General features: G+C 39.9%; 12 protein-coding genes and 3 long non-coding RNA genes across 20 annotated transcripts; 6 read left to right on the top strand and 9 right to left on the bottom strand.

The window, feature by feature from the left end:
• The first annotated feature begins 10,503 nt into the window (after positions 1 to 10,503).
• Positions 10,504 to 14,923, top strand: LOC102719450 (AP2-like ethylene-responsive transcription factor BBM2). Its single transcript, XM_040528782.1, has 10 exons — positions 10,504 to 10,645; positions 10,768 to 11,159; positions 11,208 to 11,527; positions 11,803 to 11,885; positions 12,037 to 12,045; positions 12,171 to 12,259; positions 12,398 to 12,471; positions 12,603 to 12,653; positions 12,787 to 12,863; positions 13,647 to 14,923. Exons 1-10 carry the CDS (start codon positions 10,504 to 10,506, stop codon positions 14,498 to 14,500), a joined length of 2,091 nt encoding a protein of 696 aa, XP_040384716.1. The 3' UTR covers positions 14,501 to 14,923.
• A 1,884-nt stretch (positions 14,924 to 16,807) lies between these two features.
• On the bottom strand, positions 16,808 to 19,750 carry LOC121055741. Its single transcript, XR_005812740.1, has 2 exons — positions 19,640 to 19,750; positions 16,808 to 17,155 (listed from the first exon to the last, which is right to left on the bottom strand). It is a non-coding gene; the product is annotated as an uncharacterized LOC121055741 (long non-coding RNA).
• LOC102712037 (extensin-3-like) lies at positions 16,921 to 19,172 on the top strand. The gene is made up of 3 exons (XM_006645116.3): positions 16,921 to 17,162; positions 17,672 to 18,703; positions 18,889 to 19,172. Exons 1-2 carry the CDS (start codon positions 16,931 to 16,933, stop codon positions 18,676 to 18,678), a joined length of 1,239 nt encoding a protein of 412 aa, XP_006645179.1. The 5' UTR covers positions 16,921 to 16,930; the 3' UTR covers positions 18,679 to 18,703; positions 18,889 to 19,172.
• Positions 19,751 to 21,749: 1,999 nt separating the features above from the next.
• Positions 21,750 to 27,237, top strand: LOC102711756 (uncharacterized protein At3g49140). 2 transcript variants are annotated; one of them, XM_015832648.2, is made up of 13 exons: positions 21,750 to 22,146; positions 23,110 to 23,220; positions 23,303 to 23,528; positions 23,767 to 23,869; positions 23,953 to 24,017; positions 24,208 to 24,327; positions 24,435 to 24,530; positions 25,176 to 25,332; positions 25,420 to 25,470; positions 25,551 to 25,660; positions 25,843 to 25,995; positions 26,344 to 26,439; positions 26,544 to 27,237. In XM_015832648.2, exons 2-13 carry the CDS (start codon positions 23,144 to 23,146, stop codon positions 26,634 to 26,636), a joined length of 1,347 nt encoding a protein of 448 aa, XP_015688134.1. In that variant the 5' UTR covers positions 21,750 to 22,146; positions 23,110 to 23,143; the 3' UTR covers positions 26,637 to 27,237. The 2 variants fall into 2 exon arrangements, with proteins under 2 accessions (XP_015688134.1, XP_006645178.1); XM_006645115.3 differs by having other exon boundaries at positions 21,750 to 22,151.
• Positions 27,238 to 33,898: 6,661 nt separating this feature from the next.
• Positions 33,899 to 37,566, top strand: LOC102719170 (probable methyltransferase PMT19). The gene is made up of 6 exons (XM_006646503.3): positions 33,899 to 34,699; positions 34,932 to 35,142; positions 35,360 to 35,657; positions 36,091 to 36,465; positions 36,550 to 36,627; positions 37,044 to 37,566. Exons 1-6 carry the CDS (start codon positions 34,004 to 34,006, stop codon positions 37,261 to 37,263), a joined length of 1,878 nt encoding a protein of 625 aa, XP_006646566.3. The 5' UTR covers positions 33,899 to 34,003; the 3' UTR covers positions 37,264 to 37,566.
• A 93-nt stretch (positions 37,567 to 37,659) lies between these two features.
• On the bottom strand, positions 37,660 to 40,454 carry LOC121053234. Its single transcript, XR_005810966.1, has 3 exons — positions 40,296 to 40,454; positions 38,312 to 39,001; positions 37,660 to 37,932 (listed from the first exon to the last, which is right to left on the bottom strand). It is a non-coding gene; the product is annotated as an uncharacterized LOC121053234 (long non-coding RNA).
• A 68-nt stretch (positions 40,455 to 40,522) lies between these two features.
• LOC102711486 (PTI1-like tyrosine-protein kinase 1) lies at positions 40,523 to 44,205 on the top strand. 2 transcript variants are annotated; one of them, XM_006645114.3, is made up of 8 exons: positions 40,523 to 40,624; positions 41,510 to 41,634; positions 41,774 to 42,024; positions 42,126 to 42,252; positions 42,380 to 42,653; positions 43,046 to 43,178; positions 43,397 to 43,483; positions 43,602 to 44,205. In XM_006645114.3, the coding sequence occupies exons 2-8, from the start codon at positions 41,535 to 41,537 to the stop codon at positions 43,737 to 43,739; spliced, it is 1,110 nt and encodes a 369-aa protein (XP_006645177.1). In that variant the 5' UTR covers positions 40,523 to 40,624; positions 41,510 to 41,534; the 3' UTR covers positions 43,740 to 44,205. The 2 variants fall into 2 exon arrangements, with proteins under 2 accessions (XP_006645177.1, XP_040375731.1); XM_040519797.1 differs by lacking the exon at positions 40,523 to 40,624 and adding an exon at positions 40,732 to 40,905.
• A 681-nt stretch (positions 44,206 to 44,886) lies between these two features.
• On the bottom strand, positions 44,887 to 50,940 carry LOC102711207 (CMP-sialic acid transporter 3). The gene is made up of 16 exons (XM_006645113.3): positions 50,768 to 50,940; positions 50,453 to 50,678; positions 49,491 to 49,607; positions 49,208 to 49,264; positions 48,817 to 48,894; positions 48,635 to 48,679; positions 48,320 to 48,379; positions 47,988 to 48,110; positions 47,324 to 47,401; positions 47,067 to 47,136; positions 46,491 to 46,598; positions 46,164 to 46,297; positions 46,011 to 46,081; positions 45,763 to 45,811; positions 45,626 to 45,683; positions 44,887 to 45,540 (listed from the first exon to the last, which is right to left on the bottom strand). Exons 2-15 carry the CDS (start codon positions 50,621 to 50,623, stop codon positions 45,633 to 45,635), a joined length of 1,212 nt encoding a protein of 403 aa, XP_006645176.2. The 5' UTR covers positions 50,624 to 50,678; positions 50,768 to 50,940; the 3' UTR covers positions 44,887 to 45,540; positions 45,626 to 45,632.
• A 3,568-nt stretch (positions 50,941 to 54,508) lies between these two features.
• Positions 54,509 to 57,290, bottom strand: LOC102710928. The gene is made up of 2 exons (XM_006645112.3): positions 56,830 to 57,290; positions 54,509 to 55,371 (listed from the first exon to the last, which is right to left on the bottom strand). Exons 1-2 carry the CDS (start codon positions 57,251 to 57,253, stop codon positions 55,292 to 55,294), a joined length of 504 nt encoding a protein of 167 aa, XP_006645175.2. The 5' UTR covers positions 57,254 to 57,290; the 3' UTR covers positions 54,509 to 55,291.
• Positions 57,291 to 63,023: 5,733 nt separating this feature from the next.
• Positions 63,024 to 65,482, bottom strand: LOC102710644 (patatin-like protein 2). Its single transcript, XM_006645111.3, has 6 exons — positions 65,281 to 65,482; positions 64,903 to 65,087; positions 64,489 to 64,687; positions 64,241 to 64,402; positions 63,749 to 64,051; positions 63,024 to 63,644 (listed from the first exon to the last, which is right to left on the bottom strand). The coding sequence occupies exons 1-6, from the start codon at positions 65,407 to 65,409 to the stop codon at positions 63,375 to 63,377; spliced, it is 1,248 nt and encodes a 415-aa protein (XP_006645174.1). The 5' UTR covers positions 65,410 to 65,482; the 3' UTR covers positions 63,024 to 63,374.
• Positions 65,483 to 66,046: 564 nt separating this feature from the next.
• On the bottom strand, positions 66,047 to 68,264 carry LOC102710354. 3 transcript variants are annotated; one of them, XM_040519825.1, is made up of 6 exons: positions 68,235 to 68,264; positions 67,965 to 68,041; positions 67,591 to 67,884; positions 67,388 to 67,470; positions 66,833 to 66,920; positions 66,047 to 66,493 (listed from the first exon to the last, which is right to left on the bottom strand). In XM_040519825.1, the coding sequence occupies exons 2-6, from the start codon at positions 68,017 to 68,019 to the stop codon at positions 66,390 to 66,392; spliced, it is 624 nt and encodes a 207-aa protein (XP_040375759.1). In that variant the 5' UTR covers positions 68,020 to 68,041; positions 68,235 to 68,264; the 3' UTR covers positions 66,047 to 66,389. The 3 variants fall into 3 exon arrangements, with proteins under 3 accessions (XP_040375759.1, XP_040375760.1, XP_015690666.2); XM_040519826.1 differs by having other exon boundaries at positions 68,175 to 68,240; XM_015835180.2 differs by lacking the exon at positions 68,235 to 68,264 and having other exon boundaries at positions 67,965 to 68,164.
• A 669-nt stretch (positions 68,265 to 68,933) lies between these two features.
• Positions 68,934 to 75,950, bottom strand: LOC102710074 (protein SEMI-ROLLED LEAF 2). 2 transcript variants are annotated; one of them, XM_006645109.3, is made up of 20 exons: positions 75,713 to 75,950; positions 75,119 to 75,474; positions 74,910 to 74,984; positions 74,459 to 74,574; positions 74,244 to 74,358; positions 74,035 to 74,163; positions 73,659 to 73,706; positions 73,250 to 73,407; positions 72,971 to 73,167; positions 72,580 to 72,872; positions 72,342 to 72,491; positions 71,866 to 72,252; positions 71,613 to 71,762; positions 71,181 to 71,256; positions 70,802 to 70,929; positions 70,243 to 70,443; positions 69,995 to 70,132; positions 69,736 to 69,867; positions 69,471 to 69,662; positions 69,035 to 69,387 (listed from the first exon to the last, which is right to left on the bottom strand). In XM_006645109.3, exons 2-20 carry the CDS (start codon positions 75,251 to 75,253, stop codon positions 69,241 to 69,243), a joined length of 2,967 nt encoding a protein of 988 aa, XP_006645172.2. In that variant the 5' UTR covers positions 75,254 to 75,474; positions 75,713 to 75,950; the 3' UTR covers positions 69,035 to 69,240. The 2 variants fall into 2 exon arrangements, with proteins under 2 accessions (XP_040380215.1, XP_006645172.2); XM_040524281.1 differs by having other exon boundaries at positions 68,934 to 69,387; positions 75,119 to 75,950.
• A 6,206-nt stretch (positions 75,951 to 82,156) lies between these two features.
• Positions 82,157 to 85,631, bottom strand: LOC107304385. Its single transcript, XR_001550454.2, has 3 exons — positions 85,370 to 85,631; positions 82,877 to 83,071; positions 82,157 to 82,547 (listed from the first exon to the last, which is right to left on the bottom strand). It is a non-coding gene; the product is annotated as an uncharacterized LOC107304385 (long non-coding RNA).
• Positions 85,632 to 93,104: 7,473 nt separating this feature from the next.
• LOC102718892 lies at positions 93,105 to 95,264 on the top strand. The gene is made up of 2 exons (XM_006646502.3): positions 93,105 to 93,626; positions 94,752 to 95,264. Exons 1-2 carry the CDS (start codon positions 93,387 to 93,389, stop codon positions 94,932 to 94,934), a joined length of 423 nt encoding a protein of 140 aa, XP_006646565.1. The 5' UTR covers positions 93,105 to 93,386; the 3' UTR covers positions 94,935 to 95,264.
• Positions 95,265 to 96,074: 810 nt separating this feature from the next.
• On the bottom strand, positions 96,075 to 96,374 carry LOC121056734 (protein phosphatase 2C 51-like). Its single transcript, XM_040530008.1, has one exon. The coding sequence runs from the start codon at positions 96,372 to 96,374 to the stop codon at positions 96,075 to 96,077; it is 300 nt and encodes a 99-aa protein (XP_040385942.1).
• Positions 96,375 to 102,701: the final 6,327 nt, after the last annotated feature.

Below are 102,701 nucleotides of genomic sequence, written 5' to 3'. Positions count from 1 at the left end.
ATATAGGCACGTAGGAGGTGAAATGGAAGGAATTTCGAGTGAAAGTGAAGGATACAATAAGTAGTAATAGTTAAAAAGATTTGTACTCTCTCCGTATTAATATTATTGTATTTATAGCATTGTATAGATAAATTAGTTGCACGAAGAATGACTTAAATGTTTCTCGCTAAATAAGAATATGGTATGAGTGAAAGGGAGATAGATAGTACTAATATAAATAGAGATTTAAATATAGCAAAATTATAATGGTAATTATCCCTTGAATATAAAATGATGGATGGGACAACTATAGCTTGATAAATACATTCTTTTTGTGACAAATTTAAATTCCAAAAATACAATTATTATAGGACAAATGTAGCATTTTTGTAATATTTAAATCCTAAAATAGTTAGGTTTCAGAACACAGGGACTCAGGAGCAATGGACTAGTTGGTGGCGTTGACCAAGAACAAGGACCAGCTCGTCCTCGTTTGTGTAGCTGCCTGCCTGCCCGCCTGCCGGGAACGAAGCAGATTACTACTAATACGCATTTATATTTGCTACTGTAATTGGTAGCAAGAGGCCAAGGTCACGTGAGAGGCAAATTAAGCCGCAACCTGCAACGTACACATATCACATGGAATGGTCGTCAGTCAAACATGCAGCAACACTTATGAGCACGGCAGTTTGAGAGTAGCCTGCAGTTGAAAGAGGAATTCACATATCATAATACTCTATTCTATTTTTTATTCTTAAAATAGAGTATATATTGAGTAAAAAGTTACTCCCGCAAATACTCGTATCTCTAAAAATATGAGCCCCCTCCATACTAGAGTTTCTCTCTCCACTCCATATCTCAACATCCAATCTCAACCTCAAGAGTACAGATGAGGAAGAACATGAGAGAAGTAGTGGTAAAATATTAATAGAATATAGAGCATTGCTATATGTACTATGAAACGGCAGCCTCATCATCCCGTTTAAAGCAGCAGCGGTGTGTCTGTCCGTCTAGGCAAAAAAATCACGATGGCGGTGGTGTGTTTGAAGCTGCAGTTGAAATTGTACACTGATCGTAGGATTTCATCGTACGTATAGCAATTTTATAGAATATATATAGATGATGTCATATGTAAGATAAGTTAGAGTGATAACTACTATGGAAAGAGAATGTATTTTAAATTCTCATCCAAATAGCAACATGAATAACCAAATTTGAATAAGCTGCTATGAATGCTCTTATGCAGTATATATTGATAACTGGACATAGGCCGTGTTTGACTCATGAATAAGTTACCCTAGATTTCCTCGTTTTTCGCATGCACGTTTCCTGAGCTGCTAAAAGGTGTATTTAATTTTTGCAAAAAATTCTATAGAAAAGTTATTTCAAAAAATCATATTAATTCATGTTATGTTTTTTCTAATTAGAAAAACTACTAAACGATGCATTATTTACAAATATTTTCTATATAGAAATTCGTCATGTTGCATTTGTAAAATAGATTTTTAAATTTATACTAGTATATTGCACACGCGTTGCAACATGATTTTATTAAAAAATATCATTGGCATGTTATAAAAATAGAGTTAATAAAAATGGTTTGATATATAGGTCTCGGTTATTTTTCATTTCAAAAAATGTGAGGAAGTTGGAAGTGGGTAGGTGGCAAATTCACCACTACTATTACTCCTTTTATAAGAGTACATATTATCTAATTATATCGTTTGAACCATTTAATAGTTATAAAAAAATAATCTTTCATCTTTCGTAAAAAATTCTCCTAAAGAACACAATCTAACTGGTATGGCACATTCTTTTAGCCTGTTCAACTATCCCATTTGTCTCACATAAATCAAGAAACACGAATATCGTACGATTAATTGAGAATTAAATATTAAAAAGTGGAAAAATAGATTTATACTCAGAAAAAACATATATGCGTGTGTATGTATGTACGTACGTATGTGCAGAGTAGTGATGAGAATTCAGTCCTAGCTAGGCTAGGTCGACGAGAATGTGAGACAGTACGTCTACGTAGTAGAGTACTACAGTGGTCTTCATTCTTCAAACGGCTCAGTACGTACGTCTAGGTAGCAAGATAAGCCTACGTAATTAACATAAATTAAGCTACCCCCACAAAAGCTGCCCAAATCAATGCAAGTGTTTTTAGTGGGATTGCCTCCCCTACACTCTGCTTCTATGCACCCATGCCATGCATATGTTTAATTAATTGACTGTATTAATTACATACTACCAAAATTTAGAATGCATTGTAGGATGTATTTTAGTTTGTTCACCTAATGGTTTGATTAAGGATTAATTGCTATATTAGATGCTAGTTTGAGTACAATATAATTCACACGCATCATCGTCTTTTCGTTTATATTTATACTTATAATCTAAATTTTAAATTCTAAATCGTAAATTTATTACGATTTTTTTATCGTATCTTATTTTCTACCCTTGGTTTTATATCACTGAGAATATATATATAAAAATATTATTTATAAATTATATTTCGTTTATAAATATATTGTTTCGCTTATTTCTAATACGAGCGAAAAGACGGAGTACTTGCTGCTACTGCTATCTAGTAGTACCTATAGCTTTAGCTACTAGACTAATTAATTACGTAGCAGCTAGCTAGGGTTATCTTTGCAGTGTTTACGAGGAGGCACGGGTGCTTCCGTTGATTTCTCCTAGGCACGACTGCATGCATTCTGCTCACTGCTCCTGCTGCTAGGGTTTGGTAGTGTTTAGATTGAGAAAATATCTGAGAGAAGTGTCACGTCAAATGTTTGATTGAATATTAGAAGGTTTTTTTGGACACGGAGGAAAAAACGAATTTCACGGCTAGCCTAGAAACCGCGAGACAAATCTTTTGAGCCTAATTAATCCGTTATTAGCACATGTTGGTTACTGTAGCACTTATGGCTAATCATGGGCTAATTAGGCTCAAAAGATTCGTCTCAAGATTTCTTCCATAACTGTGCAATTAGTTTTTTGGTTTAGCTATATTTAATGCTTTATTTAGGTGTCTAAAAATTCGATGGGATGTTTTTGAAAAAAAATTTGAAAACTAAACAAGGCCTCTGAACGATCCACCGCGATGTACGCATGCATGCACCCCCCATAAATAAATAAATATGATTAGTAGGAGTATTTCTTTACACTAACCTTTGGTTTGCATCTCAAACCACCTATGCCAACTTGTCAGTATTTTTACCCTTTTTTTTAACTCACCCTTCGATGAAAGAAATTGTGTGAATACTTGGCTAGTTGATTAGGGGTTCATTCGTTTTAGAAAATATAGAATTTTTTTTGAACAAATAGAAATATATGATTTGGATTTCTAAGAAATAATTATATAATACGCACGCTATCATATCTGTGATCTTTGTATTTCTAACAGAAATACATTGTGCAAGTGCAGGTGACTAATAAATATATAGAGTTGATTTTCACCCATAGAAGATCATGTGGGTATATATATATATATATATATATATATATATATATATATGCACGAAATTAGGCAAAATTTGCTACGGGGCATCGAAAAAGCGTGTAATTAGCCGGTGGACAATTTTCTACAGGGCACCATAAAAATATGGTAATTAGCTGATAGACACTCCAGCTATTATTTTATTTATTTCTAAGTCAAATTTTTTAAAAATGATGAGATTGCCCTCGGTGACCAACCCGTTATGCCGACTGGGTCCGGTCGAATTAGACCTGGTCGGTCTAGGCGCCACACCACACTCGAACCCTAGCTTACAGGGCGAGTGAGCCGGTGGATGCGGCGGCGACCCAGCTGCGGCGAGGACAGCGGCGACCCAGCCACCGAGGGCAATCTCGTCATTTTTAAATTTTTTGACTTAGAAATAAATAAAATAATGGCAGGAGTGTCTACCAGCTAATTACCACATTTTTGTGGTGCCCTGCAGCAAATTCCTGATCTACAATGTTCACCGACTAATTACATATTTTTTCGATGCCCTGTAGCAAATTTTGGCTTTAAATTAACATTTGTCCATTTGCGACCATTTCCACGTGTCTCCATGAAATTTTGGAAGCAGGAATAACAAGATGGCTAAGTCAACCAACAAAGCGGCGAGCATGCATGTGGTGGTGATTGGTGAATTATATTTCATTTTCGGATGTTATCAAGGGAGTGCTCACAAGATATATTACTTAATTTCTCAGTTCTTAAATAGACGGTGTCCCAAATACGTACAATCCAGCATCAAAATCTTCTTATATAGCTAACATATTCAAAGCATAGTGCGAAAAAAAGATAGACTGGCAGTTGAACCAGAAAAAAAAGGAATAGGTGACCTTACCAGCTCAAAGATCGTCCCTGCAATTAAAGCAGTAAAAACCCAGTGAACCATGCAGCTCAAAGATCGTCCCTGCAATTAAAGCAGTAAAAACCCAGTGAACCATGCGGTTTTTTGGTGTACCAGTAAACAGTACATGGTGATTTTTCAGAATAAAACCACTTTTAAATCTGTGGTATGTCGATATGACATTACGAACTTATTATGTTAGTACACTTATATCTTTTGATGTTGTGACCATGTAATAATAGATATACTGATTTATTTATGCATATTAATTTGCCCCATTTTTTACCAATTTGTGATGACCTATATTAAAAATAATGCAAATCAAATACAATATTAATAAATAAAAAACTATTGGTTCTACCGGTGACCCAGGGTTCGACCAGTGAACCAACTGTTAGAGCTTATCAAACCCCGGTCTATCTTTTTTTTTACAATGATTCAAAGAAAATATTAATATTTCATTCGTGAAAATGAAACTAGCAAATATTTAGATTAGGAATACAACAACCGAGCGTATATTCTTTAGAATCATGTTGATGCATGTCCATATATGATGTAATAAACGGCAACATTTTTTTAAGATAACAAAAATCCACCTATCTTTACTTTAAAAAATGCTATAACCCATTATTACAATGTTACGGGAGAATACATAAGGGCTAAAATAAACGGTACACACAGTACAAACGAACACAGCAGAGAGATTGCTCATCAATGCATGCAACAGTCAAGCGTGCACGCACACGTGTGGTGACAACGTAGAAGAAAAGCATGCATGCTGCACGCACATGACAGTATATGGACTATATTGCTCGCCCTCTGCACATGCCCTTCCTTTATCGTTCCAAGAGAATAAGAGCCTGTTTGTTTTGAGTGAAGTTTCTTTCGCTTTAGTCTCTTTTAACCTCTAAAATACCAAATAAAAGGGACTAAAAGGGACTAAAACTATCTATATCCATAAGTCCCTAGGGGAGGTGCTAAAATAGACTAAAAGCCTATAGTATAGCTACTCTACTACTCTAGATCTATATCTATGTATGTGTTGTGTACTATTGAATAGGTCATTTAATGAAATTTTTGTCTCCTTTAGTCTCTACAAACAAATAGGGTAGAAGTAAAAGGAATTTATATTTTAGTCCTAAAAAGTCATAGGATTTATTGAAACAAACAGCACATAAGATATACATTAGCCGGTTGATTGCATGCAGTAGACTCAGCATCAGGCATGCAGATGCACATATGACCAGCGTACGAACGTGTGCACGTGAGAAGCCTGTCAAAAATATTGGAGTCGATACGTACTACGAAAAACACACATATCGTATGCATTAATTATTTATTTCATGATAGATATATATGCGTATGCAGAGGTGGAATTAATTATATAAGGTGAGTACTCCGGCCGTTTTATATTGTAAGATCTTTTAGGTTTGTCTAAATTTAACTATATATCAATATATATGTATCTAAATTTGTTAGCATGGTTATAAATTAATTTAGGCAATGCTAGAAAGTTTTATAGCGTGTAACGTAGGAAATAACTGTTTTGTTTGTCAAGTGTGTGTATATATACGGCGCGCGTACATGTACTTGGCTAGCTAGCTGCTTGTGTATATATGTCTGGCTTACAGCTTTTGTGTCAGTGAAGAACATGGGCAGATTAACGACTGGTTCAGGCGCAGGTGAAATGAAATTATAAAAATTAATGCATGCACCCCATTATATTTAGGCATAGTGTATACATATGATCGGTTAATTAAGTAGATACTAGTAGCAGCACAATCACAATACATACAAGTCAAGTCGGGGTATTTGAAAACTGTCAGTGGATGTTTATAGATTCTTGTCAAGTTGACACTCCGACCAAAAGAAATTAATTGCTTATGCTTATATTAATAAGCTAAATTTTAAAATTTAAAATCCGAAGTTAATTTTATGGTCTTTTCATCATAATTTATGTTTTAGCATATCAATAGGAATACGTGCGTAAAAATTTTACTTAAAAATTAATGTTTAATCGTTAATAAGCAGTTTCACTCGTACTTATAAATAGCAAAAGAACAAGGCCGAATATTTGAACTATGATTCGAGATCATGATCATCTCTAGATTAGGCAGTATGCACGTACAACAAAATATTATATTTTTTATGAAGTTACTAAGTACTGATTGGTCATATTTATGCACTCGTTTTGATTCAATTTCCTTGATCAGATAGTATGCTAATATATAACATGCAAGCTAGGTTATTGTCAGTGGCGGATCCAGAAAAAATATCAAGAGTGGCTAGACGAAAGAGCTTCTAGTCATTCCTTCTCTTCAGTATTACTAGAAATTTTCTTGCGGGGGTTAAGGGGGCTTCAATGGCACAGATCGAGTAGCCCCTAGCTCTGATGGTAGACCTGCTCCTAGTTATTGTACATTTAGGGGTTTTTATTGATGCTGTGTACATCACACACTGTTAGCTGTTGCAATAGAGACTACAGTACTGACTTGTACACTAGAGCACCATCAGTTTCTCGATCAATTCTAACAGCCAAGATCAATCATTAACGGTATTTTTTTAACTAGTAACATACTCGTGTATAGTAACGGGCCATATAACTAACGATAGACTGCACATGTACAACAAGAAAAGAAAAGAATTTTTTAATAAACCATTTAATTTTTCTTTCTAATTTTTGTGGAATCGATAAATTTTACGTGAGATGGGGCAGAAAAGAGGATATACAACTTTGTTTTAAATTTTTAAGTAGCAGAGATTTGACGTTGCGTCGGCCACTCTTGCCAACTTAGAGCAGGTACAATAGCATGTTATAAGCTGGTTGTAACATATTTTAATGAGATATGAGAGGAGAAAGAAGAGCAGTAGGCTACAAATCTTATAGCCAACTGCAGCATGGACTCCAAGACGCAGTGTGTATGACAGGTGAGACACAGTAGTATATGTTTTATAGGTAATTATTGTATGAATTGGCTAATAGATTGACTATAAATGAATTGGAGCTGGTAGTTGGCTATAGTATTGAACTTGCTCTTATGCACATTACCGATCGAACTAGAGAGGGGCTTAATTAAGTGGCAGTTAAAGGAGAGAGTAATTAACATAGTCAGTGTGAAACTGAACTGTAAAAAAAAAAAGAGGAGTTAACCTAGATGAGTTTGAACAGAACCCGGGCTGCACGTAGCAACTCAACACGCCATCTTTGACGGTCAAAGTTTTAAGGCGGAATGGGATCGATGGAGGGAGGCAAGGGGTGCAATTACCAAGATAAAAACACCATCTCCCCCCTATCTTATCTTAACCCCTCCTCCTCCTCTCCTTCCCCCATAAAGCTATACACACACTCACCGCCACTACTACTACTCTACCATCACAACAACAATGTACTACGCCAAGTTAATTAGTTAAATTTTAGAGAGAGAGAGAGAGAGATTTGATTACTAGTGTTTGTGTGTGTTGTTGTTAACAATTCGTCAGTCATGGAGGATCCTATGCGAGGTTTTTAGGGTTTCGCTCGCTTCTCCATGCTGCAGGCGTCTGTCTTAGAGAGAGAGAGAGAGAGGTAGCTTTTTTGTGTGGGCGGCCGGGCGGAAGACAAGGGTTCGTGTCCTCTTCTAGGGTGCAGGTGCAGGTAGCAGCAAGCACATCATCGATCCTCTACTTCGCCCGTATACATGACAATTTGACAGGAGGGGCTCTCTAGCTAGCTAGCTAGCTAGCCCTGTTTGTTTTCTGGTTTTCTGCTTGCTGTCCTTAATTTTCTTTGATTAGTTTCAAGCGAAACAGATTAGCCGTATATATTTTCCATATATATATATATATATACACATTAGCTGAGTAAGTACATATAGATTTCAATCTGGTCGATCAGCGCTGGCTGGCTTATTCGTATTGTTGTTAATGTGCATATATATGTGTTATATTCTCAGGTTAAATTATATTTCTAATATATCAGAACTTTTGCTCAAATGATTGGGCACATCCCATATTTTTTTTTCTCTTTATGAAATTTTCTCGGTTTTGTCATATTCAGTAATAAAAAGCACTCTGTATGGCTAAATAGATATTAAGTTTTGAAGTGGAAAGACGCAAAGGGTACTGGCTAAGCTTATAATTAATTGGAAGTGAGCTCGTCTTAGTACATTCGAGTGTAATATCTTCGTTCTAAAATATAATTATTTCTGGTTGTTTATTAGAGAATAAGGCCAGGTTAGAAGAAGAAGCTATAGTGCTCCTTAATGAATAAGAAATAGGTAGGAGTGAGAGAGTATGTGGTGGGATAATGAGAAGAATTTTGAATAATAAGAGATTGATGGGATAAGTAAAAAATGTTTAAATTTTTGTACTCAATTTAAAAACTAGAATTTTGAATAATAAGATATTGATGAGCTATTTTTGGAAACCCTTTGTAGTATCTGTGTGCTAATTAAAAACTAGAACTAACTTCATATACTCCCCTCTAAAAAAAACTAGGAGTATATACTACAATTGTTCTCTCTCTATATATGTTTCCAGAGCATACAAAATCCTTTGCAAATTTATCCAAAGAGCTATCTAGGGTGTGTCTGTGTCAGAGGGAGAAAGTAGAGGTGTGCCTATGTAAACAACCTTGCCAGGGATTCAGCCTCTGCAGGTGAACTGATGAGGGCATTTCCAACCCATAATACTAGATATGGTTTTTATAAACTTTCCATCATTAAGAAACTAGTATTAGATACTACTCTTCCAATGCAAACACCACTATTCCACACTTAAATTTAATGCTACTTATCTCACATGATATCTTGAATGTTGTGTACAAACCATGTCTCATGCAAGACATGATTTCATTCTCTTTCCTCATTTATTCACTTGCATATCATTTTTCATCCTATGTGACAACTTATTTAATGCTATAGATATCATCCTAGTCATTGAATTGGGAATGCCCTGAGTGGTTTTAGAGTTTGATGAGAGGTCCATGCCAGGCCTACATTTATTATCCAATATTCATATACTACCTCCGTCCCATAATAACTTTATTTTTAATTTTTTGATTTAATGTCTTGACTCTTCGTTTTATTTTAAAAAAGTTGTGATTAATATTTTTATTGTTACTGGGTGATAAAACATGAATAATACTTTATGCGTGACTAATTTTTTTTAAGTTTTTATACAATTTTTTTAAATAAGACGAATGATCAAACATTAGATACCGAAAACAAAAAATAAAGTTATTATGGGACGGAGGTAGTACTATCTATAGTTGATAATTCACCTATCTTACGGAGAACTTTGTTTTTGGCACCATATAGTTAAGTTAAACTTAAACCTCTGGAGGCATATACATGCATATGTCAACTGCATGCATTCATATATGGCCAAGGAAAACCCAACCGTGCAGTGCATGTGCATCACTTGCATATGAAAACAGAGATACAGGAACATCTGCTCATGAATTGAGATCCTGGACAAATAGAATGACTCCTAGATCCTGCTCTCATTTCTTTTTTCCAATCAGAGATTAGTATTATTTAATCTCTCTCCCTCTCTCTCTTGTTACCAACTTTTCAGTCAAAGGGCAGTGGCAAAAAGATATTTATACTTCTATTATCGAGCCAAAGACCATCACTTTACTTAAGCTACTGCATGCATTGTGTATAGTACAAGTATAGTGTACTATACTAGCTAGTACTGAGATCATGCAACTAGGTTACCATGTAGACATGCTTAAATATAATTTCAGAGGGAAAATGAGACAAAATGTGGTGGACTCTCCCCCCAGAAAGCAGAAGCAGAAAGTGGTTTCTGTTCAGTTAAACCATGCCAATGTTTTTGTATTGCAAATTCATTTTTCAAAAAAAGTGTACAAAAGCTAGACCTTCTCCTACACAAGGAGTACCATTAGCACAAGTACTACTAACTTAGCATCATTCATATCCATCTTATATAAATATCAACCAGTGACACTGTTGCTTAATGCTCCAGCCAAAACTCTCTTGACCTCTTCTTCCTTCTTCCTTAGCTTAGCTTAGCTTAGCTTCCACTAACCTTGAGCTGGCTCACCACACACACAACAATGGCGACTTGATCTAACAGAGCTTGATTAATCAGCTGGTAGCAATATAATCATATACGTGTAAGCATCGGCTAATCGCATTGGTTCTCATCTTGTTCAGTGGATCGATCAGCCATGGCCACTGTGAACAACTGGCTGGCCTTCTCCCTCTCCCCTCAGGAGCTCCCGCCGTCTCAGGCGAACTCCGCCCTCATCTCCGCCGCCACCACCGGCGACGCCTCCGCCGCCGCCGACGTCTGCTTCAACATCCCCCAAGGTTCGGTTCGCATCGATCGGTGTATGCATGCGTGGGTTGATGCATTCATGAGGATGTTAATGACGGATTGGGATTTGAGAAAATGGATGATGAGATTAATTTCTGTGATTTGCTGTGCGCAGATTGGAGCACGAGGGGATCGGAGCTGTCGGCGCTCGTCGCCGAGCCGAAGCTGGAGGACTTCCTCGGCGGCATCTCCTTCTCGGAGCAGCACCACGGCAAGGGCGGCGTGATCCCGAGCAGCGCCGCCGCCTGCTACGCGAACTCCGGCAGCAGCGTCGGGTACCTCTACCCTAGCTCCTCCTCCCTCCAGTTCGCGGACTCCGTCATGGTGGCCTCCTCGGCCGTCGTCCACGACGGCGTCAGCGGCGGTATGGTGACCGCCACCAGCAACGGCGGCTCTGGAGGTGGCGCCGCCGCCACCGCCGCCGCCAGTAGCAACGGCGGCATCGGGCTGTCCATGATCAAGAACTGGCTCCGGAGCCAGCCGGCCCCGGCGCCGCAACCGCAGAGGGTGGAGACGGCCGTGGCCCACGGCGGCGCGCATGCTTCGCATTCGCAGGCGCTCTCGCTGTCCATGGCGGGAGCGGGACACGCGCAGGGCGGCGCTGGTGGGATGGCGCTCCTCACCGGCGGCGCCGGAGAGCGAGTCCGGGTGCCCGCCGCGGAAAGCCTATCCACGTCGGCGCACGGAGCGATGGCTGGTGCTCGCAAGGAGAGCAACGAGGAAGGTAGCGGCAGCGCCGGCGCCGTGGTCGCCGTCGGCTCGGAGCAGTCCGGCGGCAGCGGCGGCGCCGTAGTGGACGCTGGCGCGGCGGCGGCGGCGAGGAAGTCGGTCGACACGTTCGGGCAGCGGACGTCGATCTACCGCGGCGTGACCAGGTAGGTTACAACTAGCTAGCTCAGCTCAAATCATCACTTTTCATCAGTTCATCAGTGCAACATTTTCTCAAATCATCACTTCATCAGTGCAATATATATGTTCTCTGATGATTTGACTATGCATCTACTGATTAGCTATAGGGTGATAGATTAGATTGATCATTGATTAGATTTGTAGGATATTGTCATTATGTCATTATTGTGTGGGACATGATTGTGGTAATAATTAACTAAATTAATCTTTTTTTGTTTTGGTTACTTTGATTTGATTATAGGCATAGATGGACAGGGAGGTATGAGGCTCATCTGTGGGACAACAGCTGCAGAAGAGAAGGGCAAACTCGCAAGGGTCGGCAAGGTACTATATACTATATATTATCATTTTAAATCTGTCAGTAATTAATTTTACCCAGATCGATTATTGATAATGTTCATGTTTCTTTCCCAATGATCATTTTGGATTTGAATGATCTTCCTCTGTTGGATTGAACCGGCATTTGAATCTACAGTCTATCTAGGTGAGTGAGATTCTGATTGACCTAAAAAGATCTGTTTTGATACATATATACATATTAGGTAGATTGAATTAGTTGCTGTTCTTACTGCTTTGGAGACTAATTAACTGATCTTGTAATGTTCATAGGTGGTTATGACAAGGAAGAAAAGGCTGCTAGAGCTTATGATTTGGCTGCTCTCAAATACTGGGGCCCGACGACGACGACAAATTTTCCGGTGTGTTTATATATAGTTGGATTCAGATTGTGTTAATTAGCATTTATCACTCTCTTTTATTTGATACTGATTAGAGTGATTTCATCTTTATTTGTTACTGAAACTGTACTTAAAGGCAACGGTTTCTGCATCTTTCAGGTAAATAACTACGAAAAGGAGCTGGAGGAGATGAAGCACATGACAAGGCAAGAATTTGTAGCCTCTTTGAGAAGGTCAGTCTCCATATATGTAATCAAGATTGATCTACTAAACTATTTTCTTTTAGATGTTTAGCAATCAATCGATCACATATTGAAGTTATCCTGATGGTTACTGATAATGGGATTTCTCCTTGTGTGTGCAGGAAGAGCAGTGGCTTCTCCAGAGGTGCTTCCATTTACCGTGGAGTAACTAGGTAAATAACCATACATAAATGTACAGTTCATCTTTGTGATATATTTTTACGAAAAAAATGAAGATATGATGTGTCTTGAAATCATTCTCATGGTGATCCATTAGTCTGATCTTGTGTACTTAAATATATATAGGCATCACCAGCATGGGAGATGGCAAGCAAGGATAGGCAGAGTTGCAGGGAACAAGGACCTCTACTTGGGCACCTTCAGTAAGTACAAATATTCATAATTATACACTGTGAAACCATATAAAGTCATATTAATATAAGCATGCATCTCACATATTGAGTATAGATAATAGCATTTTTTTTCTTCACACAATGCATGTATATATTCCTTCAGGGAACACAAGTAGTAAGAAAGAGCTGAGGACCCTTAGCTTCAAAACTAGCTACAATTAGTATTAATTAAACCCCAAAAAATATGATCAGCAAGTCATCATGTCAAGTTGCATTACAGTAATGTACTTTGTGCATGCGTGCTCCTCATGTGGCTAGCTTTTCAAACCTTCCATGTCTGGTGCTACCTGTCCCCATTCACCAGTGCACCTGGTCAAGATACTCATGAGGAGACAATATGCATTTGCAGTAACTAATATTACTAATTACTCACTTAAGTTTAATAATTCTTGTTGTTTTGGACAATGTCACTGTCTTCTAAATATATTTTTAACTGTGATTTTCTATTAAAATATATATAATAAATAAATATTTACTTCTATTAAAAAAATACTTTTTACAGATCATCTATATGCGTTGTCCTATTGTTTACAAATTAGATGGTTTAAAAGTTACTAATATTTAAAGTTTTAAAAGTTCGACCACACCGTGTGTTCAAAACAAGAATTAATTATAGAATTAGTGAGAGTACATTGCAACTTAAACTAGTCATCAAACTAATTAAGCTAGCTAAATCTTGCATGAATGCACGCATGGTTGGATGGAGTAGTGATGCATGTTGCTTAGGATACGTGTGTGTGATTGGTGGTGCAGGCACGCAGGAGGAGGCGGCGGAGGCGTACGACATCGCGGCGATCAAGTTCCGGGGGCTCAACGCCGTCACCAACTTCGACATGAGCCGCTACGACGTCAAGAGCATCCTCGACAGCAGCGCCCTCCCCGTCGGCAGCGCCGCCAAGCGCCTCAAGGACGCCGAGGCCGCCTCCGCCGCCGCCGTCGTCGGCTACGACATCGGCCGCATCGCCTCCCAGCTCGGCGACGGCGCGTACTACCACCACCACCCGGCGGCCTGGCCGACCATCGCGTTCCAGCCGCCGATGGGCGCCGCCGCCGCAGGGGGGCTGTACCACCCGTACGCCGCGCAGCCGCTGCGCGGCGGGTGGTGCAAGCCGGAGCAGGACCACGCGGTGATCGCGGCGGCCCACAGCCTGCAGGAGCTCCACCAGCTCAACCTCGGCGCCGGCGCCGGCGCGCACGACTTCTTCTCGGCGGCCGCGGCGGCGCAGGCGATGCAGCACGCCGGCGGCGGACACGGTCTCGGCAGCATCGACAACGCCTCACTCGAGCACAGCACCGGCTCCAACTCCGTCGTGTACAACGGGGACGCCGGCGGCTACATGATGCCGATGAGCGCCGCGTCGGCCGCCGCCACGGTGGTGGTGAGCCACGATCAGCACGCTGCGCAGGGCGGCCACGGCGACGGCGGAAAGCATGTGCAGATGGGGTACGACAACTACCTCGTCGGTGCAGACGCCTACGGCGGCGCCGGGAGGATGCCTTCTTGGACGACGACGCCGGCCTCCGCGCCGGCCGCCACGAGCAGCAGCGACATGACCGGAGTCTGCCATGGTGGCGCACAGCTCTTCAGTGTCTGGAACGACACATAAAACTAGGTTAGCTTAGCCAGCTTAAATCATAGCCTGGTAAAACACTGACATAATTAAGCCATACTTAGGGTTCATGAGATGACCATTAAGCAGGTTGTTATCATCAATTATATGCTTTCCTAATCAGTAGCTCAAAAGGAGGGGATTTCTTCTGAAGGATGGTGATGGCTTGTGAACTTGAACATGGTGTTCTTGCCATGATTCTTCACAAGCTGCCATTTTGGGGTTCAGTTTCAGAAGGATCCTGATTATTAACCAGCCATATATATAGGTGGGTAGAAATGGAGGTAGCCTGCTTGTAAATTGGGGCAATGGTAGCTAGAGACTAGAGTGGATGCAATGACCATGCTTCATGTCATGAAACTAGTTGTCATCCTCTGATCAAATTAAGCAGGGACATTAATTAAGCAAAGTTTAACAATGTTTCAGTACCATTCTTCCTCCTTTATGCTGTGGTCATAATGTGTACTATGAGAGAGTTCTTCATGATCTTTATCTATGCTCATAGTATGTATATGGGTTGAATCCTCTTAAGTGCAACATAGGCACAAAAATGAGGCCATGTCATGAAGTGGGCTGAAATCCTACTGTCTCTCAGATAATGGTTCAGCTGGCAGCCACCAACTGCCAATTATTCCCTAGTTTTCCTCATCAAATCAGCTTTCCTACCTCCAAAAGCAATCATGTAATGGTTCAGCTGGAATTCACTCCTGTGCCACATCAAAGGAAGGAGACAAATTCAAAAGGCATACTAACAAACAAAGATTGTTGGTTAAACCTGCTCACTTGTCTTGTGGAGCAGTACAGATAGGGTACAATGGCAGCCTGCAAAAGCTTTTTGACCAAAGGGCACCTTTTGCACTCATGTTTGTTAGTTGCTATGTTGTGGTCAGTAAGTTATATTTGAGCAGTTGAAACCTTGTCTATGAAAGTGAGGAAGTTCACATTCACACAGAGATTGATGCCACTCACCCTGCTCACTTGACAAGATAAAATGAGGGACAGTTAATCTTCTCTGACTTTCCCAGCTGGATTGGGTGAATTTGCAGCTGTGAATATGGACAATGGCATTGAACTGGTTGGCTTAGGAAAAACAATGAATGATGAAATAGACTGATACCAAACCTTCAAAGGTTGTTTGCACATATGCGCATCAGGCCCTGGATCTGAAGCACCACAGACACACTGAGTAGTAAGGTTTCACAATTGAGTAACAGAAGTCAACTTACCAGATGCTACGGTGGATGTTTTCCAGAATAACTCCGGTTTAATTGCACTGCTGTGAACTTCAGCAATTGGAAATAGGCGCCTGATGAATTGACATCTCAACAAACCTTCCATATCTGTTACCATTGCAGATTTACAGTTCTGTCATTGAAGGGAGTGGCTACGAAATCTTGACTATTCCGTCTGACAAGGTGGTCTGACACAGCATATTTCTTGCAATTGGCCACCATTGGAAATGAGCTAACTTCAGCAAATAAGGCTGTAGCTTTCACCACCCTGATCTACCCTGGTCAGAGCCTATAATGACAGTTCTTAAAAATTATGGACAACTCAGACCTCATAATTGTTTCTACCTGAACAGAAAGTAGTAAAACAAATGTAAGAAAATGTTCATCATGTTTTGAAAGGGCACAAACCAATTCCCACTATACCACAAAAAAATGTGTACAAAAAACTTCGGGAATTAACTATGCCAAAAAAAAGCAACTAACTGAAAATATGTGCATCATGGATAAAATTTGCAACTGCAATTCATGTCAATTTGCCACACCACAGTAACAGCTTGAAATACACTAGCAAGAGAGTTTAATGTTAGTTTTCCATCCTTCTTGACAACATTGATCATCAGCGCGTAATATAAACCTTTAAATGTTTATTCTTTTTGCCAGGAAAACCCAGATTGGGTTTGCCAATTTTATTAAGATAGGGGGTGGGGGGGGGGGGGGGAGTACAGGGAGATTTTACAAGATCAGCAGAGGTTGCTGAACCCGAGGCTAGCAGAAAACATAATTAAATGTTTATTCCACCTAGAGTATGGATTCTATATCTGTTACACGTCTAACTAAAGATATATTCACAGAATTCTGAATTAGTGATTGCTCCAAAATTTACAGTGGTTATTCTATGAAATAACATAGCAGCAGATTTGTGCATGTCATCATGTCATGTAAAGTATTACTCCAACTATAAAAGGTTATCAAAAATCACAAAAGGAAATATCATATTATCCTAGCTGGACTCAAGCAGGGGATTAAGTACAAACACAAATATTCAAATGGTCACACTGTTCTCTTACAACCCCTACCTGCTCTCTCAAACCTTGGCATCTTGAACACTATATATATCCCTCCATACCAGAGCCATAACCATTCAGTCCTCTTCTCCTGTCCTCACACTTGAGAAAACACTGGCATTTTTCAAACAATGAAAACAAGCATGAGAGGACAGCCAAAGGGTATCCCATGGCTGGTCTTGGCCATGCTTATTGCGACTTCCGCAATGCTCAGGGCGGGAGCTACCAGCTTGTCACCACCTTCTGTTTCCCTAACACCAATGTATGCTCCTCCTATTATTAAGGTGATAGGGAAGGTGTATTGCTATAGATGCTTCAATGAGGCACATCCAGAAGAATCACATGGGAAGGTGCACCTGAAAGGTGAAAACTTGTTACTACCCCAGTTCTCATGTTCTAGCATGCTTATGCTTTTAGACTGGAAATCTGTTGACATTGATGCTTTCTTGTAATTGTTAACATACAAGGAGCTCTTTGAGCTTTGTTTTTCTTTTTCATTATTATCTGCTCAAACTTACAAGGAATTGTGAATGGATGTGAAGAAAAAGGTACAGTTTTATCTTGCTCACCGTATGAGGTATTGTGTTTTTAGAAACCCTATAAATACTCAGAGTCAATGAACCAAGCTGTTAGTCCGTTGACCACACATGGGCAAAATAAGTAGATAAAGGATGTGAGCGTTTTGGGGTGTGCATCTAACCTGTGCACCATGTTACTGTAAAAAACTGCACTGAGAACAAATTATAGCAAAGCACAGTAAAGATAACAGACTAAATTACAAGGCTGGTAGAACTTGAAAACTCCTCATGGTTTCGGTGAATGCCCTTCTGTGTCTCATTTTCATTTCGTGCTTTCCATCATGGCATGTGCAGGAGCTATGGTCAAGGTTACATGTCAGGCTAACGACCAGGCACTGGTGGGATTTGGTTACACCGAAAGCAATGGCAAGTACAGCGTAAGCATCAAGGGTTTGCCACTCAGCACCACCTACGGGGCTGACTCATGTAAGGTTGAGCTGCATTCAGCACCAGGAGGATCTGATTGCAATGTGCCAATTGAGCTAAACTTGTCTGGGCTTAGTGTTTATTCGAAGTCCAATGAGGAAGTGGTTCTCCAAGCCAACCAACCAATGGCATTTGCATCACAGAAGACATTTGCGTTTTGTTCGAAACCCCACATTCAACCACCAATGCTTCCCTATAATTTGCCGCCGACCCCTTACCAGTATCCTTCACCTCCATTCAACTACAAGTTCCCTCCATTGCCAAATCAGTTCTCACCACCTCCTTTTAACAAGTTTCCACCTCCATCTTACCAGTATCCATCACCTCCACAGAGCGTCTACCACTCACCACCACCTTATCAGTACACACCTCCAAACAGCTATCAAGCTCCACCAACATCCTACAATTACCCACCACCCTCATATGGATACAAGTCTCCAATCCCACCAACCAACAAGTATTTACCACCTCCATACTACTTCAACTCCCCACCGCCACAACACCAGTATTCACCACCTGCAAACAGCTATGTGTCACCACCACTGCCACACCAATACCCGCCACCTCCATACAAGTCACCACTTGTACCACCCCCTTACTACTACAACCCTCCGCCAGCAAACCATTATTCACCACCTCCATACAACTATGGATCTTCACCACCAACCAACCAATACTCTCCACCATTACTTCCAAACACGCCCAAATTTTTACCTCCTAAAGTTCCTCATCAGATCTCTCCACCGGTACCTGCAACATCTGGGCAGCCTATGTTCCACTATAGCCCTCCACCACCTCAGCATGCCGGCATGTCATCGACAGCACCATCTATGAACTCTTATCAATCCCCACCACCAGTAAATCAGCTATCATAAGCATCAACAGCGAGGCTCCTGAAGTGTAAGTTTTCTTTCTGATTTATATGGCATAATGCACATTTTTCAGGAGTCAAATGAATTTCAAGACTTTTGGTTTCAGTTTCAAGATACCTCTTATAAACTCAATACATGTAACGAAATTTTCTACATGAATGTGAGGCAATTGTATTCACAAATTTTCTATATGGTTACTCTATCTCCTTTCAGGATCAGGTGTCTGCAGAATAGACGGGAGAGTCGAAGTCTACCTCGAGAAGAAGCGGTGCGCTAGCTGGAGTTTTCAGCTTAAATCTCGGTATCTAGGATTGTCTATCACAGTATCTAGAATTCTTATATCTCATTGCCTAGAGCTATTTCAGCAGTGTAATGTCCAGTGAGCTTTGTCAGTTTATCTGGCTCTCAACTGAATCAAATGTATGGTATTGGTTCATCCCATATAAAGCATTTTCATATGAGCACTCGTTTCCTAACAAAATTAAACATATGAGAGGAATGCTGTGGTTGGTTGAGTACTACACTAGTCCCAATTTTGTTCCACATTATGTGTGCCATACATAAATCCAAAATGAACAAGTCCACCACGAACAAACCAAAAAAAATCTATTCAGTGATTGGAAATGAGCATAAAAAACAGTGCACGCACCAGTCACTAGTTATCACTTCAAAATATATTAACACATCGCTAAATCAGAGCTTCAGGATTTCAGTAGGATCCAGTGCAGGCACACGCAAATCGAACCACGTTCTACAGTGGGTGGCGCAATATATTCAGGCAAAGCTCATGGGCATGGCTGAAAAAAAGGAGTAAAAAAAAAACATTCCTAGACGACACATCTCCCCCCCGGATCTCGGGGTATCTAAACTAGAAGGAAAACCTACATCGCCGATTCCTAGGAGATTCTCCCAATGCAGCAGCCGCGGAGCTAGTAACTTTAAGCAGCGGACTCCGGGGACTCACCGGAGAAGAAGACAACGAACGACGAGGAAGAGGAAACCGGTGGCCAGGGGCCCAGCATTCTCCCGGCCGCCGGCGGCGGCGGTCGGGAGCGGGCGTCGCGCCGCCGCAGAAGATCAGAGCGGGTTTCTTTTTTGGGGTGGGCCTGAGCCTTTTATATGGGCCTTCTCTTTAGGCCTAATGGGCTTGGTGGGCCGCGACGTCTCTTTCGGCAGTTAGCTTTCTCCATCGCACAGCTCGACTGTAGCGCATCACGATTCATTGCATGGCATCACTCGTTGTCGTCCCATGACATCTGCCATCTGCACCATGTGCCATTAGACGGCCAGCGTGAATGTATGTTTTACGGAGGGAGGTATTATGTATATTAAATAAAATATTATATTAGTAAAATTATTGACTTGGCATGATCATTAAATGAGTGAGTTTTATAAGATGAGAGACTCATCTGGCTCGGTTAGTTAGTTTACAGTCTTGTTAACTATGCCATAAAACTATGCATTGGGACTGGTCTTATGCCACCCATAATCTTGAAAACAATCGACGCAAATAAATTAACATGAAACTTACGGTAACTAACTACTTATGCTAGTTCTTTTATTGGACGGAAGTGGTAGACATATGTTCAACTACCCCTTTTATTTAAAAGTAAGAAATACTATCAAACGGTATATACCCCTTAGAATGGCGTAGGACCGATATCTGGGTATTAGACCTGAAACACATGTGTACCATACCTATTGTTATACAATGTCCTAAAATATAAGAGATTTTGGTTATAAGGATACCCTAACTAATGTATTATAGGATGGAGTTACTGTATCCTTCTAACAGTACATCATTTCATAGTCTCTCTTATAAAAATTTGTGTAAAAAAATAATACATGCTTAATTACATTTAATAATAAACTATATCATAACAAAATAAATGATAATTATTTTTTAAAAATAAAACGAAGGGTGAGCCGTAGTCTAGAAACTAACGGTGCTATCTATTTAAAACCGGAGGAAATACCATTTAACTGTTTCATATTTTTTTAATAGTGGATTATATTAAACTCAGCCTATACACCTTATGAAGGTGTACACAGCCTATTAGTCACAAACAAGAGTACATAAGACTCTCCTAATACATGAGTAAACTACTTCATATAAAAGGCTATATCCTACGTATAACGGTAGTCGATAATCTTTATTTATAACACGAGCATGTTTTCTACAGTAATTCTACAAAAATGGTGGTCGGTGTGCTCGAAACTTCTCAACTATTTATTTGCACTGATCTAGAGGCTCAAGGTTCTCTCCCATCATTTTCTAAAAAGCGAGCAACTAGACAAAAGGCGGCAACAAGAAGAAGGAAAATGGCAAAAATGGGCAGGCAAATAATTTTTTTTTGGGTCTAAGCCGATCATGAGCTTGAGGCTGGCATTGCAGGAGGGCCAGAAAAGCACCTTCTCCCTGATCAACTCTGAGATGCCAACAGAATATGAGTGACATATTCCCTTCTGCTGCCATTGGAGGCCTGAGGCTAAGCCACATCCACCATTCCACCCCCTGCCGCCATACACATACAACCTACTCCTATCTCCTCATCTTTTGTTCTCTTTCTCCAATCTCCTCTCCATTATCTGTTATCCATACACTTCTTAATCAGCATCAAAGCCTATCTGCCCCCCTATACTGTGTATAATCCAGTATTACAGCCACAATTCCAATTACTGTAATCAACGTAAACTATTACTGTAATAGTGGCATTGCTGTAGAGCTAAGCATCCTGTGTTAGCTTCAACTAACAGTGATATTAATACTGTGGAATTTGGTCATACATGTGGTTGATGTGCAGCTTGAGTTGTGTGCTGCTATGCTATACTACTACTACTACACCTGTATGATCAGTTTGGTCAGGTGTAGTGCAGCTATCTGGTTTTTTAAAACAGGAAGCGAACTGCCCCTATCATCATAATCAGTATTAAGTAATGGGACCAGCAGACACTAAATGCAGAATTTACCTCGAGATCCAACTCGCACCAACTCCAATCCTACAAACTTTCTTTGATCTGAATACTACTACTGGTGGCACTGCACATCTTGCCGTAAAGAAAAAAAAGATGAGAAATTGACAGAAGAATCTGCAGTATAAAAATGGAGCTGCAGCTTGGAGGCAGCAATAAATCTGGAAACTGCACTACAGTGGCCTGCATTATTCTGCCGGAGAGGGGAGAATGAGAGGAGCAGGTTGCCCAAAACGCCCCTCGCACTGTCACGCGAGCTGCTCGCCGAGTCCAAGAAAGTGAAAGAAAGAGGGGGAGGAGGAGAGACGAGAAAAGAGACAGAGAGTAGTGCAAGAAAGGGCAGGCAGGGCAGGGGAGGAAATCAAAGAAAGGAGGGCCGCAGCCCGCGGCGCGATCCGTCGGCCTCTCGGCGTGTTGCGGTCGCGGTTCTTGCTAGCCTCGACGCGGCGGCCGGCCTTGGCGGCGGGCGGGGCGGAGGCGGATCACCGGCGGTGACTGGTGAGGTGCTGTTCGTCTCTCGTCTCCGTAGCTGGTCTGATTGTGATCAGTTCGAGCGCGTGGTTGTTTCTGTTCTGGATTGGCTTATGTGCTCGTAGAACGGCGGCTATCAAGAAGGGTTTTTTATTGGGGTTGAACAAGAACAACTGTCAGAGGAACCTGTTTTTATTTGGGGCATGTATTTCCTGATCAGTGCAATTGTTTCGTTTTCGCTAGTAGGTAGTAGCATCATTTGTTGCTGCTTAGAGAGTTTAATACGATCGCTTGGTTGTTCATTTGATAGATATGAACTCGCGACAATGTGCGAATTTGTGTTTCACAGTAAAGGCATCATTTTGCAAGTGTTCTTGATCCACTGGGTCCCACCAGAACGCATGCTGTCCAGGAATTAGGGTTACTGGATTAAGGAGAAGGGGATTCTTTTTTCCCCCTTTTATTTGATTCTGTTATTCCAAAGTCAGCTCTTTTATTTCGGCGAATACAATTCCTGAACGTTAACATGAATCATGATCACATTGTCCATGTATTTGTTCTCTGTTTCCCCTTATGTATTGCAATTGAGAGGAATATTGCTTTTACCAATTGCTGAGGAGGAAGATGCGCATGAATTATTGCCTGATTTGAATTCATCATTTTGATTACTGTTCTGATACAAGTGTCTCTAGTTCATGATTGGGCCTAATGTATTCCGATGGACAAGATAGGAGGATGAATTGGGCATATTGTTAGGGGATACTGGTACTGCTTTTGCTGAAGGAATTGTCCTCCCTTTAATGATTAGTCACTACTTGTTCTGATCTCTGATTTAGCCATAATTCAAGAAATCATTGTGGTATATAAGTTACTTGTAAGTTGGAAACTAATATCTTCTTTAATTGTCAATGAAAATGCAATGGGTATATCATCTTTGGTTGGTGTGGTGTCCGGTACATTTTTAGTTATCGGTTATGTCTCTCTTTGCAGAACATATTTGATTGTTCTTTGCTGGAGTTTATCAATGGCGGCTGGAGTCACTTTTAACTGGATTAAAACCCCACTCGACACCCGGAGATTTCATGACTTTTCTAGTTTAAGGTCCCTCTCTAATTGAACAAGTTAATCATTTAAATGGATCCCTTGTATTTCGAAACCTGACTTTTGTAACTATCTATTGTAGTTTTCGATGCCGAAATACTTTTGGATCAATCCAGCCTTGCTGGATGGCAACAGACCAGGAGCCATCCTTCTCCAAAGTTCGCGTGGCTGCAGATTACTCAGATTCTGTTCCAGATTCAAAGTACACAAGAGATCGGGGTTACCATCCCCTTGAAGAAGTTAAAGAACGTCCAAAAAAGAAGGACCTTTCGCTGACAGATGTGGAAACTGCTAGAACTGTAGTGGAGGTACCCTAGTGCAACTATACATTTGTTATGTTACTAATGCATGTAGTGATTGCAATTTTGCATAGAGATGACTTATAAGATTCCTCAATCACTCAAGTAACCTAAGGTTGAGTCGACATCTGTAAACTAAAAAGATAAGAGTAAAAAATCCTTCCTGTTGTACAACAATTAAACTGGTGATCTTAACTTTGTACTGAATACCCTATCATACCCTGGATAACTTTTCTATCTTTTCTAGGCCAATAGCAAGGGATTGCTTGTGTTCCCTGCAAGAGTACATAATGAACCTCATGGACATGTTGCTTGGTCAGACTTTCAGTATATTGTAGATGACTATGGAGGTAATGCCTTAATTCAGGATTTCTTTTTTTAGATTAGGGCATTCATAGTGCTCCTTTTCATTTAACAAGTTCTGTACTTACAGACATTTTCTTTCAAGTACCTGACAGTGAGAACATCTTGGAAGATGATGCTGCAAACAACCCTGTGGTAAGATTACTCTACTTTACTACTTTTCATGTTGGTGTCTCTCTTAACAAGCACAGATCATGTTGAATGATCCCTTGTGCCATGTCAAAAGGATCAGAGTTTCTGAAATGCTGTAAACTGTTATGCACCAATATTCTAGTGGGAATGGCTTGTTTTCTTAGTTCTTATTGGAACGGCATTTTAATTGCAGACAGTTTTGATTGGAATGGATGGTCCCATTATTGGAGAAACTAGTGTGGTAACTAGTGATTTTAGCGATTACATGGATGTAGAAAATTTTGTAGACATGCCTGATGAGAACTACAGCAAGGTTTGCTAAACAAATTCTTGCCTACTTTCAGCTGGTTTTATTGTCAGTTTTCTATTAGCAACAAATCCTGTCATCATTATTGCTGTTTCTGTTGTGCCATGTCACAGATTGATACAGAAATAACTGACATTCTTATAGAGTGGGGGATGCCAGCAACAATGCGTGCAATACATCCAATTTATTTTGCAAAGTGTTTGACGAAGGTAAGCTGTTGAAAGTTATTGCATACATCAGCAACCATTGAAACAGTGGAGCAGATGAAAACTTTAACTAGGATAACTTCCATAAATGTATTGACATGGTGGACGATGAATATACTGTGAGTGATTAGTTAAATCCAACCTACATCATATTCTTAGGAATAATGTTGTGAAGGGTGCAGGGTATTATCTTCTGGTATAAAAAATAACAGCTATTGATCTCATCTTTTCACTTCAAAAAGAAAAAGAGAGAGATAAGGTAGAAATTCAAGGTATGGTCTTACTTATTTCAAGGTAAACAAAAATCAAGATCTGCACTTACGGAGTAGCTGGTTACAGAAAAGTTAGACAAAATGCATTTTATTTCTTGCTCTTGGATATGCATTCCATCATTTAGTACTGATTGTATGTGATAGATATCCTTAAAAAATGAGTAAAATACTGAATAAAAGAACAGAACAAACTTTTGGATCCGCAATTTGATTTTGGTGTTATTTTTACTCAGCCAAAAAAAAATTGCTGTTATTTTTTCCAAAGTACCCTATAGCAGTTCATTAAGGGGTAGATGCTTTAGGGAACATATTATATAGCCTAAAATACAACGAGCATCTTATTAACAATCACACTCTGTATTCTTTTGCTATGCAGGCTGTTCATGATAATCACAGGGTAAAGATGGATAGCCCATCAAACGGTGTCTCTATTGTAGGATATTTGAGACCTGCTTTCATAGAAGAAGAATCTTATCTCAGGAGCTTATTTCATGGTGACTGTAATGGTAATGGTTACTCGTCTGATTGGAGAGGTACCTCTTAGCTTTATCTTGGTTACTTCTGTTAATCTCAGTCTTTGGTTCCATTTTATTTTTTCTAATACACAAGAAATCAAATAGATGAATACAAAAGAGAACCTGCACCAGCTGCTGGAACTAATGGCCTAATTGGTAAGTTGATCGGTTGAGATCAATTTATCTAGTACCCGCTTTCATTTAATTTTTGTTGCTAATGTTAAGTCAATATTTAGATGATGATAAATCGAGTTTTGATTTCAAGAATGTGGGAAGTAGCACTGATTCAACAATCTACAAGCTGGAGATAATGATGGTTGAGCTGTTTTCCATCTATGGGAAGCAGGTAAGGCCTTCCCTCTTCTGTCCTGTGTATTGGATTGATATTGGTTCAGAATGCATACGCAATGTGGCTGGTGTAAAGGAACATTGAATCTATGTCTAAATGATAAACAAGAGATAATTTTCTCAATTTTCTTGGCTCGATTGTTCTTGGATATTGCTTTCATTCTGCTATAATATCTGCAGTTGATGATTGATCCACAAGATTTTCAAGATGCAGAACCAGATATTCTTGCAAATTCTGGTTCAGAAATTATAAATCGCATAAAAGAAAATGATGACCAGTGTGCTATGGCTCTCAGGTCCCTCTGTCATAGGAAAAAAGGCCTTACTGTCGAGGTATGTTTCTATTCAACGATGCTTTTATCCATGTTCCATACTCTGATGTTGTCGATTGGCAATTGGATCATCATTGAGTTTTACTCCCTTACTTCCTTTTGTACCTCAAGGAAAGCAACCAATGGTGAGTTTTACTCCCTTACTTCCTTTTATACCTCGCGGTACCAAATTGTTTCTGATCGTTGGATCCAACAGTGCACATCCTACTTAGCTAGATCCAATGGTGAGAAACGATTTGGTACCTCGAGGTACCGGTACCTCAAGATACAAAAAGAAGGATAGGAGTAAAACTCATCATCATTACTTCTATAGAGTGAGCTAAACTTTGCAGTATGGTATGTTTTACAGGACGCTAGCTTGATTAGCATCGACAGTCTTGGTATCGATGTAAGAGCTTTTTCTGGTTTGGAAGCTCGGACCGTTAGATTTTCATTCAACTCGCAGGTTAGCTCTTACTCGTAGACTTAATTTTTCACATGTCCTGACATTCTGTTGCCTTCTCAGCTTTTATGGAGCCTATAGCAAATCATTTGAACCTTTGGTTTCAGGCACTCTCTGAACGTTCAGCAGAGAAAAAGATAAGGCGAATGCTTTTCCCTCGTCGTAAGAACGTGAAAGCTTCTACAGAAGATGAATGTTAGCCTATCCAGCTGTTTTTCTTTCAGACGACTAAAAAACTGGTTAGGACACAAGAGTTTTAAGGGATTCAGCATAAGATCTGCATCCAATCTGATGCAAAATTCGTTAGAGATAGTGCAAATCTGCCGACTATGATAATGACTTCATTACCTGAAGAACTAGATAAGGTTTTGATCTCATTGGTGAAAGAGAAAGAGAAAAGAAAGATGATCACCCATGGATTCTGGCAAACAAGGTGGTGGTCTTGTAAAAGGTGGAAACAGTGAAGTGAGATGCCAGCATCAACCCGCAACTGACAAAGTTTCATCAGCCAGTTATAAATTTGCTACCAAAGAGAACAATAAACTGTAAAACTGGCCAGATTAATAAGATGTCTTTGGCCTGAAATAATCTCTCCCTTCCCCTCCAACCTGTAACTGATTAACTGCCTTTTTTTTTCCCTCTCATGCCTGAATAAATGCAACTCCAATGTAATAATCCACTGAGAAACCTTTGATGGTCTCTCAGAAATCAGCATCACCTTTCTTGACTGGAGCCTGCTAAGGCGTGTGTACTTGGTCATGAGTATTGATCTACATCAAGAGAGAAAGTGTTGTAACAAAATGTACTAATCTGATCTGTCTGTTGGTGAACATATAATCTTCTCTCCCTCTTGTTCCATCAGAAAAGTGACAAGTGATAAAGGCTGCCTGTAAGTGAGGTTAGTAGGTTAATGTTCTTGCAATGGTGGCAGTCGCCATCCTGAAGCGAAGCTAGTGGTGAAGCTTTTGTGTAATTTAGGCCTTGTTTAGTTTCCAAAATTTTTTCCTAAAAACATCACATCGAATTTTTGGACATCTAAATGAAGCATTAAACATAGATGAACCAAAAAACTAATTACACAATTATGTGAGGAATCGTGAGACGAATTTTTTGAGACTAATTAGTTCACGATTAGCCATAAGTGCTATAGTAACCAATATGTGCTAATGACGGCATAATTAGGCTCAAAAGATTCGTCTCGCGGTTTTCAGATGAGCTGTGAAATTCGTTTTTTTATTTGTATCAAAAACCCCTTCCGATATCCGGTCAAACATTCGATGTGATATTTCTGACAAAAAATTTTGCCATCTAAACACCACCTTAGCTCAATGCAGGGAAATGTGCGTGTGCTACCACTGTCGGTGTCAATCTCTTTTGCTCGTTTTTTTCTGCCTGGACTGGATGTCTGGATTGGTCGTGCTGCTTTTTTCCCGCGAAAATGATTCGAGGGAAAGGTGATGGAGAGGGCATTTTGGCGCCATCTTTTGAAGAGAGCGCGTGTGGGGGAAAAAAGGCGCACCGGCAACAGGCACGCGGCCGCCGCCGGTGAAAGGGGATGGATGGATGATGCATTCACTGCTTCGAGAGAGAGAGAGATATTTTCGTGCTCTTTGAGATTAATGTGTGTATATATATGTACATGTTGTACACCTTTTTTTTAATCTCCCTAACATGAAAACTAAAAATGCATATCACCTCTTAGTACCACCTCAACTCCAATCTACTCCCTCCGTTTCATAATATAAGATGTTTGGTTTTTTTTACGATATTTGATCATTTGCGATATTCAAAAAATTATAGAAATATCATTTATTTTGCTTGTGATTTACTTTTTTAACATTAAAAGAACTTTAAGCACGACTTATCATTTTTTATATTCGTACTAAATTTTTTAATAAGATGAATGTTCAAACGTTAAAAAAAAGGTCAAACATTTTACATTACGAAACGGATGTACTATCTATCATATGTATAAATTGATAGAAAAATGAGTCACCACATTCGTTCTTATGGGATAGAAACTTTCGCATTAATCGGAAAACAAAAAATAGAATTTGATTAGAAATTAAAATAAAGAAAAAGTAAAGAAGAGTCCATGTGTTATACAGTTTAGAAAAACCCAAAATTCAGATAAAAATTAAAGAATAATTAATATTGAGTAAAGAGTCTATTCATACATGCAATTTAGAAACATCTAAGATTCCCATTAAAAATAAGTAAAATTAAGAAAACGAATCAGCATATAAATATAATTTAGAAGTATCTAAAATTAAAATAAATAAATAGTGCGCAAAAAAGAGTTTATGTACCAGCACAATTTAGAATACAAGTATAAATACAAATTGAGAATTAAAACAATTAAAATATGGTCACACGTAGAAATACAATTAGAAAATAATCAATATCAAGATAAAAACATGTATACAGATACAATTAATAACGATGATAACCTATGCGATATGTGTGGGTCACGATGCTATTTAATTTAACATGGAAAGGTGGTAGTTTTTTAAGTCATCTGAAATGTCGACACTACCAAAATTTAGACAGATTTTAGTTTTAGGATTGCATCGAAGCCAACTTTATACTAAATAACTTGGGATATCATAACTCCTCCCCTGGCCACTCGTATCTGGTCCCCCTCCATCTCTAGCATCCATATTGGAGGTGAGGGGAAGGGAACCCATCTCTCATCCCTCCCTAATAAGTTTTTTTAAGACTTTATTAATACGGGTGATTGTTTAGCTTTTTTATAGAAAAAACTAAATGGCATATTTACAAACAAAAAATAATTTGTGAATAATATATATTATATAAATTAGATTCTACTACCAGACGTAGTTACTCCCCTCACGTCTAAGGTGCGGAAACATCTTCATTTATATTTCTGCTCTCACCCAGCAGAAAGTATATGCACCGTTAAATTTCATATAAATGATGCAATTATATATGTAGTCTATGATTCCTGTTGCGTTAGAGCAGGAATATAAATGGATGTGTTTCAACGCCTTAGACATGAAGAGAGTAACTACACTTGTTAATATGATATATTTATTCTTAGCGATCTAAAAGCTAATACTGTAAAATAAGCTACGGTGAAAAACCTAAAAATCAACTTCAGATTTAATGTTGAAAATTTCAAAATATGACTTATAAGTATAAACAGAAACAAAAGGACAGAGGTGTGACCTTCGAATGATTAATAGGTATGTTAGTTCTCTAGAGTCTGTTGAACTCTTATGTTTATGGAGTTATAAGCCAGTTAGGTTTGTTTAGAGTCTTCTAATTTTTGTTCTCTCTTTGTTGGTTGCTATTCTTTTCGTGGGTCATTGATAAAGATCTTGGAATGCTTGACTGTCAGGTTGTCAATGCTAAATCTGGCAGTGCCGAACTCTGTGATTTTAAGTTGCTGACATGTCACTTGTTCAGTGCTGCCATCGGTACGCTGTAACGTCTCAAGGACGAAGATGGTGGCCGATACGTGTTCATCAGTTCTTCCGATTGTTGGAGTTAGTTAGCATGCATTGTGGCTCAGCTTGTTTGTTCGTGTCTCTCTCGACATTCTAAGATGTGAAGCCTCTTCTTTTTGTTTGTTTGTTTGCCGTTTCGGCCAAAATGAGGCTAACCAAATTCCGTCGAGATTGAAGCAGGGAGCTTCTTTATTCTGTTTTGATGGAGGGACTCGTCTCCCTACGCTAATTGCTGAAAATAAGCAAAATGGCTATTGGTGATAGAAACTATCGTGTTAATTACTAGTTTAAAAGTCAATATAAAAAATATACATGAAAAACTCGAACTAATTTTAAAATTGTGTTTAGAACTTAAATTTTGGTGATAAGATATGCGTTGCAGGGCAAAAGATAGTTTCTACTTCCTGGAATGGTAGAGTTGTACGTACTACAGTAATACTACCTCCGTCCCTAAGTGTTTGATACCGTTGACTTTTTAACACATGTTTGACCATTCGTTTTATTCAAATTTTTTTTTATAATATATAAAGTTATATATATGCATCAAAGTATATTTGACAATAAATAAAATGATATAAAAGTATTTAATAATTATGTAAATTTTTTTAATAAGATGAAGAGTTAAACGTGTATTAAAAAGTCAACGGTGTTAAACAGGCGGAGGGAGTATTTTTTTTACTGTTGCACGCTTCGATTTTATTCTGGGGGGGCATGATTCCTATGCTCGCAAGAGCACAAGGTAGCCGTGCCACGCATGTTGCCCTCGCTGCAGCGAAGACAGGTACCCATCACCGGACTAGGGTGAGATCACAATTCACACACGCGGCTGCCTCAGTATCATCAAGATTATTTGCTTCCTGGTTTTTGTTTTAGTTTTTTTATAAACTAAAAGTTTAATGGTTAACTTTAAATTTGAATTTTAAGTTAATTTAGTTTTTTTATCGCTAAAAACATATATGTAAAATTTTTATTTATTTTTAAATAATTATATACCGTTTCTCCTCTTCCAAGGAAAAAAAACCAAACAATGATGATTAGATGAACCATGAAGGCAGGAGTGAGCGAGCGCGCGCGGTCGTTCGCGGCCGTCGTCTCCTCGCGCGACGGCACGCGAGCGAGAGGAACGACGACGACGACGACGCGACGGCCGGCCGGCCCCGCCGGCGTCACTGTCGAGCCGTGTGTTGTCGCTCCGCCGCCCGCCCTCGCCGGCCGGACCGCTAGCTGCATGCAGCTAGCTATCTAGCTAGCTCTTGTCGTCGTGTCTCTCAGCTCCTAGCTGGCCTGCAGGGGCCCGCCGGCCGGCTAACGCCACGACGAGGAGGTGACGGCCAGACGGAGAGGGAGACCGGCCGATCGATCTCGACGCGTCGCCGTCGAGCGGGCCATCGCCGTGGTCATGCGTCGTTTGGTTAGCTTGGAAGCGATGCTATGCCGCGACGCACGGATCGATCATCGCCGGATGGATGGATAGCGTCGCCGTCGTCGGAAAACTACACGCGTCATTAAAGCCGGCATGATCCACCGCCCCGGCCGTCTCCCCGCACACAGAAATTGAACAACCTCGAGTGGACGAACATTTTCTGATTATTTTATACTCGCTCTGTTAAAAAAAATATTCATTATTTATAACAAGATTTAGTTAAATTTCTAAAAATCTACGGTGCATCATCTAACCCATAGAAATTTCATAAAATTATACAATATGAACAAAACTTTATGAAACATAGGCCGCGTTGGATATGACATAGATAAGTTAACTTATCGCTGGCACGAAAAACGTACTAATAGATTAGTACATGATTAATTAATTATTAATTATTAAAAAATATAAAATAGATTAATATGATTTTTTTAAACAACTTTTCTATAGAAAATTTTTACAAAAAAATACACCGTGTAACAGTTCGGGAAGTGTACGCGCGAAAAACGAGGGTGGATTAGTTAACTTGTAGGGAGGGTGGAACGGGGCCATAGTGTAAGTTTAGAATGTTTTATAAATTCCACTCCTATTTTACAAGATTTTTATTCGATTATATAATATAACCCAATGCAAAGTGGAACTCTTTTTGATATATTTTTCAATATGTCCTAGTGTAAGATAAAAATATGTAATGATTAAATCCGATTTAAAGTAAAACATGACACACCTTACCCGGTGCAAAATACATTTTTGTTATATATATGCGGGTATGTTTTTTAACATGCTTTTTTGAAACTTATGTTCATATATATAAGATATTTAAGTGTTCGACGCTCTTACCTGTAGAGTTTAATAATTTGGCATCTTATATATCTATAACACTTGCAATTTAGAAAAAAAACCATTTTTTAAGAAAAAACACATCATTTAAGTACTTCATGACTCGCATGTGCAAAAGCTTTAAGAAAACTGAGAAAAATCTCACTTCACGAACGGAGCCATGTATAACAGAACGGACTGTGATTGGTGACTTCACTAGGGTCGTAAAGATTCTGTGCAAGTGAGAGTTTTCTGCGTAAATTAACTACTTAACCTTTTGTTGTCAAAAAATAAAACTACTCAACCTTTTGCACCTGAAGAAAAATCTTTGTAATTAAAATCACGTAAAAACAATGAGCATCAACAGTGCGATGGCTGAATTATGAGCCACCGTGATTCAAATCTTATTGACAACAAATAGAGTAAATTATACTTTAAACCATGTTAAACATGCCATGTTTCAATTTACTACAGAGTAGACATAAAATTCTCACTTTTCACCAGATTGTATTGAAATAATTAGGTTCCAATTAACACCACGGTGCATCATCAAATTAACCCATGAAAATTTCATAAAATTATACAATATGAGCAACACTTTTTGAAACATAATGTAAGTTTAGAAGACTTTATAAGACCCACTCATATTTTACAAGATTGTCCTCCAATTATATAATATAACCCAACACAAAGTGGAACTCTTTTTGATATGTTTTTTCCATACGTCCTAGTGTAAGATAAAAATATGTAATGATTAAATCCGATGTAAAGTAAAACATGACACACCTTACCCGATGCAAAATACATTTTTATTATACATACGTGGGTATATTTTTTAACATGCTTTTTTTTTTAAACTTGTGTTACATATATAAGATATTTAATTATTTGACACTCTTACATTGGCATCGTTTAATAATTTATTATCCTATATATCTATAATATGTGCATTATATAACTACATAATAAGACAATAAGAAATACAGAGCAACTATATAATAGAATCTCATTCAAAAAAGATACATTATAAATCAAATGATATAAACTAGTATCATCTACTAGATATCAACGCGTGGGCGTGGTGAGGTAAACACGGAAGGTGCATGGCGAAGATTTGTGTCACCATACGAGGCAGTACAGATGAGTGGAATTGGCGAGCAGTTTAGAGGAGTGCGAAGGAGACGTCATCGACAAGAAGCATGAAGTGGGCGCATAGGAGAGATAGTGTCAGCGGTGTGAGTGTGGGGGAGAGCGCCAACGGCAATGGAGCGTGCGGCGTTGGCGACTCACTAATTCCTCCTATCGGAACAATCGGGGTTCGCTTTTTGATCTTTAAGGGCAAGTTCAATAGTGTAGCCAGCTACAAGCTTCAATTTATCTATAGTCAATCTAATAGCCAATGCATACAATAGTTAGCTACAAACATCAATATATGGTCCTACATGTCATACACACGTTTTATTTTAGAGCCCGTGTGTATCTCAACTCTCTTCTCTCCTCTCTTATCTCTTTAAAATATGCTTATAGCTGTCTTATTGGTACTGTACCTGCTCTAACATACATTACAGTGTAGGATTCAAATCCTTAACCACTGTGACAGTGACGTTTCGGTCACTGACACGTCGGCCGTAGGAGGATGAGACCTACGTGTGTATGGTGTCGGGTCCCACGTGGTAGTAACGGAATCTCACGCCCTCGCGCCTCCTCAAATACCACCAGCCCACCACCCATACATACACCAACACGACGAGACGGCCGCACCACTACGTACCCACTCCACTCCACCCTGCTTCGAACATTCGCCGCCCGCCTCCACTACGAGCATCCGATACTCCTCGCCGGCCGCCGCGGGGCCATGCCGATCTCCGCGACGGAGACGGCGGCCGCCGTCGTCAAGCCGATGCCGCGGGCGCTCTCGCTCGCGGGGGCGGCCGTGGCGGCGGCCACCACGTCGCTGATCCTCATCTCCGTCGTCGTCTCCCGCGCCCACCACTCTGCTTCCTCGTCGTCATCGTCGTCGTCGTCGCCTCCACCGTCCAGTAGCGCGTCCACCGCGGCGCCGCTTCAGCCGGCTCCCACCCCGTCCCCGATCCCGGAGCACCTCCACCACCCGCCGCCGCCGCCCGTCCCGCCGTGCCCGCCCAACGCCACCCAAGCCGTCCCCTGCCACGACGACGAGGACCACTCCGGGGAGCGCCACTGCCCCCCGCGCCCGCCGCATCCTCCTGCCCCGCACCCGCCCGAGGACCCGCCGCCTCACCCGCCGCACCCCCCGGACCACCCGCCGCCGCCGCCACCCTGCCGCGTCCCGCCCCCGCCCGGGTACCGCCAGCCCTTGGCGTGGCCCGCGCGGCGCGACCGCGCGTGGTACGCGAATGTGGAGCTCCCGCCGCTGACCTCGGCCAAGCTCGGGGGCCGCCTCGACCCCGTGCACGAGCGCGGCGACTGGCTGGTGTTCCCCAAGCGGGTGGGGAATTACGTCGAGCAGCTGGAGAGCATGGTTCCGCTCCGCGGCGGCGAGGTCCGAACGGCTCTCGACGTAGGATCTGGGGTAAGCGTAAGCCAATTGCTTTCAAGTGTTTTCTGCTTCAATTCCGACACGTTGGGTTTTTGAAGGGCACTGAACTACTGACAGTGAATGGTTAAAGTTGATTGCTGTCACTTCTGAAGTTAACCACTACCCTTAATTTCAGTGTGAAAAATAGGTTAATTATTGGGTATGAGTGGTTAAAATTTTACTTTTGTGCAGTGAATTATCAGATGTGATGTCTGTCTCTGTGCAGGTTGCGAGCTTTGGAGACTACCTGTTGAACTATGGGATACTGACCATGTCTATTGATCGAAGAAATAGACACAAAGCACAAGTGCAGCTGGCCTTGGAGCGTGGACTGCCAGCGATGATCGCAGCGCTCGGTGTTCAAAGGCTGCCTTATCCGACGAGATCATTCGATATGGTGCACTGCGCAGGCTGCTTTGTTCCAGGGAATTCTCATGGTAGGACATGAAAGATATTCATGATTTTTTTTTCCATACTCTTTCACAGAAGCATATTTCTTGGTAACTTGGTCATGCTCTCTGTATAGCTTTTGTCTGCATATATCGATAGCTCAGAAAGTTCAAATTCTACTGGAAAATATTGCCGTTAGTGAGAAGAACTGTTTGTGTAGTGGAGTGCTTTAGTTTGTTCTCATTCACCTATAGCTGATTTCAGATGAACTCTGTATGCTGGAAATTGACCGTCTTCTCCGACCTGGTGGCTATTGGGTATTATCGATGCCGCCAATCAGCTGGAAAACACCGTATGATGATTTGAGCCCTACAGCCAAGGATATGCAAGGTGAACAATCGGCTTTGGAGGATATAGCGAAAAAACTTTGTTGGTCGAAGGTTTCAGAGAACGGTACAACTGTGGTTTGGAGAAAGCCTATAAATCATATTCAATGCGAGCAAGATGGTGAGATCTTGAGGTCACCACCATTCTGTACAGGAGAAGACGCAGATAATGCTTGGTAAAGTTCTCCTTTCCATTTGCTGATTCAAGCATATTTTGTGTTGCAGCTTGATATTGTGCAATTTTATTTCCTGTCATCTGATTTGTACCATCTGGTTATTTCCTAGTCATCTATTGCTTTCAAGAGAACTGCCCTTGTAAAGACTAATTTCTAAATCAGTATGATACCTGGGGTATTTCAGTAGAGTTAACAATTTGACTAGATTAAGTATAGGTTGCACCATGAGAACGATGAAGTGCATCCAAATAAGAGAATGAGCACAGTACTAGTGTGGCCAAGGAGCTTACTGCCAAATATATTAAAACATGAAGCAAAATAAGTTGTTTAGTGTATAACTCTACCGACTATCAATTATATTGTAGAATTGACCATTCAATTCGTCTGATGTGGAAAAGTCATTTATAACAAATACATTCTTATTATATTGCAGGTATGTAAATATTTCGATGTGTCTAACTCGTCTTCCAAGAGTTGAACTTGCTGGTGGTGCTGTGGAGAAATGGCCTCAAAGACTCACCGCAGTACCACCAAGGATAGCCAATGGGGAAACAAAGGGGATGCCTATACAGACATACAAACTTGACAGTTTGAATTGGAATAAAAGAGTTGATTTCTACCAAACATATTTAAATTTATCTCATGGGAGTTACAGAAATATCATGGACATGAATGCTGGCTTTGGTGGTTTCGCTGCAGCTATGTCCGCATATCCTGTCTGGGTTATGAATGTAGTTCCTGCAAATCTGACAAACAATACTCTTGGTATCATCTATGAGCGTGGCTTGATAGGGACGTACATGGACTGGTATGTTACAAATCAGATCTGTTTCTACTTTTACACTAAGCATAAAAGATAACTCCTGTCTCAAATCTCTTATTTCAATGTCAGGTGTGAGTCTTTCTCTACCTACCCACGTACATATGATGTGATACATGCTAATGGAGTATTCAGCTTGTATATGGACAAGTAAGTTAATCCTAACTCAAATTGTTCATTTGAAATTGTTCTAGTTCTGAAGGAAGACATTTTCAGAAAGAGGTATGATATGAAATGCTACTCTGGTTATGCAAGTACTATGTTTGATAGTGCAAAACCAATCTCAATGTTAAGAACTACTAAACCGAAACATGAAGTACCCACCACTAGCCATCCTTATAGAACATGAATAGGGCCCTATTTAAGGTATTGTTTGATTCCCTGAATGCCTTCAGGATATGTATCTCTTCCAAAAGGGGCGTTATACTTTTCCATCTTCGACACAGCACTATAGCGCATGAACGATTTCATCTCACAATCTGACATAGTTACATCTTTACAAGAGATTGTATTTGATGGCACTATGCTTTATTTTTTACACCAAGCATTTTTTTGGGAGGGTTCAGGTGTGGCATTCCTTACATCCTGCTTGAGATGGATCGCATCCTCCGGCCTGGAGGCGCTGCAATAATTCGGGACACACCTGATGTGGTCCATAAAGTAAAGGATGCTGCAGACAGGCTACATTGGCACAGCCAGATCGTTGACACTGAGAATGGGGCCTTGGATCCTGAGAAGCTTCTCATCGTGGACAATTCTCTGCCATTCCCAGATCACCCTTCATGATGATTAGTCCCTCGTCTTCCCTGATCATCTTCAGAAAGATTGCTCCAGGATGCTTTGTATATGTACAGATGGAGGATGAAGAAGAGTATAAGGACATAGCTGAATAATCCAATGTATTTGAGCTGTTTACTCCAATAAATCAGCAATACTGCCTTGTACCATAGTAGCGAGATGATCTCCTGAGCTCTGTGTTGCTGCTAGCATGGTGTTGGATGTTGCAGAGAGATGCAACCAGGCTCGATTCTGTAGAGATGTATTACTAAGAACTGAATATTTTGTATAGCTATGTATTACTTGTGAGAATTCTCTGCCAAAATCCTTTCGAGAACTCGAGTTTGTCTTGGTTTGCCCGCTAAGCAATGCCATGATTCATGTATGATGATGGAATCTGGTCCTAGCTTGCAGGTTTTTTCAGGCTAGGATGGCAAAAGAGGCCTACGCTTGTTTGGGGTATTGTACAAGTCAAGTGAAGCTGCATCTGATAGAGGATGGACATGATTTTATTTTCCTCATGACATAATCATGGCGATTATTAACCATGGTGTTCCGGCGTGGATGCAAAACCGATGAATGTGCTGCGTACTTGTGTTCGCTTCGCTTAACACTTTAGACAATGCCATGCTTGCCTGTCCCCTTTGTCCTATCAAAATTTCATTTCCACTTTGCTTCCTGCAAGGACGTCACTGATTTTGTTAGATGCATACAATGCTGTGCATCACCAGTTCCTTCAATTACATGGGAAAAAAAAAGAACGTACACTTACACGAATGACACTCATCGAACGATCCTCTACAATACTGATCCCTTGTTTATATAAAATTTATGCTCGCTAAGTGTAGTTAATGCTCTCATGAAGTCACATCATCTCAATTGTTTTTAGTCTTAGGATAATACATCAAGAATGTAAATTATATCTTTTCATATAATCTTAATCGTTTTTAGTATTTGAACGATTCATCGCGAGTATAAATTACATCTCTTCCCTTAAAAAGCACACTATACAACATAATTATTTAACCTTACTTTGAAGGTTAAATATGAAACTGACCTTCTTTTCCAGTTTTGCAGATTTGACCATTCTTTTTTAAGACGAAGACGAAGCAGTTGTCTGACCATCGTTAATTTATACCGTTAGGGTTTAGAGTAAATAAAATAAAAAAATAAACTTTAATTATGAATAGACTATATTGCCCCTGTTCTCTATCTCACACCCTCCTCTCTATCTCATGTAGGCACACGAGAGGGGTTTGGTGCTGGCCGGCGGCGGCGCGAGGTGGTGGGGCAGCGACCCGCGCTGGACGGCGGCGAGAGTGGCGGTGGTCGCTGGGGAGCAGGCGGTGGCGACGTCAGGCCGGGGAGGAGGCGGCGGAGGCGGCATCGGGCCCGGGGCAGGAGTCGGCGATGGGTTGGGGCTCGGAGGCGGCGGCGTCGGGCTAAGGGAGGAGGCGGCGACGCCGGAGTCGGGCTAGGGGGGAGCTCGGAGGCGGCGCCGCCGGGCTGGAGGAGGAGGCGGCGACGTCGGAATCGGGCTGGGGGGAGCTCGAAGGCGGTGGCGCCGAGAGGACAACTGCTGTCGTGAGGAGAGGGAGGAGGCGGCGGGAGAGAGCGCGTCCGCCTCCTCCCTCACTGTCGACCGTCACCAGCGTTGCTCCTCCCCCACTGCGCTCTCTCCCGCCGCCTCCTCCCACGGCCGGACGCGCTCTCTCCCGCCGCCGGCGTGCGTCCCCTGCCAGCCTCCCTGTGTGAACGAGAGGGATAAGAAAGAAAGAAAGAAGAAAGAGAAAGAGAAAGGAGAGGGAAAAAAAAAGAAAGAGAAAGAAGAAAATAAGAGAGAAGGGAGAGAGAGGCTTGGGATTTTATTATGCTATCAAAATTTTGTAAAATCATACCTATTACATTCAATTCAGCTATTTTAAATCAATAAAATATGAGATTACGTGCTATAAAATTTAAATTTCGAAGTATATTAATTTACATTAAAATTTATCAAAATTAGAATTATATATATCAAACTAACCTCAAATATATCAAATAAATAACAAATTTCGAATTATATTAATTTAAGTTCAAATTTGAAATTATATATATCAAACTAACATCAAATCTATCAAATAAATGTTAATCTTTATTCCAATGTTTTTAATAAATATTTGTATTTATTTCCTAAAAGTTAACATACAATAGGGTGAAAAAAGCAAGGGTAAATTGGTCAAGTCGCTCTTCATTCAACGAAGTTAAATGGTCTTCACGGAGCAGGGCCAGTCAGCTGCTTCGTTTTTAAAAAAAAGTCAAATCTGCAAAGCTAAAAAAGTAGAGTCAAATCTGTAGCTCGTATTTAAAGTAGAGTCAGATTTACGATTCCCTCTAATTATTTATAACTTATGTATAATTGATAAAGACAGAAAAGTATATAAGCACATGAAAACATGAAAAAATTGTATAGTAGATAATGAAAAAATAAAACTCATATTTACTATATTATCGCACAGTTCTTTCCCAGCACGCGCGAGATATGCATATAGTAACATTGATGATAATAACCAAGTACGGCACGAACCTTACTATTAGAAGAGTTGATTCTGACACCCATACTCATACGTCTGCATGCGTCTTAGCATGATTCATACTTCGTCTATTTTATAATACTTCGTAATAAAATAGTAATAGTGTAAATATTATAAATAAGATAAAATATAGCAATGGTTAAATGAAAGTAAGTATTAGTTAAATTTATCAAACGGTACTATAGAATAGAGGGAATATCCGTTTTCTGTTTTTAAGAAGAGGTGAAACTCGTTATACTAAGGCTTATTCTTACAAAATTTTAGATTTTTTGAATTATCTGACTTTGTGATAGATAGACAAGTATACACCACCAATTAACCATAAAAAATAAAACCCTTATTTTAGAAATATCATATAAGAAACCTATACATAAATTTTCTTTAAATAGTATACGAGCTTAGAAAAAAATACCCGCGATTATCCTTAATCAATAACGAGAAAATAACGGGACAAACCAGGTTACATACCATAACCAGACGGTGACAAACAGGATGTCATAGTTGACGCATTCCCACCTCGCGTGGGGCCCACTGTCAGCGACACATCGAGCCCGTCCATTGCTAACGCCGTCCATACCGGCCAGGCTACCAGCTCTTCCCATAAACCGCTCGCCCACACCGCGTCAAATCGAAACACCACCACCACCAGCAGAAAAAAAAATGTAAGGAAAAAAAAAAAGAGAAAAGGAAACCGAGCTCGCTATAAAATCACCGCCGCCTCCGCCTCCGGCGGCGAAGCCGACGAAGTGAAGCAGCGCCGCCGCCCGGCCCCGCGAAACCCCCGGAGGCAGGAGCAGGTACGCGCGGCCTCAAATCCTTCCAGCTCAAATCCCACCGCTGTCGAGTTTAGTTTGATCGCCCCCCCCCCCCCCCCGCCTCCCGATTTTTTTTTGTGTGATTTTTCGGTTTGGCCCCGCGGAAATGCGCTACGATGGCGGCGGAGTCACTGGAGCGGAGCCGAAGCGACGCGGCTGTGCTGTGTGCATGGGGGGTGAGATGGGGGTTCGTCGGCTCGGCTGCGTGGGTGCGTGTGAGGGCCTAGGATGCGCGGGTGCGCGCGCTCAGTGATTGGTGTTAGGTGAGTTTTTTTTTTTTGGGATGCTGCGGTTTGTTCGGCGTGTGGGGGTTCGTGTGGCCTTGGTTTGGATCTCGGTGCTGCGCCTGTGTACTAGTAGTTCGTCTGTGTTTAGGTTGATTAGTTCAGTTTTTAAGTTGATATAAGCCGTCGTGACTTAGGAGGGTTGTGTACTTTTGTGTGTGATGAGCTCGTCGATGAGTTCTGTTTTGATGCCTAAATGAAATGGTTTGAGGGTTCATGTATTGGGTCTGTGTTGCAGAGACTGTAGCGAATTTCTTACGGTAATCTCGTATGCTACTGTTGTGCTATTTGCCGCGAGGGAAGTGATCTGTATGTGTGTATATTTATTGCTAAGCGAGCAATTTTTAGCCGCTCTGGAAATTTCTCGTTCTGAATAGCATCAGCACCATAGATGCACATGGTGGCATATCCTGATGCTTCATGTGTCTCTTCTGACAATGTGTTGAGGGGGCGGCCTGACAGGATTATTGCCTGCTGAAATTTATTAAGAATGGGGAAAACTTGCAGTGCCACAACATTTTACAACAGATATTGTCTCTTGACAACTGATAATGTTTCATGATGAATTTTTTGTGCTTTACAGACTGGGGGTAAAGTAGTTAGAAGAGATGGTAAGGTGGCGCAGCTGGATTTGCTGCAATTGTGTAGTGGATGAGTCTGATCAGCTCGAAAATGGACATGCCAAGGTCCTGGCTAATAACGTAGATGGTATAATTCTCTGACCTTGCTTGGGTTCTCTATTTATATTTATTACAGTTCTGTAGTCTCATTACACTGGAAACTTAAACGTCATTTCTGATGTTCACCTTTCTACTTATTTTTTAAAATTATTTTTCTCCTTTTTCAGGAGTGACAAAGGGTTTGAAAGATTCTGCTACTGAGAAAACCCAGCCACAAAATCCAGCTCTCACTATCAATATTCCTGTTTTATCCTTGGATGAACTAGTAGAAAAGACAGATGATTTTGGGTCAAAGGCTTTGATAGGTGAAGGCTCTTATGGTAGAGTGTATTATGCTGTTCTTCACAGTGGAACAAAAATTGCAGTGAAGAAACTTGATTCTAATGAAAATGAGCCCACTTCAGAATTCTTGACCCAGGTTGACTTGCTTTTAGAGATTGGATTTTTTTTTTTTTTTTGGTTTGATGCATTTCTGCAGATGAAGGATCCTGAATAACGCTGCTGCTGTTCTGATGCTAGGTTGCTTTGGTTTCAAGATTGAAACATGAAAACTTAGTAGATATGTTGGGATACTGTATGGAGGGTAACCTTCGCATGGTGGCGTATGAATTTGCCACTATGGGTTCACTTCATGATGTTCTACATGGTATATTCCGTGTATCCATCATGTAATCCAGTTTGACAAAAAATACTACTTTTGGATGGCTGGGAACTGGTGCAGTATAGCTACAGCAGATTATTTGTTGATTTTTTTTTTTAACTTTGTGTAACAGGAAGAAAAGGGGTGCAAGGTGCACAACCTGGTCCAGCACTGGATTGGATGCAACGAGTAAAAATAGCTGTTGATGCAGCCAAAGGACTTGAATATCTACATGAGAAGGTTCAGCCCTCCATTGTTCACAGGGATATTAGATCAAGTAACATACTCTTATTTGAAGACTTCAAGGCAAAAGTTGCAGACTTCAATCTCTCAAATCAGGCTCCAGATATGGCTGCTCGTCTGCATTCTACTCGTGTACTAGGAACCTTTGGTTATCATGCTCCAGAGTAAAAATTCTTACCACATATTTTGTGATGAACTCTATTTTACTGTTAGATTGTAGTTTAATTATAGCATGCACTTCTCCAATTAATTTTGGTAACACAATGTGATTCTTATAGTTTCTTGAAAAGGATCCAATTTTTTTTTATACATAAGCACATTTAGGACTCACACTAGCATTAGAAACTGCCAAACTGGTCTTACTCTGATATTTCTTACTCTGTGTCACTTTCTACATGTAGTTTTTTTTTTTTTGGTCTTTGCTGCTTTTAGCGATTATTACTTCTATATGACATTTTCTGATAAATAGTAAAGATATATATAACATTGTTCCTACATAAACTAGTAATATTGCTTGAAATGTTATCATTATCTGATCAATGATGTTACTTTGCAGGTATGCAATGACCGGTCAGCTGACACAGAAAAGCGATGTGTATAGCTTTGGAGTTGTTCTCTTGGAACTTCTAACAGGAAGAAAGCCAGTAGACCATACAATGCCTAGAGGGCAGCAGAGCTTGGTTACATGGGTAATGTTCACCATATAGTGTACTCATTTGTCTTTTCGTAGGGCTTTACTCATTGATCTTCTTTTTAAGTTCACATGATCACATCTGAATATCTGATTTAATTTATAGTGGCTACAGTTAACACCTTGATTGGTATAATGTAGCAATACACAGCCCAACTTTTAGTGGATACTTTTTATCTAGTTCTCTGAGCGGTGTATCTTACATCTGTTTTGCAGGCTACACCAAGATTAACTGAAGACAAGGTGAAGCAGTGTATAGATCCTCGTTTGAATGGTGAATATCCACCAAAAGGAGTTGCAAAGGTCTCTCCCTACATATATGCACATGATACTTATACACATGAGTTTGATGAGTCATGACATTTTTTTTCGAAGTCATTCTTTCCTTCACATTTTTCACCTTTGAACAATTTCAATGCAGCTTGCAGCAGTTGCAGCTTTGTGTGTGCAATACGAAGCTGAGTTTCGTCCAAATATGAGCATTGTGGTGAAGGCTTTATCTCCACTACTCACAAGTAAGCCTGCTCCAACTGCGCCACCACCAGCTTTGGACGGGTGATGTACAGAATTATCCAGGAAGAAATAACAACTAAGGCCATGCATTTAAGGGACAAGGACCATTGTTTTCCTGCTTGCTCATGTCGCATAGAAAATGGAGAACCACACTTTTTTTCTTCTTGGAATTCAGACTAGAGTTCAGACTAACTGCATGGAGAATGTGTTTTGCCTTTTGAAGGAACACAATCCGAGCACAATAAAGTGCCTTTGTGCAGACGATGTCTAACAATCGGGATTGCATTGCATACTGTCATAAACAAGACTTTATCTGGAAACCATAGGATTTGCAAGCAGTTAGGTGCCTGTTTACAGAAAGACCTGGCGATGGCGTGTGTTTTAGTAGTCGTTTGTTAAGCGAAATAGAATTGATGTACTGCTGAATACTCTCATGTTATTCGTTGACTCAGATACTGTCGATGTTATTTAATGGCTTGTTGCATTACCTTTCTTTCGAGATGATCAAATATTGCCCACCTGACCTGTTGCTACTGCTAAATTGCTAAACCATGGAAGATGGTCCAGAAACGTGCACGACTGTGTACGATTGTGCGCATCCTTAGGAAACTGAACTCAAAAAGGCACATTCCAACTAAATGCAGAGCTAACTGACCTTCCAAACATAACTGCAGACCGCCTCACATACACAAATGTTCGCTACAAGAACAGGTTGTCCATTCGTAATCGTTTGTTTTGTTATGACTTGCTTTATCATTAGAGAAAATTTAAGCATAACTTGCATCCTCATTTTTGGAATTTAAGCATAACTTACATCCTCATTTTTTTTTGCTTCTGCTTATACTTGTAATCCAAAATTTAAATTTTCAACTTTAAATTTAGAATTTTATAGTTTTTTATAGTAGTTTATTTTTTAGCTTCTGCTTATGCTTATATGATGTTTTGTTTTAAACTTGAAGTTGATTTTGAGTTTTTATACTAGTTTATTTTTCAGTCTTGCCTTTTAGATTACTAAGAATATATATATAATAGTTTTATTCATATTTTTGGTTTGTAAACGTCATTTGGTTTTTCCATGAAAAAGGAAAATCACCAAGATCGTTAAAACACCTGTATAAAAATTGTATTCAAAATTATTTTTGTTTTACAAATTATAGTTTGACTTCGAAATGCCAAAAGTTGATCGCCTTGTACTTTGTATATTTGTTTTAAGTTTTTGAATAAAACAAATGGTCAATCGTTACACCAAAAGCAAACAGTGCCATCGATTAGAAAACAAATGTACTTGCTGATCCTCTCAAAACATCCTCGGACGTGTTCCATTAGCAGTACGGACTTCGCCGCCTCCGGCAGAGTTAGCACCACCGCTCGCAGACGGCCGGCCGGTCAGTCGGCGGCGAGACGCCGGCCGTTAGCTAGCTCTTGTTATGAATGCAACAAACACAACTGCAAGTAAACATGATGTTTTCTTTACTGAACTAGACAAGGGAGCAGATGGGTGTGCTATCTATACCTATATAAACCAACACAACGAATGGATGAATGCGGCCCGATTCAAGCTTGTAAAAAAGGTGTCATCACACGCAACAGGATCTATGATATATCCTCGATCCATCCCGCTACTCTATATCAGTAAACTCATGGTCGCGCCACTGAATAGGCAGAGGCATTCTTGCGACAGTTACTTCAAAATGGCGACTGGTGTGGCTTCAGGAACATTAGGTCAAAAAAAAAAAAAGGCTATTAAGACTGTTATGAACTTTCAACTCTACTTCTCTAGTGAGCACTCTGTGTTGGTAAAAGATGTATGCTGCTGCTTCTCCTGCTGTGTGGAAGCCGAATTGTCTCTGTCAGCAATGCGAGACTGCGAGTTAGGAGAGATGTACAGCAATGGACTGTATGGGAATTCTTACACTCTGCCAAGAAGAGAACCTCTTGGTCATACAGGAAGAAGTGGCTGCCTCTCATCGGTACCATGCCGGTGTTTAGCCTGCATTGTATAGACCAATGATTTGTATCTGAAGAAAAATAGAGCAGATAGCTTTGGATTTGATGTAGCGAACAGTTACCTCACTTGCGATAGAATCAGACACGTTAACGACTACAGATTCCTTCGATCTGAGGAACAAGACATCCATCAAAAACTTAAATATATTACTAGACAGTCATGGAAATACACTAAAATGCATCAGCATGAACTGCAAGTTTGCTGTCACTAAACAAATAGTAATGAATTTCTACTGAAGGTAGATCATGACATGAAACTTCAGCAGTGACAAACTACAATGTTTCTATATATAGTGTAAAGAATCCAAACCTGTGCTCATGCGAATCAGGCATCTCGATTTTACTGCTTGGAACATCATCCTTAATTTGGTTTGAGAGATACTGAAATTAAAAAAAATGATAGAAACATGTAAATATGTAGTGCCATGGAAAATCAGTATTAGTTAATCAGAAAAGAGGCTACCTGATGCATAGATATAATTACTACCGATATGGCAAGAACAAAATTTATGGTCAGACTATGACCAAACAACACAGCAGATGCTACTCCAGTGAAGATTGTGGCAATTGTTGATGAGTACTTCTTCAATATTGTATCTGCAGTCAGCATTATTGTGCTTAAATGTTACAGCAATTCACTTACCAGACATAGAACAAAAACAAATAAAGCAGATTCAGCCTATTAATCACTGAAGATGTACCATAACAGACTTCAAGGATATATGAGTATACAAAGTACCATTTCAACATTGAGTCAAAGGGAGTTTTTTTTGCAGGGGCTGGTAAATACCTGCATATTTGAAGAAAAATGACGAAAGTATGCCCTGGGCAGCATTGTTGCAAATAAGAAACATTGTGGCCTTTGAATGCCCTTCCAGAATATTAAAGCTACTAGGCCCTGGCCAAAATAACATATAAGTGATTCTTATAGCACCATCAGTGCATGCCACACAAGAAATAAAGAAAAGTACGTAGCTATACTGGCATTGTAGAAGTCAAATAGTCAATAAATATGATGCCAGAGAACAAGATGACGTTTCTTTGTGCATAGTCTCTAGACATAACATCCCAAAAGCATAGTTGATTGAATAATTGTCACAAAATGAAAAACAAGAAGAAAGTGATTCCATTAATTAAACTATTGAAATGTTTTATTTTGATCTATTAAACTGTATATACCGAGATGTCAAGATATATAACACAACAGGACTAAATTAACCAAGTCAGTAACCTGTCAAAATACAAGCTGGCATGGGGCTACTAGTAATTAAAAGTAAAGTTATTGACAGCAGATCACAGCAGAAAATTTGGAGACTTATGCAAAAAGTGTGTTTCTTCTCATGAGACATGCGTTCTCAACAATTACCTTGGATGATGGCAGTGATCACAAGCCCAAAGAAATTAAATATTGCACCATATCCATACAGAAATAAGTTCTGCAAACATGAGATGACAATCATTGCGTCCCCCAAAAAATAGCTTTAGGAGAGATAAACAAACGTATAAGCATGGTAGGCTGACAGTTTAGGAGTTAGGACATTATCATCTAGTAGCACCATGCACATGGTGTACAGCAGGATAAGTAAATAACTAGCAAAACGAAACATATGCATATGGTCATACCTGAAGATATATACTGGTATCAAACTGGCTTTTCAGAGCCTTTTCATTGTAAACTGAAGCCAGTGCAGGAACTGTTACCTGATTGTGCAAAAAATGTTTAGTATGAAACATTCGATTGTGTTGTCTATTTCTGATTTTCTGCTATATAGAAAAAAAAACTTTTGAATACACAACCAAATGAAAATAAACTTGTGAAGCCTTCAAAAGCACTGGTTTAATCCTATGTGCTGACAACCTATTGTCTTACTCTGTCGAAGTATACTACAAGTTATTCATCTTACCGTGCAATATACTTAACATATGAATCAATATGATTAAATGTAAACACTGGTTCAATGAAAAACATATAAGAACCCAAGCATTATATCAATAAGACAAATGTCTGCATGTCTATAATTAGATGCAGCTGAGGAGCAGACCAGATACAGAATAATTGTATCATAATCCCTTGACTGCCAGAATGTCTTTGTTATGCTGTGTGTAAAAAAGGGAGGGGGGGGGGGTATGGAAAAGAACTCCTAAAAAATAAAAGCCCATTGCACAGGAGTCTAGTCTAAACCAACATGTTAAATTGAGGAGCACACTGTGCACTAAGCAGATATAAGAGGACGAAAATAAGTACAAGATAAAGGAATTAACAAATTAACCAAAAGACAGAACTTACAAAAAATATTGTGTATAAGTAAGCCCCAGCAGCAACAGGAAGACCAAGTGCACTAGAACCTTCAGGCAGCGATTTTAGCTGATTAACCGATATTCCAATTAACAAAAGAGCAAGTGCTTCCCACTGTCAACATGCCATATCATGATGTCAATTACACAAAGTTCATAGCATTGAAGAAACATATGTATATATATAAGTTAGATATTAATAGATGGATGCGACGAAAAAAAATGTAGGCAATTGGTTTAAATAAAAAAAACTGCAATCTTGTGGGGAAATGCATGTTGAAAGTTGGTTAACATGGCTGATGATAGTTAAAAAACCAAACTTGCCTGAATTGTGGAGAAACGCCTCCTCATTATCACTTTTAGGAGTACAGCAATCACCAGAACCTATAGAAATAAGAATGTGTTATTACCAATATAGTCAAAACTTATTCCGTTGCCAAACTCCAACAAATGCTGAAAATCAACTAAAAATACCACAAGGCTGGGACTATTAGGAGCTTAAAAACTATTTTAGAACAACATGGGCAGTCCATGTCCAAATGCACATGTGCGCGAGTGCACCAACATTGACATTATGTAGCTATTTACTAGACACTAAGATAATTTTGGGAGAAAAAAAAAAAAGAGGGTATAGCATACCTTGAGATTACCCAACATTTTCACTGTTGCCGGATTAAAATATAGCTGCACAAAACATTGGGTCAATGGTTAGAAGAGCTGTACCAGATTGAAGGTACGCAAAAGCAAGATCGCACAGTTTGGTTCAAAGAAGGTAAAGTCCCCACATGGTCTGTAATTACAAGGTGTTTATGATCATATACCTGCATTACAAACTTCATGTAATTGTTGATAGCATAGAAAAGAGCAGGAACTGCAAGAAGAACATTGTTGCGAGCAGCCTGCCAAGTGAAGAAATAATTATGATGGCAGATAAAATCACTAACTTTTCATGATTAGAGAAACTTCATGTAACACATAGCTATGTACAGAAGTTCCAGAGATTTCTGCCAAATAATAAGTTGTCCTATAATAATGTATTGACGTGAGGTCTATATTGCCAAGCAATGAGGATTCACTACCCTTCTTCAAAACAAATAGCGTGTACTTCAATTGTGTGGGTTTTGAAGGAGAAAATCAAATTAGAGATTTAAAGCAAGCAAGGAATTGACCAGATTCAATCAGTAAGCATGGCACACTTGATGGTCATATTACCTGCATGAATGTTGAAACTGTGAGAAATGGCTTCTCTCCCACCTTTACGCGCCTAGCCTGCAAAGGGCAGAAACCAATTTGACAATGATATCCAAGAAATTAATAGAAATAGAATTCTTTAGTAACCAATGCTGTAATGAAGTTTTATGACGTGAAAAACAGTCCTTATTCCACTCGCTTAGCAGTACATGAAGAAAATGCATTTCACAGTAACTAAAGAACAAGGATGCGAACAATGATATAAACAAACACGGTAGATGAAACAATAGAACATTTTACATACCTGGATACATAGCATGATAATGGCAAAGATAATTTTTGTAATCTCAGTCAAGAAGTTCACACTGACTGGGCTAAATTTGAACTTCCCATCCACTTTACACATGTACACCAATATAGGCTACAGAAAAAAGAGGTAGAGATTCATCAGGTAACATAAGAGTTCATGAAGTGGCAAGTGGCAACTGCATGGCTTAGTAAACATTCCTATGGATGTGCTCAGTTGGTTAAATAACTGATCAACAAGTTGTGTTTCAATGGAATGTTCCATAGTTTAAGGTCTTTACTTTAACAGAGATAGCTTACAGAGCAATGTGAATCATGGAATGATCATGACAGTAGTAACTAGACACACATTCTTTTCCCATCAGCTAGTATGTGCGCCTAGACATTAACATTGATGTCATCCAGATCCCAAATAACTATTCATCTACACAGATCGATGAAGCCAATCATGGAGTGATGTGGTAATGCCTAACATTAGGCATTTACTCTCTCCATTTCATATTGTAAGACTTTCTAGCCTTGTCTAAATTCATCCGTTGATCCATTCATATAGTTTGTATATGTGTGCAGATTCATTAGCATCCATATGAATATAAGCAAGGCTAAAAAGTCTTAAGTCCTAAAACAGAGAAAGTACATGACACTAATTTTACACTGTTCACAGTTCAGTAACATCAACATCATTTAGAGAGAGATATCACAGGCTCACAGGTGATGAATAAGTTTTTTTTTAGCTAAACAAATGCACGAAGATACAAATTTCGGTAACGTCATGGTTTAACTAAGCAGCAAACTACTAATCCAAATTCACAACCACTCAATTCACCATCCCACGTAATCCCAAGCACAACTACCACAGACGTTTCAACCCGTGACTCCGTGAGCCGCGAGCAACACGATTCGGGGACCAAGCACACTGATCAAAGCGAAACCCTATGCGCAAAGGGAAGCATTATCCACCTGTAGACCGGCGAGCACGCAGTCGCCGGAGACGAGGAGGACGTTGAGCGCGCGCTGCCTCGACGACACGGTGCTCCGGTGGCTGTCGTACGCCTTCGACACCGCCGCCGCCGCCGCCACCGGCACCGGCACCTTGGCGTGGCACACTCTGCATTCCACCTCCCCGCTCATCCCCTCCTCCCTCGCCGCCGCCGCCGCCAAAACCCTACGATTCCGATTGCTCTCGCTGCAAATCAGCCCCCCAAAAAAATCAGCAAAATTCACCCAAAAAGAAAAATCAGGACCCGACCAAGACGTGAAAGGGGGCGAGAGAACCTATCCTCCGGTGGGCGCGCCCACCATGGGAGCTGGTGCCGGCCAAGGCGGGGCGGGGCGGGGCGGCGCGGCGCCGATCGCGATTCGAAGCTTCTAGAAGGCGCGCGTCGGCGAGGTTGGGGAGGAGGAGGAGGAGGAGGAGGCGACGGGGAGTGGCAAAAAAATGTAAATCATATTCGGAAAGAATATCCCGCAAGAACGAAAGGGGAAGGGACTTTTTTGTGAGGTTTTTGTATTTCTAAAAGGGGACCTTGACTTTTACTGCTTTCCAAAAGGGTCCTCGTGGAGTTCTTATTTGCGGCCGTATATTTTTGCTTCTGGCTAAAATTTAAAATTTTAATTATAAACTCAAAGTTTATTTTAAAACTTTTTGTTGTAATTTATTTTTTTAATATTTGCTTTTAGATCGCGAAAAATATGTTTTATTTATAAATTATTTTTTATTTGTAGATATGCAATTCGTCTTTTTCCTTCAAATAACAAAAAGGTGACTCCCTTGGAGATTCTTTTGCTGATTTAGGATGGAATCAAAGACAAAAAAGTGGGTGGTGTGGAAGTAAAAACTTGCAGTTTATGGGAAATGTTTTAGTTGGATAGTGTTAATGACGAGGTATTTTCCGCTGAAAAGGTTGGTGTTTAACTGCTGGGTTGGTGGTATCTGTCCAGATCATACAAATTTATGTTAGTTTGTTTATTTAAGGTATCTTTAGTCCTAAAAGGATTATTTTCTAGCTATGCATTCTTTGTCCAGATGCTTAACCAGAAATTTTCTTTTTAACATAAGCGCATGTTCATAGCCAGAAAAATCATTTGGTTTGGGATGGAGTCTAGATACATAAGTAGAAAATACATTATTTTTGGAACGGGGCAGTATTATACTCCGTCATGGATACTTGGATAGCTAGCATATTCCCATGGAAATGCAATTTGTTCTTTTTCCCTAAAATGGTCTACAAGCAATTAGTAGGCAGAAAATATTATTGCATTGTCATCCTAAAGCTCACTACCATGTTGATGAAGGGATAGGATGTGTTTTAGCGAGGATAATAGACGTTACCTGAAAAGACTCGACTGATAATAAATTTTCTCGGAATAATTAACTTTTTATCACTGTTATATTTGGTCATAACAGATTTACCGCCGGACCCATATATAATAGACACATGAGGACCCACGTGTCATAGACAATAAATAGCAAATATATTATCGTCCATTTTTTAAAGTGACAAAAGTTAAATAGCCCCATATCAAAACCTCATCAGGATTTCTAATACTTAGGATCAGAACTTATCCTCGACCAAATCTTTTGGTCGCAATCAATTGAGCTTTCACGAATGAAAAAGAACAGCCGTCTTATAATCACACAACGTACTCTTTATGTTCCAAAATACAACAACTTATTCATCTATATTCTCTTTTCAATTGATCGCTACATTCACCTATTTAATTTCTTCATGTGCTTCATTCTCTAAACCAATCCTCACCTTTTTTCCTATTTAATTCCACCTGCTTACTTACTATTCAGTCCGTCTTAAAAATCAGTCCGTCTTAAAAAGGCTTCGGTTTTACCTAGCTCGTATATATAACTAAACTAAACTATAAATACTATAATTCCCTTCACATTTTCAAGCCCTAATGGCATGTTCAATGGTATAGTTTATTACGAGCTCTATCTAAAGTCATGTCAGTAAAAAAAAAAACTTTTCATACAAAGGATAATCTCTCAAGCTGACCCTTCATAATTATAGACTAATTAATTACTTGTTCGTATTCCATCTAGTCGACGTCTCTAATTATATCAACACACGTACAAAGTAAAGTTTCTGGTTGTTCCTCGTTTTATGCAAAAAAGTCAATATTTTGTTGACTCCATACCAAAAACACGATTTTTCTCTCCTATCATCTCTCTATTCTACATCAGTCAGCATCCAGCGAGAGACTATATAAGCCCTTTGTACATGTCCTAATGCATTTATTCCCTACCTTTTCAAATCTCAATATATTTATCCCATACTTTATTAAATTCCAATATAATCATTGTTTAAATATAAAGTCATTGTGGAAATAAAGCAGAGAAGTTAGAAATACTTATAGTTATATTTTTAATAAGATGGACGTAATGTAATTTATCCAAACCAGGCACCTCCAATCTCAAATAAGCAGAAAACCCAGGGTCTAAACTGACAATTCCCACAGCCATTTCTGCTTCTTCACCGGTCACCACCATGGACGAGACCCGGACAGAGACGAGTAGGGATGGCAACGGGTAAATACCCATTAGGTATTGGTACCTCAGACCCATACCCATCAGTAAAATTTCGTATCATCAAAATACTCATACCCGTCATGGGTAGAAAAATTTCCCCATACCCATACCCGCTTGGGTAAACCTTACCCGTCGGGTTACCCATATACCCGTAACAGTTTAAAATAATCTAAATTACATAGTTTTCATATAGTATATTACAATAGACACTAGATAAAACATCACATATTCATATAGTGTAGTGGAAAATATATGGATGATTTAAATACCTAAGGTTTTGGTTAATTGGACTAGGCTAATTTTATATTGGGCCATAACATACATTTAAACTTGCGGGTATTTATTACCCACGAGTAAACGGGTATGGGGATCATAAGAATGTTTCCATACCCGTGTACCCATCGGGTGAAGGTATTTGCCCGGTTACTTACCTGCGGATAATATATTTAGTTCATACTTGTACCCTAATAAAATAAATACCCATCGAGTCTCGGGTCACGGGTTTCCATCGCCATCTCCAGAGACGAGTCGCCAAAGTGGAGATTGCCCAGACATACACATCAAATTCCAGAATTACCCCTAGCTTTTGCCCCTATTACCAGGAACCCTCCGATGCGATTCACATACACGAGGGGCATTTCAGGTATTTCATCATAGCACAGGTGCGGTCATACCGAACAGGTTGGCGGAGATTAACGCCCTTGGTAAACGTGCCACAGAGTCAAAGGGGGCTCCACATGGAAGCTTCGGAAATAATCGGGAACCGTGCGCGCGCCACGTGTCCCTGCGTGTAAGGCCCTCACCGACAAAAAAGAAAAAGACAAAACAAAAGCCTCCCTCTCTGTACACACTGCACAGTTGCGACGAATGCGATGGCTTCGGGTAAGACTTATCGGGATTTTCATTGATTTTTAAACTTACAAGGATGCTATTATGTTATTGGAATAATAGTTTTTAGGGGTATTTTTATAATTTTTAGTGACAGTTTACCATAATTTTTAAATCAGTGATAAATTTGTAATTGCACCTTTTGTTTATGTCTGTATTTATAAGTCAAAATTTGAGTTTCAAAATTTAGATTTAGAGTTAATTTAGGGTTTTTATTTATCCCAGCTTATTTTTCAGCCATCTTTTAAATCGCTAAAAACATGTATACAAAAATTACATATAAATTAATTTTAAGTCGTGGATAAACCATTTCATTTATGCTTAATATAGAAATAAAGAACAAGGCAATGCACAGGAAATTTAATGAATCTTACAGCAAAAAGGAGAAATCTGAATCTGACAAGAGAGAGATGCGGGCGTATGATCTGGGTGCAAGCTCAGTAGGATTGAACTGGATAACTTGTAAAACCAGCAAGGGTTCCATCTTTTGGCCTAATACGTATATCAAATTGTCAACGTTTGAAATTTAAAAGTTGATTTTAGATTCTTTTTTATGTTTTTCCATCGTCGTTTTCTTTCAGCATTGGTGTCGCTCAAATATAGAAGTCCTAACAATATGCTAATACACCGTTTGGCGTATTTTCTGAATATAGCCATGCGCTGAGGCTACAAGTTCATGCAACAGTTGCCTTTATTCACGAAGGTATTTTTACCAGTCTGATACAGTTCCAGTAGGATCACATGATAGATGATAGTACAACAGAATATCAGCAGCTACAGTTTTACTGTTATGCTGCATGGATAAGTCACAAGTCCTCCAGAGCATGCTGTTCTGCAACCTTGCAGTATAGCAGAATCTACACATCTGCACATCACATCCCATGCGATGTTTACTACGGAGATCAAAACAAATTAACGGAATAGCAGAACAAGGAGAGTCTGGAACTGATCCACCCATGGATCAGCCAAACCCCCCACCCCACCAGATACAGTAGTACAGCAATTGGTGCTCCTAGAGATCATGACAAGTAGCAAAAAACTAGCAGGTCTCGCCCTTGCAAACCCTGCACCGTGCAGAGACCCTCCATGAGGAATGACAAGCTTCACATGCCCTTCAGAAAAGCTCCGACCACGGATCGCCTCGAGTTACTCTCGCTGTTCCGTGGTGGTACCAGTCTCTCCCCCTTTGATGTTTTGCAAAAAGAACTGATCGATCGTGTTGCCTCGATACCACGAGGCGCGATCCTCAGTGAATTTGCTCACCTGACCTCAAAACCATATAAAGTGAATTCTTCAACTTCAACCACCTGAAGTTCTGCCCGTCAATAGGATAGACATTGTGGGATGAACCAGCAGGCAGCCAACCACCACTAACTGCAGAGTTTGACAGTGCATGCCACTGCCTGAGCCCAGTACTTCAGTCTAGCTTTCACTTCCTCCGGGTCATCACCTATAAGAATTCAGAACCTATTGATCAGCAAGGAATAGTATGGCTTGCATGAATAGATCAGTTACAAAAGAAAACATAGTCTCCAGATTAATAAATGGACAGTCCATGTAATAGGTACAGAGAACATGTTGAGGTACTCTCTTTCGTTTTAGAAATAAAATGAACATTCTTGATAGGAAAGAACAGTATTTCTTCGAATTTATTTTTGACAGAGGAAACATGTGTTGGAAAGGACAAAGGAGAGGAGCATAATTCCCAGTGGGGCTACTCTTGCTTTGCTTTCTTGTGAAGTTTGTCTTACAGAAGACAGTTCGCACTTACTATGAAAAGCGAGAACAATAAACAAAGCACATCTGTTTCTTTCACCTTGAGTGCTCTATCATGAGAATGCAAGCATTGTTTCCTCCATTTCCTATGCTAAAACTTCCTTTGTCTTTTTATTTTGTATTTGTATCAATTTAGAGAACCGTAGAATTGACGACAACCAAAAGTTTGGCACTATTTGCAGTCTTCACTTGTGTCAAGAAATTTGCGGTGTATGTCATCCAAATTCCTTCTATGAAACAAAGCAAAAGAAAACGCACCCGATTCTCTCTGCCAAACAACTTGTGCCATATGTGGTATAAGATGCAAGCGTCATTGGGACAACAGAAAAATCCTAACCCCACTCTCCTCACCACCACACACACACAAGAAGGATTGACTGAACCAAAATCTTAAGGCCAAGGGGTTGAATACAGCAATTGGTATTAAGCGTATGAGAGAGTTGTTAATAGATTGCCTTAAACAGCTACAGCAAGCTGGCATCCACAACATCTATCCAGCTGGAATTGCTATTATAAGTTTTTTTATAATTACAAACTATGCATCGATTCAATAGAGCAAGCCATCAATACGTATGCACAGGTCAATCAAAAAGCCGAAATTAGGCACCCAATAATCTCCAACAAAAGCATGTAAATTTCCCTACTCTGGGGGTTGCCTACATGCATGTTGCTTGAAAACTACTCCATTCCATTATCATGTCCGATATCTTTATTCATTACAAGCATCAGATTCAGAATATTTCTTCATTATTAATACTACCACCATATTGCAAACCACTTGTTAGAAAAAACAGCGGTATAATCTACACGGAATTCAACAAGTAAGCTAATGGATAAACGCACCTGATATATTACTGCAAACATACTCTCATCCTACCTGGGCAAAACATAAATTAATCATTTCTTTCACGGACAATGAACTACTAACGAAGTGCAGTTTGCCACACACATCTCAATATTAAACAGCGCGTCCACCTTCCTCACCAAATGAACCCAAAAAACTCAATCTTACATCTAAGCCCAATCACCTCTAATCCTCCCGAATCAGAAAGCTCCAACAAATCAACATAAAAATCACACCTTTACCGGAAAAAAAAAAACAAAAACCAAAATTTGCACAGGAAAAGCTTACCAGGACCGGAGATTCTCCAGTTGGGGAGCGGCGGCGTCGCCGGCGGCGCGGGCTCCTGCCCGGGCGCCCGCTGCTCGTCGAGGAACCTCCGCGTCATGGAGTAGCAGAGCTCCAGCGCAGGGAGCGTCCCGCACAGCTCGGGGATCTCGTGGTAGGCGAACCCGAAGCCGAGGTCGAGGCAGCCCTTGAGCTCCTCCAGGTCCTCCTCCGTCAGGCTCCTCGTCCTCCCCACCGCCCCGCCGCCGCCGGCCGCCGCTGCTTCCAGCATCACGAAGCTGCTGCTGCTCCTCCGCTGATGCCGCCTTGCCGGCCTACCGCCGATGGTGCTGGGCTTGGCGGTGGCGGCGGCCGTGGCCGTGGGTGCGGGCGTGGAGGGAAGCTGCGGCTGCGAGGAGAAGTAGGCGGTGGTGGAGATGGCCGCCATTTTTCTCTCGCTGGTTGCTGCCTCATCAGGTGGGCTTGGTCTTGGCCTATTTATAAAGAGGTAAAAATCATTTCTTGGTTAAAAAAAGGGCCCTTTAATTGGTTAGAATATTGTTTTGGGGCTAGTTTTAGGTGACTATGACTAATTTTATGGCTGTTTTGTGTTGGCCTAATTTTGTAAGAGTTTTTTTTGGAGTGTGTTTTTTGTGCTTTTTTTTTCTAATAAGCTGGCCCTATTTTAGTCATGCATCCCTAATTGCACAGCTACCTGTCTCTACACTGAAGAGCAAGAGCTGTTTATTTTACTCATGCTGGCAGTTGGCATAACTAAATGTTTTGTTTAACCTCTATTATTTGGCACTCGGGCATTTTTCTTCAGATTACACGAAAAATGCATACATAGAATAATGCACTCATATATGTATAAATGTGTCTTGACATGCGACGCTTGTGATTTTGAATATATGTGCATAATATTTATGGGACTATATTTTGAATCATAATAACTTAGTTCATATACCATATCACTTGTGCCTTTTGCACTCAAGTAGATAATCAGGTAAAATATTTCGAATATACTTATATTACTGCATGTATACTACTGCTACACCTTCCAAAATAAAACTATTCTCATGATCTTTAGTAAATAAACTAGGATAGAGATGAAAATGCATGAACTTACTTCCATGTATTTAAAAACATCATAAAAATGTTTATGTTATCGTATAAATTTTGAATTACTGAAATGCTTTCTAAACGGTGGGAATCGTGTCCATGTGCGCATTTTGTGAGATTGAAACGGATAGATTACTATACTAAATATAGTCATTTAGTGCACTTAGATTAGTTAGATATACAACACTTGTCCATGTGTACGTACCGGAAATTATACCGGATGAAGGTGACGTGGACTGAAAATTAGGCGCACCTCTGACTAGATTGTCATCGGGTGGGGCCCACCAGACAGGCCCCCAGCCCGGTATCATTATTACTGGTGGCCGCGTGCTGGGTAACATAATTAGAATTCCCAACCTAATAAGGTATCTATAACATTAAATAAGTTGTCACAGAAGATAAAAAATAATATAGCAAGTGAATAAATGAGGAAAGAGAATAAAACCATGTCTTACATCAGACATGGTTTTTACACAACATCTAAGATATTATGTTAGATAAGTAGTATTAAATTTAAGTGTGAAATAGTGTTGTTTGCATTAGAAGAGTAAAGTCTAGTACTAATTTCTTAGAAACCATATCTAATCTTATGGGTTGGGAATGCGCTTATAGGTTTCTTCAGCCGGTGACGTGGCACTGTTCTCACCCGGTCATTAATTACGTGTAGCCCACTCGATCGCATACATCACTTGCTCGTTTGTAGATGTAGGAGAGCCCATGCCTTTTTTTATTTTATTTTTACTCTTTGTCTTATAAATATATAAATTATAGTGGGTTTGTATCCTGCTTTCGTACGTACTCTTATTATATATGAATACATGAAATGGTACTACGTCTCATCTTTATATTTATCCTTATCCTTATATATGTTAAAATTTAAATTTAAAGTTAATTTTGAGGGTTTTTATCATAGTTTAATTTTTGGTTCACTGTTAAGAATATTTATATAATTTTTTAATTATAAATTATTTTTTAATTTATAATAATATATTCTGTTTATGTTTGTAAAAGGAAAGAAAACGGTAACAATGTAATATTTGGCTCAGTAGGCTCTATTAGCTAGTAGGAGTAGAAGATAGTGTTATTCAGTATTATACATAAGAAGGTTTATAGATTTACACTATAGTATAATATTTCACTGGCACCCTGTATCATCCTATTATAAATTCTGCAAATTATTATCTCTTGAATTTATTGACACTAAGAACAATATTCACATATAAATTTAAACTAAGTAAACAAATTATATATAATAAAAGGTCGATACTAATTTTTTTTGGAAAATATGTCTTATTTATTTATTTTAAAATATATTAAATATATTTTTATCCATAGCAATGCACCTAGTATTTACCTAGCGAGCTAAGTCAAGTTTGTTCTTTGAATCACACTAAATTGGTGCTGGGACGATTATTATATGAACTATATATATTTTTTTACAAAACTGATATTCATACGTGGACTACGTTGGGGCCCACGGGGAGAGGCGGTGGGGGCCTGCCCTGCCTACGTGGATGGATAAGCTCGCGGCCGGCTGGCCGGGGAGAGCTTGTGGCGGAGGAGCGGCGAACGCCGGCGTCCCCTCGCGACCGGTGCGGCCGTCTGACCACCGACGACGACGACGATGCTGACGCAGGCAGCTTTGCATGCGTCCACGTGGCGCTGTGGGGCCCACGCGAACGGCGGGATCCTTCCTCCGACGTGGCGTGCCCGCGTGGGGCTCGACCGATTCGTGGCCACTCTCTTGATCCACGTCAACCTCACTCGCTAGCTGCTAGCTCTGGCCAGCTGCCGATTAGCAGGATAAATGCATGAATTTAATTGAATTAAATCTCAACATGCTAGATCATCATTCTTCGTACCATTATTTTTGTAGAAATACTAAAAGAACGGTATCCGTTCCAACGGAATAGGTTAATTTCTAGTCATCAAACCTAATACACGTGTGTATCACATCTATGTATTTTAGAACTTTATGTCATTTCGTAGTTTCTATTTTTTTTAAATAATATTTAACCTATATCCATCCATCATTTTAATAATATTTAATCTCTATATATTTGGCAAGCAAACCAAGTGACATCATCTTAATTAATCCATTTCTCGCCAGTTGGATAGAAGCTGCCATAGTAAGAAACCCATTTTTCATCACTTTTCAAGACGAAGCAAAACCGATCCAACCATAGTGCCATGCACACTTGCAAGTCACGATCATTATCAAAAAACCAGCTGCAATTAATCCTGTAATCCAAAGCACAGTTGATTTGAGCCACGCATAAACCGGCTAGTGTGGGTCTGACCCCACAAACCCCCCTTTTTTGTGGCCAAAAGCCATTCCATTTTATATATGAAAACTTTTAAGCTAAACGGGTCACTACACTAAACTACTCTTCACCCCCTTTTTTTTCTACCTCCAAAAGATTCTTTATTGGACCACCACAGCCACTACATATATCACTAGCTAGAGTCAAATAAAGTTTCTTTGGTGATTCTAACCTTTTGTTTTTGATTCGATGAACAATATTACAATATATATCTAGTGATGTCTGCCATGGATGTCGACTTGTGCATGTCTTGGTGTTCACAATAAATTTTGGATGGATTAACCGCAAGACCAGATGAAAAGTTTCAGCACTATCTAGCTGCCAATTCAAATTTGGAAGATATGTCGGCAGAAAATGGCACCTGATTTTTCTTGGCCACTAACCTCTTTTGTACCACACAAGATCAGATCAAATGTGTGATGGATACTTCCATGCATGCAGCTGTTCAGAGATTTCTGCCACACAAATCTCTGAACTTGTGTGCATCTTTCAGTATTTGTGTTAATTAAACTTTCACTGTTCATCACACGTAGATGTGTGTATCAGTAAGTGTGAGGGTGAGAGAAATCATGCAGAGAGTGAGAGATCAATTGATTGATGTAGGTAACCTGTATTCTGTATATGTATGTGTACTATGAAGTCGCTGTCAAGTGCAGGATATACAGAGGAATGATTCTTAATTACGATTGATCTGTTCTTGATTGGGTTAATTGCACCGATGGACATCACTTGCTGTGGTTCTTGTAGTGTTCGTCGTGTACGATTTTGCATGTCCATGTATTAGCCTTCAATTATGTCTGCTTCAATTGCTGTTAGCTAGCTTCTGAACCTCACTTCAAATAGAAGTGCACAGTGTTTTTTCACGAATACAGAAGTGTACAGTTGAAGGCTGAAAGGTGGCATGAACTGGTGATGACCATTATCACAGATGGGCACTAATCATCATTACTTCCATAAAGATGCCATGCATTATTCCCTACTTTAGGGCTGCTAATTAATTAGTTTAAGTTCATCGATGATCGGCAGGTTGCTGATCAATATGCGGCTACACGGTCAACAGCCAACATATAGTGCTGATACTAGTAGCTAGTGCCAATAATGAGGAGGTTTCAAATTTCATTTAGTTTCAAAAAAATCAGCAAAGTTTGATGAATATTTCAGGTCTTCATCGTCCAATCTAGAAGCAGGTTTCATAGCAGAGTTAGTCTGAATAATGCAGACAATTGTGTCATGAGTCCCAAATCTAATTTGCTACTAACCTACCAGCTTAAACTCCATTTAAAACTTCATGTCACACTCATGACACCCCTGATTTCTTAATTCTCAGTTGCTAATCACAGAGATAGCCGCCGCAGCGCCGCATCCATGCATATACGCAGTTCTAGGCAACTAGTATACTAATCCTGAAGATAATCAGGAAATGATGCTACTAATAGCACTAGTCATCACTTAGTCAATCATGCATGCATGCTGTTGAAGTGGGTCTCGAGATTATAATTTAAGCAGCAAATGGACTACAAGCCGTTGGCCAGTTTCATTAGCAGTAGTATTTTATCTTCTTGTCTCCAAATCCAAAACCAGCCACCCTAAATCCCTAATAAATTTGTTTTCGTTTAGCCCAATTGAACTTAAAAATGAACGATTATTCTGCAAGCTTTCCGTTAGATCCAGAAATAAAAAAACACAGTAGACAAGAGCTTCAACGGATTAATCCTAATAAAAAAAATTTATTGCATAGCATAACAAAGAAACTGTGACTTTTCAACTATCATAAGAGATTAAAAAGAAACTCTTTCTCTTCACTAAAATCTCATTATAGTTAATACTGTTTTGAGCTAACAGTTGGTACTTGTTTTCTGAACTGAAAAACTAAGGTTGGTGCAGGTCAAGTCAGGTATTAACTGTTCGATGGTGAGATCATATTCATACAGCCAAGAGCACATGCGGGATATCGATCATCTCATCTCTGACGTGCAAGCCAAGTGATATCTCTAACGACAAGAATTATAGCGATGGGCCGGCACAAAACTGGCTCAAACAGACTGGCTGTCCGTCCCTCTGTCTACCTAAACACTCCATTCGTTTCAAAGATTTGTGCTAATTAATGCACTCATCATGTATATTTGGTGCTGTGCAGGGAGAAGAATATGGGATTAGCTGAGCCCAAGAAGGCAAGAACAGTGTTGAAACTGCTATATAGATTGATGATGATATATATTTGGCATACCTTTCAGTAGTTGCCAATCACATCAGGGTTAGTTAATTAGTCATACTAGCTTAACTGACAGCAGTATACTTAATTATCCAAGCCATGACTGTGTGTTCTGAAAAGGTGTAGTGTGGTGGATGTACCCAGGAGCTACTGAGCTAGCCACATTGATGTGGAAGCTTCTAATTAACGGTACTAAGAATAAACAAAGGGGGAAAGTATTTTCTTGTGAGTTTAATTAGAAAGGAAGCAGGAAGCAATGATTGGTTGAGCTGGATACCTAGTCCTGCATCAACAGAATTATGTAGGGATCAGTTATTATACTCTGCTAACTGAAACAGCCACTGATGACTGTTAAGCGAAAATGATATTATATCCCTGTCTTTCGCTTATGCTTATTTACTAGCTTTGACTTTTATATCAATAAAAATATATATATATATAATAAATTATTTTTCACTTGTAAATATATCATTTATTTTTTTTATGGAAAAACCAAACAATCATCCTCTAGATTGCTGAAATCACACGCATGATAACACACGGTATATGCAAATACAGTCTTCATTTATTCATCATTTTTTGGCAGGGCTCGTAAAATCTCACTCCTAAAGCGGAGACCGGAGTGGAGGTATGGAGTGATCTGAATCCAGCTCCACTCATCTAGTTTATTCTTTCAGAACACTATAGCCTTCTCCGGTTCTTCCCTCCCTTTTCGGGTGGAGCTAGAGCCGTGCCAAACAGACCCATAGCCCTATATATTTTAGAGTTCGAACAGGTAACACACAGCACACACAGATTGTACAAACTTGTCCAACTACTGTTCTTGATGAAAATAAAGGCACTACCACACAATGTTTCACACTTCAGATAGAAATAGCTATCTCAAGTGTGAGACATCTGTTCAAAACATCTCACGTTTCACGTGTGCTAGGACCAGCATCCAGCTTCATGTTCTGCATCCTTAGCTTTCTCTCCTCAGAAAGTAGCTTTGCAAACCGTGTGAGCATGTCTGCATAGGTCACATGGCCATGAAGGTTTGGCAATGGCTCAATGTTGTTTTTCTCACACTCTTCCTTGCTTAGTGGCTTGTTGAGAAGATTTTCTCCTATCTTAACCAACTGTTGAAGATGATCCTCCGTTGAGAGGTCATTAGATATTGCCCCTATTGGGATGTTGTGATCCTGAACAAAATATAGAAGTTTTTATTACAATTTTTAGCACACAACAAATAAATAATGGGCCTTGAACCCATGACACTAGACTGTAAAAAGCATGGATCATGTACCTGGACGCGCAGTAGTTGGTGTGAACATCCAATTGCACTGAAGAGGTCTGCAACAAGTGTGTCAGCCATATCTGAGCTGGCATGGAAGAACATATTGAGCAAAGGCATTGTATCTTCTCCACCTATCCATCGAAAAACGCCCCATTTGGCAACATTTCTTGCATCAAACATGATATCATTCTCTGGCAGACCAGTACCCAATGATATCACCAGATACTTGCGGTAATCCAAGGGCTCGGTTTCAGGGAACTCCTCGCTCTTCCGCTTGATCTGCTTTGTTATCTCACCCATGGCCACCAAAGTCTGTCAAATTATAGTACCTCAAGACAAGTTTGCATCTTAAATATTATCGCGTCCAGTTTGGCACTAGAGGTTGATGTTAAGTGTGCGCAAAACATAATGGGAAAAAACATATTGCATTAAGTATAGTGCACATGGAAATTTAAACCTAACAGAAGTTAACTTCAAAAAAATGCCAAAGAAAAAACATACTGGATTGTTTGCTGCCATGCCACCATCAATAATGTTGAAGCTTTGTGATGCACCAGTGCGATCCACGGTTTCAAAATAGTGTGCAGGGAGAAAGGTTGGTGCCGCAGATGTACCAATACATACATCAGCAAGACGAGCATTTTTTAAGGGCTTATGTCTCGCCTGGATCATAGTAGATAAATTAGTTCACCCTTCACCCCTAAAAAGAATCATAATGTGGCATGATACACTAAGTTCACAGAAGGAACCTTGAATGTGCTGAATATTATTGGCTTTACACACTTCACATCAAAAGTGGGAATCACAACATTTGTCAATGTTTCTTTCATCCTTGTGTCGCCAAGAAGATCATTGATTAGTTTGTGCAGGTATTTTCCATCATACTTTGGTCCAATGACCATCTTTATGATGCCCAAGATGTTGAAGAACCAACCAAAAGTTCCAGTCCTGGTTGCAAAATACATTTGACAAGATACCTTTTGTATTTCATAGCTACTTAAAAATCAATCAACAAGAGAATACTTCAACTCAAATTGACTTACTATAAACACTTAAATACAGTCATGGCTTCTCTACTGACCTCAGATGGAAATACACAAATATGTAATTTCAATTTACAAAGCTTATTATAGTATTAACTGAAGCCTGTAATACATACTTACATGTGCGGGAAGATGTAGGGGGAATGCTTGAGGTAAAACGGGACAATATCCTTAGCCTCACAGCACGGTTGCTTGGCATTGCCCGGTGATGGAGCTGCTAGCATTCCTGCAATAAGCCCACCTGTGCTTGTGCCGGCGATGACATCAAAGTAATTTGCAATCCGAGCATCCTTCCCATCAAGCTCCTAGAAGAGCAAAACAAAACAACAGGCAACAAGTAAGGTACTGGCAGACATGAGCAGAGATAATGTTAGTCAAAGAGACAAAGGACTCATGTTGGTGAAAGGTCAGATCAAAATTTCAAGGTGAGAAGAAGTTACTTTGACTGAAAGGATAGCGATTGTACATGAGATAGAAATCAAGAAATATAGGATTGACCTGAAGTTTAGATTCAAGGAATAACAGCATAACAGCCGGGATGATACCCTTCACCCCACCTCCATCAATACTTAGAATTGTGATCATGTTTCCCTTGCTTGGTGGTAGGCATGCAGAATTCTTCTCCATGGCAAAGGCAAGCAAGTCAGCTCTTGATCACTTGCAAATTTCTATCTCTGGTAGTGTTTCTCGACAAAGGAGAGCTATTTATAGGTGATGAGGCAAAAAATAACTCAGGATGAAAACAAATAAATGTTAACTTTGTACCACAAGGAATGTTTGTACATACTTCACACTCAAGCATTCAACATCTGCCAAACTGCTGGCAAACTTATCTAATCTTGTCCGTGCATTGTATGCATCTTCTTCCAATGGTCCAGTAAGATATGAAATTCAGATATCATTGACCACCTACATGTTTTGTCACCTTTAAAACACCACTTTTATATTGTAATTTTGGCTCTAGTTAACAACCCATGTGATCACACACTTTTATGTCCTGCAAGTCATGTTAAACCCAAACTGTAACCGACAATCCAAGTAAACATTCACACATTCTGGTACTATCCCACTCTGTTCTTTAGTACTCTAGACTTGCCACTTTATTGAAACTTTTAACTTTCTATATTTAATTTTGTATGTAGTAGGGGAAAAGGAAGACAATTGAAATTTGAACAGTCACACCCTTCATGCATCATGAGGGGCCAAAAGCACTACATTTGCATGAGTAAACCTGGTTGCCATTTTATGGCTACAATTGTTTCACTTGAGGTGGAAAGAAGCAGCATATAAAAGCATTTGCAATTAAAATGACATGGACAGCATAACATGAGGTTAAGCCAAGTTATCACTTCAACATTGGTGTCCCCAGAAAACATGAGTGGGAATAACTACAAGATAGCATTACACTCTACAAGAAGGTAGACTAGCAGTCTAGCACATGGCAAAATTTCTGAAATAATTGCATGGCTGCCCAGAATAGTTGGATTGGTTAAGAGAATGGGCACACCACGAACAGAAAAAGATGCAATACAACTAGAGGTACAAGAGTTGAACATGATCCTAGATTCCCAGTACACTGTACTTCGAGAGTAGGAGACCTCAGGGAACTATGTTCCGTATTCATCCTTAAGCTTCAGGTCTAAATTGCAATTAGCAAAAGTTTCATGTTCAAATTCCATGTCAGAAAGGACATAATTGGCCTCGTGTTCACCTGTAAGAAAATAATAGGTCTGTTTCAGCAGTTACCCAAAACATAAAGATTTTGCATGCACCAGCATATGTTGAACGTCCCAAGCAACTTTCTAATATAAATAAACTTAGTCAGTCACAAGGCCTCCTAGAAGAGAGGAGAGCAGTTTGCATAAAGTTTATAGCAGTGGCTTGTTCTCTTTGAAGAAGAAAGAAGGCCCTGGATTGATGAATCTGAATTCTGTGGTTCAATTGATTTATAGAAGGTTACTAGAAAACCCTCTAGTTTAGTAAATTGCCAGCGACGGATATGCATGTGGCAGTGCATGTAAGAGGTGCAGAAGAAGGGAAGGAGGAGAACCTAGTCTTGAGCTTAAGTATGGCTTTGGAGGAAGAAATTCTGTGTCAAGATCCAATTTTGTTTTATCTTCAGGATCCACCATGCATGCCTGAAATATAAAAATAGTGCAATTATCAACTGAAAGTACACAAATGCATAGTACTATACATTATCATGGGCTCATGGCATTAACAGAACAAGTTCAGCTTGTACACATCACAATTCCTACCCATTAACATAACAAGTTCAGCTTTCTGCATATCACTATTACTACGCATAAATAATCCATCTCATAAGAGTCACAAAGTGGTAGGCGAGGATAGAAACAGTAAGCCACTGTAACCCTTAATCCAATTCCAGAACACTGTGCTAAGATATCGGCTAGTCAGAGAGAAATGCTTAAAATCAGTGGTGGCAACAATTCAAATGTTTTCAAGTTTCAACGATTAATTCCTTGTTTACTGACTTTTACCCCAACCTTAAGATACTTAAAGACATTAGTCTTGTTAATTGTGTCACATCCATCAGGTGCACCGATTACGTTTCACAACACTATTGAGCTACATTATACTCTACCTCTGAATGCACATCAATGTCATAAAGATTGTCCATGGAGAGTTTCATGGTTCGCATTGCCTTCTCCACCTTCTTCCGTATACCTGAATCACGGATTCCACAATAACACCAAAAAAGGCATCCCATTTGTAAGGATTATGCACACAGTTGAGGTGAAATCTTATCACAATTGAGGTTAAGAAGAGTTTTTAAAAAAAACTTACGCTCTTCTCGCTTATCACTGAGCAGTTTCTGCATATCATTGCCCGTGAAACTGGCAGCTTCAATCCCGTCCTTCGCCCACTCGCAGCATTTCATCCACTCCTCGTCGCTCAGATAGCTCGGCTTAACCAGATTCTTGGATCCACTGGCTGCCGCCGCGGCGGCGGCGGCGGCTCTCCCTCCCGCGCTTGCCGGCGGAGCCTTCCGTGCTTTGCTGAGGTCCCCGAGGGCTTTGCGCTCCTGCCGCCCCACCGCCCTCGCCGCGGCCGCGGCCCCGGCCTTCTTGCCGCCAATCCCTTTCGTGTCAAAGAGCAAGAAATCAGCACGCGCAAGAACAAGAAGCGGATTCAGAGGATGGTAGGAGCAGGATAATGACCGCGGAAGATCGGCAAGTTCTCGTCTTGGATGGCGATTGGAGCTCGCGAAGCCATGCTGGAACGAAGGCAGGAGAACCTATTCACCCAAACAACCCGAGGAGTTTCAGCGATTCTTGCAGCATTTTTTTTTACTAGCAAACGTTGCATAAATCCGAACGAAACCGGCAGGTTAAAAAGTTGAGTAAATGCGAGGGCATCGCGAAATTCACCAAACCGCAAGATCCGAGGGAAAGTTGAATCTTTGGAGGTTTGGGGGTATCACTGCTTACCCGGAGGAGGAAACCGCTGGAATGAGTGAAGAGAAGGCTTCAATCTGAGGTGATCAGCGGTACTCCCTCCGTATATTAAGATGTTTAATTTTTTAAGTTACCATTTGTTTTACTTAAAAAAATTATAAAAAAATTATTTATTTTACTTGTGACTTACTTTATTATCAAAAGAAACTTTAAGCGTAACTTATCATTTTTTATATTTGTACTCAATTTTTGAATAAGATGAATGATCAAACGTTAGAATAAAAAAGTCAAACATCTTATGTTATAAAACAGAGGTGGTATACAGTGAATGATTATTATCTAATATTTTCAGTTATCTAAGGTATAAACGAATGATTTACTACTAGCTATAACAATATTCAGAAGGTTACTTTTATATAATTCTTTTTACAAAACACACAGTTCAGGTTCTGTCCATAATAATCCACAGGGTGATTGTTTGGTTGAAAAATCCAAACGGCATATTTGTAAATGAAAAATAATTTGTTAATAAATTTTATATATGTATTTTTGACGATCTAAAATCAAAACTTAAAAATAATATTAAGTAAAACCTTAAAATCAACTTTAAATTTAAGGTTAAAAAATTAAATTTTATGTTAAAAATAAGCCGAAGCGAAAAAATATGGATACACGATTGGAAAAGATGCAGCCTGAGGTATCATGCCAACACACGGCCAAGCGATGTCTGAGTGACAGAAATAAAGTGTAGACACATTTTACATTTTGCTGAACTTCAAAGCAAAATTTTGATGCATTCTCTGGACATATAATACAGATTCATCCATCAATTTCACAAAAGCCTATACTTTTATTACCTTGGGTCTCTCTACAACAGTAACAGAAATTTGTACAACTTTTCGAGAAATTTACACTCAGAAGAATATCAAAAATAGAAGGAACAACGAAAATAAACAGCTCGGAAGAAGACTTGTATCTGTAGACGTTTCTGTATAGAGGCTTGGAAATTAGTATCAGGTTTTGGCGCCATTGCACCAACCTATCGTCCAGCCGCTTTCATGAACTTGTCATATGGGCTTGCAGGTGGCAGCCTGAAGGACCGATCGGATTCACTTGATGCTGAATCGCTGCGTCGCATGCGATTCTTCCTCATCGATTGCATCTCAGGCTCGGACCGAGCAGATGACTGCAAGATGTTAATGAGTTTTCAGTGACATTTTCAAAATTTTGAACACTGATGGAAAGATTTTTCTGACAAGATGAACATGCCTCATTTGTTTCCTGTCCATTTTCTGCAGTCGAGCCATGGGAATCAGTCCTCGAGTGTTTGAAGCTCAGGAGAACAGACATCTTCTGTTGCTTCTCCATGACTAGGGCTTCGCATTGGCTCTTCATTTGATCGTAAGGTACAAGATTGGCAGAAACTGGGGCGTTAGCAACCTGCCTTGCTGTCTCATGAACCTGGAAACGTCGTTTGATTACTTACAGAGAGCGATTTTCAGGTGCCATTATTATAAACAGGAATGGTGTGTACCGATTCTATTAGTTGATTGACGTTTAGAACATCTGATGAAGCCATAGATCCAGATGTCTTCCTGTCAGACTGAGATCCACTATGTTCAAAAACGATGTCGTCATCATCATCCATCTCACAAGGAATGACTTCCTGAAGGCACAAAGGCATGCAACCAAAAAGGTTAAGACAGCAGCATTTATTTATTTATTTTTGTGGGGAGACAACAGCAGTATTATAATAACACAAAATCAACTATTTGTAAGGGACCAGTATGAACCTCATCAAAACAATGGTCATCCTTTTCGGCATATGTTGAACAGGAGTGTGGCGTCTCCATGAATAGTGGAGCACCAAGAGGGAATGAATCATCCAGGGAAAACTCTTGAAGAAGCTGCTCTTCTATACCATTAAACTTCTGCGATTTGCAGTAAAGAAACACTTACTCATCAGATAACTTCTTTATTGTGAACAGATACATCAAGAAGACATGCTCTGATAATGCAATTGTGAATGTGAATGTATTACCTCTGATAAATTTCCAAACTTCTCCTTGAAGTGGGATATCACAATTTCTTTTAACTGTGTATCATTTTTATTTACAGAAGAAAGAAAATTATGTGCATCATTTTCATCTTCTTCAGAACCGTAGATCATCCCACCGTTAGATGATTGTCGTGAAGTAATAACAAGTCTGGTATCATCAATCAGGCAAAGATGAGGGTCAACCTACAAAAAATATCAATAAGCATCTCATTAGGAATTCAGACTAAATTGAGAAAATATGTCACTTTAGATATACTCCCTCCGCTTCATATTATAAAATATTTTGACTTTTTTAGTTAAACTTTGTTATGTTTTAACTAAGTTTATAGAAAAATGTAGCAACATCGACAGCACCAAATTAGTTTCATTAAATCATATTTTGATGGTATACCTTTTTGTGTCAGAAATGTTGCTAAGTTTTTCTATAAATTTGATCAAACTTAAAGAAGTTGACTTTGGAAAAGTCAAAACGACTTAACATGGAGGGAGTATAGAGCATGCACATTTGAATGAAATGTTTACAAGGTGGGAATCAACAAACCATTTTCTCCGGAACTGCTGCTTTCACAAGATGAATGGTCTGAGGAATATCACCAACTTTTGATGAGAAGATTAGCATTGCTGATGCCATTGTATACAAACACCTCCTACGTGATGGCTGCAAACCATCTTTATTCACAGTAGAAAAGGTAAGAGTAAATCAAGCAGGTATGAAACGGCTAGATTGATATGAAATATAATGATTCGAATGGAAAAATTGGATGTGATGGCTAAAAAATAGATACTGAGATTAAAAAAAAAGATATTCCTCTTTGTTAAAAACCCTAGCTGGTGTCAGTTTTTTTTTTTTGCAACACCATTTTGATGTCAAAAGGCAAAATTTAAAATAATAAAGAGCAGGTAACTGCAATTAAACTTACTTTCTTTGTTAAGGGACATCTTCCTGAGAGAGAAGGCCAACTGGAAACATCGAACCAGTGCTGCATGATTAGAGCTCTGCAATGAAAATTCAATGGTCACACTCATGAACATAGCATGCAACTTCAAGTCCAAAGGAGAATTGGCATCACTAATCAAAGGCAAACTAGCAGGGACATCTAAAAAAATGTTAGTCATGCTTCTTACATCAATAAAATATGCAAAAGAATCTATCATGTGTAAAAAAATGGAGTAAAAAGTTTATTTAAATGAAATACTCCATGCCAAAGAAAAAGGAAACAAAAACCAATATCTTATCCCTTTGGCCATTCTTTGATAATTTCAAGGCATGCAGAACAACGTTATAGCCTAGTGTGAACAAAACTCTTTTGCCTATTGTATAACAAGAATCTACTAGATTGAGTGTAACTTACTTTTGTCATTGAACACAACAAAGCAATATTGTAGGTATGGCACATTGCTTCATAATTTGCTGGCGAGTTATCTTCTAGAGGTGCTTGACTCCAAATTGATGAAAGTAGGAGAACAAGTTGGTTACTGTTCAGCTTCATAAACTTAAGGTTCTGCGACAGTGGAAGAGAATAAGAAAATGTGTCAGGTAGATATCCCAAAGCACCAAGGCCAAAAAATACCAAGTTCAACAAGAATACTTGTTAGAGTACATACTTCATCTTTAAATGACGTAAAACGGTACTCGTTCAGACATGGACTCCCCTCAGGGTTATTCCTTGTATTTGGTTCTGTATATGTGTATCCATTCTCAGAGCTAACTACAGTTTCGGATTTTACATTATTCTGCAATGGTTCATGGATCCTGCTTTTGGTTCGGACTCCATCCATTATGTTCTCAGAAGAAAAGGCAGAAAGAGCCAACAGAGTGATGCTCTGTGAATCATTGCCCTTCACTGGGATAGGAAAACTTATGCCCGACCATGGGCATAGAAGTGAAGGTGCAATAATGGTCGATAGGACACGATGTGAACCAACCCTTGTCTTTTTGTCTGGGTGCATCATTGCTAAGAGAAGCTGGTGAAACAAAGCTTCAGGAAAGGCCTGAAATATACACAAGGAATTGCCAATTAGCATTGTTGTTCCATAGCAAAAATATTTCTCCTGCAATGATGGAGATGCTAGAAACTTGCCTTTTGATTGTACAATGACTTGTGGATTGAAGCTGCTATTTGCACTGTGCGAAAAACAGATGAAATTGTTGTTCTGGCAATGGTGGCAGTACAAGAGAGATTCTCAAGCATTACCCCCACCATGTCAAGAACAGGCCCAACATCACCAACCTATTCAATGAATTAACAGCCTCTAAGACGTCTTTGATCAAATCAAAATGCAGTAATTGTAACAAAAAAATAATACAGGATAATAAACCTTCTCAGTTAATTGCACCAAGCACTCCTCCAAGGCCACATAAAGTGCACTGTTCCACTTGTCAACATCATTTTGAGCATTTGGTGTTTCAACAGCACAATGCATACATTTGCGTAAGTGCTTTATTAAGTCACTGGTTGCACTTGCTATTGTCACTGACACCTTCAACTTTGCATGTTTTGCAAGAAGCGAAGCAACCTTTAGAATGCTTATTTGCTTGGTAGGCTTCTTGGCAACACTCTTATGGTCTATGTGCTTTATAGTAAAAGATAAAAGCAAATGGCCATTTTGCCCTGTTAAGAGAACAGGATTTAGAAGAGTACTAATTATAAACACTAAAGACACCAAATTATGTACCTGAGAGAAATTACATGGGTGAAAAATTATGTACCTGATTTGTCCATCAGTGTCTGCATTTCTTGTAGAATAGAAAATGCGATCCCATTTTCAGGAGACCAATAGTTGTGGCTATCAAAAAGGCGGAAAAGAGGATCAAGAACACGCCGCACTGTTGTTGCCTCCTTTGCGATACTAGCCATATTACGTAAGCAAACTCTTGCCCAATGTGCTGGATTTTCAGATGCAGACCTGTTAACACTCTAAGTCATTAAGATGACAATGGCACAAAACGTGTATGGAAATGGGCCATTAACTTAGCAGAAAATCTCACATTGTATCAGATGCCACTTTGGCACTATTTTGCCCAGATACTGGCAATCCATTCAGACTTCCATTGATTACCAAGTCGTCGTCATCCTGAAGTCTGACAACCTCTTTTATTGAGAGAGTTTGGTTAACCTCATAACAACTTACTATCACGGAGACAACCTGGGTTCAAGAATGAATACAGAGATAAATCAGAATCCTTACTTGAGTTTCTGGCGCAGTTCAATTGAAACTACCATGCTACTTTTCTCCTATACTAAGTAGGCTAGAGGTATTTCAGAATTCATTGATGTAGTATCTTTAGTATTAATGGCATGAACCTGTTTATGTTCCAAAGAATCTTATACCATGCCAACCATTAATGAGAATTAAGTCTGAACATTCTACTCCAACACAGAGTGATAAGGACTTACTTCATCAAGCTCCATGGAAATGTGTGAGTGGTCACCCATGTATTGGACCTGATTACAGAGTGGTGGACAAGTATATTAGGATTTAAAAATTCAATCTAATCAATAAAGTAGTTTGATGGCATCACTAGCAAGAACCAGTAATGCAAATATAGGATTATCTGTTAGAAATTCTCAAGCAGTATGAATATATCCAACAAAAGAAAAATTATATTCGCAAAGCACATAAATTTGTATAACAGTTCAAAACAATAATACCTTGTTTTGTTCTACATTATTGCTTCTGGTGCAACAAATGACAAATCTACTGTAAAGTAGCCCTAATTGGCTAGCTTGCTGTTCATAAGACTACATTATCCATTTCAGTAGACTGTCTTACCATAGAAGCAAGAGCCTGAAGTGCAGCACATCGGAGACGGAACCCTTTGTCATCTTCCCTTAGTTCTTGATTAATTTGGCAAAGTTTTGGTATAAGGCCTTCCAGATTAAACATATGTGTGCTGTCAACCTACATAAACCTAATTAAAACCAAACAGATGGCAAATTTCTAGCAAATAATGTAGGCACAAATTGTTGCATGTCAATAACCTGGCCGTTGAGGAAGTCAACAAGCATTAGACAACCCAGCACCCGCAAATCATCACTCATTCTCTGGTCGAGAAGAGTACGAACAACGCTCAATGTGCTAGTGGCCAGCAATGGTCTGAATCGAAAATAATATGTTCAGTACAGCGTTCAGTACAGCCACAAACATTTGTCCTGTGTGCATGAGTGGCAGAAGAGAACAGAGCCTTTACACTTACATATGGTCCTTGCATGAACACAGAAGTTTCCTGTATATACATGGAACAACTTTGGCCAAGATGAAATTCTCATGTCTCAGTTCTTTGTAGAACCTCTGCTCAAGGAACTCTGTGATCTGCAGACAGAGAAAAAAAAGGTAAACGCAAGTTCTGGTTTCACAAATTCAGTCATCTCAGTAAATCCTGCTTAAACAGCCTAAAATCATTCCAATTAGTGATCGGTACCGCAGCAAAAGTGGATTAGCTGTACTCTTGCAAAAAATTACCTTCACACTAAAGCAATGCAGTGTAAACCAGTCATTGCGTGGTTACTCTCAGTACCTATCAAGATTCAAGACTGCTTTCTGAAATGCTGCATTCAATTTATTCAAATTTTGGGTTTCGATCTAAACGACACAAGCAATAGATTCCATTCCAATAAAAAACAGAGAGGAGATTACATCTATATTACCTTAGGTATCCGCGTCGGATTTCTCGAGACATAATCGCAGAGTTTTCCGATCCTCCTATCATTCGGCTCACCATCCTACAACAGCATGGAATCCTCAATAATCAGCAAACCATCCACACATTGCACCAATATATGCAGAACTACAACTAATATCAGAAACGGCTAAAATGCCACCATGTATGTAACAGGCAAGACAGGATTCACCATACCGGTGGAAGCTGGTAGATCTCTGAGATGATCTTCTTGTACCGCTTGACGGGCTGACGGGAGCGCGCCCGCAGCGAGGGGCAGAAGTAGCAGAGGCTGCTGCAGGCGGGCAGCACCCGCCGCGACATCACCCCCATCTTCTTCTTCCTCCTCCTCCTCCTCCTCCTCCTGCTAGCCGCGGGGCCAAAAAGGCCAAATTTTTGCAGCAACGCAGAATTTGACGACTCCAACTACCTCTTTGCTGCGCTAACTCCAAGAACTAAAGCTCTCTTCGATCCAGCAACGCAGAATTTTTGCAGCAGATGGGGGTTGGACAGCCGGTCGCCTTCTCCCCCTTACCACGCAGCCAACCAAGACCCTTCGGATCCAAACCAAATCAAAGCATCAGAAGCTCAGAATTCTCCCCCTCACGTTTGTTGGACTTTTTTGACCAACTCTAATCCGCGTCGAGAACAAAGGGAAAAAAAAAAAGCAGTTGTTTCCCCGGGTCAAATCTGCCGCGAACACCCCAAAAAACGCAGCAAAACCTCTCCTTTCGGCACTGGAACCAGCCAAGAAATCCGAACCCGAATCCAGCCTCCTCCCAAAGATCAAACCTTTTACACGTCGTCGTCGTCCTCCTCCTCCTCAGATCGCCTCCAAATGCAGGCGAGGCGGCGAGTAGCTAGAGCTCCGGTCGCCGTCTCTCTCTCCGCCGCGTGTGGGCGCAGGTTGGAGGCAACGGTCGCCTCACTGTAAATTTGGCAGTAGCAACCCGCTGCAGCTAGCTGCTGGATCAGCGCAGCGGCGGTGGCGGAATATTCACGAGGCACCCGATGCGAGCGCGTCGGGGACCTCTCCTCGCGGCTTTTACTCCAGCTCCGCCGCCGCCGCGGCATGCGAAAAGGGGATTTCCGGGGGGCTTTTCGGGGAAAAAAGCGGCGCCTTGTTCTGAAATTTTTCTTGTCTGGCAGCTCACCCTCTCCCTGCCCCCTCCTGTCCTCCAACAGAAACGGGTAGGGCACGGTACACGAGGCATCCATCCTCCGGCCGGCCGCTGCAGGCATCGAGACGGCCATCGAACAGTTGAAAGTAAATAACTTGTGAATACACCTTATGTATATTTATTGTTATTGTTCTATGTAAAAGATAAAAATATGTTATGATAAATAACTCTAAAATTTTATTTTAAATTTTAATTTTAAATTTTATCTTACAATTAAAAACAAACGCGAAAAGAAGCATTTTAGATTGGCAACGTAGCAGCGGTAAAAGGAACATTTAACTATTTGTCATGTGCTGAGTTTAATAATTTGATTTATGACATGTGAATCCATGACCTGACACATAGTCTAATCGTCAAGCCATTAAATATCTCACGGTAGAACAGACAATTGACACGACGTATTTTGCTTCTACTCATGTTTATTAACTAAATTTTAAATTTTAAATTTTTATATTTGAAGTTGATTTTGAGGTTTTTACTGAGTTTATTTGTCTAACATTTTCGCTTCTGTTTATGCTTATTAGCCCAAATTTAAATTTTAGCCTTATATTTTTAAGTTGATTTTAAGGCCTTTTATCCACTAAGAATACGTGTGTCGATATATATAAATTTTATTTATAAATTATTTCTATGAATAAGAAGGTGTTTAGTTGGGGAAATAAAATTTTTGGGTGTCGCATCAGACGTTTGACCGGATGTCGGAAGGAGTTTTCGGACACGAATGAAAAAATAAATTTCACGGCTCGCCTAGAAACCGCGAGAAGAATCTTTTGAGTCTAATTAATCCGTCATTAGTACATGTGGTTATTGTAGTACTTATGACTAATCATAGACTATTTAGGCTCAAAAGATTCGTCTCATGATTTTTTATAACTGTGTAATTAGTTTTCGTTTTATCTATTTTTAATACTTATCTAAAGGTTCGATGTGATGTTTTTAGGTGAAAATTTTTGGAAACTGAAGGGCTTTAAGTAGACTTTTTACACGACCACCCTTGGGGCCTGCGGCTGCATCGTCCGTCCTGCAGCAGCAGCAGCAGGGATCGGTGGCTGTTGCATGATCCGAGAGAGCTTCGTACCCTGTCACTCTCGTCGCTCGCTCGCCGAGGCAGGTCGGGCACTGTCTGTCGCGCATCAAGAAAGGAACGTGTCCTTCTTTCTTCCATACGGCATGGGGGCCCACTCGCTGTCACGGCTGTCCTGTGTGTCCTTCTACTAGGGCCTTAAATTCTCTGCCTCGTTGGGAGCTAAGGCCTTCTTTAGTTTCTAAATTTCTTTTCCAAAAACATTACATTGAATTTTTGGACACCTAAATAAATCATTAAACATAGATAAACCAAAAAACTAACTACACAGTTATAGAAGAAATCTTGAGACAAATCTTTTGAGTTTAATTAGCTCATGATTAGCCATAAGTGCTACAGTAACCAACATGTGCTAATGACGAATTAATAGGCTCAAAAGATTCGTCTCGCGGTTTCTAGGCTAGCCGTGAAATTCGTTTTTTCATTCATGTCCGAAAACCCCTTCCGATATCCGGTCAAACATTTAACGTGACACTTCTCCTAAAACTTTTCTCAATCTAAACACCACCTAAGGGTCGTTAGATGGAGCACTGTGCAGTTGTGCACTGCTCTCGGTTCTCGCTAGTAGACTGGAGAGCAATCGGACCAGTGGAATAGTTCATTGAGATCACCTGGGTTAGATTATACTAATTTTATTTAATTTTTAGTATGATCTTAGCTATCTAAATAATACAACAATGAATTTCATCGAAGATCATCGCGTCGGTGACCCGTCTAGTGTACTGTAGCTCTGCCCCGATACTAGTGATAGAAGAACAATCCGAAAAAGTCACAAAAATACACAGTAAATTAAGTCGTACGCTACAGTACTCTGATTTTAAACACGGCAACTACAGGGAAAAAAAGTGAAAGTACTATAGCATATGTACTATTCATCGGTACTGTAGTGATCAATCAAGCGCATCGGCTGCGGATCAAATGGCTGAAAAGCACCCAAAGTCATAGTACTATTTATCTCTAACTTTTCGATGGAAAGTTAGAGAATCCTATTTGGTAGAATAAGACTTCCCAGAAGACCGTGCGACGAGATCATTCAAGTCTGAAGAAATTTGAAGGCTAATACATGAACCCATGGATGGTCAGCGACAACGTCCTTCTGACTTTTATCTCAGAGAGATGGTGTGAGGTAGGTTTGACGTATTTTTGAAGATGTAACGAAAGTTCTCCTTATCTCGATCAACAACATCGGAATAATATAGTTATGTCATTAACTTTTGATTCATTAAGGTTTACTTCCTTCCTTTTAAAATTTTATTTTTGGCCCATCTGGCTTGCCCTATCAAAGATATTTATTTTTGAGTAATTATTGTATTGTAGTTGGATAAAGTAGAGAATAAATACACCGGTATGAAAAGGTATGAGACAAATACGTCGGATTTGAAACAATAAATGATATTTTTAGTGAATGTAGCCTTGTATAGGTATGTATAGCATAAACTAAAAATATAGTCTTTTGAGGATGAAGAAAGAACTCATTAAGTTTTACTCTCTATGTTGCACCAGTAGTACAAACCAATATAAAGACACAAATATTATAATGTCGTTTATCTTTTTAAATCTCAATGCATTTATCTTTTAGTTTTCAAATTTCAATCAATTTGTCACCAACTTTACCAAACTCTAATGCAATGATGGCTCAAGAAATGATTTTTTTCATGACAAAAAAGGAAACTAAAAATAAAATCTTTGTGGACGTAGGTTAGTACTACTTCCTCCGTTCCAAAAATAAAAATAAAGATCATTTTTATGCTCACTTCTTTATTGCATTGTAATTTATAAAAGTAGAGAATAAATACATTTGAACTAGATAAAGTGGAGTGACAATTGCATTGACAGTTTTATTTATTTATATTCCTTTTGTTTTGATTGGTATGTGTGTAACGGGTGGAAATAAAGTTATTTTTCTATTGAGAGGGTACAAAATTTATTTGATTTTCAGAGAAATTTCTATATTGGAGGTTCATTTTTAAAACATATCGTTTAGCTGCCTGTGAAGCTTGCTCACTAGAAACGAGAGACGATGTAGTACTGATGTTAAGAAGTTAAGAACACACAGATATATACTCTTAATGGCACTTGACTCTCTTTTGAAGATGGGGCAATGACACTTAACTCTCTTATTATAGATTTGAAGAGAAGGCAGGTTAAATACTGATGATGATCAACAAAAGTCAGGCCACTCACCTCAGCTTCACCTATAGCTAAAACTCAACTTTAGTGGCTTATTTAGCAATAAAAAATAATTTGAGGGTAGAGCTTTTATGTATGTATTCTTACCTATTTAAAAAGAATTGTTAGAAAATTAACTATGATGAAAAATCCTAAATTCAACCTAAAATAATCTTTTCTACAACTATTTATGTTCCAAGCACGTAAAGATCGATCTTAAAAGGCACTAAAATAAAATTATATTTTTTTGATATTTCTATATATATATATATATATATATATAATAGAAAATAGCGATCAAAAATTTCAATCAATACATTGTTCTTGCTTAAAACGATAGGTGTTATAAAACCTCAGGTTATAAGCCATGGAATGGGTACTACTAATTACCAGTACTCCAGAACGTGTAGTACTAGTATTAGCAATTGTCAGAAAGGGTTACATGGTTTAGCTTTGGCCCCTACTTATTTTACAAATTTAAATTCTAAAATTTAATTTTAAGGTTTATTTATATTGTTCGTCGTGGTTTATTTTTACTACCATATTCGCTAACTTCGCCTTAGGCTGAAAGCAGCACAGCGAGGAGACGTTTCCATCATCTCAGGAAAGCTCAGAAGGGAAGGGCACGGCTGGGTTATTTCGCTCGACTTTTATTAGATGTTTTCTGGTTCTTTCCGTACATGCTTCCCAGCGGTTAAACCGTATACCTTTAAAAAAAAGTCTTACGCATAGAATTCTGCCATCTGACTTAGCAGGTTATATTTTTAACTCTATAATATTTAATTTCATATTTTATATTACTAGATAAATATCATAAAATCGATATGGTGCGAACGCAATAGACGAGTTTTTCGGGGGGAGAAATTGCAACACGCGCATTTGATAGACAAAATAGGAAGAAATAGCAATGTGGGCTTTCTGTGGTGCAAATCATCTTGCGAGAATACACAGTTAGTGTTTCTTTCACTTTTCTTTATTCTTCTTCCTTTTTCCATCTTGGGCTTTAAGGGGGTGTTTGTTTCTATGGACTTATTTTTAGTCCCTAGTCACATCAGATGTTTGGACACTAATTTAAAGTATTAAACATAGACTGACAAAAAAAACTAATTTCACAAACGAGAGCTAATCTGCGAGACAAATTTTTTAAGCCTAATTAATCCACAATTAGCAAATGTTTACTGTAGCATCATATAGGCTAATCATGGATTAATTAAGCTCATTAGATTCATCTCGCGAATTAGTCTAAGATTATGGATGGGTTTTATTAATAGTCTATGTTTGATACTTTAAATTAGTGTCCAAACATCGGATAGGGCTAAAAAATTTAGTCCCATCTCTAAACAACCCCTAAGTCTATGTATATACTGCTCCCCTTGCTAATATAAAGCTCACCGTTGCCCCGGCTTGGTTTAAAAAAAAATCATAAAATCTGGTAATTTTTCGTTTTTCGATGACAAAAGGAACAGAGCTGATGTTATAGCTCGTACTACTACTACCTGCGTATCTCTGCAGTATTTGCACAGAAAGTCAGTGATGTGACTAGTGTACAAAACATGCCGGGATGTCTGCCTGTCCTGGGACGTGGCACGCCGTCCAGTATACAAACACGGAGTACTAGTACGTGCTGTATTTGACAGCACAGCATGCAGGGAAGAAGAATTCAGCAGCAAGTCATCAAAAAGGGCAGCGGGTGATGGATACCAGGCAGGCGCACGATCTGCCAGCGCTGCTAATCAATCTCCATGTGCCTACCAGTACCAGACTTTACCTAACAGCCTTGTTTATGGGAGGGTTCAGGTTCGATCAGGACAGGTGTTGTTTTCATAACTAAAGCTCCATTGATCTCGGAAATTACTTTTTTCTTTGACAGAGCAATGTTCGCAACAAAAAGAATCAAATAACAAAATGACAAGGCGGGATGGCATTCACGCGTGTGACGTCCTCGCCCAATTGGATATGACACGTGTAGTGGATGAGAGCTGTGTGCATGTTTAGTCTAACCTTGCTAGTTTAGCAAGAATTGAATCAGCTTATAAGGACTCACTCATCCAACCATATCAATTCCGAATGGACTATATTCCGTATGAAAATATAAGTGAGATGGCATGTGTAACTAGTCTGAGCTGCACGGTTATGAAAGGCGGGACTAGTGTGCCCTTGCCTGGGCCGGTATGCTTCCAGCCATGTAGGGCGCCGCCGCTTGGGCTGTCGTAGCCACGCCGTTGGGCCTATAAACTGTCTTCAAGCCGAGCCTCTCCATAGGTCACTCATGCCCTTGTGTGAGTTGTGTCGCCTCCCACCTCTCACTCTTTTCTTCTTTTCTCCTCCAAATTTCCCTATATAATTTCGACGCTTTCACACACATTGTAAAGCCTGTTGCAAAGTCCTCCCCTCCCACATAGTGCCTGTCCAATATATGCCACCGCCAACCCCTCTTCAGTCTAGTCTCAATCCACGGTTGATCAACGCTGATTTAGAAGGATTTTGACTTCAATTCACGTAGCCTCCCGACCATTTTTAGACCTAGGTAAATTATTCGTTTTTTTCCCCTTATTTCAAAAGCTGATGTTTATGTGATTGTTGATGTAAAATGTTTGCAACTTTGATCTTTTTACTACTTCTGTACATAAATTCTTTAACCTTACCTAAAGTTATAAAACATAAAATTCACCCATAAATCTAAATGTATATCCAAAACATATATATGGGTTCGTGGATTCTTAACGAATAAAAAAAACTTATAATATGAAATAAATTGGGACGAGATTTCTGCACACTAATGCTTTTTTCATCATATTTGTAGTCTGGTGTCAGGTAAAGAAACAATAGAGCCTACGGCACCCTCGACGTCGTGCCGCATTGCCGCCCAAGGTCGGCTTCTAAAGTATTTTTCTTTAAAAAAAAGTTTCCAAAGTTGATCATCTCATATATTTTAAAAGCATACTCTTAGCTGTGCAACAATTAATTTTATTATTTATAACAACAAAAGCTATAGTAAAACAAATAATCTTTCATCTTATCATCTTTATGTAATACAAGAACGCATCCTAGTCTTCAACTGTTATCGCCCAACCGAATGCCAGCATAATGAGGAAAAAGACCAGAAGAACTGCAAGTTTGACAGGGTCCTCCAAATCTGGAGCGAGGCCCAATTGCCGTCTCACCAGCATAAATGCCACCAAAAAAAAAAAAACTGCATATAAGCCGCCATTCCGACGATAAATGCCACCAAAAAAAAAATACATCAACAAAAATCAATTAAGCGTGCGTTCAATTTCACGGGACGACATGATTTCAAAATTCATCATAAAAGACAGCCATTTTTTTACCTTTTTCTTCTGTTTAGATTTATAAGCCAAAATTTAAACTATCAACCTTTAATTTAGAGTTGATTTTTAGAAATTTTTTAACCAAAATTTACTTTTCACTTCTAGATCAGTAACTCGGTAAGAATAAGTATATAAAATTTTTATTTATAAATTATTTTGTTTCGTATAACCTTAAGGATACACGTGTACGTACGAGCTTGAAGACGGGAAAGTCCCGGCTCCCCGGCGGCTCGGTCTCCATCATCATCAGCAGCGACGCCGTCGTGCTGGGCGGCGCCGGAGGAGGAGACGACGACCACTTCAGACAGCTTTGCAGCTTCTTCGGGAGGAAGGCAACGAGGACAAGAAGGGTGTGTGATACTTCAGGAGACCCTTCATGAGTTGAATTCTAAAAAAATAAAAGGAGTTTTTATGAAGATTGATTTTGAAAAAGCATACGATAGAGTGAAATGGTCTTTCCTGTTTGAAATTTTGGGAAAAAAAAGAAGTTTCCTGCTAAATGGATCAGTTGGATTAAGAGCTGTATAGTAGGAGGTAAAGTTTGTGTGAATGTAAATGGAGAGAAGAGTAATTTTTTCAATACCTCTAGTCTCTAGAGGCTTGAGGCAGGGTGATCCTCTCTCTCCTCTTTTGTTCAATATTGTTAGTGATGCACTGGCTGGTATCTTTGATAGTGCTAAAGAAGCTCAACTTATTACTGGTTTGGTGCCTAATATTTTTTAAGGTGGTTTAACTCACCTACAGTATGCTGATGATACTGTGATTTTTATGCCTTTTGTAGAACAAGAAATTGCCATTACTAAATTTTTATTATATTGTTTTGAAGAGATGTCAGGTATGAAAGTGAATTATCATAAAAGTGAGGTTTTTTCTGTAGGTTTGTCTGAAGAAGAACAATGTCGAGTTGAAAAAAATACTTAATTGTCCTAGAGGTTGTTTCCGAATTAAATATCTAGGCTTACTAATTAGTCCTTCTAAACTTAAGGTGTCTGACTTTGAGTTTATTCCACAAAAAATATATAAACGTTTGGCTACTTGGCAAGCTAAGAATCTTTCTTATGGAGGCAGAGCTGTCGGGTTAGAATCTTGTTTGTCGTCTATTCCTACTTATGCTATGGGTTTTTATTTGCTACCTGAAGGTAATTCATAGGAAAATAGATTCTATTCGAGGCAGATACTACTGGGAAGGAGTTGGAGGAAAAAAGAGGTATCATATGTTGAAATGGGAGAACCTAGCTTTTCCTAAAGAGTTTGGGGGGATTGGTTTCACAGAAACTAGAACTAGGAATATTTCACTGATGTCAAAATAGATTTTTGAACTGGAGAAAGGGGGAAAGGGAGTCCATGTATAGAATTGCTAAAAAAGAAATATCTTCATAGAGTTGGTTTTTTCAGTTAACAAATGTGACTGGATCTCAATTTTGGAAGAGTTTATTAAATTTAAGACATTGGATTAAATTGGGTTGTCGTTGTAATGTAGGAAAGGGAGATCATGTGTATTTTTGGGAGGATGTCTGGTTAGGGAATTGCTCTTTGAAAATAGCTTTTCATAGCTTATATGTCATTTGTAATCAACAGTCTTGTTTGGTAAGGGAGGTTATTAAGAATGGGACTGATTTTTTGACCTTTAGAAGAGGTTTTGGTCAGAATGAGATGTCAAAGTGGTAGGAATTGGATGATATGATTTCTAGTGTAGCTTTAAAGGACTGTGATGACTCACTGATTTGGGAACTGGAAGGTAACAAAGGTTTTTCTTCGAGATCTCTGTACAGATTTATTACTTTTAGAGGTATGAGTGATAAAAGAATCATTAGACTTTGGGCTGCTCCTATTCCTCCAAAAGTTAAGCATTTTTTTGGTTGTTGTTAAGAGATAGAATTCAATCTGCTGCTAATTTGAAGGCCAGGAATTGGGATGGTTCTGAGTTTTGTAAACTTTGTGGCCAACTAGAAACTTGTCAACATATTATCTTTCAGTGCCCTCTAGCAAAGTTCATGTGGTGCCTAGTTAGAGATGTCTTTGATTGGCAGTTAGCTCCTAATGATTTAGAGATGTTTTTTTATCTGGTGGTGGACAGGAGAACTGATAAACAAAGTAGAGTGGTGCTGATGCTCTTAGGGGCTTGTTGTTGGAGTGTTTGGCTTATTAGAAATGATATGGTGTTCAGAGAAAAACTTGTCTCTTCTCCTTGTATTATCATTTACAGAGTTGTTTCCTTTTTATCTCAGTGGAGGGTCTTGGCAAAAGAAGATGAGGAGGATCAGTTGGAAACAATGAAGACCAAGCTGCTGGATGGCGTCAAGAACTTAAGACCAAGATCAAGGGGAAGGAGTGATGCTTAGGGTTTAGTTTTACTGGAACATGTTAGTTTTGTTGCTCTGGTGTTGATTCTGTTTCTAACACCGTGGATGGTTGTTGTGTTCTCAGCTTTGTGAGGGTGGTGTTTTGGTAGCTTCTAATCTTTGAGACTTGATTGTAAGCTGGTACCCCCCGCATGAATACTTGTTTTCCTGTTTGCTTTAGTAAAAGCAGGGCGGTGGCCTTTTCTCTAAAAAAAATAACTTCCACCCCGAGCAGGATCCATAGCTACCTACAACCCTAAATCGCCTCAAACTTCCAATCCCCAGGAAAACCCAGTAGATGAGTCCACAAAACCGGTGAAGACCCGAATAGAATGCTCGATTACCTTGTCGCGTCGCTGGAGATGGACGGGGAGAGCTTGAGCTGGGGCGGCTAGGAGCAGATCTGCCGCGAGCGTCGGACCTGCTATGGCCGAGCACGAGGCATCGAACCGAGTGTTGGACCGAGCGCGGGAGCGGACGAGGGGCAGAGGGAGATTTAGGGACGAGGCATGACCTTGCCGCTCGCCGTCGGGGCACGATCGCCACTAGTGCATAGCCTTGCCCTCGAGTGTCCAACGCCCTCCAAAAACCTAACAAAGACGCACAACGCCTCTGCTGGACACGAGTGGTTTCGCACAGCCTCAGACTTGGCGCCTTTGGGCCAAACGCCACGTCGGCCCACTGTGAAGGCCCTAAGGCGTGCTGGCTCAAGTTGCAGTCGCAGAGCTCGTTGCAGCAACACGTTGAAGGCGGATGCACTTAGGGTAAGACGGTTGTTATCTATTTAACACACACAGACAGCTAAATAGATAGCTTGTATAATGATTTTTTCTATTTGTTTGTCTGTAAAATATTTAATTTATCCTTTGACACATAAATCAAGGTAATTATTGGTGCTAGCGAATAGATAAGACGCGGTGTACAACAGTGTTAACGGTGTCGGTTTGGCGTTGGAGCATGTACCCCTGCCGTCTCTTCGCAAAGAGATACTTCGGTTTGGCGTTGGTTTTTTTTTTTTTTTTGCAAATTTCATAACATACGAACGGCTTAAAGACAAGACAGGTGTTGTACGTGCCCTTAGCTGTTGTCATCGTTGCCGGCAGTGGTGAGGGCTTCTTCCATCTGGCGGTTCAATAGGTCCTCCAGCAGAGTCGATGTGTTAGGGCGGGCACATGATTTAGAGGTTGGGTGTTCAAAAGGTTAAGGATTGAGAAAAAAATTTTATACCCTAGATCCCAATAATTGACTCATATAACATTAAAATTTAGCGATTGTATGATATATATCATATATAACAAAAATTTGATCATAAGATCATATTTAATTGATAAACATGTCGTTGCTCTGTAGCAAAAAGCAACAGCCAAGTCACATTATTCTCGTCTACAACATCTATTATGTTCTCACATAAAACATGACCTATGACCTCTATGTATTTATAGTATCTATCGCATTCTCACGTAGAACATGAAAAACTAAAATTACATCGTACCCAAGTCTTCATGTCATCATACAACATGAACTGCTTACTATGAAGGTAGCATCATCCTTAACATAATCACAACTGCCAACTGCAAAATAAACACATGAATAAACACATAAGTAAACAATCTTCCTCTAAGCCATAAAAAAGAGGAAAATATTTCAAGAAAAAATATTAAAGTTTAATAATCATTACTCCATGATTGTCGTTGTATTTTTTCTATGTCCATAACAATCCTACATTAGGCATTGGAAGTTTGTTATAAAACTCTATACATTCATTCGGATAACCAAATAAACATAAAATTGAAGTTTATTCAAAATTTATACTGATATATAGAAAGATAAATGCAACATCATGATTAATTTTAGCATTGATTATAATGATGTATTTGCATAGGCCGAGCAATAAATGATAGTAAAGTATCGCAAGTGTGGTGAGGCCAATAATACCAAAACGTGCTACCAAACGAGCATAAACCAACAATAAATGGTATAGCGAGTCCTATCTACTATAAACAAATTAAACTCCAACATGTTGCAAAGATGACATGGAATCACCATTTGAAGACATTACTTTAATGTTTTATTAGGTTTTCTGGATCAAAGCTAGATAAAATAGCTAAGACTCCAAATAGTGTATGTGTCCGAGTTAACCTCCAATGTCTTGCATGCACAAAGTTCATCTCAGGTTCATTAAAAATCAAGCCAAAACAACAATACACACCACACTGCTTAAGTAACATATAAACAATAAGAAACCGTAATGTCAAAGAAAAAAAGTATGAAACCAAAATGTAAATGATTGTTCTATTTCTTCATAACAACTTAAAGTCCAAAATTAAGCAAATGTAGTATGTCAGTAAGGAGAAAGACCTATCATCAATGACATGAAAAATAGACTATCGACAAGCAGAACAGAACACATTTTAACAGAATCATCACCACCTTTTATATGCTCATGCTTATGCTTATAAACCAACATTTGAATCTTAAAACTTAATCCGCTTAGCTTATGTTTTTATCGTAGTTTATTTTCAACCTTTAATATTACATTTCAAAGAATACATACATGAAAGTTTTACTCATAAATTATATTTTATTTGTTAATAAGTTTTTTCGCCTATACTTAATTTCAGCAAAACCATGAGACTCATGGGTGAGACCAGGTGAGACCGTGGGTGGCCCGACGCAGTGCATCGCTCAGAATGTCGTGGTCGGCCTTGGCGCTCATCATAGTGTATGGCACGCCCACTAGGTGCTCCAATGTGATAGGATCAGTGGAGCTCATAGCGGCCCGCGCTTGGCCGGTGGCGTGGGCGAGGAGCGCAGTAACCTACTCTACATTGGAGGAGCTAGGGGAGGAGTAGGGTATGGATACGCTCAGCGGGTGAAGGTTCTTGCAACACAACCATATTTCCCGAAATCATAAGTGAAGGCATCGGGCCAGAGGCGTTGACGATTGACTATGAGGAGATTTTCACCTCGAGAGTCAGGGCAAAGAGGACTACGCGATGCCCCTCCTGACGAGGGTTATTATTGTTATTCTCTTCGGTTTTTGTAATTGACGTCGTTGACTTTTAAATTTATATTTGACCATTTGTTTTATTCAAAACTTTTGTGTAGATATGTAAAATTATAAATCATGCTTACATTAGTTTAGTAATAAATTAAAATTGCAAAAAAATAATTAATAATTATATAATTTTTTAGTAAGATGAATAGTCAAACGTATCCAAAAGTCAATATGTCAATTAAAAATACGAGGGATTATTATTAATGCTACTGCTATGAGCTACTCTTATAATGTTTGGTATATTTTGGGCCCAAATAATCGGGCCGTGTGATCGAACACGGACGCACGGAGCTAACGGGCCTGAACCGAGCTAAACTAAAGAAGGACAACCCGATTCACCACAATTTTCAGCCCAGAATCAGTCAGATTTTGGGCTGATACAACCCAAGGCGAGAGCCTTGTTAACGGGCAGACAACAACGGTGGAGACGGCAGGCGGTGTCATCGCTCGGGCAACGCTGGAGACGGGGGCGAGCGCGTCATTGCCGATTCCGGTGAGGAGGGGGAAGGTTGTTCGGGCACCGCAACGGAGCCCGAGCTCGCCGCCGCATCTGCCCAAGCGTGCCAAGCCTGTGCCCGCTGCCGCCGTCGCCCTTCCACTGCCGTCGCCGCCCCAAGTTCGCGCCCAGTGTCATCATCTCCCCGTGCCCACGCCCAAGCTCGCTGTTGCCCGGCACCAGCTTGATGGAGAGAGGTGAGTGTGGTTTTTTTTTTCTTATTAGGCTGATAAGTGGGCCCCATGAATTTTTAATCTATTTTTTGCTGATTGGGATGCCACGTCAGCGAAACCACCCTTCAATACTGACCAAGAACCTGAATTAAACGGTTTTCGTAACTTCGAGTGCCAACATTTCTGGTATTACGGTTAAGAACGATTTTGATACTTCGTGACAACTTGAGAGACCCAAAGTAAACTTATTTCTATATAATATATATACTTTATCCTAATTTTTCAATAAAAACGATCTTACCTAGTATCCGGTATTGATTACCTTTCTACACCATCCCCTCCGTCATTCTCTACTGTGGGCAGCAACCACAACAACACTGCCCATCCCCGTGCTTATAAGCTGACCACCCGCGCGGTGCCGCCGCAGTGGACGGCGACCAAATCCATGGCATGACGGCATGTGGGCCATGTGGCTGAATGGGCAATGCGGGTGCGCTGGCCGGTGTCGGTGGTGTGCAACGGGCCGGGAACAAACCTCTAGTTTGGCGCTTCATTTTTTTTCCTCCTGATTAGGCTTATAAATTAAAATTTGATTTTTCCTTAAATTTGAAACTGATATCGAAGTATTTTTTTTACGGAAGTTCATTTTCTAGGCTTGGTATCTGATCAACGAGAATATGTATATAAAAGTTTCATTCACAAATTATTTTTTATTTAGTTTTTTTATGGATCACCTCCTTAATCTCACGTGGCTGCATCTAATCAGGTCCAAGCAATGTAGTCGGATCCAAACTTGGTTTCGAGAAGACACAGATCAAAAGAGTCCCCTGCGTGTTTATAAATGAATAGTATATGTGTATTACCAAACTTCTAGTGTGATAAAGGTTGTGATATAAATACTAATGTTATTGAAATTTTTTTCTTCATACGACAATAAATCAAATTAACCCTAAATTGAATGACGTATGCTGTGAGTTAGGAGGGGTGGAGATAGCGAGTTGAGTCAGCTTGGCTCGTTTGACCACTTAGCTAGAACGCTAGCTCGACTCGCTCTTTAGTAGCTAAAGCTAGCTTGTTTAGCTTGCGAGCCAGCGTCAAGAAGGAGAGTAGTGATGGGCAACGATATAGGCAGGCAAAGAGGGGCAGGAAGGACTGACGGTTTGGCCAATGACACAAGCGATCGATACGAGCTGCACTGACGAATCTACATGCATCGTCATCCCCTGCCTAAGCCTGCCCTTCTCTTGCCTAACCTTAATCAATCGCCGCCGCCTTAAGGAGCTCGGGATGTCACTGTCGCCTGTGCGTGGAGCCGCAGTCGATAATGCTGCTATGGTGGTACCTGTACGTAGAGCCATGCCCGAGGGAACCCAAGGTCAACTCCGTTGTCTACATAGAGCTGCCACCATTGTTTCACATAAAAGGGACGGGGAGGAGACAATGGGAGATAAAGAAAGAAGAGGCTCAAAGTTACCTCTCTTAGACTCGTTCGGCTTGGTCGATGGAAGGAGACGTGGGGTACTTATTTTTGGCTCGTTAGCCGGCTTGAGATGACTCGTTATGTTTAGTTTGTTTGGTATATAATTAGATTCTCTTATAGTCATTTCAGTGTCATTTTTTGAACTTTGAACTGTTTAGATTCATTTTTCTAAATGTCTGATCAACTCTCGAATCATTGAATGATTGAAATATTTTTATCGTGGTAGAAAATTTAAATCCTATAAATATTTTCATTTTTTAAACGGATTAAGTATTTTTTAAATGAGCCAATCAGGAGTCGAACGAGCTAAAGATCCATGAGGCTTTTTTGTCCAACCCTGGTGACTCAGATTAAGAAACCTATCGTTTGATAAGTCCGGTTTCTCAAAACATGCATCTATTGATGTATGTGTGTAAAGTTGTAAGTTGTAAACTTGTAATGGCTCATATGTATCACTTATTAGCAATTTAAAGATAAACTATATATAGAACACAACACAACACACATATATATAGAGAGACGGAGATAGACTAATATGTGCATCCCTCTTTGTACAAGTTATTCTACATCTCTATCCTACTAAGGCCCATCCCATCTCCCACCCTCCTCTCAAGGCCCAAAAACCACCTCCACCTCATTTAAAGACTGGTCAACGGGATAACCACATGGGTCAACTTCTTTATGGGTTTTTCCTCATGTCTATTTAAGCTCATCTCTTGTCTCAGAATTGCAGTAACGTCGTGATAGAAGTGCAGTAACATCGCGATATACGTGCAGTAACATGTGTGTTGCACAGTTACAGTAACGTCGTGATAGAAATACAGTAACATCACGATAGAAGTACAGTAACATCATGACTTGTTGGTACAGTACAACTAATACATGTGAGAGAGCTAAAATATTGTATTCTCAATCTTTAGGTAGCAATATCTCATGTGTTTTATATTATTTTTTAAAACTGTTTTCACCACATTGGTTAAAAAAATGTGATTTAAAAAACTAGATCCGTCATGACTATATTTTGACGTTGTTACTGCATTTTATAAGGCATGTTACTGTATTTTTGCCTTCGTGTTACTGCACTTTTCAGATAGATGGGAGTTGACAAAGGTGAGATGTGGAAGAAGGTCAAAGAACGGGTTTTGACTAACGGGAGAGTGCTTTGACCAGGCTAGAAGAGGGGATTTGGGCCTTTGGAAGGGGGTGATTGAAGGTTTGGATCTTATGAAGAAGGGGGACATAGAATAGCTTAGCTAGGGGGTGCACATATTAGTTTTAATATATATATATATATATATATATATATATATATATATATATATATATATACACTATTATAAAAAGCGGTAACGATTCTGCCTGGCTTTTTCGTTCGTCGTGGGTCCCACACGATGTTGTGGTCCCACGCGGCAACATATTATAAAAACTTCGTATAGGTATGCCTTCCTCCATATTTATTGCGTCCTGCGTATAACTAGACTAAATTGAGTCCTTAGTCCAATGGGTAAGATAATTTGTTTTAAGGTTGGAGTTCTCCGGTTCGATCCCGTCAGGCCGCCAGGCGCTGCAGCCGTTTCATCTTTTTTTTTTTTTGGCCAGCCAGCCTGGGTCGATGACTCGATTAGCACCCTGATTACAGGTAGAGCCCAACTAATTAATTATTAAAATTTAGATTTAGTCTTAAATTTGTAACATTGTTTGTTGTTTTTTAATCATCAAATATATCAAGACAATAGATTGAAAATTTTTAACTAAAAAGTTGTCCAGTAAAAATTTCTCAAAATATATTATTATTATTGTGATTTTAGAGTAGATTATTTCTATTGTTGAACAAAGTTGATGAGCAAAATATTTTCGCATACAAATATTTTCTTTATGATAAAGTTTAAGAACATAATTTTTATTTGTGTTTAAATTTTATTAATACCTATGCATAAAGTTTATGACTACAAGTAGTACTCACATATTTTTTAAATATAAAAATTGGTCAAGGGATTGGCACAGAAGCCAATGAGATTAAAATACATTACTTCAGCTTAACTTGATTAAATATATTTCACTTCTCGATGCATTCCGTCAGTTACATATTGTTCCTTAGTATTTATAAGGTTAGTGCGAATGTCATTCAAGTATTGAGCTATGGAACACATACGTTTAGTAGAAAGGGGCATCGTGCATGTCAACAAATGTTTTAGATTTAGTTAAAATTTGTTCAAATTTCAGAGTTAGCGTGTGTTTGATGCGTAGTACTTTCTTATCTCCATGAGGAGTTAGAAACAAGGATTATCAACGGGGAAGAATAGGAAAAGAAGGAAGAGTAAAATAAAGAAGAAATGAAGAAGATAAGAAAGAAGAGAAGACAGAAGAAAACAAAAAGGAAACGAAAGATACCATAAGGAGAAGCTAAAAATTCAAAATTTAAACTTATGATATATTCACATGGTTCACAAAATTAATTAATTAATACCGAGTTATATATATGTTTTAGCCGTTTCTTTAATATGTAATAATTTTTTACCCGTAACGAAGCACGGGCATCGTTCCTAGTATATATATATATATCGTACAGGGAACCAACAGGGATTAAATCTGTTAATATACGGACTCACGCTGTAACCGAGTTTGATAATAGTATTATTGTTGCCCTAGTAGCAACGACGGAAGTAGTACTAATTATTCAAATCAACTTAGAGATACTAGTATTACTACTAATCATTCAAATCAAATGAGAGATAGTACTGCTACGAGCCTACGAGTGTTTGAATATGCAGTCCTTTGCATAATAACACGAGGTCGTTTCAGTGGCTACGTATTCAGCGTCTTTGGAGAATTTTGTAATGAATCGCGCGAGACAAGTTAAATTTGTCCTAAAGTTCCCATGAAATCTATTTAACAAAGAGAAGAAAAAAACAGTTTCATGTCAAATCGGTGTTCTACACGGACACAGGAAGAAAGCCTCTTGAGAAACCGAAACCAACTGAGTAATCTTCAGAGACCCGTGTCCATAAATACAAGATAATAAACGGTTTCCAGCTACCAATCCGGCGGCAACTTCGGCCGGGGGCTCCATTGAATCGATCGGGTACCAGTTCATCCCGCGCCACTCACCGTCGCGCCGGCGGGCGTCCGATCGCGCGCGGCAGCGGCGGCGGCCATGACGCTCCTGGTGCCCCCGTCGCGAGCCCGGGTGATGCGGGCCCGGCGGCAGCTCGACGACGCGGCGGAGGCGGCTCTGCTCGAGGACCTATTGATCCGCCGGATGGAAGAAGGCCTCACCGCCGCCGCCGCCGGTGATGGCGGCGACGGGGGCGACGCGCATCCGCCTTCCACGTGCTTCTGCGACGAGATCTGCGACTGCGACGTGAGCCAGCGCGCCTTGCGCTACTTCCTCCGGGTAATTAACACTTAACTACTCATCATCAACTTTAATTTTAGTTATAATTTATTATCCGACAATAAATACTCGAGGCTTACGGCATGATTTCATGAAAAATCTCAGTTTTCCGATGAAATTAATCAATTTTTTTGGAATTTGACCATCCGTTTTATATACAACTAGTTAAATGCCTGTCCGTTGCAATAGTTACGAAAAATAGCAAAATCAAGTCTAAAAAATATTTTATTTGTTTGAAACAAAGATTGCATGTGTGTTATACTGTGTTTAAAAATACGTAAAAATATTTCATATGGAAAAACAAAAATAAAAATATCATGTTTAGAAAATTTAGTTGCAAAATTATTCAAATACAAAAGAGAGCTTGAGTATTCCATGTTTTATGGTGATATAATAGCACAAGTTGTAGTGGACCGCTGTTGTTTTTCACAATAGTATAGATAAGTTTATATTATTACGCCGGTGGCATATAGGCACATCCGCACATACAATTTTTTTTCTAAAAAAACTAAGTGTTTGTAAATTATTTTTTTCAACCAAATTATATTCAGGACATGAAATAATTATATATGTAGGAAGTAACATTTATCATGATGGTGAAGGTAAAAATTAGTATCCATCTTACTATCCTAGTCTACTGGACGATGTGATTGGCTTTTAATATAATATTCGACCATTTGTTTTTATTAAAAATATATAAATATTATTTATTTTATTATGGCTTATTTTATTAGTATAAACATACTCTAAGAAATATTTATATTTTTGCATATTTGTAATAATTTTTAATAAACCGAATAGTCAAATATCATGTCTAAAAAATTAACAGTATTATCTCTGAGTAGGGTATATGTATAGATAGGTGCTTCCTTAAATTAGACGAAGCTTTACTCTTTTGGCTAAACATTCTAGTGCACACCTCACATTCCATGATGAAAACTTTCTAAGTTGACTAGATTCACGTGGATTTTAGTGAATCTAAACAAATACACAAACGATGAATCTAGACGATGAAAAAAGTATTATGAAAACGAATGGAGTAATTATAAATATTTGTTTTATGGTCAGCTTAGTAATGGTGTCTCTATCGGAGACATACATTGTAATTTAATTATTTGTTTTCAGGGACTTATGACTACGGTCAGCGTAGTAATGATTGCCGGGCTACTCTATTTGAGACACACAACCGATGATCCAGATGTTCATGATCCCGGAAAACTGGCAATGCTAATCATTCTCTTTCTCGGTTTAATGGTGTTCGGCTTCTGCTTTACTACAGAAAATGCAATGCAGAGACTACCAGATTGATTAGTTTACTACATAAACTGGACTGCAGAAGTGCTTGCAAAACAGAACGTCTTTTGCGCACTCAAGCTTCCCATGTACGTGTACACATCGTGCACACCAATTTTTCCTGCTATTTTCGATGATATATGTTAGTCCGTGACTTGGAGTGTATATCATAATTTTAGCTTTCTTTGTTGTAATACCCACTTTTGTAGTAAAAAAAAAATCTACAAACGATGGGACAACATTTGACTATCAATGGAGATATCCATCCTTACTATAGAAAGGCCGGAGACACTGAATTGTCAAGTGACAACAAACTGATAAATTGTAACATTCCGAATTTTCCCTAAGCCGACAAATCATTTTTCTATATTGAATTACAAGAAATTATGTTGGTTTTAGTGGGGTTAATTAACCAAAAAATATTTAATTAATTCACCGAAAAGGCTGGTGTTTTCGTATTTCGTCGTGTCAAATGCAACTAAATAGACATACAGTTGTAATTTCAAAAGAAATGAGTTAAAAATCCTGCAATATTTCAGTAAAGTCGGCAACCTGTTCGTCTGTTTTTCCTTTCATTTTAGCTGTAGGAAGTCGTTCATGGGCTAAAAGTCTGGTCAGAGCGAGATCGGCCCAAGGCCCAGACCGGCCAGCCCTCTCTTTTTTCCTGGTCGTGCCCTTGAAATAAGTTCATTTTAGATCTCTCAAGTATCAAAATCGTCCATCGACCGTAATACTATAAATGTTAGCCCTCGAAGTTATGAAAATCCAAATCAAGTCCCTCGGTAGTATTGGAGGGTGATTTTGCTGACATGACATTCCAGTCAGCAAAAAAATATATTAAAAAATTCAAGGACCTACCTGCCGGTTACCAAGTTAGAAAAAAGTATATGGGCCCACCTGTCAAACTAATAAGAAAATAAAAAAAAATCCTCTCTCTCGCCTCCTCATCGAGGCCGGTGGATGGAGCGCTGGTGGCGATAGCAGGCGCAGGCGGCAAGCGCGAGCGTGGGCGGCGGCGGCAAGTGCGGGCGTGGACGGCTCGGCGTGGGACGGCGGCGGCCACCGCTTGGCTACGCCGTCCAACAGGCTCGCCCGGTCGCCGCGCAGAGTCATCGTCCTGTTGCCTCGGCCGGGCACGCGGACGATGATGTCGAGTCAGGCGGCCCTGGTCTTGAGCCGCCTCAGCTTCACGACGACGACGCTGATGTTGTCCATGCTGCCGCGTGCGACGGCGAGCTTAGCGAGCAGCGCCGCCGCGTCGGTCGCCGAGCTTCCGGGGACGGAGTCCGAGAACATGGCCGCCGCGCAGCCGTTGAGGCAGTTTCGGGCGATCTTGCACACCACCTCGTTGGACACCTTGTCCCACCCGTCGCTTGCTAGGATCAGGAACTCTTCCTTGTTCGTCCTCTCTACCAGGCACCTCACCTCGGGCTCTGCACACACGAACGACTTCATGTGACGATCGCGTCGGTGTTCTCGGCGGCAAAGCACGTCGGCGAGAAACTAGTGGACGGCGGCGCCGTCGTCGCGCGGCACCGACAGCTCCGTCACCCAACTGGCGCGCTTCGGCTACCGCCCTCGCCCTCCCACGCCCGCCCTCCCGCGCCGACCAACGCCCGCCGCCGCCGTGCATGTCGGCTGCCGCCCTCCCGCGCCGCCAGCCCGGCCGCCACCGGCCCCGCCCTCCCGCGCCGGTCGACGCCTACCACCGCCGCGCGGCTGTCTTCCCGCGCCGCCGGCCCAGCCGCCACCGTCCCTGCCCTCGCACGCCGGCCGACGCCCGCCACCGCCGCGTGGCCGTCTTCCCACGCCGCCGGCCCGGCCGCGACCGTCCCCGCCCTCCCGCACCACCGCCGCCAGCCCAGCCGTCACCGCCCCCGCCAATCTGCTCTGGAGGAGAAAGTTAGAAAGAAGAGAGGATAGGAAGGGAGAGAGAGAAAGAAAAGGCGAGAGAAGGAGGGAGTAAAAATAAAAAAATTTGACATGTGGGACCCACCGACACGTCAGTAAAACCGATAAAAAATGGTCAATACTGTCAAGGGATCTTTTTTAACGGATTCTCTAAGTTTAGAAGTACACATTTCTGGTATTACTGTCAAGAGACGAAAAATAAACTCGCTTTCAAGTTTAGGGAGTCGGCCTCCATCGAGCCAGTCATGGCCGCCCAAACCCTCCCCTGCCCTAGCCGAACTCTCCAAATCTCACCTAAACTAATTCCCTTACGAGCCCTAAACTCATATGGACTCTATCTAACCTCTATTTATATAGGGAAAGAATTCCTGGCTAGTTTCTATCTCTAATACCCGTATAAATAGAGGAGTCCCCACTCGCAAAACCCTCCATAGCCGTCGGCCCCTCCCTGCCCCTAGCGCGCCCCTACGGCTACGAAAGACCGAGTTAATTCGTGCCGACCTGGCCCGCGCCACCTCCCTGCCCCAGCCGTTGCCTCCTGCCGCCGTGCGAAACCCCGCTTTCACGCGGATTTAGTTGCCCGGCCGAGCGCCTGCCTAGCAGCCGGTCGCCCGCTGCCGCTTGCTATTCGTCGTTGTTCGTGCGTGTTCTTGCCGGTCACTGCTTTGTTGCTTAGATCACCACGTGTAGTCATTGTTTCGCTTAGTTGCAGCCGCGCAAAACCGATCTAATCCAGTAGATCGTGTTATCGCTTAAGTTCATGCGAGTCGTTCAATGGATCATCGATCTACCGTGTGAATTAGCCATATCGCACGTGTAAGTTGATCTTTCCTTAAAGCCATTTAGCGAGTCGTTAATTTTTCTTTTTTGTGAGTTTTTAAATTCAGTTTAACAGATCGTTAAATCCTAGCGTTTTTCATGTCACTAACTCTATCATTGTTTTCGTCCGTGTGCTTCACTGCCCGTGTTCCAATATTGATTCATTGTGCAAATCCCCGATTCATGTTTCGTCCGATTTTTTCCAGTTCTACTATTAACGAGTTTCGTGTGAAACTGTGATTCGTACGTGAATCGTTAAATAGTCATCAGTTCCGGCGGCTAAGTTCTGCTTTCCTGGACGTTTCCGTATTTCGTTCAGGTTGTCGTTAAAATGACGTTAACTCGTTTTCCAAGTTAAGCCAAAAAAAGGAACTTCTAAAAATCATAACTAACTAATCCGAAGTTCGTTTAAGCCCATTCAAATTGCACTTGATCAATAATTTTGTCAAAAATCCGTTAAAAATAGTTTCTTTTGCTGTTACAGTGGCCCTTTGTACTGTTTTGAGTGTTTTTAATTGTTTGTTGTAGATTTCAGCGAAACCTATGGTCTGGTCTACTATAGAGTGATAGCACAAGTCGTCCAGAGTCGCAAGGCAAGTCACTTTCTTAGCAACTCATTGCTAAATCCTTGAGCATGTTGATCCCACTTTTCAAAATTGTTTTCGCATTTCTATTTTGAAATATGCATTGCTTTCATAATTACATGCTTATGGATTAACCTATGCTATGCTTTAGAGCCAATTGTTGTTGCTAGGGTTTTTATTTTATTTAAAATGATTTGCTTAGTTGTTTAAGGATTGTTTCACAGAAAACCCTCAGGAGACATATCCGTACCTACCGTAAGCTAGCTAGGCAACAACTAGATTTGACATATAGCTCATTCCTCTCCTAGGCACCCAGACGAGGGTGAGAGTGAAGGAGTTGGGTCGGTCTGATGATGGATTGATCGGTTGTCAGATCTGCACAAGAGGTAGTCTTGCTAACCCGCATTAGGGTGTGGGAGATGCATCCTCAATGTGGTGTGGATAGTTAGGAGTGGGTTACGTGAAGAGTCTTGTCACAACCTCTCCATAGGATGTCATGGTGACATGTCGGTTGTGCGGGCACGTACATAGGGTTGTCTTGCGGGTAAAGTTGTACACCTCTAATCAAAGTAAAACTATTTAAACAATTGCGCCCCTGGTTATTGGGTGATTGAAAGAGATTCGTTGTGATTAGTTTCATTATTTTCATAATTAAATTAATATGGTAAAACTTGTTGAGCTAGTACTATATATGGTACACTGCTGAATCAAATATATATACAAGTCAAAGTTGCAGCTGCTCTCTATCAGTTGTTTTTGTTATTGGTGCAAATGACCATCGTAATATTATATTGGAGATTGTATTTCTAAAAAAGAAAGCAGCTTTTCAAAAGTTGCAAGTTGGTTGCTCATATACGTTGGGGTTACAACAGAAACGCCGATAATTTAACATCTAAATGTGAGTAATATCTGCACTGTTTTTTGTTTGAAATTAGTCTGTAGCTCGCACCTTGTTTTCTGTGGTTGGCTAACCCCATATAATTTTAGAATTAGAAAGGAAATGAATTCTTGCTGTATAGCTTGACTTATATGTGAGAGCATCTCCAACAGATGCCTCATCCCACTCTCTAAGCCAAATTTTAGTCATTCTAACCAAAAACCATGCGCCAAAAACCCTCCCTCCACTAGCCAAATTTGGCCACTCTATTTGGCTGGCCAATAGTGGGCCCCACACAGCCAATCTCCCCCACACGGCAACCAAGCCGTCGTTCTGTGAAGTCCGCTGTCGCCGCTATCGTTGAAGTCCGTCGCTGTCTGAAGCCCGCCTCCGTCGTCGAAGTCCGTTCGTCCAGGGGAGCCCGCCGATGCTGCTCACGCCCACGCGGGAAGCCGCCGCCGTCGCCACCGCCTTCCCCGCGTCACCGCTTGCGGGAGCCGCCGCCATCGTCGCCATCGCCCTCCCCGCGCCGCCGCTGTCGCCGCTCGCCCGAGGGGAGCCATCACCCGGGGAAGTTCGTTCGTCCGGGGGAGCCGCCGCCGCCGCCGCCGCCTACCTCCTCGGTTGAGAGGAAGAAAAGAAAGAGAAAGAGAAAGAAAGAAGAAGAAAAAGAAAGAAAGAGAAAGAGAGAGAAGGAGATAAATGAAGAGGCTGACATGTGGAGTCCTAATGTCATACACTCGGAATAGAGATGATGAATGGAGAGATTGTTGAAGTAAAAGACGAATTTGACTTGCCAAATGAAATGGAGAGTGACTAAATAGACATTTGGAGAGTCGAATTTGGGATGTCTGTTGGAGATGCTCTAAGTCTGGACCTATCTGGTCAACTGACTATTCGGAACAATCTATTGTAATTTAAATGTTGATACATATATATCGTGTTTATTTGATCACCCTATAAGACAAGATTTTCTCATTGGAAGTTCGATCTTTGGGACATGGCACTAATTTATACGTGGGTATGTTAGCCAAATATGTGCCTTGGAAATTCTATCTTGTTCTTAGAGCATCTCCAACAACAGGCTAATATAATCCCAAAAATAAATATTGCCATTAAAGGGTAAAAACACACTCCAACAACCGCCCAAAAAAGCTACCAAACTTTTAGCATCCCCAAGCAATGGCCTTTTTCGACCCAAATTTTGGTCTTTTATTGGAGTTCTCAATCTTACATACATGCCACTTGTTCGCTGGCGCCGTTTTTCCTTTGCATCCGCGCCAGAACCCCCTCCATCCTCTTTCATGGACGATCCACCGCCACCCCTCCCTCCTCCTCCATCCGCCACCTCCTTCCCCTCCCCTTCCACCCAATGTCTGCTGCCAACGCCTCCCCCTCCATCCGTCGGCTGCCACCCCCTCCTCCTTCCCCTTCCCTTCCACCCCCCGTCGGCCATCGACGCCTCCCCCTCCACTTCCAGCCACAACCGGCCACCGGCGCCTACCTCTCTATCTGCTGGCCGTCACCCCCTCCCCCTCCCGTCCGGCTGCTACTCCACGTCTTCCTCCCGACCGGTTGTTGCTCTACGTCCTCCTCCCAACCGGTTGTTGCCTCCGTCCTTCTCCCGACAGATCATCTCTATTTATTTTCATACGTGGCCAAATAAAACATTTTTAGAAACCAATTTTAAGGGAGTAGTTAGAATTGGGACATGTTTTGGGGGCTAAAATCTTTTGGGATGACCCCAATCCAGGATTTTTGGGATTATATTTTTAGGCATCTATTGGAGATGCTCTTAAGTATCGACTCAAAAGATTGCCTGAATATGAATCACATTTTAGACTGATAATGGAGGTAAAAGTTGATAGGTTCTCATTCCCCCAACAAAGAACATGTTGTTTTGATTGATTGTTGTTTGATCCTTATTTTAATAAATGATGTCGATGACTTTTTTAGCACACGATCAACCATTCATCTAGTTCAAAAATTCTGTGCAAATATAAAAAATATAAGTTATATAATTAAATATACATTTATTAACAAATCCAATTATAACAAAAATGATAATTGCATAATTTTTTTAAATAAGTCAAATAATCAAATGTTTATTAAAAAATCAATGATATCATCTATTAAAATATGGAGGAAGTACAAGCTAATATGAGAGTAAGATGAAGAATTGAAGATTAGTGTTGATGAAAGTTCTATGAACTAATAAATCAATATGTCAGCTTTGGTCCCCTTATGCAATTTTAATTTTAAAATAATTATGTATTAATGATGGAATGTTAAATGTAACCAGTGTAAAATGCCTTTCAATAATTCTTTTGAAGTATTATTGTTAAATATTCTTTCTCAATTAAGGAAATAAGGACATTCATCCTTTAGATAATAAGGTATTTCAATTTAAACGTCATCATTTTGGCTTATGTTTATGCTTATAAGCCAAAATTTAAATTTTAAAACTTCAACTTAGAGTTGATTTTAAGGTTGTTTCATCATAACTTATTTTCCAGCATTTCTAAGATCATTAAGAACATGTATATAATGTTTTACTCTAAATTATTTTTTAATTATTAATAAGCGAATTTGATTATGCTTCTAAACAGTCAAAAGATTAAGCTACTTCAGGGCTTTGTGAACCAATTTGTCTCCATTGTTACTGTGAACAACAATATATAACTGCATGCCCGCTCACATGGAAGAGAGAGAGACGATATGAGAGAGAAATGGTTATTTTGCATGGAGTCAGCAAAACATCGACTTTTGACATATAAAATGAGCAGGACAACCATCTTTATACATGTGCTGACTCTAATCAAAAGCGCTGACTTGAATACGAAATAATAATTAAGTAGTCTATAATCATAAAGAGTCAGCTCGAGAGACTGTCATTTGCATGAGGAGTTTTTCCTACTAACGTGGCTTAAACTATCATTGAACATGCCCTAAGAGTATTTACTCCATTTGCTACTAGTAATTTATCCATGCTAACGCTACGGTGTCAGAATAATAATTAACGCAAAGTGCAAATAATATATATCTATACTATTATAAATAAATTGAATAGACAAATTAAATTGTGTGTGTGTGTGTATATATATATATAATCTAAAATAAGTATACATGTTCATATTGAGAAATAGGAAATAGTGGGTGTTGTTTTTGACATGGTGATATTCGTAATACTCCCCCAGGTTTTATGGTTTTTTATGATATAATTGAATTTTGAGTTCTAGTGATGTGCTCATGCTAACGCTACGGTGTTAACTATATTAATTATTAAATTTGTTATCATATAAAATGAAATCAGGCTTAAAATTAATCCAAGTTATATATATCAAATATTATAATGTAGAGCACAAATAGAATGATACGCGTATATATATATATATATATATATATATATATATATATATATATATGAAGCATCTATCCTACTACCAGTTGTAGCTACTCCCTTCATATATATATATGGAAAAATTAGATTCTACTACCAAGTATAGCTACTCCCTTCACGTTCATGATGAGAAACACACACATATATATAATATGGTGCCTTCAAATATATTTTACAATATATACGTGCAT

This window comes from Oryza brachyantha, chromosome 1 (genome assembly GCF_000231095.2).
Source record: "Oryza brachyantha chromosome 1, ObraRS2, whole genome shotgun sequence".
NCBI classification, from domain to species: Eukaryota; Viridiplantae; Streptophyta; class Magnoliopsida; order Poales; family Poaceae; genus Oryza; species Oryza brachyantha.
Note: the sequence above shows the minus strand (reverse complement) of the source record. Positions and strands in the feature narration are given on the sequence as shown.

Coding starts and splice junctions, on each gene's coding strand:
- LOC102712037 (XM_006645116.3), top strand. CDS start 16,931: ATGAAAACAAGCATGAGAGGACAGCCAAAGGGTATCCCATGGCTGGTC. Junction 17,163..17,671: donor TGGGAAGGTGCACCTGAAAG/GTGAAAACTTGT, acceptor TGGCATGTGCAG/GAGCTATGGTCAAGGTTACA.
- LOC102719170 (XM_006646503.3), top strand. CDS start 34,004: ATGCCGATCTCCGCGACGGAGACGGCGGCCGCCGTCGTCAAGCCGATG. Junction 35,143..35,359: donor TGTTCCAGGGAATTCTCATG/GTAGGACATGAA, acceptor AGCTGATTTCAG/ATGAACTCTGTATGCTGGAA. Junction 36,466..36,549: donor ATAGGGACGTACATGGACTG/GTATGTTACAAA, acceptor TTTCAATGTCAG/GTGTGAGTCTTTCTCTACCT.
- LOC102711207 (XM_006645113.3), bottom strand. CDS start 50,623: ATGAGCGGGGAGGTGGAATGCAGAGTGTGCCACGCCAAGGTGCCGGTG. Junction 47,137..47,323: donor ATACCAGTATATATCTTCAG/GTATGACCATAT, acceptor TCATGTTTGCAG/AACTTATTTCTGTATGGATA. Junction 45,812..46,010: donor CCTGATTCGCATGAGCACAG/GTTTGGATTCTT, acceptor CTTGTTCCTCAG/ATCGAAGGAATCTGTAGTCG.
- LOC102711486 (XM_006645114.3), top strand. CDS start 41,535: ATGGTAAGGTGGCGCAGCTGGATTTGCTGCAATTGTGTAGTGGATGAG. Junction 42,654..43,045: donor TTTGGTTATCATGCTCCAGA/GTAAAAATTCTT, acceptor GTTACTTTGCAG/GTATGCAATGACCGGTCAGC. Junction 43,484..43,601: donor CACCAAAAGGAGTTGCAAAG/GTCTCTCCCTAC, acceptor ATTTCAATGCAG/CTTGCAGCAGTTGCAGCTTT.
- LOC102710354 (XM_015835180.2), bottom strand. CDS start 68,112: ATGCAACGTTTGCTAGTAAAAAAAAATGCTGCAAGAATCGCTGAAACT. Junction 67,885..67,964: donor GAACTTGCCGATCTTCCGCG/GTCATTATCCTG, acceptor TTGACACGAAAG/GGATTGGCGGCAAGAAGGCC. Junction 66,921..67,387: donor ACATTGATGTGCATTCAGAG/GTAGAGTATAAT, acceptor TTTATATTTCAG/GCATGCATGGTGGATCCTGA.
- LOC102710928 (XM_006645112.3), bottom strand. CDS start 57,253: ATGGCGGCCATCTCCACCACCGCCTACTTCTCCTCGCAGCCGCAGCTT. Junction 55,372..56,829: donor CTGGAGAATCTCCGGTCCTG/GTAAGCTTTTCC, acceptor GAATTCTTATAG/GTGATGACCCGGAGGAAGTG.
- LOC121056734 (XM_040530008.1), bottom strand. CDS start 96,374: ATGAAGTCGTTCGTGTGTGCAGAGCCCGAGGTGAGGTGCCTGGTAGAG.
- LOC102710074 (XM_040524281.1), bottom strand. CDS start 75,253: ATGGGGGTGATGTCGCGGCGGGTGCTGCCCGCCTGCAGCAGCCTCTGC. Junction 71,257..71,612: donor TGTTGTGTTCAATGACAAAA/GTAAGTTACACT, acceptor TTTTCATTGCAG/AGCTCTAATCATGCAGCACT. Junction 69,868..69,994: donor ATGACCATTGTTTTGATGAG/GTTCATACTGGT, acceptor TTGTGCCTTCAG/GAAGTCATTCCTTGTGAGAT.
- LOC102719450 (XM_040528782.1), top strand. CDS start 10,504: ATGGCCACTGTGAACAACTGGCTGGCCTTCTCCCTCTCCCCTCAGGAG. Junction 11,528..11,802: donor ATCTACCGCGGCGTGACCAG/GTAGGTTACAAC, acceptor ATTTGATTATAG/GCATAGATGGACAGGGAGGT. Junction 12,472..12,602: donor TTTGTAGCCTCTTTGAGAAG/GTCAGTCTCCAT, acceptor TTGTGTGTGCAG/GAAGAGCAGTGGCTTCTCCA.
- LOC102718892 (XM_006646502.3), top strand. CDS start 93,387: ATGACGCTCCTGGTGCCCCCGTCGCGAGCCCGGGTGATGCGGGCCCGG. Junction 93,627..94,751: donor CCTTGCGCTACTTCCTCCGG/GTAATTAACACT, acceptor ATTTGTTTTCAG/GGACTTATGACTACGGTCAG.
- LOC102710644 (XM_006645111.3), bottom strand. CDS start 65,409: ATGGAGAAGAATTCTGCATGCCTACCACCAAGCAAGGGAAACATGATC. Junction 64,403..64,488: donor TAATATTCAGCACATTCAAG/GTTCCTTCTGTG, acceptor ACTATGATCCAG/GCGAGACATAAGCCCTTAAA. Junction 64,052..64,240: donor GCATGGCAGCAAACAATCCA/GTATGTTTTTTC, acceptor ATAATTTGACAG/ACTTTGGTGGCCATGGGTGA.
- LOC102711756 (XM_015832648.2), top strand. CDS start 23,144: ATGGCGGCTGGAGTCACTTTTAACTGGATTAAAACCCCACTCGACACC. Junction 23,870..23,952: donor TATTGTAGATGACTATGGAG/GTAATGCCTTAA, acceptor CTGTACTTACAG/ACATTTTCTTTCAAGTACCT. Junction 25,471..25,550: donor TGGAACTAATGGCCTAATTG/GTAAGTTGATCG, acceptor GTCAATATTTAG/ATGATGATAAATCGAGTTTT.